Source organism: Lissotriton vulgaris, chromosome 10 (genome assembly GCF_964263255.1).
Source record: "Lissotriton vulgaris chromosome 10, aLisVul1.2, whole genome shotgun sequence".
NCBI classification, from domain to species: domain Eukaryota; kingdom Metazoa; phylum Chordata; class Amphibia; order Caudata; family Salamandridae; genus Lissotriton; species Lissotriton vulgaris.
This window is the reverse complement of record NC_141698.1, coordinates 314,652,457-314,796,635: the sequence shown is the minus strand read 5'-3', so window position 1 is coordinate 314,796,635 and position 144,179 is coordinate 314,652,457.

Below are 144,179 nucleotides of genomic sequence, written 5' to 3'. Positions count from 1 at the left end.
GTCCGCGGCACGCCTCACGTATGAGTGGCCCACGACCCACACCTCCTCTTTCACAGCCGGTGATGTCTGACCGCTGGCCCGGTGTTGGGTCGACTGCATAGTCCGCAACGCCTCGTAGGCTTGCGCAACTGAAACCAAACAAAAACAAGAAGCGTGAGTACATCATTACAGCTTCACAACATGTGCAACCGCACATACCTTTTATAACAGTTGGAGGACCAACGCCCCACACGTTTAACTTGTTCGACATTCAGACCCCTGGCTGTAGCCTCTGTAGCAGCCCCTATCCGAAAGGAATGGGTCCCAAACTCGCCCGGGTTCAAGCCCGCAGCGACAATCGACATCGCAAGCACCCGCTGAAACTGAAACCTCGTCAGTGGGGTGGCGTCAGCGTGTCTCAACAAAGTCCCCCCCCATGATGCCACCCTTTGTGCTAAATACTCCTCTACACAACTCACCGGGCACATGGAGGACCCGGGAATCCCTTGTATAATTATGCAGTCACCCATCGCACCCTGATCGGTCTTGGACCTGACGAACGAGACAGTCATTGTCCCCCCTCTGACCTGAACGTGCTCTCGGCACAGTCCCCCCATCACATCCTGCTTGTTCCTTGCCACTAGTTCGCTTACCCGCATAGCCCCATGGAATGCCAGCGTAAAAGCGGCTCGGAATAACACTGTCTCATACCGGGATGAACACGTTGTAGGGAGTATGGATAATAACAGGGCCAACCTATCCAGACCTATCGGGCGCCTTTCATCTACTCTGCGACCCTCAAGGCGTTGCCACCCACGTAGCGCTTTTTGCACAACAAAAGACGCTGTCGGGTCCTGGATCCCATGAGCCCTTGCCATGAAGGAAATGGCGGCCCGATGCCTCTGTGCCGTAGCCACTGATTTGCCTGCCTGATGTAAAGACAGCAGAAATTTTACTACTAGCTCTTCCTGTCCCCAAAGCTCTCCCCTAGCAGTCCCCAAAAAGGCCCAATAGGCTCGGAACGCCCCTTCATATGCCTTCCTTGTCCGGGGTGCTAAACTCTCTCCCACGAGGTTCTGTAGTTCGGGGCACCGAGAGACCAGAGAGCTTCGGGAAAGGGTGCCGCCACCGGGTCCGCTGTGGGCAGAAAACCCCAGAAGGCCTGCATACGAAAACGAGAAAGCGCATCAGCCGCTTGATTCATTACCCCCGGCACATGTCTTGCCCTAAATAACACGTTTAATTGTAAACACAATAACACAATTTCTTTAAGCAATCTCAGCATCCATTTGCATCGTGCTGCCTGGCTATTGATACACTCAACCACGGTCATGTTATCGGACCAAAACACCACAGAGTGATCTCTGAATCCCTCAGGCCAAGTTTTCAGGGCCACCAGAATGGGAAAAAGTTCAAGAAAGGCAATGTTACTGGTCAGCCCACACTCATGCCACCATAACGGCCATTTTTGAGCCGACCATTGTGTGCCGAATATGGCACCAAAACCAATGCTCCCAGCCGAATCTGTCCACAGCCCCAGCTCTTCGGAGGACACCGCCGGTTTATTCCAGACAATTCGACCATTGAACTCCGCCAGAAATGCCAACCAAATGCGCATGTCCTGGCGAACCTCAGCCGAGAGCCTCGTGCGATGATGACCCTCCTTCAGGCCGACCATGGCTTGAGCGATCGAGCGGGAGAAGGGGCGGGCCATCGGTATTACTCTTAGGGCAAAATTCAACTGTCCCACCAATTGTTGTAATTGATGTAGCTTAACCTTAGACTCACTTATACACGTTTGCAGGCATGCCCTGAATTTTAACACTTTGTCTTCTGGTAAACGAAAACAACCTTCTTCCGAGTCGAGCTCGATCCCCAGAAACTCGAGGCAAGTCGAGGGACCCACCGTCTTACCTGGTGCCAATGGCACGCCAAACTATTTCATCAAGACACAAAATTCAGTCAAAGCCTGTCCACATGCCGGCTCCCCGGCTGTCCCCAGAAACAAAAAGTCATCGAGATAATGCATAACATGTTGAAACCCCGTCTTCTTTGTGAAGACCCATTGCAGGAAACAACTGAACTTTTCAAAATAGGCACAAGATATAGAGCACCCCATCGGCATACACCGATCCATGTAATAGTGACCCTGAAACATGAAACCAAGGAGACGCTGATCGTCTGGATGTACCGGGAGCAACCGGAACGCTGACTCGATATCAGATTTTGCCATCAGCGCACCGGGCCCCAGGCGATTCAATATGGCTACGGCCTCATCGAAGGATGCGTACCGCACCGAACATACTTCCGGGTCTATCGCATCATTTACGGAACAACCACGTGGGGCTGATAGATTATGTATCAGCCGAAACTCACCCGGGTCCTTCTTGGGGACCACCCCTAAAGGGGAACAAACAAAGTTAGCAACTGGTGGCACATTAAATGGACCGGCGACTCGACCTCGAGTAACCTCTTTCCCGATCTTTTCCTGTACCACGGACGTATGTTGCAATACCGATATTTGGTTTTTACATTTCGCTATACCCTGAAACTCCCCCACTGGAATGCGGAAACCATATGAAAACCCGTTCCGCAACACCCCAGCGGAAGCGTGATCCGGGTATTCGCTGAGCCAGGGAATCATTGCCATGGTATCAATCGGAGTAGGTAAAGGCGCCCCTCGGACTATATCAGACCTGTTTGGCGCCTCCTCTACCCCCGTTATCACCCGTTTTGGCTCTGCACATGGACTCAGGATGGGATGCCTGCCCACACCCACCACATTCGTGCCTAAATTTACAAGACCCCTGGGGCCTCGTACATTTACCCCTGTTAAAGTTCCAACAAATCCCCCTTTTACCTGCGTTGCCGATCGGCCTCGAGTGGTTGTCGTAACTCGTACCTGATCGAAAGGGCGTCCCAGCATATTGGCGGGAGGATTCACCCACGCTACTCCCTACCAACGGCAACTTCAACATACCAGTATCTTCCATTTTGGACCAAGACACAGAATCATAACAATCCCAAGTTAAGTTTTTATCAAGTTCTTTCGCTTTTCTGAAAATATTATCGTAACAAAACCATTGATTGCCCTCGTGTGATACAGAATACCCCATGATCCGTGTCTGATAAATCGGCAATTCGGACAGCAATTCGGGCCTACGTTCACCCATGATGGATGTAAAAATCCCCCATGCTCTGCCCCAAGTGCCAATGTTTTCATTTACCTTAAAGGCGGCCATCTTTGCGCGCCAAACACTCGGATGCATGAGCTCCTTCTGGCTCTTAACATGCTCCATCTCATAATGATCGGTAAGCAACGAGAAGATGTTTATATACTCATCTGCCCATATCTTCTCTTTAATAGCCAGGGGGACATGCTGACCCAACTTTTCCCTTCGTGAGGGTGCAGACTCATCCCTTGCAATCGGCAATGGCCGCTTACCTGAACCGGAAGCTGTATCTGCGACTGGACCTGTTCCAGGTGGCTTCTCTACCGCCGCAGCCGCTTCCCTTGTTTCACGCAGTTGCTTCATCAATACCTGCGCGTCGTCAGCCGTGGCGCCCTTGCTACCTTTACCCAACCACGCTGCTACTTGTGCTGCCAGCTCGGGCGGCATATCCTCCCCGGACACGGGGGTGACCACCACGGGAATCGGATTCCCCTCTTCCGGCGACGGAGTTGGTTTCTCGAGTGGGGTACAGGGAACCGGGATGTCTCCCCCAGCTGCTCCCCTTCTGGGCCTCTTGCCTTTTCCTCCCGGAGCTGCTCCTGCCAAAGGACGTTTCGGTCCCCCTTCCTCATCTTTATCCGCCATTCGCCTCTTTAGGTCGGTCACCTCTTTCATAAGAACACGCAGCATCTGTTCGGTAGTCATTCGCTTACCCGCTTTCTTGGGCATTCTCCAAACCGAGTATCTGTAAAACAAACAAGAAAGATTACAACGCTCAAAATTGGCTCTTCGTTCCGTCTCGAGCTCACGTGCAGCGAGGAGGTGCAGCTTCAGAGCACAGGAACAAGAGGATGCTTTCTTGGCTTGTTGCTCCTTTTATCCGTCTTCAGGGCGGGCGTAAACCCGCCCCGGCCTGCCTCCAGGGCGTGGCCGGCCGCGTCAGTGTCTAGGCCAGCCCACTCCAGGGCGGGAAAAAGGCGCGCCCCGGCTACGCCGCTTCGGGCATACCAGCCGAGGCTCGCCTCCCGCCCAAGATGGCTTCCCGGGGGGATCGTGGTACTCCACCATACGTTCGGGGGGACTGAATGGTCGCCCCTTTCCAATTGGTAATGTTTGCTGAAAGACTAGCCTTTCTTTTATTTCAAATAAGCTGTGTAATAGCCTGATGTTGTCAAAGGACCATCTTAAAATATAATAGCTGCAGTTGCAAATGTTCTTCCTGAAATCGATGACTGTGTAGCCAAAACATTTTTAATTAGACTTAACAACTTTTTTTCATCCAGTTTATGTAGTTGAAATTGTAAATGGACAGCATTGCAGACTTACATTTCCTCTACTCCTTATTTTGATCTGCTGCTTGAATTAGCTTATAAAGACAAACAGTTTTCGCTCTGTACTACACTTATCCACAAGGCCATATAGAGTAGGAGCCATTAGAACCTCTTCAAATTCCTCAGAACAAATCCCAAGATTCCTTTCCTAAAATTTTGATTGTAAGAACACCAGGTAAGAATTTTGAAGGTGGAAAGGCAATCTTTTTTTGAAAGTTAAAACAGAATCATTGCAGAATGACCAGCCGTTTCCAGATTTTACATAAGCTGTGTAATGTCCTGAAGTAGTTGAAGGACAGTCATGATATATAATTGCTTTAGTTACAAAAGTCCTTCCTGATATTGACAACTGCGAAGCCACAAAATTATTAATTAAAGTTGTCAATTTAGTTCCATCAGGCCTACATCGTTGGAACATTAAAATGACATACTGGCCATAACTTCGTATAATTAACGTGGACAGCATTGCAGACTTACATTGGCTACACTCCATGTTTTGATCAGCTGCCTTTACTAGCTTATTGAAGGATACTGATTTGCTGTCAGGCAAAGTTAAATATATAAATCTTTCTCAGTCTACACTAGTAGTACTTGATAGCCTACAGTTCTCGCAGTCATGCTGCCATTGATAAGAAAGGCCAAACAGATAATCTACATCTACACCTTAATCTTGCAATACATCAAGCATATACATTAAAAACTCCTGACAATCCTGCTGAATATTTTCAGAGAATTGTGTTTGACCTGAACATTCGTCTAACAGATAACGAATTTCAGACACACTTTCTACTCTTGTTGTATCAGCGCTACATTTCTCTAACCCAGAATTCAACAAACAGCATAAACTTTGTTCCAAATTGATCACAATCTGTTCTTTTAAAGTTTCTAGTGAAAAGAAAACATTAACAACTACATTAGCATAGCAGTTGACACCAGAACTATTTTCAAATTGAAAACCAACAACATTTTCAACAGAATTCATTTTATTCCTGCTTACAATTTTTGGTTCATCGACTTTTGGTCTTTTTGCTTCAACCTCCCTACTATTACTGATATTTCTTCGTTTCCGGCCTACCACACGTTTCTCAAACAAAGGATATTGAGGCAAATGTGGCGCATACTCTCTTCTTAACCTATTGTATTCCTTAACACAATCTAGATCCGCACAAATGTTTGTGACATCACAGTCAATCAAGTACAATCCCGATAAAGTTCTGACTTGTGACAATGCTACATAAGCCATACCCTCTTTGAACACAGAACTGCCAATATTCACTAAAGCAGTGTCTACACTTAAACCTTGCGATTTATGAATTGTCACCGCATATGCCAAGCAAACAGGAAACTGCTTACGGCGAACATATAAGTCTTTTACAAGCAAAAACCTAGCTGTGCAACGACCAATTAGCTGTACTTTCTCAATGCCATCAAATTTAATTTTTAAAAATTCAATTCCATCTCTACTTCTGTATTTCTCAAAATCAACAACATTACCCATTGATCCATTTACCAGACCTCTTTCAACATGTAAATTCCTTCTCAAAATGATACGGCAATTTAAGCACACATTCAGAGTCTTTTCAAAACCCGCAGTTTTAGATATAGTCTTCTCTAATGAATCCAATTTAGATTTCAAATTCTCAGACAAAACAATTGTTGCTCCCATATGCTCTATTCTGTCAATAGCTTCCAGTTTCACAATCTCTTGGTTTTCTAAATTAAACATTTTGTTGTTGAAGATGGAACATTCTGCAGGAGTTGGCATTAAACATATACCAGGTTTTTTCTCAGTAATTTTCTGAAAAATATCCTCTGGCAGAACGTCTTCTTCTGGATACAAATTTGACAGAAATCGTGCATGTAAAGCTTCTTTCCCACGCTCAGTCACTTTCCCGATTCTAACATCTTGTAGAATATTCTTGTAATCTTTGTCCTTCGCCTGACGCATATTTTCACGCAGCTCAGCATAATTGAAGTTTAACCATATGTTAACGTTGCCAATGCTCCCTAGGAACTTCCTGGTATCTTCATGCGTAAGCAGTTTAAACACTGGCTGTCCTTTCACTGGTGTCAGCTGCAGAAGATCACCGAAAACAATGATGTGTTTGCCACCGAATAACACATCATACTCTGTTTTTAGAACTTCCTGCATTCTCAAATGCACAAAGGCAAGCATGAGATTGGAAACCATGCTTACTTCGTCAATGATAAGAAGTTTCATCTTCTTCAAGACTCTAGATACTTCACAACAAGCATCCCCAGATAACTTGTGGTATTGTAATTTGTTATCATGCTCCACTGGCAGCATCAGTAGCCAATGCAAAGTAATCCCTTTAATGTTATGTGCTGCCAGTCCAGTTGGAGCAGTGACAACACAAGACAGCGATGACTCAGTCCTTTTCTGCAGATAACATGAAATTGCTTTAATGAGGAAACTTTTTCCAGTTCCTGCTTCTCCACTCACGTACAGTCGGACAGGCTTCAACGACGTACATGAGCACTCTTTCTTCTCATGACTTAATCCATGCTCAATTTGGTTGGTAACTTCGTCATATATTTTCCTCTGCTCAACGTTGAGTTGTCTTTCCAAATCTTCTAAGTTAACCGCATCCTTCTGAGCATGTGCCATGGCTCTTTCCACTTCAATCATAGCAGTGGCAGCTTCATTTTCGATAACTGGTTCTCCTAGTGGATCCTGACTCAATGAAACAGAACTCTGACTGTCCTTAGAACTGTCTCTAGCAATCTCAGCTGCAATTGTTGCTTCCTGCTCGATTTCTGCATTCAACATTTCTAGATATTTTGGAAAAACAGGACATTCTATGGACTCCTTGGCTGCATTAAAAGAGTCTTCGTAACAGAGGAAATCTCCAAGCAGTTCCTCTTCTGCACGCCAAGGCTTGAAAAGTTGCAAAAGAGCTAAATAGAAAAAGTCTTTTCTTTCTGGAGATTCGCAATTCAATTTTCGATGATTTACCAAATTACATTTTCTTTGCTTGACCAGACATCCCTCACTTCCAATTACAGCATACACTCCTTTATCAATATCTTCTTTGATGTTCCTCTTGAAAATGTAAGTTTGTAGAACATCATACAGACAAACATTCTCCAGGTGACTGCTTCTATTTGGATAATATGTATCCAACATGTTGGTCTTCAAAATATCTGTACTGCTTGGCTCCTTCTCCGCCAAATACTCAATTTCCCGTACAGGTTTCAGAACTCGATTACGCGTTGCAGCAAGACCAAGACTCGCCCAAATGATACTCCTAGATTTGGCATAGAGACTTGCTGAAGATAACCAGTCAGAACATTCGTAAGCTCCGATTTCTCGATGCGACAACATCTTCAGACTGAAACTGTACAACTTCTTACTGAGGCTCTTTTCATGGGAAATATCCTCCCACATATCCTTCAGTTCTGTCTTTTCTTTTTTGGTGATGTAAGACGTCACATACCGAGCCACAGCCATACAGTTGTCAGCCACAAACTGTATATCCATGTTAGCATTCCACATGGACAAAATCACTGGGTTGTAGTCATTAATGTACTTGGACTCTTCGTTTCTTTTCAAATTGTATGTGTTTTTGGGTGATTTCCTCGTCACATTATGTCGCAGTGAAGACATCAAATTGTTAACTCTTCCTTTTGATATCACCGACCGTGGAAATGCAAAACGACATTTGGTGTAGTACTTGTCCTTGTTTCTGAATTTACGACGACAGTACTTTCCACAACGATGGCTTTGAAACCGTAAAACGTGTTCTCTTAGACTTTTATCTTTGTTTGTCTTTGGAACAGCACATGTAGCATACTGTTCTATGAAACTCATCACTAAGTCATCCGGATCTGTTCCAAATTTGGGTGCATCTTTGATCCATAGTAGCATATGTATATGAGGAGCACCTCTTGCTTGATACTCCTTTCTCCAGAAGAAATCCAACACCTCTCCAAGAGGTGGATTTTTCTTGTTCATGATGAAAGACATCATAGCTTCAAATCTATGATTGAAGTATCTGCATACATTCACTGGATCCAAAGAGCACAGTTCTCCGGGTGTCTTGAATTCGATATTTTCAATGTTTCCATTTGCCTCTCGTAGAAATTCAAGTAAGTCTTCCAAGCCATACTCAGCACAGCTGAGAGTGAGGAACCATGTGGGAGTTCCTAAGTTCCTCAGCATACATTTTAAGTCACCATGACGGCGGTACCAATACTCATTAGTACCACGCTGACAAGCCATGAGATTAATCAGGTGAGAATCCAAAATACCGTCTTGCACATTGACTTTATCCATAAAGTCCCTTGCCGAGATATTTCGCAGTTGTACACCACTTTTCAAGATGTGGTTCACGGCATAAGACAATCCAGAGAGATCACTTTCAAATAGTAGATGAAATAAATAGGGAATACATTGTCGAAACCTAGGATCTTCTGCATACAATCGTAAAGTCCGGTATTCTGAAGCAGGAATTTGAACAGGTCGCTCATCATATCGTCCTCCTCGACCTGTGGGAAATAACTGTGGGAAACATCGAGCTTCCAAACTTTCCTCCCAAACACTAATGGGACTTCCTTTGGCTTGTTTCATTTGAAACAACTCAATAGCATTCCCCATGACTTCCTTGGAATGCAAAGGATGAACACTATAATGTTCATATATTTCTTCATTTTTAGAGGCTTCTACTTTCTCAATTTGTCCAGCACACAAATCGCTGTCCTCTTCTTCACTTACTTCCTCTTCTGCAACACATACATTTTTGTAGTACTCATTATTTTTTATCAAATACAATGTTGCCTTTTTGACTTTCCTAACATCCACTAAATCTTGCCAGATTTTCTTACTCTTTGTCGGAACACCATTAACTATGATAACCAGAGGTTCCTCTTCCACTTTCTCTACTCCAATTGTATTAATGTTTTTCTTCAAATCTAAAGGCAAATAAACAACTCTTCCCTTTAATCCTCTCTGTAAATCTGATGGAGGCAATTTCCCTGTCTTTGGCTCCATTCGTACAATAGCCTGGAAGGGATGAACACTTTGAATCAAAATAGATTCATAAGTATTTAAATCCTTCAATTCAGAAGGAATGTCAACCAATTCCAGATTATTATAAACCGCTCTAGCAGGCATCTGGTTTTGGTTTAATTTGTTATAACAATAAGTACACATACGTTGGTCCGCTCCCAAATCAAAACAATTTTCTATCATCAAGTATGTGGCAAAATCCTTCCATTCACTATTGTTTTCCATATCACTTTTTGCATATAAATCCACTAACTTAGTCTGATTCTTATAATAAGTCCGGCGACAACACACACAAGTGAAATTAGGCCTCTCACTTGATTTCACCATAAACATGGAAATTTCCTTGTGAAACTTATCTGTACTGAAAATCTGTACACTCTCTTCCACATTACCTTCTTCTAGTGGGTCAATTTCAACATTGTTCTCTTTACCAGCAAAGTAACAGAACTCAATTTTTTTGACAAATATTCTTCACATCTACTTCAGATCCATGCAAAAGAGCACTGCTTAATTGTTTAAGCATAATTGCTGGACTCTTAGCATAATACAACATTCTAACTAATTTCCTCACTTTATTATGATGCACTGCTAGCATCCTGAAATGATGAAAAACACTCTGGCATACTCTCCTGGAAAGACAAGCCAGTGAATTACCATGCAAACCTGTCATTTGTCTCACTCTGCAAGGATCTAATTCTTGCAACAACTTTATTTTTTGTTTTAAACTTTTCTTATTAAATGTCCGTATAAAATCACAACGCAAATTGATGGAATCCTGTCGCACACTGCAAATAGAACTACACTTCCAGGTGTACACTGGTCCCTTAGGACGTCTCCCTAAAACCTCATCACTTAACACCTCTTCTGCATCTGCAGACACAAGTTTTTCTTTTTCAACCGGACGACCATCTTTTACCTCATATGCTCGACCACTGCTGTCAACTGCATGCACCAAATCATTGTCCTGAAAATAACTCTCCTCATTAAAAAATGCCTCACTATTTGAACTATGCATCCATTCTCCTGAGAAAACTTCACAAAAATTACTTCGATTAACTACTCTCTTCCATCTACTATTTGATTTGAAAACATAAATTACCTTGTTTAGTTTCCTAATTCTATTATTTACCAAAATAAATAACTTTCGCTTAATTTCGAAAGCCTGATCAATAATTTTCTCTACATTTTTCTTTTTCTTATAAAATGCCACTTTCTGTTGGCCTTTCTTAAATTGTTTTAGCAAATTGACAATTACCCTGTTGCGGAACATTCGCCTACGAATGTCCCTGAATGTATTTTCCCTTCTACTGCCATGCACAGAGTTATCTCCTGCTCTAGCAGAAACTTTTTTGACGGGCCTTTCCTTTCCATTTAAATTGGCTCTCTTTTTCTGGACTAAAACTTGTTCTGTAGTTATACTTTTGTTTCTACAAATGTTTCTAAGGAATGATTTCGTTCTCTTACCCGGAGCTTTCTTCGTGCGTTGACGTGATTCTAATGTAGAGGACTGCTGCAAGCATTTAGTAATCTGCTGTCTTTGACGTTTCGTAGCCTTTCGGATTCTATCCTTAGACGGCATTGTCTAATTTCTAAATAATCTGCAGTTGAATCTGTGGTAAAATATAATAAAACATGTTATTAACCACTATTACCAAACAGTAAATCAATAACAGTAAGGATTTGATTCAGCAATGCCATAAAGATGATTCAGTGAAATCTTCTTAATTTTACTGTGATAGTTTTACAGGGCTTTCATGCAAATAACTGCCCACCCTGCAACAAAAAGCCCACATGAAACTTGACGCACATTAAATTGTGTACTTACCTGCAATAATCCATATGCCAGTGTTTAGGTCCCTCCACCCTGCCCCTCCCCCTCCCCCTCCCCGCCTCCCTGCCCCACCGTAACTCCCTCCACGACCCACGGCTGCTATCTTGCAACATGATGCATCTTGAAAATCTCTCCTGCATTATAAAAGTGACGCAACAACAGCACAAAATAGGCGCACAGCCATCATAAATCTGCCCCTAACACTTTAAATGATTGATTCAGGATGACGATAAGGTGTGGACTATCTAAAAGTTTGTTTGAGGTGAGGCCTACTCAGGGTTGTAGATGAAATTTAGGCTTGTTGAAGAGTACAGAGGTGATAATCCATGTACAGGCCTACCAATGAAGTGAATCATGTCCACTGCACTCTTGAACAAAGGCCAGACCTCCTCTATCTCCCTCAACACGCCTAAATCTCATCTGCACAATGTGATTCGTAATGTTAGGAAACACAAGTGATATACTTGAAAAACGTGCAAATATTTTTGCACATTTAACAATCACATCACCTGTATTTCTTCAGCTTACTTATCTCATTGTGCAGATGTACTCTACGTCCTATGTAGAAGCACACCCTATCAATACTTAAATTACCCAAGCACACATGGGAGCGTATTTACAAGGACCTTGCTCCAGGGGAAATGTCTTAAATTAAAATTGGAAAAATTACATCAAAGGGACTCAAAGGCCTTGTAAATATGCCCCAAACAACCTATGAAACACTAGCAGTACATATCAAGAAACCTAATTGATTTCAAAAAACGTTTTTAAACCTTTTATGTAAAACAATTATATACCTACATTCATGGGGAACTGACTTAAAATGCCCTAATACACATGAAAACGTTTTTTTAAGGTCCTTGCACCTTTTTTTCAATCACTTTTAACATGGCTATGTAACTCAAACAATCAAAATCAAAATTTACCAAGCACACATGGGGGCGTATTTACAAGGACCTTGCACCACGGGGAAAGTGACTACAAATGACCAAACACACATGGGGACGTATTTACAAGGCCCTTGAACAAGGGGGAAGTGACTTGAAATGGCTAAGCACACATAGGGGTGTATTTACAAGGCCCTTGCACCACTTATGCATCACTTTTAACATGTACACTGTAGAGCAGCATGGGGCAATAACAACACAGATGCATCATGCATCTGTTCCGCAAAAGCGACGCATTGCAGGAGTCACATCGCAAGTAAATAAATTCTCTTAATTTTTAAAAGCATTCCTTTTCCTTAAAAACGATTTTCTGATCATAATTTGAAAACACAGCACAGCTCCTGTGTACAACCACACCTTGTCAGTACTAATACTTTACATTATCTGCAATTACAATTGGTAAAAGAATGCAAAATCTTCTTTGAAAACATAATGCAAACACTTGACTCAAAACATCATTTTAAATGCACAGCTGGCTTTCTTATTTTCGATATCTCACCTTAGCAAATGCTTTTTGAATTTCAAAACAGTCTCAGAAACACACCAATTTTTCTTTAGCAGAACAAAAGGTATGCACTCCAGAGGCTGGAACCAACAAAGGCACTGAAATGCTGATATTCATCACACATATCTCTCATGTCAGCCAATCAAAACTCTTCCCTCACTTTTTTCAAATCAACACCCTTCCCCCCTCTGCCCTTTCTGCCCTTTTTCCATAGCAACTACCTCCTGCCAGACCTCTCATGTTTACAAGTTCACACAGCAATGTTTCAAATGAACTCTGAACTCTCAGTACACCTGCTAATCTACTGCAATCTTTCATAACATCATTTTTTATTAACCATTCAAATTACATCTTTCAAAGAACACATCCATGCAGCCTAACTTTCTGTTTTCAGCAATGGAAATCCACCAATCTCTTCTAATGAATCATTAGCACTCAAACTCCACAGTTTTTTTTCTTTACAAACTCCAGTGTTTCAACTGCCATTTCATTCCCACACTTCATCTGACTGCAACAGAACCTCCTCTCGCCATGTTTTCTGTCTGGATTCTAGGACATAGCTACATCCACTGGGCTCACAGGTATGCTGATAACAGAAATTTACACAACCTCAATTTACAAAATGTGCAAATCAAATGGATTGGGCAAAGAGGATTGAGATGTCACCAATTGATACCATTGGTGAAAACCTTTTTGCATTTGCCAAAACCTGACCTCATAATAGTGCACTGTGGAGGAAATGATTTGGGCACTTTGACTGGGGTAGGTCTGGAAATGCTCTTAAAGGAGACACCTTTGAGCAATTGATGGCACTTTTTCCTCAAACTGCCTTGGTATATTCCAATATATGCCAAAGACAAAAATGGAGGTGGTCCAATCATTTTTGTCCACAAATTGAGAAATCGAGGAAGCATGTAAATAAGTCTGTTTCTGCTTACATGAGAGACCATGGAATGGGCTCCATCTACAACAATAACTTGCGTTACTACATGCAAGATATCTACAGAGGAGATGGCGTGCACTTCTCAGATGAGGGGAACAGTTTTCATACAAAATTTAAGACTGTGCATTGATACCTACTTATAAGTACCTAGAACGTACACAGAACCCAAAAGCTCTTTTCAGAGCTACCTTAACTTTAATTACTCTTTTAAAATTTGAAATGTACCTTTTTTCTCTAATTTTCACTTATGTTCGCTTCCCGGTTCGCTACCCGGTTCGCGTACCGGCAGCTAACCGCGCGAAAAATGCAATTTTTTTTTCCGACATATATGAGCCTCCTCAACCACCCTCAGAAAACCTAGGGGGTCAGGATACGTCTACCGTGCCCCCTTCTACCCATTCTGAACATTATTTACCCTCCATCTTGTATCTCAATTCTACCGAAACACAAAATGGAGGACTCCTGTAACGCTGCAGGTTCGCGTATCGGGACACGCACTGACAAGCACTCGCTCAAAAAAGGTGGGAAAGTAATTTACAGAAAAACCATTGGAGACACTTTCACCAATTATACATTAGCTCATACTACATACCAATCCCTACCATTTTCACAGATTTGGTTGGAATTCCATTTAGCATGTAGACCTCTCTAAATTCCCTGAGGTAAATTACTTCACAAAGCACATATAAAGTGTTGGAATTGACAACCAATTAAAATGTTACTTTCAATTTCTACTATTATATCATGACATTTGATTGGTTATATACCTGAATATATATAAAGAAAGAGAGAGAAACACAGCCATTTTGACTACTACTTCCTGAAGTGCATTTCAACTGAGAACTTAAACTTGTTTTTGAAAGGTAAAATGTTATTTTATAAACTGAAGTATGTTGTGCACTTTAAGTTAATTAGGAAAACATTTTCTGATAGTTATATACTATCCCTCTGTAATAGTTATAGAATAAGATAGACTTCTCTGTTATAGTTATGGATGGAGTTAGGCTTCTCTTGTATAATTATGAATTTACTTAGGCTTTATCACATACACTTTTTTATATTTCTACTTCCAGTCTGATACCATACACTGCCCAAAGATAACATCACTGTTTAAAAAACAAAACTACCTGTCTGTACTTAAACACAACAGTGCCCTATCTGTACTGATATATTTTTTAAAAATTCATTTTACAGCACAAAAATGGAAGGAGAGAACAAAACTAACTTGGAAATTGTTGCAGGAAGCAACACAGATACAGAAATTGACTATGAATTCTATGATGAATCACGGGACTTTGAACTTCTGCAATGTGTAGAATCAGTAGATTTCCTAATTGAAAATGAAAAAAATTCTGACAATGAATTATTAGAAGTTCTTTTTAATTTTGAAAACGAATCAGAAAAATAAATTTATATTTAATAATTCAAAAATAGTTTGAGACATTATTCATTTTTATATGTATTTTGTAAACTACTAGCAAATTGATTATAATGTAAAGTCAGACTTTAAATATACTGTGCAACTTTTTTGTGTTACATAGTAAGTTTGCTCATAGTTACTTCCTTTCTTCCACTATATTATCTCCAATGTGTATTTAACATCTCTTTATCATCTCCTGCCTCCATATTGTTTCGGCTTTCCAGACTATGGTATGAATTCCATATACCACAATAACTTCTGAAACAACTTGCAAGATATCTACAAAGGAGACGGCGTTTATTTATTTGTAGACTCTGCATTGGTACCTACATGTTGCTACGTAAATAAAAATAAACAAAAAAAAACAACAAAACGAACAATCAATAAACATACAATATTTAAAAAGTCTATCATTCTTGTTTCCTTATAGTACTCTCCCCGGACCGCTTTCCGGTGCGCGTACCGGGCGCACCCCACGCAAAAAAAACAATTTTCTTTTTTTTTTTTGCCCCGCGGGGCCCTTTTAAAGCCTCCACATCAAACCTAGGGGGTCAGGGAGGATCTACTATGCCCCCTTATGGCCATTTGCCCCTTCGTTTTGGCCTCCTCTTGTCTCTCGATCCTACCGAGAGACAAGATGGCAGCCGCTCCGGACTGTTTAGAATGTTGACAGACACCGGAGAGCCAATCAGCTTCGCTTCGCAAAGTTCCGTTACGCGAAAAGTACGCGAACCGGAGCGCTACCCGGGACGCTGTCACAGATATATCTGTTTTTTAAAACGTTAATTTCTCAAAATCCACTGGAGCACATATATTGAGACCCAGCAAAGGCACATCGGGCTAACAGTCCCTACAATTTTGCCAAGTTTCGTGCAAATCCATTCAGCCGTTCGAGCTAAAAGTGAGGCCAAACGCCCTATGGAAAAATGAATGGGAAAAACGTGTTTTGGGACCCCCATTTTTTCTCAGCCCCCCCTTGACAAAACCCCCCCAAATTTTCAGGGGCTGCTCAGAAACAAAATGTGCCATTTTCCTGAAAATTTCAGCCGATTCCGTCCACAAACGCCAAAGTTATTAGACATAGAATTTTCAAAAGTCCTATAGAGAAAAAATCCTAACTATATATACCTGCTGGCGACCGCCAGTAGGTAATATATATATATATATTCACTGAAAAAACCATAGGTTATAGACCATATATAGTTAGGAATTAGCATTTACAAAACCTTGAAAATTCACTGAAAAACCATAGGTTATAGACCAGGGGTACTCATAGTACGGCCCGCGGGCCGTCAGCGGCCCGGCAAGCCTTCCCTGGCGGCCCGCGGACCTTGCAGACAATTTACCCATGGTTAAAATAAAAAAAAATAAGTGTGTCTGCAAACAGTGCGTGCCGAGACTTTGCTGCTCTGTGGCTCTGTGGGGGCCCGGCATTCCAGTCTTAGTCCGATCGGAGCTGCAGGGGCGCCAAGAGGTGGAATAAGAAAAAAGCCTCATTAACATAGGAATGGTCTTTTAACGACCTGTGAAGTGCTCGGGTGCGGCTCTGATGAAACCTGATTGACAGTTACAGCTGGGCACTGCAGGGCTTAAACCTAAAGCCCTTGGGCTGCCTAAGGCTGATGCCGGAGTGCGTTCAAATGGGGTGGGGGTCTAGGTGTGTGAGACCCCCGAGGCCAGGGCTGGGACTTTGTAATTCTGCCGATCTCTGAAGTGCTCCGTCGAAATACTTTCAGCTTTATAAGTGAAATCGAGTTAAAAGTGAAATCGAAAATCATACTGCCATTGTGCGGCGTTGTGACAAGAGTCTTTTGAGTTAATCATATACCCTTAAGGGAGCATCCCTAATGCACTCTATCATCAGTGCGCGCGCTCTGCATTCAATGCCTTGTTGTAAAATTGCATAAACAAGGCCTCCGTTTAATCCTGACTGTGGGTGTCCCTGCTGATCCAGATCTCGTGTGACATTCCCGGGGAACAGGGGGTTAAAACAGAGGCCGTTTGTAGCAGAGAGCCTCTCCAGCTCTTGCCTGAGCGCTGCGCTACTCCGAGGCCCGGCTGACGACATCGAGTGATGTGCACTTTTCACAAGTGCATCTGTACGGTGACCCCGTTCCTCAGCAACAGCACCCCACATGGCCTGCCAGGTAATCTTGTACATGGCATCCGCGTGCAGCCAGGGAGGGAGGGAGTTAAAGGGAGGCAGACAGAGGGAGAGGGAGGGAGGAAAAGGGAGACAGAAAGAGGAAGGCAGAGCAAGGGAAACAGAGAAAGGGAGAGGGAGACGTACAGAGGGAGGGAGAAAGACGGAGACAGACAGAGGGAGGGAGACAGACAGATGGAGGGAGGAGGGAGTGGGAGGGCGACAGAGGGAGGAGGGTGACAGTGAGGAGGGAGACACGAGTGAGGAGGGAGACAGAGTGAGGAGGGAGACAGAGAGGGAAAGAGAGAGAGGGAGACAGAGAGGGAGAGGTAAGGAGAGAGAGACAGACTGAGTGAGAGAGGGAGACAGAGAGAGAGGGAAACAAAGAGAGAGAGAGGGGGACAGAGAGATAGAGGGACTGAGGCAGTCAGAGTGAGTGAGACAGGCAATCAGGGAGACAAAGAGAGAGGGAGTTAGAGGGAGTGAGACAGTCTGAGGGAGAGTGAGACAGGTAGGGAGACAGTGGGAGGGAGACCGACAGAGGGAGACAAACAGAGGGTGGGAGACAGATAGATGGAAATAGACAGAGGTCGACTGACAGATAGACAGAATGAGGAGGGAAGCAGAGGGAGGAGAGGGACAGAGGAAGGGAGACAAAGAGAGGGAGACAGACAGAGGGAGACAAAGAGAACGAGAGGGAAGGAGACAGAGAAAGGGAGAGGGAGGGAGACAAAGAGGGGAGAGGGTTGCAGGGAGGGAGACAAAGAAAGGGAGAGGGAGGGTGACAGAGAAAGGGAGAGGACGACAGAGAAAGGGAGACGGAGGGTGACAGAGAAAGGGAGAGAAAGACAGAAAGGGAGACGGAGGGAGACAGAGAAAGGGAGACAAAGAGAGGGAGAGGTTTGGAGAGACAGACAGAGAGAGAGAGAGAGAGAGGGAGACCGAGAGAGAGAGAGAGAGGGAGTGAGACAGTCAGAGTGAGTGAGACAGAGGGAATCAGGAAGAGAGAGACAGATTGAGACAGTCTGAGGGAGAGGGAGAGAGAAAGGGAGAGGGAGAGAGAGGGAGAGAGAGGGGGAGAGAGGGGGAGGGAGTGTGAGAGAGGGAGAGAGAGGGAGAGAGAGAGGGAGGGGAGAGAGGGAGAGAGGGAGAGCGAGAGAGAGGGAGAGATAGGGAGAGAGGGAGAGAGGGAGGGGGAGGGAGAGGGAGAGGGAGAAAGAGAGAGGTATGTGTGTATGCGGGGTCTGGTGGCTCAGTGGATGAAGCCGTCCGCTGCAGGGACCTGTGTTCAACCTCATGGTCACAGTTTTTTTTGTTGCTCTAGCCCCGCCCCCTCCCCCAATGATCCCGCCCCCACTGGTGCGGCCCTCGGACACAACCCATACTGTAAATTTGGCCCCCGAGAGAAAGTTTGTGAGTACCCATGTTATAGACCATATATAGTTAGGAATTAGCATTTACAAAACCTTATTTTACACACACAAAACCATTGAAATTCGCATATATAGTTAGTTGCACTAACTATATATCGCGCACCCGCAATCCACTGCTGATCATGTCACATATTACATCATTCATGACATGGTCAGTGACATCACTGATGACATCACTGATGACATCTCAAATGACAGGCAAACAGTCTCTACAATTTTGCCAAGTTTCATAGAAATCCATTCAGCCGTTTCTAGCTAAAAGTGAGTCCAACTGCCCTATGGAAAACTCAATGTTAAAAACATGTTTTGGGACCCCCCTTTTTTCTCGGCCCCCGCTTGACGAAACCCCCCCAAACTTTTAGGGGACGCTCAGAAACAAAATGTGCCATTTTCCTGAAAATTTCAGCCAATTCCGTCCATCAACGCCAAAGTTATTCAACATAGAATTTTCAGAAATCCCTATTCAAAAAAATCCTAACTATATATACCTACTGGCGACCGCCAGTAGGTAATATTACCTACTGGCAGTCGCCAGTAGGTATATATAGTTAGGATTTTTTTGAATAGGGATTTCTGAAAATTCTATGTTGAATAACTTTGGCATTGATGGATGGAATTGGCTGAAATTTTCAGGAAAATGGCACATTTTGTTTCTGGGCAGCCCCTGAAAATTTGCAGGGGTTTCGTCAAGGGGGGGCCGAGAAAAAAGGGGGGTCCCAAAACACATTTTTCCCATTCATTTTTCCATAGGGCGTTTGGCCTCACTTTTAGCTCGAACGGCTGAATGGATTTGCACGAAACTTGGCAAAATTGTAGGGACTGTTAGCCCGATGTGCCTTTGCTGGGTCTCAATATATGTGCTCCAGTGGATTTTGAGAAATTAACGTTTTAAAAAACAGATATATCTGTGACAGCGTCCCAGGTAGCGCTCCGGTTCGCGAACTTTTCGCGTAACGGAGGTTTGCGAAGCGAAGCTGATTGGCTCTCCGGCGTCTGTCAACATTCTAAACAGTCCGGTGCAGCCGCCATCTTGTCTCTTGGTAGGATCGAGAGACAAGAAGAGGAGAAAAACGAAGGGCGAATTTAATGAAAGGGGGCAAGGTAGACCCTTCTTGACCCCCTAGGAATGATTTCCCTGAGGGTCCCGTGGGGCAAATAAAAAAAATTTGATTTTTTGCGGAAGAAGCGCTTCCCGGTTCGCGAACCGGGTCGCAAAACGGGAATTAGCCATTTTGTGTTTCGTTAAGGGGGTACGGGAGACGTATTCTGACCCCCTATGTTTTCTGAGGGTGGCTGAGGATGCTCATAGATGTTGATACTTGTCTTCCAGCGGCTGCGCGTGAGCGTTTTTTTTTTTTTGCTGCGTGACGTCTGTTAACGTTCGATTCGAAGCAAACCAAGAAGTGTTGACCGCCATTTTGACACTGCGAGTAAATATATTGTTAAAAATAATTGTTATAAATTAATCCGTATTGATAAACATTGTCTGCGCTATCTTGCTTTTTTCCAATGCCACACTTTTGTCGTGCACGGTAGCCATTTTAGATGCCTTGACCAGACCCACTCTCTGCACGACGCAGATTGTGACGTCTGTTAACGTTCGATTCGAAGGAAATCAGGAAGTGTTGACCGCCATTTTGACACTGCGAGTAAATATATTGTTAAAAATAATTGTTATAAATTAATTCGTATTGATAAACATTGTCTGCGCCATCTTGTTTTTTTTCCAATGCCACACTTTTGTCGTGCACGGCAGCCATTTTAGATGCCTTGACCAGACCCACTCTCTGAACGCCGCGATCCTCAGCATGGCTCCCCACCCTCTCAAGCATCTCCCCCACGCACTGGTCACCCCCGCTCTCTGTCTTATGCATGGGCCATAAACCTCCCCCCATCTGCGCTGCTCTCCCCTGAGAATCACACCCTGTGCCCGCCCGACACCACCCTTTCACCCTATTCACTACCGCACCCTCTGACACTCCTCTTCCTCTGTGTCCGATTGTCCAGGCCGGTCCCAGGCTATCACCTAGCCCTGCGGATGTAGTTTATGGCCCCAACTGTAAAGAATCACCCCTCTTCAAAGGAGTTACAGTAGATCAAGGCCCCGACCCCATGAGATCCGTCACACCACACGCGTTCCTACTATCTGATAACGATCATGTATTGTGATTGGGGAGGGGATTCTCACTGTAAGGGTGTGTGGGACCGAGCCTGAAGCGGAAGATTCCAGGGATGCCATTTTGTACATCAAAGTCTTCACAATTATGTGTCACATAAAAAATATATAGCACTCCAACAAAGTAGTAGGATTATAACACTTTAATAACTTATAAATATATACATTGCAACAAAAACAGTAAACACCTTAAATTTTTTTTATTAAAACAGAAGCAACAATGGTCAGTAGCGGTCTGTTGTGCGAATAGTTCCAAGGCAGAACAACGTGCTGAGTTCTGGACGGCACCCACGTGAAGAACCATCCCTTCTTTAAACCCCATGGTGACCAACTATAGTTTATAGATTTCCTTGTGTTTCTTAATTGCATTGGTGTCTGCACACTTCTTTGTCAATTCTGTGAACATGACAGCTGCTTCATAGATAGACGATATCTTTGTTAAGTCATTATTGTTAAGTGTGTCTGAAACTACAGTGCCCTTCTGTTTTACTTTCCTCAGACACTACAGAGTTTTGTGTGTTGTTCTTCTGAGCGACAATTATTCCAGAGGTTTCAGGTTCACTTGTTTTGCCCTGCAGTGAGTTAACAGCTTCAGAGACTTCATGTTTATTTGCTATGTCCTGCTATGCGTCAACTGCTTCAGAGACGTCAGCCTCATTTGTTATGTTTGACTATATCCTGGACCTGCCCGGCCGCGCCCAAAATGGCGCCGGTATAAATGGGACTCGTAACTCCTTGTTGTGTACTGGTTGCCCAACCTTGATATCACGAGATACGTATGCACCGTATGCGCCCCTGGGTGCCGCACTGGTTTTGGTATCCTACAATGCTGCTCCGAAAAACGGCGCAGGGCGCCCGGGGGGGGGGGGTGGGTGGGGAGGCGGCGTGAACGGGCCTCCCCAGGTGGAGGCTCGTCTGCTGTAGTGGGGTGCCCCTTTACCGGTTCAGTTGCCATTCCGCCCGCTTTTGCTACACAGTGCCTCTTCCGCCATTCAGCTGTTTACCGCCCGCTCTTGCGGCTACAGCGTCTCACTCACCATGTAGTTGAGTTTCTCCCACTCTTGCGGTGCAGCGATAGGCGGCTGCCACAGGACTCTTAAAATGGCGGCCGGCTCTTCGGATTTGGGCCTGGTCCACTAAAATGGCCCTGGGACACCTTGGAACTCGGACGCTTGTCTGCTAGGGCTTGGGCTCCATTCTCGAAAGCGTCCCCTCAGCCTTGAAGATTCTACAAAAGTCTTGGGGGCCCCCAACTCCCGCAGGCTTCCGGTGGGGAGCGGCTGCCATGATTGCTTGCGGAATGGCCACAACGGAGCTACGAGATGGTGGTGCTCTCATGCTGACGCCAGCTTTAGTCTGAAACATCCAGAAACACTGTAGACTATCAATTCGATGATTTCCGGTGGAGCCCCAACGTGACCCGGTAGGGAAGAACTTGCCCTCCCCTTTTTTGAGTGATGGTTCTTGTTGCCTGTCCCCTCTGTTGTCATCTAACGGAACCTTTTTTGATTGCCGAGTGAGAAAAAAAAAGGTGGGTCTTTCATCGTTTGGGAAAAAAAAATGTTTTAATCCAATGAAAAGTGTTATTTTTAGGTCATATGATCAAGCCTTCCATCATTAGGAAACCAAAAGTAAAATGAACCAATGAAAAGTTTTATAAACAAGTCACATGACCTGTAATGCGGCTTTGGGTTATAAAAAGCATACAAAACACGTTGGCCCATGAGGCGGCGTCAGTAGCGGACCGATGTGCGAATAGGCCGAAGGCAGCACAACGCGCCGAGATCCGGATGGCACCGAGGTGGTGTCCAGCAACTTGTCGCACTGGTGTTGCCATCCTGCAATGCTGCGCCGAAAGACGGCGTGTCCAGCTGAGTTGCGGTCACTCTTGCTGCTACAGTACTTCGAAGGCAGCACAACGCGACGAGATCCGGATGGCACCGAGGTGGTGTCCAGCAAGTTGCCGCACTGGTGTGGCCATCCTACAATGCTGCGCCGAAAGACGGCGTGTCCAGCTGAGTTTCTCCCACTCTTGCGGTACAGTGACTCGAACGCGCTGAGATCCGGATGGCACCATACACAGCACCTGGGGTGTCAAGAGTGAACAGGTCCTAGCTGCTTAACCAATGACTGACAAATGCTATATTAAACACTTACTGTGTATAATACTTGCGTTCACAATAGTTTTACTTTACAAAACAGAACAAAAGATGCCCCTGTAAGTAAACCCATATTAGATGTTTCAGTTATTGAACATCCTAAGGTTTTATGACATGGGGAACAGTAGTGATATCCTGGGCGGGTGATGGAACTGGGATTGTTAATGGAAAAACATTTACAGAGAAAACTATTGGTGAATTATACTTCTCCGGAAATTTAAAACTCACAAATGTTTCAACTTCCTCATTCTTAATTTGTCTTTCTTTGTTCCTTAAGATGTCATCTGTGTCAACCTCTTCCAAGAATGCTGATGCGTTAGGGATTTCCTTGTGTTTCTTAATAGCATTGGTGTCTGCACACTTCTTTGTTAATTCTGTGAACATGACAGCTGCTTCATAGATAGATGATATCTTTGTTAAGTCATTAGTGTTAAGTGTGTCTGAAACTACAGTGCCCTTCTCTGTTTTATTTTCCTCAGACACTACAGAATTTTGTGTGTTGTTCTTCTGAGCGACAATTATTCCAGAGGTTTCAGGTTCACTTGTTTTGTCCTGCAGTGAGTTAACAGCTTCAGAGACTTCATGTTTATTTGCTATGTCCTGCTGTGCGTCAACTGCTGCAGAGACGTCAGCCTCATTTGTTATGTTTGACTATATCCTGGACCTGCCCGGCCGCGCCCAAAATGGCGCCGGTATAAATGGGACTCGTAACTCCTTGTTGTGTACTGGCTGCCCAACCTTGATATCACAAGATACGTATGCAGTTTTGAAGCACATGGCGGGCGGGGACGAGTACTGATTGAACATTTGGACATCCCTATTGATATTAAGTTCTGATGTGTTGTTGATTACTGTACTATTGAAAGTTCGAATTAACGTCACCCATGGTACTTGCCCGCAAATGTATATCTAGATAATTTTATTGTAACTGGCCCGGTCGTACTTTAATTATAAAATGTACGTCCACCGATTCCGCAAATGGTAGACACCTTAGTTCTTGCAATCTAATGGGTCGCCCATTACGTTCTTCTACAGTGTAAATGTGCCCTCATCATATACGATTCCAGTTTGCTCCGTGGCCGGCTCACGTGGTTATAGGCCCGTATTTGTATACTGACATTTTCACAATAAAGGTTTTATAAAAAAAACATGGTAGTAGTACCTACATTGGTAAAGTTTTGAATAATAGCCACTGTTTTCGAATCAGTAAAAGGCAAGTGAAATAAAGCAGTCCAATTACATGACTGGTAAAAGGTATAATACGCAGGAACGCAGTAAAGAAAAATGGTCAAGGGCTGTTGTGTTTTCTACTCCTGCAACATAAAGTGATCGATAAGAATCTGATATTCATGCCTATCAGCGACTAAGACAGCAGGCCGAGCCTCTTTTGCTCAACGGCTCCCTCATGGGACGAAGAAAAGCCCTTTTTCTCGAAAAAGGAATATTTTACTTGCAGGACAGTTGTAAATTTCCCGGGAAAATACATTAACCTGGAACATTGTAAGTGATAAACTGTAAATGCATCTGGGTCCTTTGCTTTACAAGTCAGAGTGAGAAAAAAAAGGTGGGGCTTTCATCATTTGGGAAAGAAAAAATGTTCGAAAGCAATGAAAAGCGTTATTTTTAGGTCATATAACCAAGCCTTTCATCATTAGAAAAACAAAAGTAAAATGAACCAATGAAAAGTTTTATTAACAAGTCACATGACCTGTTATGCTTACGTTACGTGTTACGCGCCGCGCTCTGGATCGTTTCCGGGAAGCTGCGCCTTGCGCATCGGAGCACTTCCGGGTGCGCTAACGCGGCGCGTCATATGACGCATTACGAGACAACGCAGGTCCAGAATATAGTCAAAATGTCTCCACCAACCAGCGGTCGGAATGCAACCCCTTTCAGCAGTCCAAAAAGTTCTGTTAAATGACAAGAGAAGGGACAGGCAACAAGAACAATCAGTCAAAGAGGGGGGGGCAAGTTCTTCTCTACCGGGTCACGTTGGGGCTCCACCGGAACTGATTGAATTGGTAGTCTACAGTGTTTCTGAATGTTTCAGATTGAAGCTGGCGTCAGCATGAGAGCACCCAATTCTAAAACAGTAAATGCTTGGATAACAATCAATCAAATGTAGAGGGAAGCAGGCATGACGGGTTACAATGGGGGCAAAGGCTTACGTTACCTACCCTTCACTATCTGCAAAGAGAGAATACTCCTAAAAGAAAAGAGGAGGGGGGGGGCAGCGTTCAAAGCACATCAGCGTGCATAAATACGAAAATGTTTTTACCTACCACGTACTTGACATTTTACAGCTTTTGATATTTGCTATTAAAAAACCATTGAAATTCACTGAAAAAACCATAGGTTATAGACCATATATAGTTAGGAATTAGCATTTACAAAACCTTAATTTACTCGCACAAAACCATAGAAATTCGCATATATAGTTAGTTGCAATAACTATATATCGGGCACCCGCAATCCACTGCTGAAGATGTCACATATTACATCATTCATGACATGGTCAGTGACATCACTGATGACATCACTGATGACATCATCCAGTGTTTGTATGTTTCTGTAAAGTCAAAATATGTCTTACATATTGAAGAATGAGTGGATGTATAAGTGTCTGGATGAAGGATTTAGTAGGTGCATGACTGACTGTATGAGAGAGTGATTAAATGTGTCTCACTGAGTGCATGGGTTAGTGACTAAACTGTCTTAATTTGTGCATCATTATGTCTGTTGTTCTGTAAACTGCTGCATGTGTTAATCAGTAGCTATATGAGTAACTATATGGGTTATTGATTGGTTGCCCAAGTATTTGTATGGGAGACTGAGTATGTGTGTGGGTGGCTGGGAGGTGTATGACTCTGTGCATAGATGTGTGAGCAGTTGATTCACTAGATGTATGGGTTCAAACGTGCATGTGGAAACAGCTGTATGGGCAGTTGACTGTGTGCATGAGTGTATTGGTGAGTGAATGGATATCTCAGTGCTACATGTCAAAGTAAGTACATATGTAAAACACAGTACATGTGAGAGTTGACATACATAAATAACTGAGCATAAGAGTCAGTGAATGTGAGAGTGGCTTTATGAATCATTTTGAACTTGTATCAGAGATTGTACAAGAGAGTAAATATGTGTTAGAATATGTTTGAATTAGTAAGGTGTGTATAACTGTATAGTTGAGGAAATGGAGGAGTGATTGATTTTTTACATGAATGATAGATGTGTGAGTAACTCCATGGATGAGTTACAATCTGTGAGTGTCTGTTTACACTGATTGTATCTAAGGTTATATTAGAGTCTGAAGAGGTTCATCGTATTATCACATGAATGATATTATCAGTGATGTGATCAGTAATGACAAATGAGATGTCATCAGTGATGTCATCAGTGATGTCATCAGTGATGTCACTGACCATGTCATGAATGATGTAATATGTGACATCATCAGCAGTGGATTGCGGGTGCGCGATATATAATTATTGCAACTAACTATATATGCGAATTTCTATGGTTTTGTGCGAGTAAATTAAGGTTTTGTAAATGCTAATTCCTAACTATATATGGTCTATAACCTATGGTTTTTTCAGTGAATATATATATATATATATTCACTGAAAAAACCATAGGTTATAGACCATATATAGTTAGGAATTTGCATTTACAAAACCTTATTTTACTCGCATAAAACCATTGAAATTCCATATATAGTTAGATGCGCTAACTATATATCGCGCACCCGCAATCCACTGCTGATGATGTCACATATTACATCATTCATGACATGGTTAGTGACATCACTGATGACATCACTGATGACATCTCAAATGACATCACTGATGACAACATCCAGTGACTGTATGTTTCTGTAAAGTTAAAATGTGACTTACATATTGAAGAATGAGTGGATGTATAACTGTCTGGAAAAAGGATTTAGTAGGTGCATAACTGACTGTATGAGAGAATGATTAAATGTGTCTTAATGAGTGCATGGGTTAGTGACTAAACTATCTTAATTTGTGCATCATTATATCTGTTGTTCTACAAACTGCTGCATGTGTTGATCAGTAGCTATATGAATAACTGTATGGGTTATTGATTGGTTGTCCAAGTATTTGTATGGGACACTGAGTGAGTGTGTATGGGTAGCTGGGAGGTGTGTGACTCTGTACATAGATGTGTGAGTAGTTGATTCACTATATGTATGGGTTCAAAACTGCATGTGGAAACAGCTGTATGGGCGGATGACTGTGTGCATTAGTGTATTAGTGAGTGAATGAATATCTCAGTGCTACATGTCAAAGTAAGTACATATGTAAAACACAGTACATGTGAGAGTTGACATATATAAATAAGTGTGCATAAGAGCCAGTGAATGTGTGAGTGTCTGTATGGATCATTGTGAACTTGTATCAGGGATTGTATAACAGAGTAAATATGTGTTAGTATATGTTTGAATAAGTAAAGTTTGTATAACTGTATAATTGAGGAAATGGAGGTGTGATTGATTGTTTGCATGACTGACTAGGTGTGTGAGTAACTCCATGGATGAGTGACAGTCTGTGACTGTCTGTTTACACTGATTGTATCTAAGGTTATATTAGAGTCTGAAGAGGTTCATGATATTATCACATGAATGATATCATCAGTGATGTGATCAGTAATGTCAAATGAGATGTTATCAGTGATTTTATCAGTGATGTCATTTGAGATGTCATCAGTGATGTCATCAGTGATGTCACTAACCATGTCATGAATGATGTAATATGTGACATCATCAGCAGTGGATTGCGGGTGCGCGATATATAGTTAGCGCATCTAACTATATATGGAATTTCAATGGTTTTATGCGAGTAAAATAAGGTTTTGTAAATGCAAATTCCTAACTATATATGGTCTATAACCTATGGTTTTTTCAGTGAATTTTCAAGGTTTTGTAAATGCAAATTCCTAACTATATATGGACTATAACCTATGGTTTTTTCTGTGAATTTCAATGGTTTTTTAATAGCAAATATCAAAAGCTGTCAAATGTCAAGTACGTGATAGGTAAAAACGTTTTCGTGTTTATGCACGCTGATGTGCTTTGAACGCTGCCCCCCCCTCCCCTCTTTTCTCTTAGTAGTACTCTCTCTTTGCAGATAGTGAAGGGTAGTTAACGCAGACCTTTACCCCCGTTGTAATCCGTCGTACCTGCTTGTCTCTCCATTTCATTGATTGTTATCCAAGCATTTACTGTTTTAGAATTGGTTCTCTTTGGATCATTCTCTATTTACAAACAAGCACAAAGTCGCAATACTCTGTTTAGTCTTTGCAGATAGTGAAAAATCGTGTAAAAAAATAAAAGTAATCGAGCAAAATCAGTAGACCACTAATTGGATCTCTTTTTGACCTCGCTAAAATACAAACATTATGAACAACCCTTCATGAGAAATACGAAAATAGTGAGATGAACTAAGCTCCACACCATGATGGCTGCAAGACAGATCGACTCCGCCACCCACCCCGCCCAAAATAACAACAAACCCTATGCAAATATTATAAATAGATACAACACACCAGCAAAGTAAAAGGGTAAAACATTTTATTAAATAACTATTTACATAACTATTTTATACTTTTTGTTGCCCGATCCGGCTAGCTCAATCGATCGAGCATGAAACTCATGCACTGATAGCAAGCGTTGCTGCTGATGCTATGCAGACAAAAACTGGTTTTCAGTTTGTACATTCTTTAAGATTTTTCCATCCAAGGCTGGTTGAGAGTTTGTAGAACGATGGCTTCAGATTTTCTACATACGGTGTGGTGGCGCGGACTGGGAGGGGGCGCTTCGCTCCTGCCCCCTCCCCAAGTAAGATTTTCATACGTGAGTGTTCGTTCATGCTTTTGGTCCCTGAGTTGCTTCGATGTCACTGCCTTATATAAATGGCATAAGTCCTGGATGTTGAGTGCCATACTTCAGAGTTCTAAGCAGCGCTTGTAACACTGTCTAAACCTTATTTGCACCTGCTGCAGCTTCACTATTCAAAGTAAGTGGGGTCCGTTTGTGGACCTGACTGCATTAGAAAACAATGTGATACGGTGCCTCCCTAAACCGCTTCACGGAGGCCCCCGAGGGGCGGTGAAATGGCGCGGACTGGGAGGGGGCGCTTGGCTCCTGCCCCCTCCCCAAGTCGTGTTGCCCTAGTGTGGCCTGAGATCGCCCCCGACATAGGCGGCCGGCTCCCGGGGTCCGGCGGATTTTTTTGCCTTTTGATGACTCTTCCATTCTGGACCTTGTCCCACAATCCGTTTAACCTGAAGACACGCTGTAGTGGGGCGCCCCTTTACCGTTTTAGTTGCCATTTCTCCCACTTTTGCTACTCTGTGCCTCTTCCGCCATTCAGCTGTTTACCGCCCGCTCTTGCGACTACAGCGTCTCGCTCACCATGTAGTTGAGTTGCTCCCGCTCTTGCGATTTAACAGAACTTTTTGGACTGCTGAAAACGGTTGTACTCCGACCGCTGGTTGGTGGAGATATTTTGACTATATTCTGGACCTGCGTTGTCGCGTAATGCATCATATGACGCGCCGCGTTAGTGCACCCGGAAGTGCTCCGGTGCGCAAGGCGCAGCTTCCCGGAAACGATCCAGAGCGCGCCGCGCAGCGCGTAACGTAAGCATAACAGGTCATGTGACTTGTTAATAAAACTTTTCATTGGTTCATTTTACTTTTGTTTTCTTAATGATGTAAGACTAGGTCATGTGACCTAAAAATAACACTTTTCATTGGATTAAAACATTTTTTTTTCCCAAACGATGAAAGCCCCACCTTGTTTCTGGATGTTTCATGCTGAAGCTGGCGTCACCATGAGAGCACCACCATCTCGTAGTTCCCTCGTGGCCATTCCGCAAGCAATCATGGCAGCCGCTCCCCACCGGAAGCCTGCGGGAGTCGAGATCCCCAAGACTTTTGTAGAATCTTCAAGGCTGAGGGGACGCTTTCGAGAATAGGACCCAAGCCCTGGCAGACAAGCGTCCGAGTTCCAAGGTGTCCCTGGGCCATTTTACTGGACCAGGCCCAAATCCGAAGAGCCGGCCGCCATTTTAAAAGTCCTGTGGCAGCCGCCTATCGCTGCACCGCAAGAGTGGGAGCAACTCAACTACATGGTGAGCGAGACGCAGTAGCCGTAAGAGCGGGCGGTAAACAGCTGAATGGCGGAAAAGGCACAGTGTAGCAAAAGCGGGCGGAATGGCAACTGAAACGATAAAGGGGTGCCCCACTACAGCAGACGAGCCTCCGCCATGTGCTTCAAAACTGCATACGTATCTCGTGATATCAAGGTTGGGCAACCAGTACACAACAAGGAGTTACGAGTCCCATTTATACCGGCGCCATTTAGGGCAAGGCCGGGCAGGTCCAAGATCTACTGAAACATAACAAATGAGGCTGACGTCTCTGAAGCAGTTGACGCACAGCAAGACATAGCAAATAAACATGAAATCTCTAAAGCTGTTAACTCACTGCAGGACAAAACAAGTGAACCTGAAACCTCTGGAATAATTGTCGCTCTAAAGAACAACACACAAAACTCTGTAGAGCCTGAAGAAAGAAAAACAGAAGAGCACTGTAGTTTCAGACACACTTAACACTAATGACTAAACAAAGATATTGTCTGTTTATGAAGCAGTTTTCATGTTCACAGAATTGACAAAGAAGTGTGCAGACACCAATGCTATTAAGAAACACAAGGAAATCCCTAACGCATCAGCATTCTCGGAAAAGGTTGACACAGATAACATCTTAAGGAACGAAGAAAGACAAAATAAGGATGAGGAAGTTATCACTTTAGTTTTTTCATCAGCTAGCGACAGCAAAAAACACATTGTAATAGAGATTAGAGAGGCTACGGATGGATAACTAAATTATCAAAAGAAATAGCGACTCCCCCTTTAGCAGATTAGCTAAATCTTTGCGTAATTTGGACATTAAAGTTATATTATTGTTGTTGTTGTTGTTATGGTTATAGTTCTGGTTAATTTCAGCAAGAAACACATTGTAATGGAGAATAGAGAGGCTACGGATGGGTGAATAAATTATCAAAAGAAATGGCGACTCCCCCCTTTAGCAGATTAGCTAAATGTTTGCGTAATTTGGGCATAAAAGTTATATTATTGTTGTTGTTGTTGTTATCGGTATAGTTCTGGTTAATTTCCATTCAGACTGTCCTACACAGCACCACTCTAGGTAAACACTACTTTATGTAAAACCTGCACTTAGTTGGTCACCATGGGGTTTAAAAAAGGGATGGTTCTTCACCTGGGTGCCGTCCACAACTCAGCACGTTGTGCTGCCTTGGGACTATTCGCACAAAAGACAGCTTCGGACCATTGTTGTTTTTTTTTGTCAAAAAATGTTTAAATATATTTACAGTTTTTGTTGCGTTCGTTATATTTAAAAGTTAATAAAGTTTTATAATCCTACTTTTTTGGAGTACTATATATTATTAAAAAATCGGGTGAATGGGGCCTTGAATCGGGTTATTGTCATGTGTGTGCTTTGCAAGTGTACTGCTACAGGATCGGACATTTCAAACTCAAATGCACGTTCTTTTTCTTACCTTTCCGAAGCATGGAGCGCAATAGCAGGCAGAGAAAGGGTGATGCAAGTGTTGAACACTGCCTGGCCTGGCAAGTTGCTGGCAGTGCCCCCCCCCCCGCCCGCTCCTGAAAGAGGGCACACACACACCGCCGCCCCGAGTACTTCACAGATCTTTAAAAGACCATGCGCTTGTTCATGAGGCTTAAATGGTTTATCACCCCTTCTAGAACCCCTGCATCGACCCTCTGACGTTTCCAGGAAGAATTAGCACGTAACACAATACCAAGCCCTGTCAGCTGAAACCCCCGAGGAATCGTGGAGCATATTATCAAGGGGGTTTATTTCCGCTTTTTTGGCTTTAAAAGCCAAGAAAGCGGAGATAAAATTACCTCCCTATTACCAAGCTGTCGCTAACTCCAGTTAGTGACAGCTAAAAGGAGATAGCGACCATCTTGGGCCCCGCTTTGCATGTCAGTGATATCTATCACTAATGACATGCAAAGTGGGCGTGTCAAGATGTTAGCGACTGGAAACAGTCCATAACATCGCTATCTCCTATTACCAAATTTTGGAGATATTCGCGCTAAGCGCGAATATCTCCAACAGCTAACACCTGCCCTGAGCAGTTTTTAGCCATGTTATCCAATGGGTGGTGGATAACAAGGCTAAGAGCATTTGCTGGATAATTCAATGAATTTCGCTGACATTTCAGCGATATTCATGCATTGCGGCCGTTTTTTATCGCATTTGCGATAAACCTTGCTAATAGCAAGGTTTATCTGCGATAAAAATCGCCGATGTGCGGCGATAATTTTTGTCTCTAAACAAGTTAGAGACAAAAATTATCGCTAGTTGTTGGTAATATGCCCCCGGGTTTTTGCTTGCAGGAATCGGGAGGCGGGAGACTAGCACTGAAATCAGTAGTCTCACGCCTGAATCGGGAGGGTTGGCATGTCTGGATTCTCTACAGCTGGGGCCATAAACTACATCCGCAGGGCTAGGTGATAGCCTGGGACCTGCCTGGCATCTAAAATGGCTGCCGTGCACGACAAAATTGTGGCATTGGAAAAAAGGCAAGATGGCGCAGACAATGTTTAACAATAAGGATTCATTTATAACAAAATATTTTATCGCACTGATAAATTGGTGGTCAACACTTCCTGATTTCCATCGAATCGAACGTTAACAGACGTCACGCAGCAAAAAAAAAAAAGCTCACGCACAGCCGCTGGAAGACATGTATCAACATATATGAGCCTCCTCAGCCACCCTCAGAAAACATAAGGGATTAGGATACGTCTCCCGCAGCCCCTTATACCTAGTAATTTAATTGAAACGAAGCACAAAATGGTCTCCCGCACCCCCTTATACCTAGTAATTTAATAAAAACGATGCACAAAATGGCGACTTCCCGTTTCGCTACCAGTTTGCGGCCCGGGAAGCTCTTCTACCGTGAAAAATAATTATTTTTTTATTTTCCCCACGGGACCCTTTAATAACCCCAACAAGATTCCTAGGGGGTCAAGAGGGGTATACCTTGCCCCCTTTCATTAAATTCCCCCTTCGTTTTCCACCTCTTCTTCTCTCTCGATCCTACTGAGAGATAAGATGGCGGCCGCTCCGGACTGTTTAGAATGTTGACAGACACCGGGGAGCCAATCAGCTTCGCATCGCAAAGTTCCGTTTCGCGAAAAGTAAGCGGACCGGAGCGCAGCCCGGAGCGCTGTTACAGATATATATCTTGTTTTCAACGTTAATTTCTCAAAATCCACTGGAGCACATATATTGAGACCTAGCAAAGGCACATCGGGCTACCAGTCCCTACAATTTTGCCAAGTTTCGTGCAAATCCATTCAGCCGTTCGAGCTAAAAGTGAGGCCAAAGGCCCTATGGAAATTAACATGGGAAAAACGCGTTTTGGGACCCCCCTTTTTTCTCGGCCCCCCCTTGACGAAACCCCCCCAAATTTTCGGGGGCTGCTCAGAAACAAAATGTGCCGATTCCGTCCACAAACGCCAAAGTTATTAGACATAGAATTTTCAAAAGTTCCATAGACAAATAATCCTAACTATATATACCTACTGGCGACACGCCAGTAGGTAATATATATATTACCTACTGGCGTCTCGCCAGTAGGTATATATAGTTAGGATTAATTCCCTATGGGATTTTTGAAAATTCTATGTCTAATAACTTTGGCGTTTGAGGACGGAATCGGCTGAAATTTTCAGGAAAATGGCACATTTTGTTTCTGAGCAGCCCCTGAAAATTTGGGGGGGTTTCGTCAAGGGGGGGGCTGAGAAAAAAGGGGGGTCCCAAAACGCGTTTTTCCCATTCATTTTTCCATAGGGCGGTTGGACTCACTTTTAGCTCGAACGGCTGAATGGATTTGCACGAAACTTGGCAAAATTGTAGGGACTGTTAGCCCGATGTGCCTTTGCTAGGTCTTAATATATGTGCTCCAGTAGTTTTTGAGAAATTAACGTTCAAAACAAGATATATATCTGTAACAGCGCTCTGGGCAGCGATCCGGTCCGCTTACTTTTCGCGAAACTGAACTTTGCGCGCAGAAAGCTGATTGGCTCTCCGGTGTCTGTCAACATTCTAAACAGTCCGGAGCGGCCGCCATCTTATCTCTCGGTAGGATCGAGAGAGAAGAAGAGGTGAAAAACGAAGGGGGAATTTATTGAAAGGGGGCAAGGCATACCCCTCTTGACCCCCGAGGAATGTTGTTGGGGTTATTAAAGGGTCGCGTGGGGAAAATAAAAAAAAAATGATTTTTCACGGTAGAAGCGCTTCACGGGCCGCGAACTGGGCCGCAAACTGGTAGCCAAACGGGAATTCGCCATTTTGTGCTTCGTTTTAATTGTTTAGAGACAAAAATTATCGCCGCACATCGGCCACAATGCATGAATATCGCTGAAAAGTCAGCGATATTCATGCATTATCCAGCAAATGCTCTTAGCCATGTTATCCACCTTCCATTGGATAACATGGCTAAAAACTGCTGTGCGTGAGCTTTTTTTTTTTTTTTTTGCTGCGTGACGTTTGTTAACGTTCGATTCGATGGAAATCAGGAAGTGTTGACCACCATTTTGTCACTGCGAGTAAATATTGTGTTATAAATGAATCCTTATTGATAAACATTGTCTGCGCCATCTTGCGTTTTTGTCCAATGCCACAATTTTGTCGTGCACGGCAGCCATTTTAGATGCCTTGACCAGGGCCACTCTCTGCACGCCGCCGATCCTCAGCATGGCTCCCCACCCTCGCAAGCATCTTCCCCACGCACTGGTCACCCCCGCTCTCTCTCTCATGCATGGGACATATACTTCCCCCCATCTGCGCTGCTCTTCTCTGAGAATCCACCCTGTGCCCGCCCGACACCTCCCTTTCACCCTATTTACTACCGCACCCTCTGACACTCCTCTTCCTCTGTGTCCGATTGTCCAGGCCGGACCTAGGCTATCACCTAGCCCTGCGGATGTAGTTTATGGCCCCAGCTGTAGAGTATCCAGACATGCCAACCCTCCCGATTCAGGCGTGAGACTACTGATTTCAGTGCTAGTCTTTCGCTTCCCGATTCCTGCAAGGAAAAACCCGGGGGCATATTACCAACAACTAGCGGTAATTTTTGTCTCTAACTTGTTTAGAGACAAAAATTATCGCCGCACTTCGGCGAATTTTATCGCACATAAACCTTGCTATTAGCAAGGTTTATCGCAAATGCGTTAAAAAACGGCCGCAATGCATGAATATCGTTGAAAAGTCAGCGATATTCATGCATTATCCAGCAAATGCTTTTAGCCATGTTATCCACTTCCCATTGGATAACATGGCTAAAACTGCTCAGGGCAGGTGTTAGGTTTTGGAGATATTCGCGCTTAGCGTGAATATCTCCAAAAGTTGGTAATAGGAGATAGCGATGGTTAGGGACTGTTTCCAGTCGCTAAAATCTTGTCACGCCCACTTTGCATGTCATTAGTGATAAATATCAGTGATATGCAAAGCGGGGCCCAAGATGGTTGCTATCTCCTTTTAGCTGTCACTAACTGGTGTTAGCGACAGCTTGGTAATAGGGAGATAATTTTATCTCTTTTTTTTTGGCTTTTAAAGCCAAAAAAGCGGAAATAAACCCCCTTGATAATATGCCCCATGATTTCTCGGGGGTTTCAGCTGACAGGGCTTGGTATTGTGTTACGTGCTAATTCTTCCAGGAAACGTCAGAGGGTCGATGCAGGGGTTCTAGAAGGGGTGATAAACCATTTAAGCCTCATGAACAAGCGCATGGTCTTTTAAAGATTTGTGAAGTACTCGGGGCGGCGGTGTGTGTGTGCCCTCTTTCAGGAGCGGGCGGGGGGGCACTGCCAGCAACTTGCCAGGCCAGGCAGTGTTCAACACGTGCATCACCCTTTCTCTGCCTGCTATTGCGCTCCATGCTTCGGAAAGGTAAGAAAAAGAACGTGCATTTGAGTTTGAAATGTCCGATCTTGTAGCAGTACACTTTCAAAGCCCACACATGACAATAACCCGATTCAAGGCCCCATTCACCCGATTTTTTAAACATATATAGCACTCCAACAAAGTTAGATTTTAAAACATTATTAACATTTAAATATAACGAACGCAACAAAAACTGTAAATATATTTAACCATTTTTTGAAATTAACCAGAACTATAACGATAACAACAACAACAACAATAATATAACTTTTATGCCTAAATTACGCAAACATTTAGCTAATCTGCTAAAGGGGGGAGTCGCCATTTCTTTACAATAATCAATAATGAAAAATCCACATCAATAGGGTTGTCCGTTTTCTCGATGCAGCACTATAGTGCAATATACACAGCACCTGGGGTGTCAAGAGTGAACAGGTCTTTCTTTGTTTCTTAAGATGTTATCTGTGTCAACCTCTTCCGAGAATGCTGATGCGTTAGGATTTCCTTGTGTTTCTTAATAGCATTGGTGTCTGTACACTTCTTTGTCAATTCTGTCAAGATGATAACTGCTTCATAAACAGACGATATCTTTGTTTAGTCATTAGTGTTAAGTGTGTCTGAAACTACAGTGCCCTTCTGTTTTTTTTTCTTCAGGCTCCACAGAGTTTTGTGTGTTGTTCTTTTGAGCGACAATTATTCCAGAGGTTTCAGGTTCACTTGTTTTGTCCTGCAGTGAGTTAACAGCTTTAGAGAGTTCATGTTTATTTGCTATGTCCTGCTGTTCGTCAACTGCTTCAGAGACGTCAGCCTCATTTGTTATGTTTCAGTAGATCCTGGACCTGCCCGGCCGCGCCCAAAATGGCGCCGGTGTAAATGGGACTCGTAACTGCTTGTTGTGTACTGGTTGCCCAACCTTGATATCACGAGATACATATGCAGTTTTGAAGCACATGGCGGAGGCTTGTCTGCTGTAGTGGGGCGCCCCTTTATCGTTTCAGTCGCCATTCCGCCCGCTTTTGCTACACTGTGCCTTTTCCGCCATTCAGCTGTTTAGCGCCCGCTCTTACGGCTACAGCGTCTCGCTCACCATGTAGTTGAGTTGCTCCCACTCTTGCGGTGCAGCGATAGGCGGCTTCCACAGGACTCCTAAAATGGCGGTCGGCTCTTCGGATTTGGGCCTGGTCCAGTAAAATGGCCCTGGGACACCTTGGAACTCGGACGCTTGTCTGCCAGGGCTTGGGTTCCATTCTCGAAAGCGTCCCCTCAGCCTTGAAGATTGTACAAAAGTCTTGGGGGCCGTCGACTCCCGCAGGCTTCCGGTGGGGAGCGGCTGCCATGATTGCTTGCGGAATGGCCACGACGGAGCTACGAGTTGGTGGTGCTCTCATGGTGACGCCAGCTTCAGTCTGAAACATCCAGAAACAAGGTGGGGCTTTCATCGTTTGGGAAAAAAAATGTTTTAATCCAATGAAAAGTGTTATTTTTAGGTCACATGACCTAGTCTTACATAATTAGGAAAAGAAAAGTAAAATGAACCAATGAAAAGTTTTATTAACAAGTCACATGACCTGTTATGCTTACGTTACGCGCTGCGCGGCGCGCTCTGGATCGTTTCTGGGAAGCTGCGCCTTGCGCACCGGAGCACTTCCGGGTGCGCTAACGCGTCGCGTCATATGACGCATTACGCGACAATGCAGGTCCAGAATATAGTCAAAATGTCTCCACCAACCAGCGGTCGGAAATCAACCGCTTTCAGCAGTCCAAAAAGTTCGGTTAAATCTTAAGAGCGGGAGCAACTCAACTACATGGTGAGCGAGACGTTGTAGTCGCAAGAGCGGGCGGTAAACAGCTGAATGGCGGAAGAGGCACAGAGTACCAAAAGCGGGCGGAATGGCAACTAAAACGGTAAAGGGGCGCCCCACGACAGCGTGTCTTCAGGTCAAATGGATTGTGGGACAAGGTCCAGAATGGAAGATTCTTCAAAAGGGAAAAAATTCCGCCGGACCCCGGGAGCCGGCCGCCAATGCCGGGGGCGATCTCAGACCTCACCAGGGCAACACGACTTGGGGAGGGGGCAGGAGCCAAGCGCCCCCTCTCAGTCCGCGCCATCTCACCGCCCCTCGGGGGCCTCCGTCAAGCGGTTTAGGGAGGCACCGTATCACATTGTTTTCCAATGCAGTCAGGTCCACAAATGGACCCCACTTACTTTGAATAGTGAAGCTGCAGCAGGTGCAAATAAGGTTTAAACAGTGTTACAAGTGCTGCTTAAAACTCTGAAGTATGGCACTCAACAAACAGGACTTATGCCATTTGTGTAAGGCAGTGACATGGAAGCAACTCAGGGACAAAAAGCATGAACGAACATTCACGTATGAAAATCTTATTTGGGGAAGGGGTAGAATCCAAACGCCCCCTGCCAGTTCGCGCCACTACACCGTATGTGGAAAATCTGAAGCCATCGTTCTACAAACTCTCAACGCTTGTTATCAGTGCATGAGTTTCATGCTCGATCGATTGAGCTAGCCGGATCGGGCAATAAAAAGTATAAAATAGTTATGTAAATAGTTATTTAATAAAATGTTTTACTCTGTTTCTTTGCTGGTGTGTTGTGTATATTTATAATATTTGCATAGGGTTTGTCGTTATTTTGGGCGGTGTGGGTGGCGGAGTCGAGCTGTTTTGCAGCCCTCATGGTGTGGAGCTTAGTTCATTTCATTATTTTCGTATTTCTCATGAACGGTTGTTCCTAATGTTTGTATTTTACCGAGGTCAAAAAGAGATCGAATTAGTGGTCTACTGATTTTGCTCGATTACTTTTATTTTTTTACACGATTTTTCACTATCTGCAAAGACTAAACAGAGTATTGCGACTTTGTGCTTGTTTGTAAATAGAGAATGATCCAAAGAGAACCAATTCTAAAACAGTAAATGCTTGGATAACAATCAATCAAATGGAGAGACAAGCAGGCACGACGGATTACAACGGGGGCAAAGGCCTGCGTTAACTACCGTTCACTATCTGCAAAGAGAGAGTACTACTAAGAGAAAAGAGGGGAGGGGGGGGGGCAGCGTTCAAAGCACATCAGCGTGAATAAATACGAAAATGTTTTTATCTATCACGTACTTGACATTTTAAAGCTTTTCATATTTGCTATTAAAAAACCAATGAAATTCACAGAAAAAACCATAGGTTATAGTGGATATATAGTTAGGAATTTGCATTTACAAAACCTTGAAAATTCAATGAAAAAACCATTGGTTTTAGGCCATATATAGTTAGGGATTTGCATTTACAAAACCTTATTTTACTCGCATAAAACCATTGAAATTCCATATATAGTTATAAGTGCCTTCTATATATCGCGCACCCGCAATCCACTGCTGATGATGTCACATATTACATCATTCATGACATGGTTAGTGACATCACTGATGACATCACTGATGACATCTCAAATGACATCACTGAAAACATCTCATTTGACATGACTGATAACATCACTGATGATATCATTCATGTGATAATACCATGAACCTCTTTAGACTCTAATATAACCTTAGATACAATCAGTGTAAACAGACAGTCACAGACTGTCACTCATCCATGGAGTTACTCACACACCTAGTCAGTTATGCCAAAAATCAATCACACCTCCATTTTCTCAACTATACAGTTATACACACCTTACTTATTCAAACATATACTAACACATATTTACTTTACTCTCTTATACAATCTCTGATACATGTTCACAATGATCCATACAACCACTCACACATTCATTGGCTCTTATGCACAGTTATTTATAGATGTCAACTCTCACATGTACTGTGTTTTACATATGTACTTAATTTGACATGTAGCACTGAGATATCCATTCACTCACTAATACACTCATGCACAGTCAAGCGCCCATAGAGCTGTTTCCACATACACTTTTGAATCCATACATATAGTGAATCAACTACTCACACATCTATGTACAGAGTCACACACCTCCCAGCCACCCATACACACACACTCAGTTTCCCATACAAATACTTGGACAACCAATGAATAACCCATACAGTTACTCATATAGCTACTGATCAACATATGCAGCAGTTTGTAGAACAACAGATATAATGATGCACAAATTAAAACAGTTTAGTCACTAACCCATGCACTCAGTGAGACACATTTAATCACTCACTCATACAGTCAGTCTTGCACCTACTAAATCCTTCATCCAGACACTTATACATCCACTCATTCTTCAATATATAAAACATATTTTAACTTTACAGAAACATACAGTCACTGGATGTTGTAATCAGTGATGTCATCAGTGATGTCATTTGAGATGTCATCAGTGATGTCATCAGTGATGTCACTAACCATGTCATGAATGATGTAATATGTGACATCATCAGCAGTGGATTGCGGGTGCGCGATATATAGTTAGCGCTTATAACTATATATGGAATTTCAATGGTTTTATGCGAGTAAAATAAGGTTTTGTAAATGCAAATCCCTAACTATATATGGCCTAAAACCGATGGTTTTTTCATTGAATTTTCAAGGTTTTGTAAATGCAAATTCCTAACTATATATCCACTATAACCTATGGTTTTTTCTGTGAATATATATATATATTAATAAATACATTTGTATGTTTTTTTTTACTTACATTAATTATTTATTATTTTTAAGGTTATTTAAGTATTTTAAGTATGTTTAAGTTAATTATATTTATTATTTCATTAATGTTTAATTAATTTAAAGCATTAAAAAAAATCTATATTTTAACTAACTATATTTTTTACATCGATACTTTTTATCCGATATTTTTGTACTTACCTGTTTGGAGATATGAGGTCAATATTTTGGTATTCTATATTTTTCCTCAATATTTTTGTAATTCGATATTGTTGACATCGATATTGTTTCAAGGATCCATGCTGAATGTGTCTTATGTGGAGCCTTATAGCAACCAGTAGGAAAGTTTCAATTGTGCTACTGTGAAAGCCCAGTATAAGGTCCCACTGGCTAGCCACCCTCCTTCCGCACTGATACATTTGGATTTAAAAAAGCACAAGTTCATTTTGAGGCAGTCCTTGGCTCTGGGTACCAATTACTCATTACACAAGCAATGCTGATAGAGTTCTACATACTCAACAGGTCATTAATGTGATTTCTTTCGAAGATTGTTAACACAAACACCTTTTAAATGCAATAACAAGGTCAAACTCACAATTGTGGCTACATGTGGAACTTTGATTACTGGGTTATGTCATTGAAAATGTCCTCAGCAGTTGCTGTGTGGGCATTGTCTGTTCAAGCTACAAATGTTACCCTACATCCTTTGTGCTCACCATTGATACTGTTCACTACCTGATGAGTGCCTGGACTTTAGATTTGACTAGCAACCCACTGTGACTAATGAATCTGAATTGAGATTTTCTCTCAGTTGAGTTAGGTAAGTACCTAGAAAGAAATGGGGGCATTGATAAGTGAGGTAGCCGCTTGTCCTCAGTGGTCTAGAAGATTTTAAGAGCCATGGTCTGGATATTTCAAAATGAGAAATTTAGAGAACTTTCAGGCATCTGCTGTTCAGGCGATGCTTTGCACTGATAAATCTTAGGACAAGAGAAACCTCTGTGCTATGCCACCAGATCTCTTGGCTCATGGCTCCCTCTGGGCACTGAATGCTCTCCCAGCACCCTTGGATTGCAGGAAGAATGAGAACCCTCTTGCTCTCCTCGAAGCTATCCTGGATGGTGGGATGAACTGTTGGTGTGTGGCAGTGAAACACAGCCTCTCCTTACAACGCTCCTAAACTGTTATGAAAGACCCACATGTACATCAACCGTGAACCCGGCAGCGTCAGTGAACTATTACACATGTGCAGAAATTATGTGCACAAAATCTATCATTCTTGCAAGACCATTTGTTATATATTTTATATAGTACTGTCACCTGCTTACAAATATTTTCCCCTCACATTTCTTATTTATAACATATAGATGCTTATTTTATCGCAGTGCTCTACAGCTCTATCTACTCTAGGGCAAGGCGTGCAATAAACTGAAATGTTAGATTTGCCCAAGATGGAGCTAAAAAAAACGGAATATCTGTCTTCCTCTCCTTTTATGGTTTCCTTTGCTACTGTCTTTCAGGGGGAGACCTTCAGCCTCGGATTGCCTTCAGTCACCTTGGCTACAGGAAGCAGGCATGGCTACAACGCAGCAAGTTGCACATGTGTTCCTGACCACGAAACTAAGGGGCTTTCTTAAGGACCGCAGCAGGAAAACTCCCATCAGCTGAAAGGAGCATTATCAAAACACTCCAGATCCTACAAAGACAAATTTCTTGGGGACAGACCCTGCCAACTGTTTTTAACAAAGTACTATAAACGTTTAGAATACAGGTGACTTCTTTGGTTACTTACTTTCTGTTTTGTTCAGAGGATAATTTAGTTTTCAAATAACACTAATGTTATGCTATTTCATTGCTTTCAACACTGTATTTTTCAATGTTTGTAAACTGTCATCCCTCACCTGTTCTAAATCATGGCACTTTGCGATATTTAGCTGGTAGGCAGTCGGTACATGAACTAAAAATGAGATGTATGTCCTATTAAATAGTCATTGTATTTTGTGTTCACATATCGGCCATGTACAACCTTCCTGAAATCATACGCTTGTGGTTCTTGGTATGAACAAATACCATTGCACCTGACGTAGGCATTATGAATGAGCAATTTTAGTGAATATCTTAAGGGATTATTTGCAGCAGAGGTTCACCCTTGGTCATCTAGGACCCATGGGGCAAAAAGTAGATTAAGGTTTTGAGTACCCCATTAAAATGCAAAATATTTAAGTCCTGTAGCACTGGTCAGGCCCATGTCTTCTGCACCAGGGTGACCTCCAGTGCCACAGTCTACTTTAAACACTTTGGAAGGCTGTGTCTAACACAGGGCAGGCTTTATATCCTGTAGCCCTTGTAATAAGGCAGATGGGATATCCGTCACAGGCACAATAGAGTACGCTCTCTTTCACTTTATACTAGGCCCTTAGAATCAAGAAGGACCCCTGGCTCAGCTCTTCCCTTGAATTCACTGGTTTGGCAACATGTAGTCCTCAGGACATGTCACATACACCTTGTTCCACTACCCATATCGAGTAGTGCTTCTTAGTTAAATAAATTATAGCACCAAATTTACAGAAAGAAGTTGCAACTGTTAATAAATAGCTGTAATTCTGTCCTCACTGAAAATGAGAAACTGCTGTACAACAATATAAGCATAAAGAAAGGCATGCAGTGTTTGGAGCCTCACTGGTGAGTCTCAGCACAAGTTGGCATCCCTAGAATCTCATAAACCTATAAAATGTTGTGTAAAAGTGCTTCACAGCCTACGTCTTTTGATTTTGCACATGTAATTTGAACTGTTCTGCAACCTTGCGTGTGTAAGTTTTCTTATATATATTTTTGTGTATGTAGCCATATATTTAAAAAATGTAAATAAATGGGAGATCTGAAGAAATGGTAGCCTGGTCAGTGGTACATTTATAGAACAATTGAAAGGGTGAAAGCATCCGAAATTTGCTGTAAAATAAAAGCAGAGTGTTCTTTGGGACTTTTTGATTGTACTTCATAATCTTTGTAATCAATACTGCTTTAATGTAGTTTTTGTTTTGTTGTCATTATGTGGCTGGAACAACAGCAATTTCAATGTATTGTAATATTCTGTCATTGCAACATTTAATTAAACTAATCAAAAACAGTTGAAGAAAGAAAACTGCTACATTGATGATTGCTAGGCCTTCATAATTTTGGTTACCTTATTTTGGTGTACATCGAAATCTCCATGAGCCCACCACTTGTTAATTCAGTACTGCCTTGATATTTCTTATTTCATTTTTTCGAGGTCGGTAACAGGCGTTACAAATGAGATTGAAGAGGCTCCTACGAAAAAGCCCTTTTGATAAAAAAAAAACACTTTTTGTAAAAATATACCCTTACATAGTGCACTTTAACATCTTTTCTCAGGGTCTAGAGAAAAATCATAATTCTTGTCCAGCTACTCTTGGTTAATGACCTCTGAAAGGATTAAAGGAGCAAGCCAATGAATGATGTCACAAAAGATCGCAAAATCGGTATTCGCAAAAAATATCAAATACCAAGATGCAGAAATGTCAAGCTGTAAATAATGTGATTACAAAAACATTGTATGCAAAAATACCGTTTACCTTAAAATCAACATTCTTGTCATTATTATTGATGTCTAAAATATCTATATTGTTTACATTGTTTACAAAAAAATGTAAGTTGTTAATATCAATGTTAAAAATATCTATGTTTTTTATTTTTGAGTTTTATATAGCGCAAATTTGACCCGAACATATCAGGTATCTGAGCGCTTCACATGAGCACCAGTTTCATGACAGATGGATACATTCATTTTTGTTAGCATCATGTGATTCTGGGAAATTTACATAATCTCCCCGTGCCTGAGTGTTTTTGCCTTAGACTCGAACCTGGTTCCCCAGCTTCGAGGTCGACGGCTCTAGCCGTAAGGCCACATTCTCTCATGTTGTTTTTATCATTTAAAAAATTATATTGACAACAATATTTTTGTAATTAGTTTTATGTATTCTAGTGTATATTTTAATTATATGTACAATTTATAACATATACAATTATTATAAATGTCTTTTAATATAGTTTATTACATTTCATTTAAAAACAACTACAAATTTACAGTTTGTAATTTTTAGTACCATAGCGGGTTGTGGGCTATATAGGGGTACAGGATGGGAAGTAAATTAATGATAATTGAAAATAAATATTAATTATTATTATTTAATTGATGATTATGTTATTTGGGTAATTATTTTTTTAGGTTAAGTTGTAGGTATAGATTATGGGGTTTGTCAGGGTTTAGAGTGGGAAGTAATTTAATTACAATTATTCACTAAATAAATTATATTTATTTAATTGATAATTAACTGTACATTGTGTAATTAATTAAATTTTTTCTTTGTATTTTTGGTGTGGATTGTGATTTTATAGGGGTACAGGGTGTGAAGGAAATTAATTGTAAAGATTAATAATTTATGTTACTTAATAATCAATTAAATAAGTATACATAATTATGTAAATATGTAATTAAGCTGCTTTTTGATTTATCTATTAGGTGCGGGTTGTTCGGCTAAAGGGTGGTAAGTTTATTAAATATAACTATTTTACTATCAGTTAATTACTTTTAATCGCTTAATTGATAAGTATATTAAATGTGTTTTTAATATAATTTTCAAGACATATTTATTTTTGATGCATGTTTGTAGTGGTATAGAGTAGGAAGTTATTTAAGTAATAATAAATAACACGTTTTTTAATGGATGAATAGCTTTTTTTGTATTTATTAAGTTATGAGTTAATTGTGTTATAGTGTTCTGTACAATTATAAAGCATATTTGTTATAATTACAATACAACACTATATTCTCACAATCATATTAATAGTTTTTGTTTTAATATAAAATATATATAAATTGTTTACAATGTTTAATAAATATTATATTTAAATATTTATACTTCTTGTTATTTGAATGTAGTTAAAATATGTTATTTGTTTGTGCAATAGTAGAGAGAGAGTAGTTTCCTTCAGACAGGCAGGGTAATACTTACTTTGCTCATTCCAGAGTCTAAACCTTTCCCTACTGTTGCATCAACTGTAGTGGCAGTAGTAATTTGTACCCTTCCTGAGACCAACGCTTTTCCTACTGTTTCACAGCCTGGACTGGAAATAGTAAATTATAACTATTGTACCGTATGGAGTGTGAATAGTAATATCTACCTCTCGAGAGTCAAACCTTTCCCCTACTGTTGCACAATCTGGAATGGGAATAGTACATTTTACCCTTCTGCAATTTCCCCGACTGGAGTGGGAATTGTAACTTGTACTTCTGCTGAGTACAACACTTTTCCCACTATAGTCATTGCAACAGTAGGGATAGTAAATGTTACCTTCCTGAGTCCAGTGCTTTCACTACTATTGCACAGATTGTAGGAATAATACTATTCCCACTCCAATCTTATAGTTTTATGTATGTTTATCTTGTTTAAAGCAATACTATTATGATTTTACTGTATATTTAACATTACTAAATAGAAATATGTTTGTAATATGTAATATATTTAGAGATAACACCCCCCATTGCGTCATGCTTCAGAAATGTGGAAAATGGTCAGTTTTTCAAATGTTTTATTTTTGAACGTCAGTTCACATTTGTAGGTGGAGCATCAATTTTAGAGCTAAAATTAGCATGTTTAAAGTGATTTTCATGCTTCCAGAGGCTCTGGAAGTGATTTAAATACTATTTGGAGGCATTTAATGTTCAAGCAAAAACAGCTGAATTTTGACAAAAGAGTTAACACCCCCCCATTACGTCATGCTTCAGAAATGTGGAAAATGGCCCGTTTTCAAATGTTTTATTTTTGAACGTCAGTTCACATTTATAGGTGGATCATCAGTGTTAGAGCTAACATTAGCATGTTTAAAGTGATTTTCATGCTTCCAGGGGCCCTAAACACAAGATTTATGGAATGGTTAAAAGTGCATGAAAATGGCCAATTTACTCACTCTGAGTTCTCAAAAAGGGTTTCTTCACCCCGGGAAGTTAATTAAATACCATTTGGAGGCATTTAATGTTCAAGCAAAAACGGCAGATTTTCAACAAAAGAGATAACACCCCCCCATTACGCCATGCTTCAGCAATGTGGAAAATGGTCCGTTTTCAAATGTTTTATTTTTGAACGTCAGTTCACATTTGTAGGTGGATCATCAGTGTTAGAGCTAAAATTAGCATGTTTAAAGTGATTTTCATGCTTCCCGGGGCTCGGGAAGTGAATTAAATACTATTTGGAGGCATTTAATGTTCAAGCAAAAACAGCTGATTTTTGACAAAAGAGATAACACTCCCCATTACGTCATGCTTCAGAAATGTGGAAAATGGTCCGTTTTCAAATGTTTTATTTTTGAACGTCAGTTCACATTTGTAGGTGGATCATCAGTTTTAGAGCTGAAATTAGCATGTTTAAAGTGATTTTCATGCTTCCAAGGGCTCTGGAAGTGATTTAAATACTATTTGGAGGCATTTAATGTTCAAGCAAAAAGAGCTGATTTTTGACAAAAGAGATAACACCCCCCCATTACGGCATGCTTCAGAAATGTGGAAAATGGTCTGTTTTCAAATGTTTTATTTTTGAACGTCAGTTCACATTTGTAGGTGGATCATCAGTTTTAGAGCTGAAATTAGTATGTTTAAAGTGATTTTCATGCTTCCAAGGGCAATCAAATGGAGAGACAAGCAGGCACGACGGATTACAACGGGGGCAAAGGCCTGCGTTAACTACCGTTCACTATCTGCAAAGAGAGAGTACTACTAAGAGAAAAGAGGGGAGGGGGGGGCAGCGTTCAAAGCACATCAGCGTGCATAAATACGAAAATGTTTTTATCTATCACGTACTTGACATTTTAAAGCTTTTCATATTTGCTATTAAAAAACCAATGAAATTCACAGAAAAAACCATAGGTTATAGTGGATATATAGTTAGGAATTTGCATTTACAAAACCTTGAAAATTCAATGAAAAAACCATTGGTTTTAGGCCATATATAGTTAGGGATTTGCATTTACAAAACCTTATTTTACTCGCATAAAACCATTGAAATTCCATATATAGTTATAAGTGCTAACTATATATCGCGCACCCGCAATCCACTGCTGATGATGTCAGATATTACATCATTCATGACATGGTTAGTGACATCACTGATGACATCACTGATGACATCTCAAATGACATCACTGATGACATCACTGAAAACATCTCATTTGACATGACTGATAACATCACTGATGATATCATTCATGTGATAATACCATGAACCTCTTCAGACTCTAATATAACCTTAGATACAATCAGTGTAAACAGACAGTCACAGACTGTCACTCATCCATGGAGTTACTCACACACCTAGTCAGTTATGCCAAAAATCAATCACACCTCCATTTTCTCAACTATACAGTTATACACACCTTACTTATTCAAACATATACTAACACATATTTACTTTACTCTCTTATACAATCTCTGATACATGTTCACAATGATCCATACAACCACTCACACATTCATTGGCTCTTATGCACAGTTATTTATAGATGTCAACTCTCACATGTACTGTGTTTTACATATGTACTTAATTTGACATGTAGCACTGAGATATCCATTCACTCACTAATACACTCATGCACAGTCAAGCGCCCATACAGCTGTTTCCACATACACTTTTGAATCCATACATATAGTGAATCAACTACTCACACATCTATGTACAGAGTCACACACCTCCCAGCCACCCATACACACACACTCAGTTTCCCATACAAATACTTGGACAACCAATGAATAACCCATACAGTTACTCATATAGCTACTGATCAACATATGCAGCAGTTTGTAGAACAACAGATATAATGATGCACAAATTAAAACAGTTTAGTCACTAACCCATGCACTCAGTGAGACACATTTAATCACTCACTCATACAGTCAGTCTTGCACCTACTAAATCCTTCATCCAGACACTTATACATCCACTCATTCTTCAATATATAAAACATATTTTAACTTTACAGAAACATACAGTCACTGGATGTTGTAATCAGTGATGTCATCAGTGATGTCATCAGTGATGTCATCAGTGATGTCATCAGAGATGTCACTAACCATGTCATGAATGATGTAATATGTGACATCATCAGCAGTGGATTGCGGGTGCGCGATATATAGTTAGCGCTTATAACTATATATGGAATTTCAATGGTTTTATGCGAGTAAAATAAGGTTTTGTAAATGCAAATCCCTAACTATATATGGCCTAAAACCAATGGTTTTTTCATTGAATTTTCAAGGTTTTGTAAATGCAAATTCCTAACTATATATCCACTATAACCTATGGTTTTTTCTGTGAATATATATATATATTAATAAATACATTTGTATGTTTTTTTTACTTACATTAATTATTTATTATTTTTAAGGTTATTTAAGTATTTTAAGTATGTTTAAGTTAATTATATTTATTATTTCATTAATGTTTAATTAATTTAAAGCATTAAAAAAAATCTATATTTTAACTAACTATATTTTTTACATCGATACTTTTTATCCGATATTTTTGTACTTACCTGTTTGGAGATATGAGGTCAATATTTTGGTATTCTATATTTTTCCTCAATATTTTTGTAATTCGATATTGTTGACATCGATATTGTTTCAAGGATCCATGCTGAATGTGTCTTATGTGGAGCCTTATAGCAACCAGTAGGAAAGTTTCAATTGTGCTACTGTGAAAGCCCAGTATAAGGTCCCACTGGCTAGCCACCCTCCTTCTGCACTGATACATTTGGATTTAAAAAAGCACAAGTTCATTTTGAGGCAGTCCTTGGCTCTGGGTACCAATTACTCATTACACAAGCAATGCTGATAGAGTTCTACATACTCAACAGGTCATTAATGTGATTTCTTTCGAAGATTGTTAACACAAACACCTTTTAAATGCAATAACAAGGTCAAACTCACAATTGTGGCTACATGTGGAACTTTGATTACTGGGTTATGTCATTGAAAATGTCCTCAGCAGTTGCTGTGTGGGCATTGTCTGTTCAAGCTACAAATGTTACCCTACATCCTTTGTGCTCACCATTGATACTGTTCACTACCTGATGAGTGCCTGGACTTTAGATTTGACTAGCAACCCACTGTGACTAATGAATCTGAATTGAGATTTTCTCTCAGTTGAGTTAGGTAAGTACCTAGAAAGAAATGGGGGCATTGATAAGTGAGGTAGCCGCTTGTCCTCAGTGGTCTAGAAGATTTTAAGAGCCATGGTCTGGATATTTCAAAATGAGAAATTTAGAGAACTTTCAGGCATCTGCTGTTCAGGCGATGCTTTGCACTGATAAATCTTAGGACAAGAGAAACCTCTGTGCTATGCCACCAGATCTCTTGGCTCATGGCTCCCTCTGGGCACTGAATGCTCTCCCAGCACCCTTGGATTGCAGGAAGAATGAGAACCCTCTTGCTCTCCTCGAAGCTATCCTGGATGGTGGGATGAACTGTTGGTGTGTGGCAGTGAAACACAGCCTCTCCTTACAACGCTCCTAAACTGTTATGAAAGACCCACATGTACATCAACCGTGAACCCGGCAGCGTCAGTGAACTATTACACATGTGCAGAAATTATGTGCACAAAATCTATCATTCTTGCAAGACCATTTGTTATATATTTTATATAGTACTGTCACCTGCTTACAAATATTTTCCCCTCACATTTCTTATTTATAACATATAGATGCTTATTTTATCGCAGTGCTCTACAGCTCTATCTACTCTAGGGCAAGGCGTGCAATAAACTGAAATGTTAGATTTGCCCAAGATGGAGCTAAAAAAAACGGAATATCTGTCTTCCTCTCCTTTTATGGTTTCCTTTGCTACTGTCTTTCAGGGGGAGACCTTCAGCCTCGGATTGCCTTCAGTCACCTTGGCTACAGGAAGCAGGCATGGCTACAACGCAGCAAGTTGCACATGTGTTCCTGACCACGAAACTAAGGGGCTTTCTTAAGGACCGCAGCAGGAAAACTCCCATCAGCTGAAAGGAGCATTATCAAAACACTCCAGATCCTACAAAGACAAATTTCTTGGGGACAGACCCTGCCAACTGTTTTTAACAAAGTACTATAAACGTTTAGAATACAGGTGACTTCTTTGGTTACTTACTTTCTGTTTTGTTCAGAGGATAATTTAGTTTTCAAATAACACTAATGTTATGCTATTTCATTGCTTTCAACACTGTATTTTTCAATGTTTGTAAACTGTCATCCCTCACCTGTTCTAAATCATGGCACTTTGCGATATTTAGCTGGTAGGCAGTCGGTACATGAACTAAAAATGAGATGTATGTCCTATTAAATAGTCATTGTATTTTGTGTTCACATATCGGCCATGTACAACCTTCCTGAAATCATACGCTTGTGGTTCTTGGTATGAAAAAATACCATTGCACCTGACGTAGGCATTATGAATGAGCAATTTTAGTGAATATCTTAAGGGATTATTTGCAGCAGAGGTTCACCCTTGGTCATCTAGGACCCATGGGGCAAAAAGTAGATTAAGGTTTTGAGTACCCCATTAAAATGCAAAATATTTAAGTCCTGTAGCACTGGTCAGGCCCATGTCTTCTGCACCAGGGTGACCTCCAGTGCCACAGTCTACTTTAAACACTTTGGAAGGCTGTGTCTAACACAGGGCAGGCTTTATATCCTGTAGCCCTTGTAATAAGGCAGATGGGATATCCGTCACAGGCACAATAGAGTACGCTCTCTTTCACTTTATACTAGGCCCTTAGAATCAAGAAGGACCCCTGGCTCAGCTCTTCCCTTGAATTCACTGGTTTGGCAACATGTAGTCCTCAGGACATGTCACATACACCTTGTTCCACTACCCATATCGAGTAGTGCTTCTTAGTTAAATAAATTATAGCACCAAATTTACAGAAAGAAGTTGCAACTGTTAATAAATAGCTGTAATTCTGTCCTCACTGAAAATGAGAAACTGCTGTACAACAATATAAGCATAAAGAAAGGCATGCAGTGTTTGGAGCCTCACTGGTGAGTCTCAGCACAAGTTGGCATCCCTAGAATCTCATAAACCTATAAAATGTTGTGTAAAAGTGCTTCACAGCCTACGTCTTTTGATTTTGCACATGTAATTTGAACTGTTCGGCAACCTTGCGTGTGTAAGTTTTCTTATATATATTTTTGTGTATGTAGCCATATATTTAAAAAATGTAAATAAATGGGAGATCTGAAGAAATGGTAGCCTGGTCAGTGGTACATTTATAGAACAATTGAAAGGGTGAAAGCATCCGAAATTTGCTGTAAAATAAAAGCAGAGTGTTCTTTGGGACTTTTTGATTGTACTTCATAATCTTTGTAATCAATACTGCTTTAATGTAGTTTTTGTTTTGTTGTCATTATGTGGCTGGAACAACAGCAATTTCAATGTATTGTAATATTCTGTCATTGCAACATTTAATTAAACTAATCAAAAACAGTTGAAGAAAGAAAACTGCTACATTGATGATTGCTAGGCCTTCATAATTTTGGTTACCTTATTTTGGTGTACATCGAAATCTCCATGAGCCCACCACTTGTTAATTCAGTACTGCCTTGATATTTCTTATTTCATTTTTTCGAGGTCGGTAACAGGCGTTACAAATGAGATTGAAGAGGCTCCTACGAAAAAGCCCTTTTGATAAAAAAAACACTTTTTGTAAAAATATACCCTTACATAGTGCACTTTAACATCTTTTCTCAGGGTCTAGAGAAAAATCATAATTCTTGTCCAGCTACTCTTGGTTAATGACCTCTGAAAGGATTAAAGGAGCAAGCCAATGAATGATGTCACAAAAGATCGCAAAATCGGTATTCGCAAAAAATATCAAATACCAAGATGCAGAAATGTCAAGCTGTAAATAATGTGATTACAAAAACATTGTATGCAAAAATACCGTTTACCTTAAAATCAACATTCTTGTCATTAATATTGATGTCTAAAATATCTATATTGTTTACATTGTTTACAAAAAAATGTAAGTTGTTAATATCAATGTTAAAAATATCTATGTTTTTTATTTTTGAGTTTTATATAGCGCAAATTTGACCCGAACATATCAGGTATCTGAGCGCTTCACATGAGCACCAGTTTCATGACAGATGGATACATTCATTTTTGTTAGCATCATGTGATTCTGGGAAATTTACATAATCTCCCCGTGCCTGAGTGTTTTTGCCTTAGACTCGAACCTGGTTCCCCAGCTTCGAGGTTGACGGCTCTAGCCGTAAGGCCACATTCTCTCATGTTGTTTTTATCATTTAAAAAATTATATTGACAACAATATTTTTGTAATTAGTTTTATGTATTCTAGTGTATATTTTAATTATATGTACAATTTATAACATATACAATTATTATAAATGTCTTTTAATATAGTTTATTACATTTCATTTAAAAACAACTACAAATTTACAGTTTGTAATTTTTAGTACCATAGCGGGTTGTGGGCTATATAGGGGTACAGGATGGGAAGTAAATTAATGATAATTGAAAATAAATAATAATTATTATTATTTAATTGATGATTATGTTATTTGGGTAATTATTTTTTTAGGTTAAGTTGTAGGTATAGATTATGGGGTTTGTCAGGGTTTAGAGTGGGAAGTAATTTAATTACAATTATTCACTAAATAAATTATATTTATTTAATTGATAATCAACTGTACATCGTGTAATTAATTAAATTTTTTCTTTGTATTTTTGGTGTGGATTGTGATTTTATAGGGGTACAGGGTGTGAAGGAAATTAATTGTAAAGATTAATAATTTATGTTACTTAATAATCAATTAAATAAGTATACATAATTATGTAAATATGTAATTAAGCTGCTTTTTGATTTATCTATTAGGTGCGGGTTGTTCGGCTAAAGGGTGGTAAGTTTATTAAATATAACTATTTTACTATCAGTTAATTACTTTTAATCGCTTAATTGATAAGTATATTAAATGTGTTTTTAATATAATTTTCAAGACATATTTATTTTTGATGCATGTTTGTAGTGGTATAGAGTAGGAAGTTATTTAAGTAATAATAAATAACACGTTTTTTAATGGATGAATAGCTTTTTTTGTATTTATTAAGTTATGAGTTAATTGTGTTATAGTGTCCTGTACAATTATAAAGCATATTTGTTATAATTACAATACAACACTATATTCTCACAATCATATTAATAGTTTTTGTTTTAATATAAAATATATATAAATTGTTTACAATGTTTAATAAATATTATATTTAAATATTTATACTTCTTGTTATTTGAATGTAGTTAAAATATGTTATTTGTTTGTGCAATAGTAGAGAGAGAGTAGTTTCCTTCAGACAGGCAGGGTAATACTTACTTTGCTCATTCCAGAGTCTAAACCTTTCCCTACTGTTGCATCAACTGTAGTGGCAGTAGTAATTTGTACCCTTCCTGAGACCAACGCTTTTCCTACTGTTTCACAGCCTGGACTGGAAATAGTAAATTATAACTATTGTACCGTATGGAGTGTGAATAGTAATATCTACCTCTCGAGAGTCAAACCTTTCCCCTACTGTTGCACAATCTGGAATGGGAATAGTACATTTTACCCCTCTGCAATTTCCCCGACTGGAGTGGGAATTGTAACTTGTACTTCTGCTGAGTACAACACTTTTCCCACTATAGTCATTGCAACAGTAGGGATAGTAAATGTTACCTTCCTGAGTCCAGTGCTTTCACTACTATTGCACAGATTGTAGGAATAATACTATTCCCACTCCAATCTTATAGTTTTATGTATGTTTATCTTGTTTAAAGCAATACTATTATGATTTTACTGTATATTTAACATTACTAAATAGAAATATGTTTGTAATATGTAATATATTTAGAGATAACACCCCCCATTGCGTCATGCTTCAGAAATGTGGAAAATGGTCCGTTTTCAAATGTTTTATTTTTGAACGTCAGTTCACATTTGTAGGTGGATCATCAGTTTTAGAGCTGAAATTAGCATGTTTAAAGTGATTTTCATGCTTCCAAGGGCTCGGGAAGTGATTTAAATACTATTTGGAGGCATTTAAAGTGATTTTCATGCTTCCAGGGGCCCTAAACACAAGATTTATGGAATAGTTAAAAGTGCATGAAAATGGCCAATTTACTCACTCTGAGTTCTCAAAAAGGGTTTCTTCACCCCGGGAAGTTAATTAAATACCATTTGGAGGCATTTAATGTTCAAGCAAAAACGGCTGATTTTCGACAAAAGAGATAACACCCCCCCATTACGTCATTCTTCAGAAATGTGGAAAATGGTCCGTTTTCAAATGTTTTATTTTTGAATGTCAGTTCACATTTGTAGGTGGATCATCAGTGTTAGAGCTAAAATTAGCATGTTTAAAGTGATTTTCATGCTTCCAGGGCTCGGGAAGTGAATTAAATACTATTTGGAGGCATTTAATGTTCAAGCAAAAATAGCTGATTTTTGACAAAAGAGATAACACCCCCCATTACGTCCTGCTTCAGAAATGTGGAAAATGGTCTGTTTTCAAATGTTTTATTTTTGAACGTCAGTTCACATTTGTAGGTGGATCATCAGTTTTCGAGCTAAAATTATCATGTTTAAAATGATTTTCATGCTTCCAGGGGCTCGGGAAGTGAATTAAATACTATTTGGGGGCATTTAATGTTCAAGCAAAAACGACTGATTTCCGACAAAAGAGATAACACCTCCCCATTACGTCATGCTTCAGAAATGTGGAAAATGGTACGTTTTCAAATGTTTTATTTTTGAACGTCAGTTCACATTTGTAGGTGGATCATCAGTGTTAGAGCTAAAATTAGCATGTTTAAAGTGATTTTCATGCTTCCCCGGGCTCGGGAAGTGAATTAAATACTATTTGGAGGCATTTATTGTTCAAGCAAAAACAGCTGATTTTTGACAAAAGAGATAACACCCCCCCCCCATTACGTCATGCTTCAGAAATGTGGAAAATGGTCTGTTTTCAAATGTTTTATTTTTGAACGTCAGTTCACATTTGTAGGTGGATCATCAGTGTTAGAGCTAAAATTAGCATGTTTAAAGTGATTTTCATGCTTCCAGGGGCTCGGGAAGTGAATTAAATACTATTTGGAGGCATTTAATGTTCAAGCAAAAATGGCTGATTTTCGACAAAAGAGATAACACCCCCCCATTACGTCATGCTTCAGAAATGTGGAAAATGGTCTGTTTTCAAATGTTTTATTTTTGAACGTCAGTTCACATTTGTAGGTGGATCATCAGTGTTAGAGCTAAAATTAGCATGTTTAAAGTGATTTTCATGCTTCCCGGGGCTCGGGAAGTGAATTAAATACTATTTGGAGGCATTTAATGTTCAAGCAAAAACAGCTGATTTTTGACAAAAGAGATAACACCCCCCCATTACGTCATTCTTCAGAAATGTGGAAAATGGTCTGTTTTCAAATGTTTTATTTTTGAACGTCAGTTCACATTTGTAGGTGGATCATCAGTTTCAGAGCTAAAATTAGCATGTTTAAAGTGATTTTCATGTTTCCAGGGGCTCGGGAAGTGATTTAAATACTATTTGGAGGCATTTAATGATCAAGCAAAAACAGCAGATTTATGACAAAAGAGATAACACCCCCCCATTACGTCATGCTTCAGAAATGTGGAAAATGGTCCGTTTTCAAATGTTTTATTTATGAACGTCAGTTCACATTTGTAGGTGGATCATCAGTGTTAGAGCTAAAATTAGCATGTTTAAAGTGATTTTCATGCTTCCATGGGCCCTAAACACAATATTTATGGAATGGTTAAAAGTGCATGAAAATGGCCAATTTACTCACTCTGAGTTCTCAAAAAGGGTTTCTTCACCCCGGTAATTAATTAAATATCATTTGGAGGCATTTAATGTTCATGCAAAAACGGCTGATTTTCGACAAAAGAGATAACACCCCCCCATTCCGTCATGCTTCAGAAATGTGGAAAATGGTCGGTTTTCAAATGTTTTATTTTTGAACGTCAGTTCACATTTGTAGGTGGATCATCAGTGTTAGAGCTAAAATTAGCATGTTTAAAGTGATTTTCATGCTTCCAGGGGCCCTAAACACAAGATTTATGGAATGGTTAAAAATGCATGAAAATGGCCAATTTACTTACTCTGAGTTCTCAAAAAGGGTTTCTTCACCCCGGGAAGTTAATTAAATACCATTGGAGGCATTTAATGTTCAAGCAAAAACGGCTGGTTTTCGACAAAAGAGATAACACCCCCCATTACGTCATGCTTCAGAAATTTGGAAAATGGTCCGTTTTCAAATGTTTTATTTTTGAACGTCAGTTCACATTTGTAGGTGGATCATCAGTGTTAGAGCTAAAATTAGCATGTTTAAAGTGATTTTCATGCTTCCAGGGGCCCTAAACACAACATTTATGGAATGGTTAAAAATGCATGAAAATGGCCAATTTACTTACTCTGAGTTCTCAAAAAGGGTTTCTTCACCCCGGGAAGTTAATTAAATACCATTGGAGGCATTTAATGTTCAAGCAAAAACGGCTGGTTTTCGACAAAAGAGATAACACCCCCCATTACGTCATGCTTCAGAAATGTGGAAAATGGTCCGTTTTCAAATGTTTTATTTTTGAACGTCAGTTCACATTTGTAGGTGGATCATCAGTGTTAGAGCTAAAATTAGCATGTTTAAAGTGATTTTCATGCTTCCAGGGGCTCGGGAAGTGATTTAAATACTATTTGGAGGCATTTAATGTTCAAGCAAAAACAGCTGAATTTTGACAAAAGAGTTAACACCCCCCCATTACGTCATGCTTCAGAAATGTGGAAAATGGTCCGTTTTCAAATGTTTTATTTTTGAACGTCAGTTCACATTTGTAGGTGGATCATCAGTGTTAGAGCTAAAATTAGCATGTTTAAAGTGATTTTCATGCTTCCAGGGGCTCGGGAAGTGAATTAAATACTATTTGGGGGCATTTAATGTTCAAGCAAAAACGACTGATTTTCGACAAAAGAGATAACACCCCCCCATTACGTCATGCTTCAGAAATGTGGAAAATGGTCTGTTTTCAAATGTTTTATTTTTGAACGTCAGTTCACATTTGTAGGTGGATCATCAGTTTTACAGCTAAAATTAGCATGTTTAAAGTGATTTTCATGTTTCCAGGGGCTCTGGAAGTGATTTAAATACTATTTGGAGGCATTTAATGATCAAGCAAAAACAGCAGATTTTTGACAAAAGAGATAACACCCCCCCATTACGTCATGCTTCAGAAATGTGAAAAAGTGGTCAGTTTTCAAATGTTTTATTTTTGAATGTCAGTTCACATTTGAAGGTGGATCATCAGTGTTAGAGCTAAAATTAGCATGTTAAAATTGATTTTCATGCTTCCAGGGGCCCTAAACACAAGATTTATGGAATGGTTAAAAGTGCATGAAAATGGCCAATTTACTCACTCTGAGTTCTCAAAAAGGGTTTCTTCACCCTGGGAAGTTAATTAAATACCATTTGGAGGCATTTAATGTTCAAGCAAAAACGGCTGATTTTCAACAAAAGAGATAACACCCCCCCATTACGTCATGCTTCAGAAATGTGGAAAATGGTCCGTTTTCAAATGTTTTATTTTTGAACGTCAGTTCACATTTGTAGGTGGATCATCAGTGTTAGAGCTAAAATTAGCATGTTTAAAGTGATTTTCATGCTTCCAGGGGCCCTAAACACAAGATTTATGGAATGGTTAAAAATGCATGAAAATGGCCAATTTACTTACTCTGAGTTCTCAAAAAGGGTTTCTTCACCCCGGGAAGTTAATTAAATACCATTGGAGGCATTTAATGTTCAAGCAAAAACGGCTGGTTTTCGACAAACGAGATAACACCCCCCATTACGTCATGCTTCAGAAATGTGGAAAATGGTCCGTTTTCAAATGTTTTATTTTTGAACGTCAGTTCACATTTGTATTGGATCATCAGTGTTAGAGCTAAAATTAGCATGTTTAAAGTGATTTTCATGCTTCCAGGGGCTCGGGAAGTGATTTAAATACTATTTGGAGGCATTTAATGTTCAAGCAAAAACAGCTGAATTTTGACAAAAGAGTTAACACCCCCCCATTACGTCATGCTTCAGAAATGTGGAAAATGGTCCGTTTTCAAATGTTTTATTTTTGAACGTCAGTTCACATTTGTAGGTGGATCATTAGTGTTAGAGCTAAAATTAGCATGTTTGAAGTGATTTTCATGCTTCCAGGGGCTCGGGAAGTGAATTAAATACTATTTGGGGGCATTTAATGTTCAAGCAAAAACGACTGATTTTCGACAAAAGAGATAACACCCCCCCATTACGTCATGCTTCAGAAATGTGGAAAATGGTCTGTTTTCAAATGTTTTATTTTTGAACGTCAGTTCACATTTGTAGGTGGATCATCAGTTTTACAGCTAAAATTAGCATGTTTAAAGTGATTTTCATGTTTCCAGGGGCTCTGGAAGTGATTTAAATACTATTTGGAGGCATTTAATGATCAAGCAAAAACAGCAGATTTTTGACAAAAGAGATAACACCCCCCCATTACGTCATGCTTCAGAAATGTGAAAAAGTGGTCAGTTTTCAAATGTTTTATTTTTGAATGTCAGTTCACATTTGAAGGTGGATCATCAGTGTTAGAGCTAAAATTAGCATGTTAAAATTGATTTTCATGCTTCCAGGGGCCCTAAACACAAGATTTATGGAATGGTTAAAAGTGCATGAAAATGGCCAATTTACTCACTCTGAGTTCTCAAAAAGGGTTTCTTCACCCTGGGAAGTTAATTAAATACCATTTGGAGGCATTTAATGTTCAAGCAAAAACGGCTGATTTTCAACAAAAGAGATAACACCCCCCCATTACGTCATGCTTCAGAAATGTGGAAAATGGTCCGTTTTCAAATGTTTTATTTTTGAACGTCAGTTCACATTTGTAGGTGGATAATCAGTGTTAGAGCTAAAATTAGCATGTTTATAGTGATTTTCATGCTTCCAAGGGCTCGGGAAGTGATTCAAATACTATTTGGAGGCATTTAATGTTCAAGCAAAAAGAGCTGATTTTTGACAAAAGAGATAACACCCCCCCCCCATTACGTCATGCTTCAGAAATGTGGAAAATGGTCTATTTTCAAATGTTTTATTTTTGAACGTCAGTTCACATTTGTAGGTGGATCATCAGTGTTAGAGCTAAAATTAGCATGTTTAAAGTGATTTTCATGCTTCCAGGGGCCCTAAACACAAGATTGATGGAATGGTTCAAAGTGCATGAAAATGGCCAATTTACTAACTCTGAGTTCTCACAAAGGGTTTCTTCACCCCGGGAAGTTAATTAAATACCATTTGGAGGCATTTAATGTTCAAGCAAAAACGGCTGATTTTCGACAAAAGAGATAACACCCCCCCATTACGTCATGCTTCAGAAATGTCGAAAATGGTCTGTTTTCAAATGTTTTATTTTTAAACGTCAGTTCACATTTGTAGGTGGATCATCAGTGTTAGAGCTAAAATTAGCATGTTTAAAGTGATTTTCATTCTTCCCGGGGCTCGGGAAGTGAATTAAATACTATTTGGAGGCATTTAATGTTCAAGCAAAAACAGCTGATTTTTGACAAAAGAGATAACACCCCCCCATTACGTCATGCTTCAGAAATGTGGAAAATGGTCTGTTTTCAAATTATTTTTTTTTGAACGTCAGTTCACATTTGTAGGTGGATCATCAGTTTTAGAGCTAAAATTAGCATGTTTAAAGTGATTTTCATGTTTCCAGGGGCTCGGGAAGTGATATAAATACTATTTGGAGGCATTTAATGATCAAGCAAAAACAGCAGATTTTTGACAAAAGAGATAACACCCCCCATTACGTCATGCTTCAGAAATGTGGAAAATGGTCCGTTTTCAAATGTTTTATTTATGAACGTCAGTTCACATTTGTAGGTGGATCATCAGTGTTAGAGCTAAAATTAGCATGTTTAAAGTGATTTTCATGCTTCCCGGGGCTCGGGAAGTGAATTAAATACTATTTGGAGGCATTTAATCTTCAAGCAAAAACAGCTGATTTTTGACTAAAAAGATAACACCCCCCCATTACGTCATGCTTCAGAAATGTGGAAAATGGTCCATTTTTAAATGTTTTTATTTTTGAACGTCAGTTCACATTTGTAGGTGGATCATCAGTGTTAGAGGTCAAATTAGCATGTTTAAAGTGATTTTCATGCTTCCAGGGGCTCGGGAAGTGAATTAAATACTATTTGGAGGCATTTAATGTTCAAGCAAAAACGGCTGAATTTCGACAAAAGAGATAACACCCCCCCATTACGTCATGCTTCAGAAATGTGAAAAAGTGGTCCGTTTTCAAATGTTTTATTTTTGAACGTCAGTTCACATTTGTAGGTGGATCATCAGTGTTAGAGCTAAAATTAGCATGTTTAAAGTGATTTTCATGCTCCCAGGGGCCCTAAACACAAGATTTATGGAATGGTTAAAAGTGCATGAAAATGGCCAATTTACTCACTCTGAGTTCTCAAAAAGGGTTTCTTCACCCCGGTAATTATTAAATATCATTTGGAGGCATTTAATGTTCAAGCAAAAACGGCTGATTTTCGACAAAAGAGATAACACCCCCCCATTCCGTCATGCTTCAGAAATGTGGAAAATGGTCCGTTTTCAAGTGTTTTATTTTTGAACGTCAGTTCACATTTGTAGGTGGATCATCAGTGTTAGAGCTAAAATTAGCATGTTTAAAGTGATTTTCATGCTTCCAGGGGCCCTAAACACAAGATTTATGGAATGGTTAAAAATGCATGAAAATGGCCAATTTACTCACTCTGATTTCTCAAAAAGGGTTTCTTCACCCCGGGAAGTTAATTAAATACCATTTGGAGGCATTTAATGTTCAAGCAAAAACGGCTGATTTTCGACAAAAGAGATAACACCCCCCATTACGTCATGCTTCAGAAATGTGGAAAATGGTCCGTTTTCAAATGTTTTATTTTTGAACGTCAGTTCACATTTGTAGGTGGATCATCAGTGTTAGAGCTAAAATTAGCATGTTTAAAGTGATTTTCATGCTTCCAGGGGCTCGGGAAGTGATTTAAATACTATTTGGAGGCATTTAATGTTTAAGCAAAAACAGCTGAATTTTGACAAAAGAGTTAACACCCCCCCATTACGTCATGCTTCAGAAATGTGGAAAATGGTCCGTTTTCAAATGTTTTATTTTTGAACGTCAGTTCACATTTGTAGGTGGATCATCAGTGTTAGAGCTAAAATTAGCATGTTTAAAGTGATTTTCATGCTTCCAGGGGCTCGGGAAGTGAATTAAATACTATTTGGGGGCATTTAATGTTCAAGCAAAAACGACTGATTTTCGACAAAAGAGATAACACCCCCCCATTACGTCATGCTTCAGAAATGTGGAAAATGGTCTGTTTTCAAATGTTTTATTTTTGAACGTCAGTTCACATTTGTAGGTGGATCATCAGTTTTACAGCTAAAATTAGCATGTTTAAAGTGATTTTCATGTTTCCAGGGGCTCTGGAAGTGATTTAAATACTATTTGGAGGCATTTAATGATCAAGCAAAAACAGCAGATTTTTGACAAAAGAGATAAAACCCCCCCATTACGTCATGCTTCAGAAATGTGAAAAAGTGGTCAGTTTTCAAATGTTTTATTTTTGAATGTCAGTTCACATTTGAAGGTGGATCATCAGTGTTAGAGCTAAAATTAGCATGTTAAAATTGATTTTCATGCTTCCAGGGGCCCTAAACAAAAGATTTATGGAATGGTTAAAAGTGCATGAAAATGGCCAATTTACTCACTCTGAGTTCTCAAAAAGGGTTTCTTCACCCTGGGAAGTTAATTAAATACCATTTGGAGGCATTTAATGTTCAAGCAAAAACGGCTGATTTTCAACAAAAGAGATAACACCCCCCCATTACGTCATGCTTCAGAAATGTGGAAAATGGTCCGTTTTCAAATGTTTTATTTTTGAACGTCAGTTCACATTTGTAGGTGGATCATCAGTGTTAGAGCTAAAATTAGCATGTTTAAAGTGATTTTCATGCTTCCAGGGGCCCTAAACACAAGATTTATGGAATGGTTAAAAATGCATGAAAATGGCCAATTTACTTACTCTGAGTTCTCAAAAAGGGTTTCTTCACCCCGGGAAGTTAATTAAATACCATTGGAGGCATTTAATGTTCAAGCAAAAACGGCTGGTTTTCGACAAACGAGATAACACCCCCCATTACGTCATGCTTCAGAAATGTGGAAAATGGTCCGTTTTCAAATGTTTTATTTTTGAACGTCAGTTCACATTTGTATTGGATCATCAGTGTTAGAGCTAAAATTAGCATGTTTAAAGTGATTTTCATGCTTCCAGGGGCTCGGGAAGTGATTTAAATACTATTTGGAGGCATTTAATGTTCAAGCAAAAACAGCTGAATTTTGACAAAAGAGTTAACACCCCCCCATTACGTCATGCTTCAGAAATGTGGAAAATGGTCTGTTTTCAAATGTTTTATTTTTGAACGTCAGTTCACATTTGTAGGTGGATCATCAGTGTTAGAGCTAAAATTAGCATGTTTAAAGTGATTTTCATTCTTCCCGGGGCTCGGGAAGTGAATTAAATACTATTTGGAGGCATTTAATGTTCAAGCAAAAACAGCTGATTTTTGACAAAAGAGATAACACCCCCCCATTACGTCATGCTTCAGAAATGTGGAAAATGGTCTGTTTTCAAATTTTTTTTTTTTGAACGTCAGTTCACATTTGTAGGTGGATCATCAGTTTTAGAGCTAAAATTAGCATGTTTAAAGTGATTTTCATGTTTCCAGGGGCTCGGGAAGTGATATAAATACTATTTGGAGGCATTTAATGATCAAGCAAAAACAGCAGATTTTTGACAAAAGAGATAACACCCCCCATTACGTCATGCTTCAGAAATGTGGAAAATGGTCCGTTTTCAAATGTTTTATTTATGAACGTCAGTTCACATTTGTAGGTGGATCATCAGTGTTAGAGCTAAAATTAGCATGTTTAAAGTGATTTTCATGCTTCCCGGGGCTCGGGAAGTGAATTAAATACTATTTGGAGGCATTTAATCTTCAAGCAAAAACAGCTGATTTTTGACAAAAAAGATAACACCCCCCCATTACGTCATGCTTCAGAAATGTGGAAAATGGTCCATTTTTAAATGTTTTTATTTTTGAACGTCAGTTCACATTTGTAGGTGGATCATCAGTGTTAGAGGTCAAATTAGCATGTTTAAAGTGATTTTCATGCTTCCAGGGGCTCGGGAAGTGAATTAAATACTATTTGGAGGCATTTAATGTTCAAGCAAAAACGGCTGAATTTCGACAAAAGAGATAACACCCCCCCATTACGTCATGCTTCAGAAATGTTTAAAAGTGGTCCGTTTTCAAATGTTTTATTTTTGAACGTCAGTTCACATTTGTAGGTGGATCATCAGTGTTAGAGCTAAAATTAGCATGTTTAAAGTGATTTTCATGCTCCCAGGGGCCCTAAACACAAGATTTATGGAATGGTTAAAAGTGCATGAAAATGGCCAATTTACTCACTCTGAGTTCTCAAAAAGGGTTTCTTCACCCCGGTAATTATTAAATATCATTTGGAGGCATTTAATGTTCAAGCAAAAACGGCTGATTTTCGACAAAAGAGATAACACCCCCCCATTCCGTCATGCTTCAGAAATGTGGAAAATGGTCCGTTTTCAAGTGTTTTATTTTTGAACGTCAGTTCACATTTGTAGGTGGATCATCAGTGTTAGAGCTAAAATTAGCATGTTTAAAGTGATTTTCATGCTTCCAGGGGCCCTAAACACAAGATTTATGGAATGGTTAAAAATGCATGAAAATGGCCAATTTACTCACTCTGATTTCTCAAAAAGGGTTTCTTCACCCCGGGAAGTTAATTAAATACCATTTGGAGGCATTTAATGTTCAAGCAAAAACGGCTGATTTTCGACAAAAGAGATAACACCCCCCATTACGTCATGCTTCAGAAATGTGGAAAATGGTCCGTTTTCAAATGTTTTATTTTTGAACGTCAGTTCACATTTGTAGGTGGATCATCAGTGTTAGAGCTAAAATTAGCATGTTTAAAGTGATTTTCATGCTTCCAGGGGCCCTAAACACAAGATTTATGGAATGGTTAAAAATGCATGAAAATGGCCAATTTACTTACTCTGAGTTCTCAAAAAGGGTTTCTTCACCCCGGGAAGTTAATTAAATACCATTGGAGGCATTTAATGTTCAAGCAAAAACGGCTGGTTTTCGACAAACGAGATAACACCCCCCATTACGTCATGCTTCAGAAATGTGGAAAATGGTCCGTTTTCAAATGTTTTATTTTTGAACGTCAGTTCACATTTGTATTGGATCATCAGTGTTAGAGCTAAAATTAGCATGTTTAAAGTGATTTTCATGTTTCCAGGGGCTCTGGAAGTGATTTAAATACTATTTGGAGGCATTTAATGATCAAGCAAAAACAGCAGATTTTTGACAAAAGAGATAACACCCCCCCATTACGTCATGCTTCAGAAATGTGAAAAAGTGGTCAGTTTTCAAATGTTTTATTTTTGAATGTCAGTTCACATTTGAAGGTGGATCATCAGTGTTAGAGCTAAAATTAGCATGTTTATAGTGATTTTCATGCTTCCAAGGGCTCGGGAAGTGATTCAAATACTATTTGGAGGCATTTAATGTTCAAGCAAAAAGAGCTGATTTTTGACAAAAGAGATAACACCCCCCCCCCCCATTACGTCATGCTTCAGAAATGTGGAAAATGGTCTATTTTCAAATGTTTTATTTTTGAACGTCAGTTCACATTTGTAGGTGGATCATCAGTGTTAGAGCTAAAATTAGCATGTTTAAAGTGATTTTCATGCTTCCAGGGGCCCTAAACACAAGATTGATGGAATGGTTCAAAGTGCATGAAAATGGCCAATTTACTAACTCTGAGTTCTCACAAAGGGTTTCTTCACCCCGGGAAGTTAATTAAATACCATTTGGAGGCATTTAATGTTCAAGCAAAAACGGCTGATTTTCGACAAAAGAGATAACACCCCCCCATTACGTCATGCTTCAGAAATGTCGAAAATGGTCTGTTTTCAAATGTTTTATTTTTAAACGTCAGTTCACATTTGTAGGTGGATCATCAGTGTTAGAGCTAAAATTAGCATGTTTAAAGTGATTTTCATTCTTCCCGGGGCTCGGGAAGTGAATTAAATACTATTTGGAGGCATTTAATGTTCAAGCAAAAACAGCTGATTTTTGACAAAAGAGATAACACCCCCCCATTACGTCATGCTTCAGAAATGTGGAAAATGGTCTGTTTTCAAATTATTTTTTTTTGAACGTCAGTTCACATTTGTAGGTGGATCATCAGTTTTAGAGCTAAAATTAGCATGTTTAAAGTGATTTTCATGTTTCCAGGGGCTCGGGAAGTGATATAAATACTATTTGGAGGCATTTAATGATCAAGCAAAAACAGCAGATTTTTGACAAAAGAGATAACACCCCCCATTACGTCATGCTTCAGAAATGTGGAAAATGGTCCGTTTTCAAATGTTTTATTTATGAACGTCAGTTCACATTTGTAGGTGGATCATCAGTGTTAGAGCTAAAATTAGCATGTTTAAAGTGATTTTCATGCTTCCCGGGGCTCGGGAAGTGAATTAAATACTATTTGGAGGCATTTAATCTTCAAGCAAAAACAGCTGATTTTTGACAAAAAAGATAACACCCCCCCATTACGTCATGCTTCAGAAATGTGGAAAATGGTCCATTTTTAAATGTTTTTATTTTTGAACGTCAGTTCACATTTGTAGGTGGATCATCAGTGTTAGAGGTCAAATTAGCATGTTTAAAGTGATTTTCATGCTTCCAGGGGCTCGGGAAGTGAATTAAATACTATTTGGAGGCATTTAATGTTCAAGCAAAAACGGCTGAATTTCGACAAAAGAGATAACACCCCCCCATTACGTCATGCTTCAGAAATGTGAAAAAGTGGTCCGTTTTCAAATGTTTTATTTTTGAACGTCAGTTCACATTTGTAGGTGGATCATCAGTGTTAGAGCTAAAATTAGCATGTTTAAAGTGATTTTCATGCTCCCAGGGGCCCTAAACACAAGATTTATGGAATGGTTAAAAGTGCATGAAAATGGCCAATTTACTCACTCTGAGTTCTCAAAAAGGGTTTCTTCACCCCGGTAATTATTAAATATCATTTGGAGGCATTTAATGTTCAAGCAAAAACGGCTGATTTTCGACAAAAGAGATAACACCCCCCCATTCCGTCATGCTTCAGAAATGTGGAAAATGGTCCGTTTTCAAGTGTTTTATTTTTGAACGTCAGTTCACATTTGTAGGTGGATCATCAGTGTTAGAGCTAAAATTAGCATGTTTAAAGTGATTTTCATGCTTCCAGGGGCCCTAAACACAAGATTTATGGAATGGTTAAAAATGCATGAAAATGGCCAATTTACTCACTCTGATTTCTCAAAAAGGGTTTCTTCACCCCGGGAAGTTAATTAAATACCATTTGGAGGCATTTAATGTTCAAGCAAAAACGGCTGATTTTCGACAAAAGAGATAACACCCCCCATTACGTCATGCTTCAGAAATGTGGAAAATGGTCCGTTTTCAAATGTTTTATTTTTGAACGTCAGTTCACATTTGTAGGTGGATCATCAGTGTTAGAGCTAAAATTAGCATGTTTAAAGTGATTTTCATGCTTCCAGGGGCTCGGGAAGTGATTTAAATACTATTTGGAGGCATTTAATGTTCAAGCAAAAACAGCTGAATTTTGACAAAAGAGTTAACACCCCCCCATTACGTCATGCTTCAGAAATGTGGAAAATGGTCCGTTTTCAAATGTTTTATTTTTGAACGTCAGTTCACATTTGTAGGTGGATCATCAGTGTTAGAGCTAAAATTAGCATGTTTAAAGTGATTTTCATGCTTCCAGGGGCTCGGGAAGGGAATTAAATACTATTTGGGGGCATTTAATGTTCAAGCAAAAACGACTGATTTTCGACAAAAGAGATAACACCCCCCCATTACGTCATGCTTCAGAAATGTGGAAAATGGTCTGTTTTCAAATGTTTTATTTTTGAACGTCAGTTCACATTTGTAGGTGGATCATCAGTTTTACAGCTAAAATTAGCATGTTTAAAGTGATTTTCATGTTTCCAGGGGCTCTGGAAGTGATTTAAATACTATTTGGAGGCATTTAATGATCAAGCAAAAACAGCAGATTTTTGACAAAAGAGATAACACCCCCCCATTACGTCATGCTTCAGAAATGTGAAAAAGTGGTCAGTTTTCAAATGTTTTATTTTTGAATGTCAGTTCACATTTGAAGGTGGATCATCAGTGTTAGAGCTAAAATTAGCATGTTAAAATTGATTTTCATGCTTCCAGGGGCCCTAAACACAAGATTTATGGAATGGTTAAAAGTGCATGAAAATGGCCAATTTACTCACTCTGAGTTCTCAAAAAGGGTTTCTTCACCCTGGGAAGTTAATTAAATACCATTTGGAGGCATTTAATGTTCAAGCAAAAACGGCTGATTTTCAACAAAAGAGATAACACCCCCCCATTACGTCATGCTTCAGAAATGTGGAAAATGGTCCGTTTTCAAATGTTTTATTTTTGAACGTCAGTTCACATTTGTAGGTGGATCATCAGTGTTAGAGCTAAAATTAGCATGTTTAAAGTGATTTTCATGCTTCCAGGGGCCCTAAACACAAGATTTATGGAATGGTTAAAAATGCATGAAAATGGCCAATTTACTTACTCTGAGTTCTCAAAAAGGGTTTCTTCACCCCGGGAAGTTAATTAAATACCATTGGAGGCATTTAATGTTCAAGCAAAAACGGCTGGTTTTCGACAAACGAGATAACACCCCCCATTACGTCATGCTTCAGAAATGTGGAAAATGGTCCGTTTTCAAATGTTTTATTTTTGAACGTCAGTTCACATTTGTATTGGATCATCAGTGTTAGAGCTAAAATTAGCATGTTTAAAGTGATTTTCATGCTTCCAGGGGCTCGGGAAGTGATTTAAATACTATTTGGAGGCATTTAATGTTCAAGCAAAAACAGCTGAATTTTGACAAAAGAGTTAACACCCCCCCATTACGTCATGCTTCAGAAATGTGGAAAATGGTCTGTTTTCAAATGTTTTATTTTTGAACGTCAGTTCACATTTGTAGGTGGATCATCAGTGTTAGAGCTAAAATTAGCATGTTTAAAGTGATTTTCATTATTCCCGGGGCTCGGGAAGTGAATTAAATACTATTTGGAGGCATTTAATGTTCAAGCAAAAACAGCTGATTTTTGACAAAAGAGATAACACCCCCCCCATTACGTCATGCTTCAGAAATGTGGAAAATGGTCTGTTTTCAAATTTTTTTTTTTTGAACGTCAGTTCACATTTGTAGGTGGATCATCAGTTTTAGAGCTAAAATTAGCATGTTTAAAGTGATTTTCATGTTTCCAGGGGCTCGGGAAGTGATATAAATACTATTTGGAGGCATTTAATGATCAAGCAAAAACAGCAGATTTTTGACAAAAGAGATAACACCCCCCATTACGTCATGCTTCAGAAATGTGGAAAATGGTCCGTTTTCAAATGTTTTATTTATGAACGTCAGTTCACATTTGTAGGTGGATCATCAGTGTTAGAGCTAAAATTAGCATGTTTAAAGTGATTTTCATGCTTCCCGGGGCTCGGGAAGTGAATTAAATACTATTTGGAGGCATTTAATCTTCAAGCAAAAACAGCTGATTTTTGACAAAAAAGATAACACCCCCCCATTACGTCATGCTTCAGAAATGTGGAAAATGGTCCATTTTTAAATGTTTTTATTTTTGAACGTCAGTTCACATTTGTAGGTTGATCATCAGTGTTAGAGGTCAAATTAGCATGTTTAAAGTGATTTTCATGCTTCCAGGGGCTCGGGAAGTGAATTAAATACTATTTGGAGGCATTTAATGTTCAAGCAAAAACGGCTGAATTTCGACAAAAGAGATAACACCCCCCCATTACGTCATGCTTCAGAAATGTGAAAAAGTGGTCCGTTTTCAAATGTTTTATTTTTGAACGTCAGTTCACATTTGTAGGTGGATCATCAGTGTTAGAGCTAAAATTAGCATGTTTAAAGTGATTTTCATGCTCCCAGGGGCCCTAAACACAAGATTTATGGAATGGTTAAAAGTGCATGAAAATGGCCAATTTACTCACTCTGAGTTCTCAAAAAGGGTTTCTTCACCCCGGTAATTATTAAATATCATTTGGAGGCATTTAATGTTCAAGCAAAAACGGCTGATTTTCGACAAAAGAGATAACACCCCCCCATTCCGTCATGCTTCAGAAATGTGGAAAATGGTCCGTTTTCAAGTGTTTTATTTTTGAACGTCAGTTCACATTTGTAGGTGGATCATCAGTGTTAGAGCTAAAATTAGCATGTTTAAAGTGATTTTCATGCTTCCAGGGACCCTAAACACAAGATTTATGGAATGGTTAAAAATGCATGAAAATGGCCAATTTACTCACTCTGATTTCTCAAAAAGGGTTTCTTCACCCCGGGAAGTTAATTAAATACCATTTGGAGGCATTTAATGTTCAAGCAAAAACGGCTGATTTTCGACAAAAGAGATAACACCCCCCATTACGTCATGCTTCAGAAATGTGGAAAATGGTCCGTTTTCAAATGTTTTATTTTTGAACGTCAGTTCACATTTGTAGGTGGATCACCAGTGTTAGAGCTAAAATTAGCATGTTTAAAGTGATTTTCATGCTTCCAGGGGCTCGGGAAGTGATTTAAATACTATTTGGAGGCATTTAATGTTCAAGCAAAAACAGCTGAATTTTGACAAAAGAGTTAACACCCCCCCATTACGTCATGCTTCAGAAATGTGGAAAATGGTCCGTTTTCAAATGTTTTATTTTTGAACGTCAGTTCACATTTGTAGGTGGATCATCAGTGTTAGAGCTAAAATTAGCATGTTTAAAGTGATTTTCATGCTTCCAGGGGCTCGGGAAGTGAATTAAATACTATTTGGGGGCATTTAATGTTCAAGCAAAAACGACTGATTTTCGACAAAAGAGATAACACCCCCCCATTACGTCATGCTTCAGAAATGTGGAAAATGGTCTGTTTTCAAATGTTTTATTTTTGAACGTCAGTTCACATTTGTAGGTGGATCATCAGTTTTACAGCTAAAATTAGCATGTTTAAAGTGATTTTCATGTTTCCAGGGGCTCTGGAAGTGATTTAAATACTATTTGGAGGCATTTAATGATCAAGCAAAAACAGCAGATTTTTGACAAAAGAGATAACACCCCCCCATTACGTCATGCTTCAGAAATGTGAAAAAGTGGTCAGTTTTCAAATGTTTTATTTTTGAATGTCAGTTCACATTTGAAGGTGGATCATCAGTGTTAGAGCTAAAATTAGCATGTTAAAATTGATTTTCATGCTTCCAGGGGCCCTAAACACAAGATTTATGGAATGGTTAAAAGTGCATGAAAATGGCCAATTTACTCACTCTGAGTTCTCAAAAAGGGTTTCTTCACCCTGGGAAGTTAATTAAATACCATTTGGAGGCATTTAATGTTCAAGCAAAAACGGCTGATTTTCAACAAAAGAGATAACACCCCCCCATTACGTCATGCTTCAGAAATGTGGAAAATGGTCCGTTTTCAAATGTTTTATTTTTGAACGTCAGTTCACATTTGTAGGTGGATAATCAGTGTTAGAGCTAAAATTAGCATGTTTAAAGTGATTTTCATGCTTCCAAGGGCTCGGGAAGTGATTCAAATACTATTTGGAGGCATTTAATGTTCAAGCAAAAAGAGCTGATTTTTGACAAAAGAGATAACACCCCCCCCCCCCATTACGTCATGCTTCAGAAATGTGGAAAATGGTCTATTTTCAAATGTTTTATTTTTGAACGTCAGTTCACATTTGTAGGTGGATCATCAGTGTTAGAGCTAAAATTAGCATGTTTAAAGTGATTTTCATGCTTCCAGGGGCCCTAAACACAAGATTGATGGAATGGTTAAAAGTGCATGAAAATGGCCAATTTACTAACTCTGAGTTCTCACAAAGGGTTTCTTCACCCCGGGAAGTTAATTAAATACCATTTGGAGGCATTTAATGTTCAAGCAAAAACGGCTGATTTTCGACAAAAGAGATAACACCCCCCCATTACGTCATGCTTCAGAAATGTCGAAAATGGTCTGTTTTCAAATGTTTTATTTTTAAACGTCAGTTCACATTTGTAGGTGGATCATCAGTGTTAGAGCTAAAATTAGCATGTTTAAAGTGATTTTCATGCTTCCAGGGGCTCGGGAAGTGAATTAAATACTATTTGGAGGCATTTAATGTTCAAGCAAAAACAGCTGATTTTTGACAAAAGAGATAACACCCCCCCATTACGTCATGCTTCAGAAATGTGGAAAATGGTCTGTTTTCAAATGTTTTATTTTTGAACGTCAGTTCACATTTGTAGGTGGATCATCAGTTTTAGAGCTAAAATTAGCATGTTTAAAGTGATTTTTATGTTTCCAGGGGCTCGGGAAGTGATATAAATACTATTTGGAGGCATTTAATGATCAAGCAAAAACAGCAGATTTTTGACAAAAGAGATAACACCCCCCATTACGTCATGCTTCAGAAATGTGGAAAATGGTCCGTTTTCAAATGTTTTATTTATGAACGTCAGTTCACATTTGTAGGTGGATCATCAGTGTTAGAGCTAAAATTAGCATGTTTAAAGTGATTTTCATGCTTCCATGGGCCCTAAACACAAGATTTATGGAATGGTTAAAAGTGCATGAAAATGGCCAATTTACTCACTCTGAGTTCTCAAAAAGGGTTTCTTCACCCCGGTAATTATTAAATCTCATTTGAAGGCATTTAATGTTCAAGCAAAAACGGCTGATTTTCGACAAAAGAGATAACACCCCCCCATTCCGTCATGCTTCAGAAATGTGGAAAATGGTCCGTTTTCAAGTGTTTTATTTTTAAACGTCAGTTCACATTTGTAGGTGGATCATCAGTGTTAGAGCTAAAATTAGCATCTTTAAAGTGATTTTCATGCTTCCAGGGGCCCTAAACACAAGATTTATGGAATGGTTAAAAATGCATGAAAATGGCCAATTTACTTACTCTGAGTTCTCAAAAAGGGTTTCTTCACCCCGGGAAGTTAATTAAATACCATTTGGAGGCATTTATTGTTCAAGCAAAAACGGCTGATTTTCAACAAAAGAGATAACACCCCCCCATTACGTCATGCTTCAGAAATGTGGAAAATGGTCCGTTTTCAAATGTTTTATTTTTGAACGTCAGTTCACATTTGTAGGTGGATCATCAGTGTTAGAGCTAAAATTAGCATGTTTAAAGTGATTTTCATGCTTCCCGGGGCTCGGGAAGTGAATTAAATACTATTTGGAGGCATTTAATCTTCAAGCAAAAACAGCTGATTTTTGACAAAAAAGATAACACCCCCCCATTACGTCATGCTTCAGAAATGTGGAAAATGGTCCATTTTTAAATGTTTTTATTTTTGAACGTCAGTTCACATTTGTAGGTGGATCATCAGTGTTAGAGGTCAAATTAGCATGTTTAAAGTGATTTTCATGCTTCCAGGGGCTCGGGAAGTGAATTAAATACTATTTGGAGGCATTTAATGTTCAAGCAAAAACGGCTGAATTTCGACAAAAGAGATAACACCCCCCCATTACGTCATGCTTCAGAAATGTGAAAAAGTGGTCCGTTTTCAAATGTTTTATTTTTGAACGTCAGTTCACATTTGTAGGTGGATCATCAGTGTTAGAGCTAAAATTAGCATGTTTAAAGTGATTTTCATGCTCCCAGGGGCCCTAAACACAAGATTTATGGAATGGTTAAAAGTGCATGAAAATGGCCAATTTACTCACTCTTAGTTCTCAAAAAGGGTTTCTTCACCCCGGTAATTATTAAATATCATTTGGAGGCATTTGATGTTCAAGCAAAAACGGCTGATTTTCGACAAAAGAGATAACACCCCCCCATTCCGTCATGCTTCAGAAATGTGGAAAATGGTCCGTTTTCAAGTGTTTTATTTTTGAACGTCAGTTCACATTTGTAGGTGGATCATCAGTGTTAGAGCTAAAATTAGCATGTTTAAAGTGATTTTCATGCTTCCAGGGGCCCTAAACACAAGATTTATGGAATGGTTAAAAATGCATGAAAATGGCCAATTTACTTACTCTGAGTTCTCAAAAAGGGTTTCTTCACCCCGGGAAGTTAATTAAATACCATTTGGAGGCATTTATTGTTCAAGCAAAAACGGCTGATTTTCAACAAAAGAGATAACACCCCCCCATTACGTCATGCTTCAGAAATGTGGAAAATGGTCCGTTTTCAAATGTTTTATTTTTGAACGTCAGTTCACATTTGTAGGTGGATCATCAGTGTTAGAGCTAAAATTAGCATGTTTAAAGTGATTTTCATGCTTCCCGGGGCTCGGGAAGTGATTTAAATACTATTTGGAGGCATTTAATGTTCAAGCAAAAAGAGCTGATTTTTGACAAAAGAGATAACACCCCCCCATTACGGCATGCTTCAGAAATGTGGAAAATGATCTGTTTTCAACTGTTTTATTTTCGAACGTCAGTTCACATTTGTAGGTGGATCATCAGTGTTAGAGCTAAAATTAGCATGTTTAAAGTGATTTTCATGCTTCCAGGGGCCCTAAACACAAGATTTATGGAATGGTTAAAAGTGCATGAAAATGGCCAATTTACTCACTCTGAGTTCTCAATAAGGGTTTCTTCACCCCGGGAAGTTAATTAAATACCATTTGGAGGCATTTAATGTTCAAGCAAAAACGGCTGATTTTCGACAAAAGAGATAACACCCCCCCATTACGTCATTCTTCAGAAATGTGGAAAATGGTCCGTTTTCAAATGTTTTATTTTTGAATGTCAGTTCACATTTGTAAGTAGATCATCAGTGTTAGAGCTAAAATTAGCATGTTTAAAGTGATTTTCATGCTTCCAGGGGCCCCAAACACAAGATTTATGGAATTGTTAAAAGTGCATGAAAATGGCCAATTTACTTACTCTGAGTTCTCAAAAAGGGTTTCTTCACCCCGGGAAGTTAATTAAATACCATTGGAGGCATTTAATGTTCAAGCAAAAACGGCTGGTTTTCGACAAAAGAGATAACACCCCCCATTACGTCATGCTTCAGAAATGTGGAAAATGGTCCGTTTTCAAATGTTTTATTTTTGAACGTCAGTTCACATTTGTAGGTGGATCATCAGTGTTAGAGCTAAAATTAGCATGTTTAAAGTGATTTTCATGCTTCCAGGGGCTCGGGAAGTGATTTAAATACTATTTGGAGGCATTTAATGTTCAAGCAAAAAACAGCTGAATTTTGACAAAAGAGTTAACACCCCCTCCCATTACGTCATGCTTCAGAAATGTGGAAAATGGTCCGTTTTCAAATGTTTTATTTTTGAACGTCAGTTCACATTTGTAGGTGGATAATCAGTGTTAGAGCTAAAATTAGCATGTTTAAAGTGATTTTCATGCTTCCAAGGGCTCGGGAAGTGATTCAAATACTATTTGGAGGCATTTAATGTTCAAGCAAAAAGAGCTGATTTTTGACAAAAGAGATAACACCCCCCCCCATTACGGCATGCTTCAGAAATGTGGAAAATGGTCCGTTTTCAAATGTTTTATTTTTGAATGTCAGTTCACATTTGTAAGTAGATCATCAGTGTTAGAGCTAAAATTAGCATGTTTAAAGTGATTTTCATGCTTCCAGGGGCCCCAAACACAAGATTTATGGAATTGTTAAAAGTGCATGAAAATGGCCAATTTACTTACTCTGAGTTCTCAAAAAGGGTTTCTTCACCCCGGGAAGTTAATTAAATACCATTGGAGGCATTTAATGTTCAAGCAAAAACGGCTGGTTTTCGACAAAAGAGATAACACCCCCCATTACGTCATGCTTCAGAAATGTGGAAAATGGTCCGTTTTCAAATGTTTTATTTTTGAACGTCAGTTCACATTTGTAGGTGGATCATCAGTGTTAGAGCTAAAATTAGCATGTTTAAAGTGATTTTCATGCTTCCAGGGGCTCGGGAAGTGATTTAAATACTATTTGGAGGCATTTAATGTTCAAGCAAAAAACAGCTGAATTTTGACAAAAGAGTTAACACCCCCTCCCATTACGTCATGCTTCAGAAATGTGGAAAATGGTCCGTTTTCAAATGTTTTATTTTTGAACGTCAGTTCACATTTGTAGGTGGATAATCAGTGTTAGAGCTAAAATTAGCATGTTTAAAGTGATTTTCATGCTTCCAAGGGCTCGGGAAGTGATTCAAATACTATTTGGAGGCATTTAATGTTCAAGCAAAAAGAGCTGATTTTTGACAAAAGAGATAACACCCCCCCCCATTACGGCATGCTTCAGAAATGTGGAAAATGGTCTGTTTTCAAATGTTTTATTTTTGAACGTCAGTTCACATTTGTAGGTGGATCATCAGTGTTAGAGCTAAAATTATCATGTTTAAAGTGATTTTCATGCTTCCAGGGGCTCGGGAAGTGAATTAAATACTATTTGGAGGCATTTAATGTTCAAGCAAAAACGACTGATTTTCGACAAAAGAGATAACACCTCCCCATTACATCATGCTTCAGAAATGTGGAAAATGGTTCGTTTTCAAATGTTTTATTTTTGAACGTCAGTTCACATTTGTAGGTGGATCATCAGTGTTAGAGCTAAAATTAGCATGTTTAAAGTGATTTTCATGCTTCCATGGGCCCTAAACACAAGATTTATGGAATGGTTAAAAGTGCATGAAAATGGCCAATTTACTCACTCTGAGTTCTCAAAAAGGGTTTCTTCACCCCGGTAATTAATTAAATATCATTTGGAGGCATTTAATGTTCAAGCAAAAATGGCTGATTTTCGACAAAAGAGATAACACCCCCCCATTCCGTCATGCTTCAGAAATGTGGAAAATGGTCCGTTTTCAAGTGTTTTATTTTTGAACGTCAGTTCACATTTGTAGGTGGATCATCAGTGTTAGAGCTAAAATTAGCATGTTTAAAGTGATTTTCATGCTTCCCGGGGCTCGGGAAGTGAATTAAATACTATTTGGAGGCATTTAATCTTCAAGCAAAAACAGCTGATTTTTTACAAAAAAGATAACACCCCCCCATTACGTCATGCTTCAGAAATGTGGAAAATGGTCAGTTTTTAAATGTTTTTATTTTTGAACGTCAGTTCACATTTGTAGGTGGATCATCAGTGTTAGAGGTCAAATTAGCATGTTTAAAGTGATTTTCATGCTTCCAGGGGCTCGGGAAGTGAATTAAATACTATTTGGAGGCATTTAATGTTCAAGCAAAAACGGCTGAATTTCGACAAAAGAGATAACACCCCCCCCATTACGTCATGCTTCAGAAATGTGAAAAAGTGGTCCGTTTTCAAATGTTTTATTTTTGAACGTCAGTTCACATTTGTAGGTGGATCATCAGTGTTAGAGCTAAAATTAGCATGTTAAAATTGATTTTCATGCTTCCAGGGGCCCTAAACACAAGATTTATGGAATGGTTAAAAGTGCATGAAAATGGCCAATTTACTCACTCTGAGTTCTCAAAAAGGGTTTCTTCACCCCGGGAAGTTAATTAAATACCATTTGGAGGCATTTAATGTTCAAGCAAAAACGGCAGATTTTCAACAAAAGAGATAACACCCCCCCATTACGTCATGCTTCAGAAATGTGGAAAATGGTCCGTTTTCAAATGTTTTATTTTTGAACGTCAGTTCACATTTGTAGGTGGATCATCAGTGTTAGAGCTAAAATTAGCATGTTTAAAGTGATTTTCATGCTTCCCGGGGCTCGGGAAGTGAATTAAATACTATTTGGAGGCATTTAATCTTCAAGCAAAAACAGCTGATTTTTGACAAAAAAGATAACACCCCCCATTACGTCATGCTTCAGAAATGTGGAAAATGGTCCGTTTTTAAATGTTTTTATTTTTGAACGTCAGTTCACATTTGTAGGTGGATCATCAGTGTTAGAGGTCAAATTAGCATGTTTAAAGTGATTTTCATGCTTCCAGGGGCTCGGGAAGTGAATTAAATACTATTTGGAGGCATTTAATGTTCAAGCAAAAACGGCTGAATTTCGACAAAAGAGATAACACCCCCCCATTATGTCATGCTTCAGAAATGTGAAAAAGTGGTCCGTTTTCAAATGTTTTATTTTTGAACGTCAGTTCACATTTGTAGGTGGATCATCAGTGTTAGAGCTAAAATGAGCATGTTAAAATTGATTTTCATGCTTCCAGGGGCCCTAAACACAAGATTTATGGAATGGTTAAAAGTGCATGAAAATGGCCAATTTACTCACTCTGAGTTCTCAAAAAGGGTTTCTTCACCCCGGGAAGTTAATTAAATACCATTTGGAGGCATTTAATGTTCAAGCAAAAACGGCAGATTTTCAACAAAAGAGATAACACCTCCCCATTACGTCATACTTCAGAAATGTGGAAAATGGTCCGTTTTCAAATGTTTTATTTTTGAACGTCAGTTCACATTTGTAGGTGGATCATCAGTTTTAGAGCTGAAATTAGCATGTTTAAAGTGATTTTCATGCTTCCAGGGGCTCGGGAAGTGATTTAAATACTATTTGGAGGCATTTAATGTTCAAGCAAAAATAGCTGATTTTTGACAAAAGAGATAACACCCCCCCATTACTGCATGCTTCAGAAATGTGGAAAATGGTCTGTTTTCAAATGTTTTATTTTTGAACGTCAGTTCACATTTGTAGGTGGATCATCAGTGTTAGAGCTAAAATTAGCATGTTTAAAGTGATTTTCATGCTTCCAGGGGCCCTAAACACAAGATTTATGGAATGGTTAAAAGTGCATGAAAATGGCCAATTTACTCACTCTGAGTTCTCAAAAAGGGTTTCTTCACCCCGGGAAGTTAATTGAATACCATTTGGAGGCATTTAATGTTCAAGCAAAAACGGCTGATTTTTGACAAAAGAGATAACACCCCCCCATTACGTCATGCTTCAGAAATGTGGAAAATGGTCCGTTTTCAAATGTTTTATTTTTGAACGTCAGTTCACATTTGTAGGTGGATCATCAGTGTTAGAGCTAAAATTAGCATGTTTAAAGTGATTTTCATGCTTCCAGGGGCTCGGGAAGTGATTTAAATACTATTTGGAGGCATTTAATGTTCAAGCAAAAACAGCTGAATTTTGACAAAAGAGTTAACACCCCCCCATTACGTCATGCTTCAGAAATGTGGAAAATGGTCCGTTTTCAAATGTTTTATTTTTGATCGTCAGTTCACATTTGTAGGTGGATCATCAGTGTTAGAGCTAAAATTAGCATGTTTAAAGTGATTTTCATGCTTCCAGGGGCTCGGGAAGTCAATTAAATACTATTTGGGGGCATTTAATGTTCAAGCAAAAACGACTGATTTTCGACAAAAGAGATAACACCCACCCATTACGTCATGCTTCAGAAATGTGGAAAATGGTCTGTTTTCAAATGTTTTATTTTTGAACGTCAGTTCACATTTGTAGGTAGATCATCAGTGTTAGAGCTAAAATTAGCATGTTTAAAGTGATTTTCATGTTTCCAGGGGCTCTGGAAGTGATTTAAATACTATTTGGAGGCATTTAATGATCAAGCAAAAACAGCAGATTTTTGACAAAAGAGATAACACCCCCCCATTACGTCATGCTTCAGAAATGTGAAAAAGTGGTCAGTTTTCAAATGTTTTATTTTTGAACGTCAGTTCACATTTGTAGGTGGATCATCAGTGTTAGAGCTAAAATTAGCATGTTAAAATTGATTTTCATGCTTCCAGGGGCCCTAAACACAAAATTTATGGAATGGTTAAAAGTGCATGAAAATGGCCAATTTACTCACTCTGAGTTCTCAAAAAGGGTTTCTTCACCCTGGGAAGTTAATTAAATACCATTTGGAGGCATTTAATGTTCAAGCAAAAACGGCTGATTTTCAACAAAAGAGATAACACCCCCCCATTACGTCATGCTTCAGAAATGTGGAAAATGGTTCGTTTTCAAATGTTTTATTTTTGAACGTCAGTTCACATTTGTAGGTGGATCATCAGTGTTAGAGCTAAAATTAGCATGTTTAAAGTGATTTTCATGCTTCCCCGGGCTCGGGAAGTGAATTAAATACTATTTGGAGGCATTTAATGTTCAAGCAAAAACAGCTGATTTTTGACAAAAGAGATAACACCCCCCCCATTACGTCATGCTTCAGAAATGTGGAAAATGGTCTGTTTTCAAATGTTTTATTTTTGAACGTCAGTTCACATTTGTAGGTGGATCATCAGTGTTAGAGCTAAAATTAGCATGTTTGAAGTGATTTTCATGCTTCCAGGGGCCCTAAACACAAGATTGATGGAATGGTTAAAAGTGCATGAAAATGGCCAATTTACTAACTCTGAGTTCTCACAAAGGGTTTCTTCACCCCGGGAAGTTAATTAAATACCATTTGGAGGCATTTAATGTTCAAGCAAAAACGGCTGATTTTCGACAAAAGAGATAACACCCCCCCATTACGTCATGCTTCAGAAATGTCGAAAATGGTCTGTTTTCAAATGTTTTATTTTTAAACGTCAGTTCACATTTGTAGGTGGATCATCAGTGTTAGAGCTAAAATTAGCATGTTTAAAGTGATTTTCATGCTTCCAGGGGCTCGGGAAGTGAATTAAATACTATTTGGAGGCATTTAATGTTCAAGCAAAAACGGCTGATTTTCGACAAAAGAGATAACACCCCCCCATTCCGTCATGCTTCAGAAATGTGGAAAATGGTCTGTTTTCAAATGTTTTATTTTTGAACGTCAGTTCACATTTGTAGGTGGATCATCAGTGTTAGAGCTAAAATTAGCATGTTTAAAGTGATTTTCATTCTTCCCGGGGCTCGGGAAGTGAATTAAATACTATTTGGAGGCATTTAATGTTCAAGCAAAAACAGCTGATTTTTGACAAAAGAGATAACACCCCCCCATTACGTCATGCTTCAGAAATGTGGAAAATGGTCTGTTTTCAAATGTTTTATTTTTGAACGTCAGTTCACATTTGTAGGTGGATCATCAGTTTTAGAGCTAAAATTAGCATGTTTAAAGTGATTTTCATGTTTCCAGGGGCTCGGGAAGTGATATAAATACTATTTGGAGGCATTTAATGATCAAGCAAAAACAGCAGATTTTTGACAAAAGAGATAACACCCCCCCATTACGTCATGCTTCAGAAATGTGGAAAATGGTCCGTTTTCAAATGTTTTATTTATGAACGTCAGTTCACATTTGTAGGTGGATCATCAGTGTTAGAGCTAAAATTAGCATGTTTAAAGTGATATTCATGCTTCCATGGGCCCTAAACACAAGATTTATGGAATGGTTAAAAGTGCATGAAAATGGCCAATTTACTCACTCTGAGTTCTCAAAAAGGGTTTCTTCACCCCGGTAATTAATTAAATATCATTTGGAGGCATTTAATGTTCAAGCAAAAACGGCTGATTTTCGACAAAAGAGATAACACCCCCCCATTCCGTCATGCTTCAGAAATGTGGAAAATGGTCCGTTTTCAAGTGTTTTATTTTTGAACGTCAGTTCACATTTGTAGGTGGATCATCAGTGTTGGAGCTAAAATTAGCATGTTTAAAGTGATTTTCATGCTTCCAGGGGCCCTAAACACAAGATTTATGGAATGGTTAAAAATGCATGAAAATGGCCAATTTACTTACTCTGAGTTCTCAAAAAGGGTTTCTTCACACCGGGAAGTTAATTAAATACCATTTGGAGGCATTTATTGTTCAAGCAAAAACGGCTGATTTTCGACAAAAGAGATAACACCCCCCATTACGTCATGCTTCAGAAATGTGGAAAATGGTCCGTTTTCAAATGTTTTATTTTTGAACGTCAGTTCACATTTGTAGGTGGATCATCAGTGTTAGAGCTAAAATTAGCATGTTTAAAGTGATTTTCATGCTTCCAGGGGCTCGGGAAGTGAATTAAATACTATTTGGAGGCATTTAATGTTCAAGCAAAAACGGCAGATTTTTGACAAAAGAGATAACACCCCCCTATTACGTCATGCTTCAGAATTGTGAAAAAGTGGTCAGTTTTCAAATGTTTTATTTTTGAACGTCAGTTCACATTTGTAGGTGGATCATCAGTGTTAGAGCTAAAATTAGCATGTTAAAATTGATTTTCATGCTTCCAGGGGCCCTAAACACAAGATTTATGGAATGGTTAAAAGTGCATGAAAATGGCCAATTTACTCACCTTCACCCCGGGAAGTTAATTAAATACCATTTGGAGGCATTTAATGTTCAAGCAAAAACGGCTGATTTTCGACAAAAGAGATAACACCCCCCCATTACGTCATGCTTCAGAAATGTGGAAAATGGTCCATTTTCAAATGTTTTATTTTTGAACGTCAGTTCACATTTGTAGGTGGATCATCAGTGTTAGAGCTAAAATTAGCATGTTTAAAGTGATTTTCATGCTTCCAGGGGCTCTGGAAGTGAATTAAATACTATTTGGAGGCATTTAATGTTCAAGCAAAAACGGCTGATTTTCGACAAAAGAGATAACACCCCCCCCCCATTACGTCATGCTTCAGAAATGTGGAAAATGGTCCATTTTCAAATGTTTTATTTTTGAACGTCAGTTCACATTTGTAGGTGGATCATCAGTGTTAGAGCTAAAATTAGCATGTTTAAAGTGATTGTCATGCTTCCAGGGGCCCTAAACACAAGATTTATGGAATGGTTAAAAGTGCATGAAAATGGCCAATTTACTCACTCTGAGTTCTCAAAAAGGGTTTCTTCACCCCGGGAAGTTAAATAAATACCATTTGGAGGCATTTAATGTTCAAGCAAAAACGGCTGATTTTCGACAAAAGAGATAACACCCCCCATTACGTCATGCTTCAGAAATGTGGAAAATGGTCTGTTTTCAAATGTTTTATTTTTGAACGTCAGTTCACATTTGTAGGTGGATCATCAGTGTTAGAGCTAAAATTAGCATGTTTAAAGTTTTTTTCAAGCCTCCAGGGGCCCTAAACACAAGATTTATGGAATGGATAAAAGTGCATGAAAATGGCCAATTTACTAACTCTGAGTTCTCACAAAGGGTTTCTTCACCCCGGGAAGTTAATTAAATACCATTTGGAGGCATTAAATGTTCAAGCAAAAACGGCTGATTTTCGACAAAAGAGATAACACCCCCCCATTACGTCATGCTTCAGAAATGTGGAAAATGGTCCATTTTCAAATGTTTTATTTTTGAACGTCAGTTCACATTTGTAGGTGGATCATCAGTGTTAGAGCTAAAATTAGCATGTTTAAAGTGATTTTCATGCTTCCAGGGGCTCTGGAAGTGAATTAAATACTATTTGGAGGCATTTAATGTTCAAGCAAAAATGGCTGCTTTTCGACAAAAGAGATAACACCCCCCATTACGTCATGCTTCAGAAATGTGGAAAATGGTTCGTTTTCAAATGTTTTATTTTTGAACGTCAGTTCACATTTGTAGGTGGATCATCAGTTTTAGAGCTAAAATTAGCATGTTTAAAGTGATTTTCATGCTTCCCGGGGCTCGGGAAGTGAATTAAATACTATTTGGAGGCATTTAATGTTCAAGCAAAAACTGCTGATTTTTGACAAAAGAGATAACACCCCCCCATTACGTCATGCTTCAGAAATGTGGAAAATGGTCTGTTTTCAAATGTTTTATTTTTGAACGTCAGTTCACATTTGTAGGTGGATCATCAGTGTTAGAGCTAAAATTAGCATGTTTAAAGTGATTTTCAAGCTTCCAGGGGCCCTAAACACAAGATTTATGGAATGGATAACAGTGCATGAAAATGGCCAATTTACTAACTCTGAGTTCTCACAAAGGGTTTCTTCACCCCTGGAAGTGATTTAAATACTATTTGGAGGCATTTAATGATCAAGCAAAAACAGCAGATTTTTGACAAAAGAGATAACACCCCCCCATTACGTCATGCTTCAGAAATGTGAAAAAGTGGTCAGTTTTCAAATGTTTTATTTTTGAACGTCAGTTCACATTTGTAGGTGGATCATCAGTGTTAGAGCTAAAATTAGCATGTTAAAATTGATTTTCATGCTTCCAGGGGCCCTAAACACAAGATTTATGGAATGGTTAAAAGTGCATGAAAATGGCCAATTTACTCACTCTGAGTTCTCAAAAAGGGTTTCTTCACCCTGGGAAGTTAATTAAATACCATTTGGAGGCATTTAATGTTCAAGCAAAAACGGCTGATTTTCAACAAAAGAGATAACACCCCCCCATTACGTCATGCTTCAGAAATGTGGAAAATGGTTCGTTTTCAAATGTTTTATTTTTGAACGTCAGTTCACATTTGTAGGTGGATCATCAGTGTTAGAGCTAAAATTAGCATGTTTAAAGTGATTTTCATGCTTCCCCGGGCTCGGGAAGTGAATTAAATACTATTTGGAGGCATTTAATGTTCAAGCAAAAACAGCTGATTTTTGACAAAAAAGATAACACCCCCCCCATTACGTCATGCTTCAGAAATGTGGAAAATGGTTCGTTTTCAAATGTTTTATTTTTGAACGTCAGTTCACATTTGTAGGTGGATCATCAGTGTTAGAGCTAAAATTAGCATGTTTAAAGTGATTTTCATGCTTCCCCGGGCTCGGGAAGTGAATTAAATACTATTTGGAGGCATTTAATGTTCAAGCAAAAACAGCTGATTTTTGACAAAAAAGATAACACCCCCCCCCATTACGTCATGCTTCAGAAATGTGGAAAATGGTCTGTTTTCAAATGTTTTATTTTTGAACGTCAGTTCACATTTGTAGGTGGATCATCAGTGTTAGAGCTAAAATTAGCATGTTTAAAGTGATTTTCATGCTTCCAGGGGCCCTAAACACAAGATTGATGGAATGGTTAAAAGTGCATGAAAATGGCCAATTTACTAACTCTGAGTTCTCACAAAGGGTTTCTTCACCCCGGGAAGTTAATTAAATACCATTTGGAGGCATTTAATGTTCAAGCAAAAACGGCTGATTTTCGACAAAAGAGATAACACCCCCCCATTACGTCATGCTTCAGAAATGTCGAAAATGGTCTGTTTTCAAATGTTTTATTTTTAAACGTCAGTTCACATTTGTAGGTGGATCATCAGTGTTAGAGCTAAAATTAGCATGTTTAAAGTGATTTTCATGCTTCCAGGGGCTCGGGAAGTGAATTAAATACTATTTGGAGGCATTTAATGTTCAAGCAAAAACGGCTGATTTTCGACAAAAGAGATAACACCCCCCCATTACGTCATGCTTCAGAAATGTGGAAAATGGTCTGTTTTCAAATGTTTTATTTTTGAACGTCAGTTCACATTTGTAGGTGGATCATCAGTGTTAGAGCTAAAATTAGCATGTTTAAAGTGATTTTCATGCTTCCCGGGGCTCGGGAAGTGAATTAAATACTATTTGGAGGCATTTAATCTTCAAGCAAAAACAGCTGATTTTTGACAAAAAAGATAACACCCCCCCATTACGTCATGCTTCAGAAATGTGGAAAATGGTCCATTTTTAAATGTTTTTATTTTTGAACGTCAGTTCACATTTGTAGGTGGATCATCAGTGTTAGAGGTCAAATTAGCATGTTTAAAGTGATTTTCATGCTTCCAGGGGCTCGGGAAGTGAATTAAATACTATTTGGAGGCATTTAATGTTCAAGCAAAAACGGCTGAATTTCGACAAAAGAGATAACACCCCCCCATTACGTCATGCTTCAGAAATGTTTAAAAGTGGTCCGTTTTCAAATGTTTTATTTTTGAACGTCAGTTCACATTTGTAGGTGGATCATCAGTGTTAGAGCTAAAATTAGCATGTTTAAAGTGATTTTCATGCTCCCAGGGGCCCTAAACACAAGATTTATGGAATGGTTAAAAGTGCATGAAAATGGCCAATTTACTCACTCTGAGTTCTCAAAAAGGGTTTCTTCACCCCGGTAATTATTAAATATCATTTGGAGGCATTTAATGTTCAAGCAAAAACGGCTGATTTTCGACAAAAGAGATAACACCCCCCCATTCCGTCATGCTTCAGAAATGTGGAAAATGGTCCGTTTTCAAGTGTTTTATTTTTGAACGTCAGTTCACATTTGTAGGTGGATCATCAGTGTTAGAGCTAAAATTAGCATGTTTAAAGTGATTTTCATGCTTCCAGGGGCCCTAAACACAAGATTTATGGAATGGTTAAAAATGCATGAAAATGGCCAATTTACTCACTCTGATTTCTCAAAAAGGGTTTCTTCACCCCGGGAAGTTAATTAAATACCATTTGGAGGCATTTAATGTTCAAGCAAAAACGGCTGATTTTCGACAAAAGAGATAACACCCCCCATTACGTCATGCTTCAGAAATGTGGAAAATGGTCCGTTTTCAAATGTTTTATTTTTGAACGTCAGTTCACATTTGTAGGTGGATCATCAGTGTTAGAGCTAAAATTAGCATGTTTAAAGTGATTTTCATGCTTCCAGGGGCCCTAAACACAAGATTTATGGAATGGTTAAAAATGCATGAAAATGGCCAATTTACTTACTCTGAGTTCTCAAAAAGGGTTTCTTCACCCCGGGAAGTTAATTAAATACCATTGGAGGCATTTAATGTTCAAGCAAAAACGGCTGGTTTTCGACAAACGAGATAACACCCCCCATTACGTCATGCTTCAGAAATGTGGAAAATGGTCCGTTTTCAAATGTTTTATTTTTGAACGTCAGTTCACATTTGTATTGGATCATCAGTGTTAGAGCTAAAATTAGCATGTTTAAAGTGATTTTCATGTTTCCAGGGGCTCTGGAAGTGATTTAAATACTATTTGGAGGCATTTAATGATCAAGCAAAAACAGCAGATTTTTGACAAAAGAGATAACACCCCCCCATTACGTCATGCTTCAGAAATGTGAAAAAGTGGTCAGTTTTCAAATGTTTTATTTTTGAATGTCAGTTCACATTTGAAGGTGGATCATCAGTGTTAGAGCTAAAATTAGCATGTTTATAGTGATTTTCATGCTTCCAAGGGCTCGGGAAGTGATTCAAATACTATTTGGAGGCATTTAATGTTCAAGCAAAAAGAGCTGATTTTTGACAAAAGAGATAACACCCCCCCCCCCCCATTACGTCATGCTTCAGAAATGTGGAAAATGGTCTATTTTCAAATGTTTTATTTTTGAACGTCAGTTCACATTTGTAGGTGGATCATCAGTGTTAGAGCTAAAATTAGCATGTTTAAAGTGATTTTCATGCTTCCAGGGGCCCTAAACACAAGATTGATGGAATGGTTCAAAGTGCATGAAAATGGCCAATTTACTAACTCTGAGTTCTCACAAAGGGTTTCTTCACCCCGGGAAGTTAATTAAATACCATTTGGAGGCATTTAATGTTCAAGCAAAAACGGCTGATTTTCGACAAAAGAGATAACACCCCCCCATTACGTCATGCTTCAGAAATGTCGAAAATGGTCTGTTTTCAAATGTTTTATTTTTAAACGTCAGTTCACATTTGTAGGTGGATCATCAGTGTTAGAGCTAAAATTAGCATGTTTAAAGTGATTTTCATTCTTCCCGGGGCTCGGGAAGTGAATTAAATACTATTTGGAGGCATTTAATGTTCAAGCAAAAACAGCTGATTTTTGACAAAAGAGATAACACCCCCCCATTACGTCATGCTTCAGAAATGTGGAAAATGGTCTGTTTTCAAATTATTTTTTTTTGAACGTCAGTTCACATTTGTAGGTGGATCATCAGTTTTAGAGCTAAAATTAGCATGTTTAAAGTGATTTTCATGTTTCCAGGGGCTCGGGAAGTGATATAAATACTATTTGGAGGCATTTAATGATCAAGCAAAAACAGCAGATTTTTGACAAAAGAGATAACACCCCCCATTACGTCATGCTTCAGAAATGTGGAAAATGGTCCGTTTTCAAATGTTTTATTTATGAACGTCAGTTCACATTTGTAGGTGGATCATCAGTGTTAGAGCTAAAATTAGCATGTTTAAAGTGATTTTCATGCTTCCCGGGGCTCGGGAAGTGAATTAAATACTATTTGGAGGCATTTAATCTTCAAGCAAAAACAGCTGATTTTTGACAAAAAAGATAACACCCCCCCATTACGTCATGCTTCAGAAATGTGGAAAATGGTCCATTTTTAAATGTTTTTATTTTTGAACGTCAGTTCACATTTGTAGGTGGATCATCAGTGTTAGAGGTCAAATTAGCATGTTTAAAGTGATTTTCATGCTTCCAGGGGCTCGGGAAGTGAATTAAATACTATTTGGAGGCATTTAATGTTCAAGCAAAAACGGCTGAATTTCGACAAAAGAGATAACACCCCCCCATTACGTCATGCTTCAGAAATGTGAAAAAGTGGTCCGTTTTCAAATGTTTTATTTTTGAACGTCAGTTCACATTTGTAGGTGGATCATCAGTGTTAGAGCTAAAATTAGCATGTTTAAAGTGATTTTCATGCTCCCAGGGGCCCTAAACACAAGATTTATGGAATGGTTAAAAGTGCATGAAAATGGCCAATTTACTCACTCTGAGTTCTCAAAAAGGGTTTCTTCACCCCGGTAATTATTAAATATCATTTGGAGGCATTTAATGTTCAAGCAAAAACGGCTGATTTTCGACAAAAGAGATAACACCCCCCCATTCCGTCATGCTTCAGAAATGTGGAAAATGGTCCGTTTTCAAGTGTTTTATTTTTGAACGTCAGTTCACATTTGTAGGTGGATCATCAGTGTTAGAGCTAAAATTAGCATGTTTAAAGTGATTTTCATGCTTCCAGGGGCCCTAAACACAAGATTTATGGAATGGTTAAAAATGCATGAAAATGGCCAATTTACTCACTCTGATTTCTCAAAAAGGGTTTCTTCACCCCGGGAAGTTAATTAAATACCATTTGGAGGCATTTAATGTTCAAGCAAAAACGGCTGATTTTCGACAAAAGAGATAACACCCCCCATTACGTCATGCTTCAGAAATGTGGAAAATGGTCCGTTTTCAAATGTTTTATTTTTGAACGTCAGTTCACATTTGTAGGTGGATCATCAGTGTTAGAGCTAAAATTAGCATGTTTAAAGTGATTTTCATGCTTCCAGGGGCTCGGGAAGTGATTTAAATACTATTTGGAGGCATTTAATGTTCAAGCAAAAACAGCTGAATTTTGACAAAAGAGTTAACACCCCCCCATTACGTCATGCTTCAGAAATGTGGAAAATGGTCCGTTTTCAAATGTTTTATTTTTGAACGTCAGTTCACATTTGTAGGTGGATCATCAGTGTTAGAGCTAAAATTAGCATGTTTAAAGTGATTTTCATGCTTCCAGGGGCTCGGGAAGTGAATTAAATACTATTTGGGGGCATTTAATGTTCAAGCAAAAACGACTGATTTTCGACAAAAGAGATAACACCCCCCCATTACGTCATGCTTCAGAAATGTGGAAAATGGTCTGTTTTCAAATGTTTTATTTTTGAACGTCAGTTCACATTTGTAGGTGGATCATCAGTTTTACAGCTAAAATTAGCATGTTTAAAGTGATTTTCATGTTTCCAGGGGCTCTGGAAGTGATTTAAATACTATTTGGAGGCATTTAATGATCAAGCAAAAACAGCAGATTTTTGACAAAAGAGATAACACCCCCCCATTACGTCATGCTTCAGAAATGTGAAAAAGTGGTCAGTTTTCAAATGTTTTATTTTTGAATGTCAGTTCACATTTGAAGGTGGATCATCAGTGTTAGAGCTAAAATTAGCATGTTAAAATTGATTTTCATGCTTCCAGGGGCCCTAAACACAAGATTTATGGAATGGTTAAAAGTGCATGAAAATGGCCAATTTACTCACTCTGAGTTCTCAAAAAGGGTTTCTTCACCCTGGGAAGTTAATTAAATACCATTTGGAGGCATTTAATGTTCAAGCAAAAACGGCTGATTTTCAACAAAAGAGATAACACCCCCCCATTACGTCATGCTTCAGAAATGTGGAAAATGGTCCGTTTTCAAATGTTTTATTTTTGAACGTCAGTTCACATTTGTAGGTGGATCATCAGTGTTAGAGCTAAAATTAGCATGTTTAAAGTGATTTTCATGCTTCCAGGGGCCCTAAACACAAGATTTATGGAATGGTTAAAAATGCATGAAAATGGCCAATTTACTTACTCTGAGTTCTCAAAAAGGGTTTCTTCACCCCGGGAAGTTAATTAAATACCATTGGAGGCATTTAATGTTCAAGCAAAAACGGCTGGTTTTCGACAAACGAGATAACACCCCCCATTACGTCATGCTTCAGAAATGTGGAAAATGGTCCGTTTTCAAATGTTTTATTTTTGAACGTCAGTTCACATTTGTATTGGATCATCAGTGTTAGAGCTAAAATTAGCATGTTTAAAGTGATTTTCATGCTTCCAGGGGCTCGGGAAGTGATTTAAATACTATTTGGAGGCATTTAATGTTCAAGCAAAAACAGCTGAATTTTGACAAAAGAGTTAACACCCCCCCATTACGTCATGCTTCAGAAATGTGGAAAATGGTCTGTTTTCAAATGTTTTATTTTTGAACGTCAGTTCACATTTGTAGGTGGATCATCAGTGTTAGAGCTAAAATTAGCATGTTTAAAGTGATTTTCATTATTCCCGGGGCTCGGGAAGTGAATTAAATACTATTTGGAGGCATTTAATGTTCAAGCAAAAACAGCTGATTTTTGACAAAAGAGATAACACCCCCCCCATTACGTCATGCTTCAGAAATGTGGAAAATGGTCTGTTTTCAAATTTTTTTTTTTTGAACGTCAGTTCACATTTGTAGGTGGATCATCAGTTTTAGAGCTAAAATTAGCATGTTTAAAGTGATTTTCATGTTTCCAGGGGCTCGGGAAGTGATATAAATACTATTTGGAGGCATTTAATGATCAAGCAAAAACAGCAGATTTTTGACAAAAGAGATAACACCCCCCATTACGTCATGCTTCAGAAATGTGGAAAATGGTCCGTTTTCAAATGTTTTATTTATGAACGTCAGTTCACATTTGTAGGTGGATCATCAGTGTTAGAGCTAAAATTAGCATGTTTAAAGTGATTTTCATGCTTCCCGGGGCTCGGGAAGTGAATTAAATACTATTTGGAGGCATTTAATCTTCAAGCAAAAACAGCTGATTTTTGACAAAAAAGATAACACCCCCCCATTACGTCATGCTTCAGAAATGTGGAAAATGGTCCATTTTTAAATGTTTTTATTTTTGAACGTCAGTTCACATTTGTAGGTTGATCATCAGTGTTAGAGGTCAAATTAGCATGTTTAAAGTGATTTTCATGCTTCCAGGGGCTCGGGAAGTGAATTAAATACTATTTGGAGGCATTTAATGTTCAAGCAAAAACGGCTGAATTTCGACAAAAGAGATAACACCCCCCCATTACGTCATGCTTCAGAAATGTGAAAAAGTGGTCCGTTTTCAAATGTTTTATTTTTGAACGTCAGTTCACATTTGTAGGTGGATCATCAGTGTTAGAGCTAAAATTAGCATGTTTAAAGTGATTTTCATGCTCCCAGGGGCCCTAAACACAAGATTTATGGAATGGTTAAAAGTGCATGAAAATGGCCAATTTACTCACTCTGAGTTCTCAAAAAGGGTTTCTTCACCCCGGTAATTATTAAATATCATTTGGAGGCATTTAATGTTCAAGCAAAAACGGCTGATTTTCGACAAAAGAGATAACACCCCCCCATTCCGTCATGCTTCAGAAATGTGGAAAATGGTCCGTTTTCAAGTGTTTTATTTTTGAACGTCAGTTCACATTTGTAGGTGGATCATCAGTGTTAGAGCTAAAATTAGCATGTTTAAAGTGATTTTCATGCTTCCAGGGACCCTAAACACAAGATTTATGGAATGGTTAAAAATGCATGAAAATGGCCAATTTACTCACTCTGATTTCTCAAAAAGGGTTTCTTCACCCCGGGAAGTTAATTAAATACCATTTGGAGGCATTTAATGTTCAAGCAAAAACGGCTGATTTTCGACAAAAGAGATAACACCCCCCATTACGTCATGCTTCAGAAATGTGGAAAATGGTCCGTTTTCAAATGTTTTATTTTTGAACGTCAGTTCACATTTGTAGGTGGATCATCAGTGTTAGAGCTAAAATTAGCATGTTTAAAGTGATTTTCATGCTTCCAGGGGCTCGGGAAGTGATTTAAATACTATTTGGAGGCATTTAATGTTCAAGCAAAAACAGCTGAATTTTGACAAAAGAGTTAACACCCCCCCATTACGTCATGCTTCAGAAATGTGGAAAATGGTCCGTTTTCAAATGTTTTATTTTTGAACGTCAGTTCACATTTGTAGGTGGATCATCAGTGTTAGAGCTAAAATTAGCATGTTTAAAGTGATTTTCATGCTTCCAGGGGCTCGGGAAGTGAATTAAATACTATTTGGGGGCATTTAATGTTCAAGCAAAAACGACTGATTTTCGACAAAAGAGATAACACCCCCCCATTACGTCATGCTTCAGAAATGTGGAAAATGGTCTGTTTTCAAATGTTTTATTTTTGAACGTCAGTTCACATTTGTAGGTGGATCATCAGTTTTACAGCTAAAATTAGCATGTTTAAAGTGATTTTCATGTTTCCAGGGGCTCTGGAAGTGATTTAAATACTATTTGGAGGCATTTAATGATCAAGCAAAAACAGCAGATTTTTGACAAAAGAGATAACACCCCCCCATTACGTCATGCTTCAGAAATGTGAAAAAGTGGTCAGTTTTCAAATGTTTTATTTTTGAATGTCAGTTCACATTTGAAGGTGGATCATCAGTGTTAGAGCTAAAATTAGCATGTTAAAATTGATTTTCATGCTTCCAGGGGCCCTAAACACAAGATTTATGGAATGGTTAAAAGTGCATGAAAATGGCCAATTTACTCACTCTGAGTTCTCAAAAAGGGTTTCTTCACCCTGGGAAGTTAATTAAATACCATTTGGAGGCATTTAATGTTCAAGCAAAAACGGCTGATTTTCAACAAAAGAGATAACACCCCCCCATTACGTCATGCTTCAGAAATGTGGAAAATGGTCCGTTTTCAAATGTTTTATTTTTGAACGTCAGTTCACATTTGTAGGTGGATAATCAGTGTTAGAGCTAAAATTAGCATGTTTAAAGTGATTTTCATGCTTCCAAGGGCTCGGGAAGTGATTCAAATACTATTTGGAGGCATTTAATGTTCAAGCAAAAAGAGCTGATTTTTGACAAAAGAGATAACACCCCCCCCCCCCCATTACGTCATGCTTCAGAAATGTGGAAAATGGTCTATTTTCAAATGTTTTATTTTTGAACGTCAGTTCACATTTGTAGGTGGATCATCAGTGTTAGAGCTAAAATTAGCATGTTTAAAGTGATTTTCATGCTTCCAGGGGCCCTAAACACAAGATTGATGGAATGGTTAAAAGTGCATGAAAATGGCCAATTTACTAACTCTGAGTTCTCACAAAGGGTTTCTTCACCCCGGGAAGTTAATTAAATACCATTTGGAGGCATTTAATGTTCAAGCAAAAACGGCTGATTTTCGACAAAAGAGATAACACCCCCCCATTACGTCATGCTTCAGAAATGTCGAAAATGGTCTGTTTTCAAATGTTTTATTTTTAAACGTCAGTTCACATTTGTAGGTGGATCATCAGTGTTAGAGCTAAAATTAGCATGTTTAAAGTGATTTTCATGCTTCCAGGGGCTCGGGAAGTGAATTAAATACTATTTGGAGGCATTTAATGTTCAAGCAAAAACAGCTGATTTTTGACAAAAGAGATAACACCCCCCCATTACGTCATGCTTCAGAAATGTGGAAAATGGTCTGTTTTCAAATGTTTTATTTTTGAACGTCAGTTCACATTTGTAGGTGGATCATCAGTTTTAGAGCTAAAATTAGCATGTTTAAAGTGATTTTCATGTTTCCAGGGGCTCGGGAAGTGATATAAATACTATTTGGAGGCATTTAATGATCAAGCAAAAACAGCAGATTTTTGACAAAAGAGATAACACCCCCCATTACGTCATGCTTCAGAAATGTGGAAAATGGTCCGTTTTCAAATGTTTTATTTATGAACGTCAGTTCACATTTGTAGGTGGATCATCAGTGTTAGAGCTAAAATTAGCATGTTTAAAGTGATTTTCATGCTTCCATGGGCCCTAAACACAAGATTTATGGAATGGTTAAAAGTGCATGAAAATGGCCAATTTACTCACTCTGAGTTCTCAAAAAGGGTTTCTTCACCCCGGTAATTATTAAATCTCATTTGAAGGCATTTAATGTTCAAGCAAAAACGGCTGATTTTCGACAAAAGAGATAACACCCCCCCATTCCGTCATGCTTCAGAAATGTGGAAAATGGTCCGTTTTCAAGTGTTTTATTTTTAAACGTCAGTTCACATTTGTAGGTGGATCATCAGTGTTAGAGCTAAAATTAGCATCTTTAAAGTGATTTTCATGCTTCCAGGGGCCCTAAACACAAGATTTATGGAATGGTTAAAAATGCATGAAAATGGCCAATTTACTTACTCTGAGTTCTCAAAAAGGGTTTCTTCACCCCGGGAAGTTAATTAAATACCATTTGGAGGCATTTATTGTTCAAGCAAAAACGGCTGATTTTCAACAAAAGAGATAACACCCCCCCATTACGTCATGCTTCAGAAATGTGGAAAATGGTCCGTTTTCAAATGTTTTATTTTTGAACGTCAGTTCACATTTGTAGGTGGATCATCAGTGTTAGAGCTAAAATTAGCATGTTTAAAGTGATTTTCATGCTTCCCGGGGCTCGGGAAGTGAATTAAATACTATTTGGAGGCATTTAATCTTCAAGCAAAAACAGCTGATTTTTGACAAAAAAGATAACACCCCCCCATTACGTCATGCTTCAGAAATGTGGAAAATGGTCCATTTTTAAATGTTTTTATTTTTGAACGTCAGTTCACATTTGTAGGTGGATCATCAGTGTTAGAGGTCAAATTAGCATGTTTAAAGTGATTTTCATGCTTCCAGGGGCTCGGGAAGTGAATTAAATACTATTTGGAGGCATTTAATGTTCAAGCAAAAACGGCTGAATTTCGACAAAAGAGATAACACCCCCCCATTACGTCATGCTTCAGAAATGTGAAAAAGTGGTCCGTTTTCAAATGTTTTATTTTTGAACGTCAGTTCACATTTGTAGGTGGATCATCAGTGTTAGAGCTAAAATTAGCATGTTTAAAGTGATTTTCATGCTCCCAGGGGCCCTAAACACAAGATTTATGGAATGGTTAAAAGTGCATGAAAATGGCCAATTTACTCACTCTTAGTTCTCAAAAAGGGTTTCTTCACCCCGGTAATTATTAAATATCATTTGGAGGCATTTGATGTTCAAGCAAAAACGGCTGATTTTCGACAAAAGAGATAACACCCCCCCATTCCGTCATGCTTCAGAAATGTGGAAAATGGTCCGTTTTCAAGTGTTTTATTTTTGAACGTCAGTTCACATTTGTAGGTGGATCATCAGTGTTAGAGCTAAAATTAGCATGTTTAAAGTGATTTTCATGCTTCCAGGGGCCCTAAACACAAGATTTATGGAATGGTTAAAAATGCATGAAAATGGCCAATTTACTTACTCTGAGTTCTCAAAAAGGGTTTCTTCACCCCGGGAAGTTAATTAAATACCATTTGGAGGCATTTATTGTTCAAGCAAAAACGGCTGATTTTCAACAAAAGAGATAACACCCCCCCATTACGTCATGCTTCAGAAATGTGGAAAATGGTCCGTTTTCAAATGTTTTATTTTTGAACGTCAGTTCACATTTGTAGGTGGATCATCAGTGTTAGAGCTAAAATTAGCATGTTTAAAGTGATTTTCATGCTTCCCGGGGCTCGGGAAGTGAATTAAATACTATTTGGAGGCATTTAATCTTCAAGCAAAAACAGCTGATTTTTGACAAAAAAGATAACACCCCCCCATTACGTCATGCTTCAGAAATGTGGAAAATGGTCCGTTTTCAAATGTTTTATTTTTGAACGTCAGTTCACATTTGTAGGTGGATCATCAGTGTTAGAGCTAAAATTAGCATGTTTAAAGTGATTTTCATGCTTCCCGGGGCTCGGGAAGTGATTTAAATACTATTTGGAGGCATTTAATGTTCAAGCAAAAAGAGCTGATTTTTGACAAAAGAGATAACACCCCCCCATTACGGCATGCTTCAGAAATGTGGAAAATGATCTGTTTTCAACTGTTTTATTTTCGAACGTCAGTTCACATTTGTAGGTGGATCATCAGTGTTAGAGCTAAAATTAGCATGTTTAAAGTGATTTTCATGCTTCCAGGGGCCCTAAACACAAGATTTATGGAATGGTTAAAAGTGCATGAAAATGGCCAATTTACTCACTCTGAGTTCTCAATAAGGGTTTCTTCACCCCGGGAAGTTAATTAAATACCATTTGGAGGCATTTAATGTTCAAGCAAAAACGGCTGATTTTCGACAAAAGAGATAACACCCCCCCATTACGTCATTCTTCAGAAATGTGGAAAATGGTCCGTTTTCAAATGTTTTATTTTTGAATGTCAGTTCACATTTGTAAGTAGATCATCAGTGTTAGAGCTAAAATTAGCATGTTTAAAGTGATTTTCATGCTTCCAGGGGCCCCAAACACAAGATTTATGGAATTGTTAAAAGTGCATGAAAATGGCCAATTTACTTACTCTGAGTTCTCAAAAAGGGTTTCTTCACCCCGGGAAGTTAATTAAATACCATTGGAGGCATTTAATGTTCAAGCAAAAACGGCTGGTTTTCGACAAAAGAGATAACACCCCCCATTACGTCATGCTTCAGAAATGTGGAAAATGGTCCGTTTTCAAATGTTTTATTTTTGAACGTCAGTTCACATTTGTAGGTGGATCATCAGTGTTAGAGCTAAAATTAGCATGTTTAAAGTGATTTTCATGCTTCCAGGGGCTCGGGAAGTGATTTAAATACTATTTGGAGGCATTTAATGTTCAAGCAAAAAACAGCTGAATTTTGACAAAAGAGTTAACACCCCCTCCCATTACGTCATGCTTCAGAAATGTGGAAAATGGTCCGTTTTCAAATGTTTTATTTTTGAACGTCAGTTCACATTTGTAGGTGGATAATCAGTGTTAGAGCTAAAATTAGCATGTTTAAAGTGATTTTCATGCTTCCAAGGGCTCGGGAAGTGATTCAAATACTATTTGGAGGCATTTAATGTTCAAGCAAAAAGAGCTGATTTTTGACAAAAGAGATAACACCCCCCCCCATTACGGCATGCTTCAGAAATGTGGAAAATGGTCCGTTTTCAAATGTTTTATTTTTGAATGTCAGTTCACATTTGTAAGTAGATCATCAGTGTTAGAGCTAAAATTAGCATGTTTAAAGTGATTTTCATGCTTCCAGGGGCCCCAAACACAAGATTTATGGAATTGTTAAAAGTGCATGAAAATGGCCAATTTACTTACTCTGAGTTCTCAAAAAGGGTTTCTTCACCCCGGGAAGTTAATTAAATACCATTGGAGGCATTTAATGTTCAAGCAAAAACGGCTGGTTTTCGACAAAAGAGATAACACCCCCCATTACGTCATGCTTCAGAAATGTGGAAAATGGTCCGTTTTCAAATGTTTTATTTTTGAACGTCAGTTCACATTTGTAGGTGGATCATCAGTGTTAGAGCTAAAATTAGCATGTTTAAAGTGATTTTCATGCTTCCAGGGGCTCGGGAAGTGATTTAAATACTATTTGGAGGCATTTAATGTTCAAGCAAAAAACAGCTGAATTTTGACAAAAGAGTTAACACCCCCTCCCATTACGTCATGCTTCAGAAATGTGGAAAATGGTCCGTTTTCAAATGTTTTATTTTTGAACGTCAGTTCACATTTGTAGGTGGATAATCAGTGTTAGAGCTAAAATTAGCATGTTTAAAGTGATTTTCATGCTTCCAAGGGCTCGGGAAGTGATTCAAATACTATTTGGAGGCATTTAATGTTCAAGCAAAAAGAGCTGATTTTTGACAAAAGAGATAACACCCCCCCCCATTACGGCATGCTTCAGAAATGTGGAAAATGGTCTGTTTTCAAATGTTTTATTTTTGAACGTCAGTTCACATTTGTAGGTGGATCATCAGTGTTAGAGCTAAAATTATCATGTTTAAAGTGATTTTCATGCTTCCAGGGGCTCGGGAAGTGAATTAAATACTATTTGGAGGCATTTAATGTTCAAGCAAAAACGACTGATTTTCGACAAAAGAGATAACACCTCCCCATTACATCATGCTTCAGAAATGTGGAAAATGGTTCGTTTTCAAATGTTTTATTTTTGAACGTCAGTTCACATTTGTAGGTGGATCATCAGTGTTAGAGCTAAAATTAGCATGTTTAAAGTGATTTTCATGCTTCCATGGGCCCTAAACACAAGATTTATGGAATGGTTAAAAGTGCATGAAAATGGCCAATTTACTCACTCTGAGTTCTCAAAAAGGGTTTCTTCACCCCGGTAATTAATTAAATATCATTTGGAGGCATTTAATGTTCAAGCAAAAATGGCTGATTTTCGACAAAAGAGATAACACCCCCCCCATTCCGTCATGCTTCAGAAATGTGGAAAATGGTCCGTTTTCAAGTGTTTTATTTTTGAACGTCAGTTCACATTTGTAGGTGGATCATCAGTGTTAGAGCTAAAATTAGCATGTTTAAAGTGATTTTCATGCTTCCCGGGGCTCGGGAAGTGAATTAAATACTATTTGGAGGCATTTAATCTTCAAGCAAAAACAGCTGATTTTTTACAAAAAAGATAACACCCCCCCATTACGTCATGCTTCAGAAATGTGGAAAATGGTCCGTTTTTAAATGTTTTTATTTTTGAACGTCAGTTCACATTTGTAGGTGGATCATCAGTGTTAGAGGTCAAATTAGCATGTTTAAAGTGATTTTCATGCTTCCAGGGGCTCGGGAAGTGAATTAAATACTATTTGGAGGCATTTAATGTTCAAGCAAAAACGGCTGAATTTCGACAAAAGAGATAACACCCCCCCCATTACGTCATGCTTCAGAAATGTGAAAAAGTGGTCCGTTTTCAAATGTTTTATTTTTGAACGTCAGTTCACATTTGTAGGTGGATCATCAGTGTTAGAGCTAAAATTAGCATGTTAAAATTGATTTTCATGCTTCCAGGGGCCCTAAACACAAGATTTATGGAATGGTTAAAAGTGCATGAAAATGGCCAATTTACTCACTCTGAGTTCTCAAAAAGGGTTTCTTCACCCCGGGAAGTTAATTAAATACCATTTGGAGGCATTTAATGTTCAAGCAAAAACGGCAGATTTTCAACAAAAGAGATAACACCCCCCCATTACGTCATGCTTCAGAAATGTGGAAAATGGTCCGTTTTCAAATGTTTTATTTTTGAACGTCAGTTCACATTTGTAGGTGGATCATCAGTGTTAGAGCTAAAATTAGCATGTTTAAAGTGATTTTCATGCTTCCCGGGGCTCGGGAAGTGAATTAAATACTATTTGGAGGCATTTAATCTTCAAGCAAAAACAGCTGATTTTTGACAAAAAAGATAACACCCCCCATTACGTCATGCTTCAGAAATGTGGAAAATGGTCCGTTTTTAAATGTTTTTATTTTTGAACGTCAGTTCACATTTGTAGGTGGATCATCAGTGTTAGAGGTCAAATTAGCATGTTTAAAGTGATTTTCATGCTTCCAGGGGCTCGGGAAGTGAATTAAATACTATTTGGAGGCATTTAATGTTCAAGCAAAAACGGCTGAATTTCGACAAAAGAGATAACACCCCCCCATTATGTCATGCTTCAGAAATGTGAAAAAGTGGTCCGTTTTCAAATGTTTTATTTTTGAACGTCAGTTCACATTTGTAGGTGGATCATCAGTGTTAGAGCTAAAATGAGCATGTTAAAATTGATTTTCATGCTTCCAGGGGCCCTAAACACAAGATTTATGGAATGGTTAAAAGTGCATGAAAATGGCCAATTTACTCACTCTGAGTTCTCAAAAAGGGTTTCTTCACCCCGGGAAGTTAATTAAATACCATTTGGAGGCATTTAATGTTCAAGCAAAAACGGCAGATTTTCAACAAAAGAGATAACACCTCCCCATTACGTCATACTTCAGAAATGTGGAAAATGGTCCGTTTTCAAATGTTTTATTTTTGAACGTCAGTTCACATTTGTAGGTGGATCATCAGTTTTAGAGCTGAAATTAGCATGTTTAAAGTGATTTTCATGCTTCCAGGGGCTCGGGAAGTGATTTAAATACTATTTGGAGGCATTTAATGTTCAAGCAAAAATAGCTGATTTTTGACAAAAGAGATAACACCCCCCCATTACTGCATGCTTCAGAAATGTGGAAAATGGTCTGTTTTCAAATGTTTTATTTTTGAACGTCAGTTCACATTTGTAGGTGGATCATCAGTGTTAGAGCTAAAATTAGCATGTTTAAAGTGATTTTCATGCTTCCAGGGGCCCTAAACACAAGATTTATGGAATGGTTAAAAGTGCATGAAAATGGCCAATTTACTCACTCTGAGTTCTCAAAAAGGGTTTCTTCACCCCGGGAAGTTAATTGAATACCATTTGGAGGCATTTAATGTTCAAGCAAAAACGGCTGATTTTTGACAAAAGAGATAACACCCCCCCATTACGTCATGCTTCAGAAATGTGGAAAATGGTCCGTTTTCAAATGTTTTATTTTTGAACGTCAGTTCACATTTGTAGGTGGATCATCAGTGTTAGAGCTAAAATTAGCATGTTTAAAGTGATTTTCATGCTTCCAGGGGCTCGGGAAGTGATTTAAATACTATTTGGAGGCATTTAATGTTCAAGCAAAAACAGCTGAATTTTGACAAAAGAGTTAACACCCCCCCATTACGTCATGCTTCAGAAATGTGGAAAATGGTCCGTTTTCAAATGTTTTATTTTTGATCGTCAGTTCACATTTGTAGGTGGATCATCAGTGTTAGAGCTAAAATTAGCATGTTTAAAGTGATTTTCATGCTTCCAGGGGCTCGGGAAGTCAATTAAATACTATTTGGGGGCATTTAATGTTCAAGCAAAAACGACTGATTTTCGACAAAAGAGATAACACCCCCCCATTACGTCATGCTTCAGAAATGTGGAAAATGGTCTGTTTTCAAATGTTTTATTTTTGAACGTCAGTTCACATTTGTAGGTAGATCATCAGTGTTAGAGCTAAAATTAGCATGTTTAAAGTGATTTTCATGTTTCCAGGGGCTCTGGAAGTGATTTAAATACTATTTGGAGGCATTTAATGATCAAGCAAAAACAGCAGATTTTTGACAAAAGAGATAACACCCCCCCATTACGTCATGCTTCAGAAATGTGAAAAAGTGGTCAGTTTTCAAATGTTTTATTTTTGAACGTCAGTTCACATTTGTAGGTGGATCATCAGTGTTAGAGCTAAAATTAGCATGTTAAAATTGATTTTCATGCTTCCAGGGGCCCTAAACACAAAATTTATGGAATGGTTAAAAGTGCATGAAAATGGCCAATTTACTCACTCTGAGTTCTCAAAAAGGGTTTCTTCACCCTGGGAAGTTAATTAAATACCATTTGGAGGCATTTAATGTTCAAGCAAAAACGGCTGATTTTCAACAAAAGAGATAACACCCCCCCATTACGTCATGCTTCAGAAATGTGGAAAATGGTTCGTTTTCAAATGTTTTATTTTTGAACGTCAGTTCACATTTGTAGGTGGATCATCAGTGTTAGAGCTAAAATTAGCATGTTTAAAGTGATTTTCATGCTTCCCCGGGCTCGGGAAGTGAATTAAATACTATTTGGAGGCATTTAATGTTCAAGCAAAAACAGCTGATTTTTGACAAAAGAGATAACACCCCCCCCATTACGTCATGCTTCAGAAATGTGGAAAATGGTCTGTTTTCAAATGTTTTATTTTTGAACGTCAGTTCACATTTGTAGGTGGATCATCAGTGTTAGAGCTAAAATTAGCATGTTTGAAGTGATTTTCATGCTTCCAGGGGCCCTAAACACAAGATTGATGGAATGGTTAAAAGTGCATGAAAATGGCCAATTTACTAACTCTGAGTTCTCACAAAGGGTTTCTTCACCCCGGGAAGTTAATTAAATACCATTTGGAGGCATTTAATGTTCAAGCAAAAACGGCTGATTTTCGACAAAAGAGATAACACCCCCCCATTACGTCATGCTTCAGAAATGTCGAAAATGGTCTGTTTTCAAATGTTTTATTTTTAAACGTCAGTTCACATTTGTAGGTGGATCATCAGTGTTAGAGCTAAAATTAGCATGTTTAAAGTGATTTTCATGCTTCCAGGGGCTCGGGAAGTGAATTAAATACTATTTGGAGGCATTTAATGTTCAAGCAAAAACGGCTGATTTTCGACAAAAGAGATAACACCCCCCCATTCCGTCATGCTTCAGAAATGTGGAAAATGGTCTGTTTTCAAATGTTTTATTTTTGAACGTCAGTTCACATTTGTAGGTGGATCATCAGTGTTAGAGCTAAAATTAGCATGTTTAAAGTGATTTTCATTCTTCCCGGGGCTCGGGAAGTGAATTAAATACTATTTGGAGGCATTTAATGTTCAAGCAAAAACAGCTGATTTTTGACAAAAGAGATAACACCCCCCCATTACGTCATGCTTCAGAAATGTGGAAAATGGTCTGTTTTCAAATGTTTTATTTTTGAACGTCAGTTCACATTTGTAGGTGGATCATCAGTTTTAGAGCTAAAATTAGCATGTTTAAAGTGATTTTCATGTTTCCAGGGGCTCGGGAAGTGATATAAATACTATTTGGAGGCATTTAATGATCAAGCAAAAACAGCAGATTTTTGACAAAAGAGATAACACCCCCCCATTACGTCATGCTTCAGAAATGTGGAAAATGGTCCGTTTTCAAATGTTTTATTTATGAACGTCAGTTCACATTTGTAGGTGGATCATCAGTGTTAGAGCTAAAATTAGCATGTTTAAAGTGATTTTCATGCTTCCATGGGCCCTAAACACAAGATTTATGGAATGGTTAAAAGTGCATGAAAATGGCCAATTTACTCACTCTGAGTTCTCAAAAAGGGTTTCTTCACCCCGGTAATTAATTAAATATCATTTGGAGGCATTTAATGTTCAAGCAAAAACGGCTGATTTTCGACAAAAGAGATAACACCCCCCCATTCCGTCATGCTTCAGAAATGTGGAAAATGGTCCGTTTTCAAGTGTTTTATTTTTGAACGTCAGTTCACATTTGTAGGTGGATCATCAGTGTTGGAGCTAAAATTAGCATGTTTAAAGTGATTTTCATGCTTCCAGGGGCCCTAAACACAAGATTTATGGAATGGTTAAAAATGCATGAAAATGGCCAATTTACTTACTCTGAGTTCTCAAAAAGGGTTTCTTCACACCGGGAAGTTAATTAAATACCATTTGGAGGCATTTATTGTTCAAGCAAAAACGGCTGATTTTCGACAAAAGAGATAACACCCCCCATTACGTCATGCTTCAGAAATGTGGAAAATGGTCCGTTTTCAAATGTTTTATTTTTGAACGTCAGTTCACATTTGTAGGTGGATCATCAGTGTTAGAGCTAAAATTAGCATGTTTAAAGTGATTTTCATGCTTCCAGGGGCTCGGGAAGTGAATTAAATACTATTTGGAGGCATTTAATGTTCAAGCAAAAACGGCAGATTTTTGACAAAAGAGATAACACCCCCCTATTACGTCATGCTTCAGAATTGTGAAAAAGTGGTCAGTTTTCAAATGTTTTATTTTTGAACGTCAGTTCACATTTGTAGGTGGATCATCAGTGTTAGAGCTAAAATTAGCATGTTAAAATTGATTTTCATGCTTCCAGGGGCCCTAAACACAAGATTTATGGAATGGTTAAAAGTGCATGAAAATGGCCAATTTACTCACCTTCACCCCGGGAAGTTAATTAAATACCATTTGGAGGCATTTAATGTTCAAGCAAAAACGGCTGATTTTCGACAAAAGAGATAACACCCCCCCATTACGTCATGCTTCAGAAATGTGGAAAATGGTCCATTTTCAAATGTTTTATTTTTGAACGTCAGTTCACATTTGTAGGTGGATCATCAGTGTTAGAGCTAAAATTAGCATGTTTAAAGTGATTTTCATGCTTCCAGGGGCTCTGGAAGTGAATTAAATACTATTTGGAGGCATTTAATGTTCAAGCAAAAACGGCTGATTTTCGACAAAAGAGATAACACCCCCCCCCCATTACGTCATGCTTCAGAAATGTGGAAAATGGTCCATTTTCAAATGTTTTATTTTTGAACGTCAGTTCACATTTGTAGGTGGATCATCAGTGTTAGAGCTAAAATTAGCATGTTTAAAGTGATTGTCATGCTTCCAGGGGCCCTAAACACAAGATTTATGGAATGGTTAAAAGTGCATGAAAATGGCCAATTTACTCACTCTGAGTTCTCAAAAAGGGTTTCTTCACCCCGGGAAGTTAAATAAATACCATTTGGAGGCATTTAATGTTCAAGCAAAAACGGCTGATTTTCGACAAAAGAGATAACACCCCCCCATTACGTCATGCTTCAGAAATGTGGAAAATGGTCTGTTTTCAAATGTTTTATTTTTAAACGTCAGTTCACATTTGTAGGTGGATCATCAGTGTTAGAGGTAAAATTAGCATGTTTAAAGTGATTGTCATGCTTCCAGGGGCCCTAAACACAAGATTTTTGGAATGGTTAAAAGTGCATGCAAATGGCCAATTTACTCACTCTGAGTTCTCAAAAAGGGTTTCTTCACCCCGGGAAGTTAATTAAATACCATTTGGAGGCATTTAATGTTTAAGCAAAACTGGCTGATTTTCGACAAAAGAGATAACACCCCCATTACGTCATGCTTCAGAAATGTGGAAAATGGTCCGTTTTCAAATGTTTTATTTTTGAACGTCAGTTCACATTTGTAGGTGGATCATCAGTTTTAGAGCTAAAATTAGCATGTTTAAAGTGATTTTCATGCTTCCCGGGGCTCGGGAAGTGAATTAAATACTATTTGGAGGCATTTCATGTTCAAGCAAAAACTGCTGATTTTTGACAAAAGAGATAACACCCCCCATTACGTCATGCTTCAGAAATGTGGAAAATGGTCTGTTTTCAAATGTTTTATTTTTGAACGTCAGTTCACATTTGTAGGTGGATCATCAGTGTTAGAGCTAAAATTAGCATGTTTAAAGTTTTTTTCAAGCCTCCAGGGGCCCTAAACACAAGATTTATGGAATGGATAAAAGTGCATGAAAATGGCCAATTTACTAACTCTGAGTTCTCACAAAGGGTTTCTTCACCCCGGGAAGTTAATTAAATACCATTTGGAGGCATTTAATGTTCAAGCAAAAACGGCTGATTTTCGACAAAAGAGATAACACCCCCCCATTACGTCATGCTTCAGAAATGTGGAAAATGGTCCATTTTCAAATGTTTTATTTTTGAACGTCAGTTCACATTTGTAGGTGGATCATCAGTGTTAGAGCTAAAATTAGCATGTTTAAAGTGATTTTCATGCTTCCAGGGGCTCTGGAAGTGAATTAAATACTATTTGGAGGCATTTAATGTTCAAGCAAAAATGGCTGCTTTTCGACAAAAGAGATAACACCCCCCATTACGTCATGCTTCAGAAATGTGGAAAATGGTTCGTTTTCAAATGTTTTATTTTTGAACGTCAGTTCACATTTGTAGGTGGATCATCAGTTTTAGAGCTAAAATTAGCATGTTTAAAGTGATTTTCATGCTTCCCGGGGCTCGGGAAGTGAATTAAATACTATTTGGAGGCATTTAATGTTCAAGCAAAAACTGCTGATTTTTGACAAAAGAGATAACACCCCCCCATTACGTCATGCTTCAGAAATGTGGAAAATGGTCTGTTTTCAAATGTTTTATTTTTGAACGTCAGTTCACATTTGTAGGTGGATCATCAGTGTTAGAGCTAAAATTAGCATGTTTAAAGTGATTTTCAAGCTTCCAGGGGCCCTAAACACAAGATTTATGGAATGGATAACAGTGCATGAAAATGGCCAATTTACTAACTCTGAGTTCTCACAAAGGGTTTCTTCACCCCTGGAAGTGATTTAAATACTATTTGGAGGCATTTAATGATCAAGCAAAAACAGCAGATTTTTGACAAAAGAGATAACACCCCCCCATTACGTCATGCTTCAGAAATGTGAAAAAGTGGTCAGTTTTCAAATGTTTTATTTTTGAACGTCAGTTCACATTTGTAGGTGGATCATCAGTGTTAGAGCTAAAATTAGCATGTTAAAATTGATTTTCATGCTTCCAGGGGCCCTAAACACAAGATTTATGGAATGGTTAAAAGTGCATGAAAATGGCCAATTTACTCACTCTGAGTTCTCAAAAAGGGTTTCTTCACCCTGGGAAGTTAATTAAATACCATTTGGAGGCATTTAATGTTCAAGCAAAAACGGCTGATTTTCAACAAAAGAGATAACACCCCCCCATTACGTCATGCTTCAGAAATGTGGAAAATGGTTCGTTTTCAAATGTTTTATTTTTGAACGTCAGTTCACATTTGTAGGTGGATCATCAGTGTTAGAGCTAAAATTAGCATGTTTAAAGTGATTTTCATGCTTCCCCGGGCTCGGGAAGTGAATTAAATACTATTTGGAGGCATTTAATGTTCAAGCAAAAACAGCTGATTTTTGACAAAAAAGATAACACCCCCCCCATTACGTCATGCTTCAGAAATGTGGAAAATGGTTCGTTTTCAAATGTTTTATTTTTGAACGTCAGTTCACATTTGTAGGTGGATCATCAGTGTTAGAGCTAAAATTAGCATGTTTAAAGTGATTTTCATGCTTCCCCGGGCTCGGGAAGTGAATTAAATACTATTTGGAGGCATTTAATGTTCAAGCAAAAACAGCTGATTTTTGACAAAAAAGATAACACCCCCCCCCATTACGTCATGCTTCAGAAATGTGGAAAATGGTCTGTTTTCAAATGTTTTATTTTTGAACGTCAGTTCACATTTGTAGGTGGATCATCAGTGTTAGAGCTAAAATTAGCATGTTTAAAGTGATTTTCATGCTTCCAGGGGCCCTAAACACAAGATTGATGGAATGGTTAAAAGTGCATGAAAATGGCCAATTTACTAACTCTGAGTTCTCACAAAGGGTTTCTTCACCCCGGGAAGTTAATTAAATACCATTTGGAGGCATTTAATGTTCAAGCAAAAACGGCTGATTTTCGACAAAAGAGATAACACCCCCCCATTACGTCATGCTTCAGAAATGTCGAAAATGGTCTGTTTTCAAATGTTTTATTTTTAAAAGTCAGTTCACATTTGTAGGTGGATCATCAGTGTTAGAGCTAAAATTAGCATGTTTAAAGTGATTTTCATGCTTCCAGGGGCTCGGGAAGTGAATTAAATACTATTTGGAGGCATTTAATGTTCAAGCAAAAACGGCTGATTTTCGACAAAAGAGATAACACCCCCCCATTACGTCATGCTTCAGAAATGTGGAAAATGGTCTGTTTTCAAATGTTTTATTTTTGAACGTCAGTTCACATTTGTAGGTGGATCATCAGTGTTAGAGCTAAAATTAGCATGTTTAAAGTGATTTTCATTCTTCCCGGGGCTCGGGAAGTGAATTAAATACTATTTGGAGGCATTTAATGTTCAAGCAAAAACAGCTGATTTTTGACAAAAGAGATAACACCCCCCCATTACGTCATGCTTCAGAAATGTGGAAAATGGTCTGTTTTCAAATGTTTTATTTTTGAACGTCAGTTCACATTTGTAGGTGGATCATCAGTTTTAGAGCTAAAATTAGCATGTTTAAAGTGATTTTCATGCTTCCAGGGGCTCGGGAAGTGAATTAAATACTATTTGGAGGCATTTAATGTTCAAGCAAAAACTGCAGATTTTTGACAAAAGAGATAACACCCCCCTATTACGTCATGCTTCAGAAATGTGAAAAAGTGGTCAGTTTTCAAATGTTTTATTTTTGAACGTCAGTTCACATTTGTAGGTGGATCATCAGTGTTAGAGCTAAAATTAGCATGTTAAAATTGATTTTCATGCTTCCAGGGGCCCTAAACACAAGATTTATGGAATGGTTAAAAGTGCATGAAAATGGCCAATTTACTCACCTTCACCCCGGGAAGTTAATTAAATACCATTTGGAGGCATTTAATGTTCAAGCAAAAACGGCTGATTTTCGACAAAAGAGATAACACCCCCCCATTACGTCATGCTTCAGAAATGTGGAAAATGGTCCATTTTCAAATGTTTTATTTTTGAACGTCAGTTCACATTTGTAGGTGGATCATCAGTGTTAGAGCTAAAATTAGCATGTTTAAAGTGATTTTCATGCTTCCAGGGGCTCTGGGAGTGAATTAAATACTATTTGGAGGCATTTAATGTTCAAGCAAAAATGGCTGCTTTTCGACAAAAGAGATAACACCCCCCATTACGTCATGCTTCAGAAATGTGGAAAATGGTTCGTTTTCAAATGTTTTATTTTTGAACGTCAGTTCACATTTGTAGGTGGATCATCAGTTTTAGAGCTAAAATTAGCATGTTTAAAGTGATTTTCATGCTTCCCGGGGCTCGGGAAGTGAATTAAATACTATTTGGAGGCATTTCATGTTCAAGCAAAAACTGCTGATTTTTGACAAAAGAGATAACACCCCCCCATTACGTCATGCTTCAGAAATGTGGAAAATGGTCTGTTTTCAAATGTTTTATTTTTGAACGTCAGTTCACATTTGTAGGTGGATCATCAGTGTTAGAGCTAAAATTAGCATGTTTAAAGTGATTTTCAAGCTTCCAGGGGCCCTAAACACAAGATTTATGGAATGGATAAAAGTGCATGAAAATGGCCAATTTACTAACTCTGAGTTCTCACAAAGGGTTTCTTCACCCCGGGAAGTTAATTAAATACCATTTGGAGGCATTTAATGTTCAAGCAAAAACGGCTGATTTTCGACAAAAGAGATAACACCCCCCATTACGTCATGCTTCAGAAATGTGGAAAATGGTCCATTTTCAAATGTTTTATTTTTGAACGTCAGTTCACATTTGTAGGTGGATCATCAGTGTTAGAGCTAAAATTAGCATGTTTAAAGTGATTTTCATGCTTCCAGGGGCTCTGGAAGTGAATTAAATACTATTTGGAGGCATTTAATGTTCAAGCAAAAATGGCTGCTTTTCGACAAAAGAGATAACACCCCCCATTACGTCATGCTTCAGAAATGTGGAAAATGGTTCGTTTTCAAATGTTTTATTTTTGAACGTCAGTTCACATTTGTAGGTGGATCATCAGTTTTAGAGCTAAAATTAGCATGTTTAAAGTGATTTTCATGCTTCCCGGGGCTCGGGAAGTGAATTAAATACTATTTGGAGGCATTTAATGTTCAAGCAAAAACTGCTGATTTTTGACAAAAGAGATAACACCCCCCCATTACGTCATGCTTCAGAAATGTGGAAAATGGTCTGTTTTCAAATGTTTTATTTTTGAACGTCAGTTCACATTTGTAGGTGGATCATCAGTGTTAGAGCTAAAATTAGCATGTTTAAAGTGATTTTCAAGCTTCCAGGGGCCCTAAACACAAGATTTATGGAATGGATAAAAGTGCATGAAAATGGCCAATTTACTAACTCTGAGTTCTCACAAAGGGTTTCTTCACCCCGGGAAGTTAATTAAATACCATTTGGAGGCATTTAATGTTCAAGCAAAAACGGCTGATTTTCGACAAAAGAGATAACATCCCCCCATTACGTCATGCTTCAGAAATGTGGAAAATGGTCTGTTTTCAAATGTTTTATTTTTGAACGTCAGTTCACATTTGTAGGTGGATCATCAGTGTTAGAGCTAAAATTAGCATGTTTAAAGTGATTTTCATGCTTCCAGGGGCTCGGGAAGTGAATTAAATACTATTTGGAGGCATTTAATGTTCAAGCAAAAACGGCTGATTTTCGACAAAAGAGATAACACCCCCCCATTACGTCATGCTTCAGAAATGTGGAAAATGGTCTGTTTTCAAATGTTTTATTTTTGAACGTCAGTTCACATTTGTAGGTGGATCATCAGTGTTAGAGCTAAAATTAGCATGTTTAAAGTGATTTTCATTCTTCCCGGGGCTCGGGAAGTGAATTAAATACTATTTGGAGGCATTTAATGTTCAAGCAAAAACAGCTGATTTTTGACAAAAGAGATAACACCCCCCCATTACGTCATGCTTCAGAAATGTGGAAAATGGTCTGTTTTCAAATGTTTTATTTTTGAACGTCAGTTCACATTTGTAGGTGGATCATCAGTTTTAGAGCTAAAATTAGCATGTTTAAAGTGATTTTCATGTTTCCAGGGGCTCGGGAAGTGATATAAATACTATTTGGAGGCATTTAATGATCAAGCAAAAACAGCAGATTTTTGACAAAAGAGATAACACCCCCCCATTACGTCATGCTTCAGAAATGTGGAAAATGGTCCGTTTTCAAATGTTTTATTTATGAACGTCAGTTCACATTTGTAGGTGGATCATCAGTGTTAGAGCTAAAATTAGCATGTTTAAAGTGATTTTCATGCTTCCATGGGCCCTAAACACAAGATTTATGGAATGGTTAAAAGTGCATGAAAATGGCCAATTTACTCACTCTGAGTTCTCAAAAAGGGTTTCTTCACCCCGGTAATTAATTAAATATCATTTGGAGGCATTTAATGTTCAAGCAAAAACGGCTGATTTTCGACAAAAGAGATAACACCCCCCCATTCCGTCATGCTTCAGAAATGTGGAAAATGGTCCGTTTTCAAGTGTTTTATTTTTGAACGTCAGTTCACATTTGTAGGTGGATCATCAGTGTTAGAGCTAAAATTAGCATGTTTAAAGTGATTTTCATGCTTCCAGGGGCCCTAAACACAAGATTTATGGAATGGTTAAAAATGCATGAAAATGGCCAATTTACTTACTCTGAGTTCTCAAAAAGGGTTTCTTCACACCGGGAAGTTAATTAAATACCATTTGGAGGCATTTATTGTTCAAGCAAAAACGGCTGATTTTCGACAAAAGAGATAACACCCCCCATTACGTCATGCTTCAGAAATGTGGAAAATGGTCCGTTTTCAAATGTTTTATTTTTGAACGTCAGTTCACATTTGTAGGTGGATCATCAGTGTTAGAGCTAAAATTAGCATGTTTAAAGTGATTTTCATGCTTCCAGGGGCTCGGGAAGTGAATTAAATACTATTTGGAGGCATTTAATGTTCAAGCAAAAACGGCAGATTTTTGACAAAAGAGATAACACCCCCCTATTACGTCATGCTTCAGAAATGTGAAAAAGTGGTCAGTTTTCAAATGTTTTATTTTTGAACGTCAGTTCACATTTGTAGGTGGATCATCAGTGTTAGAGCTAAAATTAGCATGTTAAAATTGATTTTCATGCTTCCAGGGGCCCTAAACACAAGATTTATGGAATGGTTAAAAGTGCATGAAAATGGCCAATTTACTCACCTTCACCCCGGGAAGTTAATTAAATACCATTTGGAGGCATTTAATGTTCAAGCAAAAACGGCTGATTTTCGACAAAAGAGATAACACCCCCCCATTACGTCATGCTTCAGAAATGTGGAAAATGGTCCATTTTCAAATGTTTTATTTTTGAACGTCAGTTCACATTTGTAGGTGGATCATCAGTGTTAGAGCTAAAATTAGCATGTTTAAAGTGATTTTCATGCTTCCAGGGGCTCTGGAAGTGAATTAAATACTATTTGGAGGCATTTAATGTTCAAGCAAAAATGGCTGCTTTTCGACAAAAGAGATAACACCCCCCATTACGTCATGCTTCAGAAATGTGGAAAATGGTTCGTTTTCAAATGTTTTATTTTTGAACGTCAGTTCACATTTGTAGGTGGATCATCAGTTTTAGAGCTAAAATTAGCATGTTTAAAGTGATTTTCATGCTTCCCGGGGCTCGGGAAGTGAATTAAATACTATTTGGAGGCATTTCATGTTCAAGCAAAAACTGCTGATTTTTGACAAAAGAGATAACACCCCCCCATTACGTCATGCTTCAGAAATGTGGAAAATGGTCTGTTTTCAAATGTTTTATTTTTGAACGTCAGTTCACATTTGTAGGTGGATCATCAGTGTTAGAGCTAAAATTAGCATGTTTAAAGTGATTTTCAAGCTTCCAGGGGCCCTAAACACAAGATTTATGGAATGGATAAAAGTGCATGAAAATGGCCAATTTACTAACTCTGAGTTCTCACAAAGGGTTTCTTCACCCCGGGAAGTTAATTAAATACCATTTGGAGGCATTTAATGTTCAAGCAAAAACGGCTGATTTTCGACAAAAGAGATAACACCCCCCCATTACGTCATGCTTCAGAAATGTGGAAAATGGTCCATTTTCAAATGTTTTATTTTTGAACGTCAGTTCACATTTGTAGGTGGATCATCAGTGTTAGAGCTAAAATTAGCATGTTTAAAGTGATTTTCATGCTTCCAGGGGCTCTGGAAGTGAATTAAATACTATTTGGAGGCATTTAATGTTCAAGCAAAAATGGCTGCTTTTCGACAAAAGAGATAACACCCCCCATTACGTCATGCTTCAGAAATGTGGAAAATGGTTCGTTTTCAAATGTTTTATTTTTGAACGTCAGTTCACATTTGTAGGTGGATCATCAGTTTTAGAGCTAAAATTAGCATGTTTAAAGTGATTTTCATGCTTCCCGGGGCTCGGGAAGTGAATTAAATACTATTTGGAGGCATTTAATGTTCAAGCAAAAAGTGCTGATTTTTGACAAAAGAGATAACACCCCCCCATTACGTCATGCTTCAGAAATGTGGAAAATGGTCTGTTTTCAAATGTTTTATTTTTGAACGTCAGTTCACATTTGTAGGTGGATCATCAGTGTTAGAGCTAAAATTAGCATGTTTAAAGTGATTTTCAAGCTTCCAGGGGCCCTAAACACAAGATTTATGGAATGGATAAAAGTGCATGAAAATGGCCAATTTACTAACTCTGAGTTCTCACAAAGGGTTTCTTCACCCCGGGAAGTTAATTAAATACCATTTGGAGGCATTTAATGTTCAAGCAAAAACGGCTGATTTTCGACAAAAGAGATAACATCCCCCCATTACGTCATGCTTCAGAAATGTGGAAAATGGTCTGTTTTCAAATGTTTTATTTTTGAACGTCAGTTCACATTTGTAGGTGGATCATCAGTGTTAGAGCTAAAATTAGCATGTTTAAAGTGATTTTCATGCTTCCAGGGGCTCGGGAAGTGAATTAAATACTATTTGGAGACATTTAATGTTCAAGCAAAAACAGCTGATTTTTGACAAAAGAGATAACACCCCCCATTACGTCATGCTTCAGAAATGTGGAAAATGGTCGTCTGTTTTCAAATGTTTTATTTTTGAACGTCAGTTCACATTTGTAGGTGGATCATCGGTTTTAGAGCTAAAATTAGCATGTTTAAAGTGATTTTCATGCTTCCAGGGGCTCGGGAAGTGAATTAAATACTATTTGGAGGCATTTAATGTTCAAGCAAAAACTGCAGATTTTCGACAAAAGAGATAACACCCCCCCATTAGGTCATGCTTCAGAAATGTGGAAAATGGTCTGTTTTCAAATGTTTTATTTTTGAACGTCAGTTCACATTTGTAGGTGGATCATCAGTGTTAGAGCTAAAATTAGCATGTTTAAAGTGATTTTCATGCTTCCATGGGCCCTAAACACAAGATTTATGGAATGGTTAAAAGTGCATGAAAATGGCCAATTTACTCACTCTGAGTTCTCAAAAAGGGTTTCTTCACCCCGGTAATTAATTAAATACCATTTGGAGGCATTTAATGTTCAAGCAAAAACGGCAGATTTTCGACAAAAGAGATAACACCCCCCCATTCCGTCATGCTTCAGAAATGTGGAAAATGGTCCGTTTTCAAATGTTTTATTTTTGAACGTCAGTTCACATTTGTAGGTGGATCATCAGTGTTAGAGCTAAAATTAGCATGTTTAAAGTGATTTTCATGCTTCCAGGGGCTCAGGAAGTGAATTAAATACTATTTGGAGGCATTTAATGTTCAAGCAAAAACAGCTGATTTTTGACAAAAGAGATAACACCCCCCCATTACGTCATGCTTCAGAAATGTGGAAAATGGTCTGTTTTCAAATGTTTTATTTTTAAACGTCAGTTCACATTTGTAGGTGGATCATCAGTGTTAGAGCTAAAATTAGCATGTTTAAAGTGATTTTCATGCTTCCAGGGGCTCGGGAAGTGAATTAAATAATATTTGGAGGCATTTAATGTTCAAGCAAAAACGGCTGATTTTCGACAAAAGAGATAACACCCCCCCATTACGTCATGCTTCAGAAATGTGGAAAATGGTCTGTTTTCAAATGTTTTATTTTTGAACGTCAGTTCACATTTGTAGGTGGATCATCAGTGTTAGAGCTAAAATTAGCATGTTTAAAGTGATTTTCATTCTTCCCGGGGCTCGGGAAGTGAATTAAATACTATTTGGAGGCATTTAATGTTCAAGCAAAAACAGCTGATTTTTGACAAAAGAGATAACACCCCCCCCCATTACGTCATGCTTCAGAAATGTGGAAAATGGTCTGTTTTCAAATGTTTTATTTTTGAACGTCAGTTCACATTTGTAGGTGGATCATCAGTTTTAGAGCTAAAATTAGCATGTTTAAAGTGATTTTCATGTTTCCAGGGGCTCGGGAAGTGATATAAATACTATTTGGAGGCATTTAATGATCAAGCAAAAACAGCAGATTTTTGACAAAAGAGATAACACCCCCCATTACGTCATGCTTCAGAAATGTGGAAAATGGTCCGTTTTCAAATGTTTTATTTATGAACGTCAGTTCACATTTGTAGGTGGATCATCAGTGTTAGAGCTAAAATTAGCATGTTTAAAGTGATTTTCATGCTTCCATGGGCCCTAAACACAAGATTTATGGAATGGTTAAAAGTGCATGAAAATGGCCAATTTACTCACTCTGAGTTCTCAAAAAGGGTTTCTTCACCCCGGTAATTAATTAAATATCATTTGGAGGCATTTAATGTTCAAGCAAAAACGGCTGATTTTTGACAAAAGAGATAACACCCCCCATTACGTCATGCTTCAGAAATGTGGAAAATGGTCCGTTTTCAAATGTTTTATTTTTGAACGTCAGTTCACATTTGTAGGTGGATCATCAGTGTTAGAGCTAAAATTAGCATGTTTAAAGTGATTTTCATGCTTCCAGGGGCTCGGGAAGTGAATTAAATACTATTTGGAGGCATTTAATGTTCAAGCAAAAACGGCAGATTTTTGACAAAAGAGATAACACCCCCCTATTACGTCATGCTTCAGAAATGTGAAAAAGTGGTCAGTTTTCAAATGTTTTATTTTTGAACGTCAGTTCACATTTGTAGGTGGATCATCAGTGTTAGAGCTAAAATTAGCATGTTAAAATTGATTTTCATGCTTCCAGGGGCCCTAAACACAAGATTTATGGAATGGTTAAAAGTGCATGAAAATGGCAAATTTACTCACCTTCACCCCGGGAAGTTAATTAAATACCATTTGGAGGCATTTAATGTTCAAGCAAAAACGGCTGATTTTCGACAAAAGAGATAACACCCCCCCATTACGTCATGCTTCAGAAATGTGGAAAATGGTCCATTTTCAAATGTTTTATTTTTGAACGTCAGTTCACATTTGTAGGTGGATCATCAGTGTTAGAGCTAAAATTAGCATGTTTAAAGTGATTTTCATGCTTCCAGGGGCTCTGGAAGTGAATTAAATACTATTTGGAGGCATTTAATGTTCAAGCAAAAATGGCTGCTTTTCGACAAAAGAGATAACACCCCCCATTACGTCATGCTTCAGAAATGTGGAAAATGGTTCGTTTTCAAATGTTTTATTTTTGAACGTCAGTTCACATTTGTAGGTGGATCATCAGTTTTAGAGCTAAAATTAGCATGTTTAAAGTGATTTTCATGCTTCCCGGGGCTCGGGAAGTGAATTAAATACTATTTGGAGGCATTTCATGTTCAAGCAAAAACTGCTGATTTTTGACAAAAGAGATAACACCCCCCCATTACGTCATGCTTCAGAAATGTGGAAAATGGTCTGTTTTCAAATGTTTTATTTTTGAACGTCAGTTCACATTTGTAGGTGGATCATCAGTGTTAGAGCTAAAATTAGCATGTTTAAAGTGATTTTCAAGCTTCCAGGGGCCCTAAACACAAGATTTATAGAATGGATAAAAGTGCATGAAAATGGCCAATTTACTAACTCTGAGTTCTCACAAAGGGTTTCTTCACCCCGGGAAGTTAATTAAATACCATTTGGAGGCATTTAATGTTCAAGCAAAAACGGCTGATTTTCGACAAAAGAGATAACACCCCCCCATTACGTCATGCTTCAGAAATGTGGAAAATGGTCCATTTTCAAATGTTTTATTTTTGAACGTCAGTTCACATTTGTAGGTGGATCATCAGTGTTAGAGCTAAAATTAGCATGTTTAAAGTGATTTTCATGCTTCCAGGGGCTCTGGAAGTGAATTAAATACTATTTGGAGGCATTTAATGTTCAAGCAAAAATGGCTGCTTTTCGACAAAAGAGATAACACCCCCCATTACGTCATGCTTCAGAAATGTGGAAAATGGTTCATTTTCAAATGTTTTATTTTTGAACGTCAGTTCACATTTGTAGGTGGATCATCAGTTTTAGAGCTAAAATTAGCATGTTTAAAGTGATTTTCATGCTTCCCGGGGCTCGGGAAGTGAATTAAATACTATTTGGAGGCATTTAATGTTCAAGCAAAAACTGCTGATTTTTGACAAAAGAGATAACACCCCCCCATTACGTCATGCTTCAGAAATGTGGAAAATGGTCTGTTTTCAAATGTTTTATTTTTGAACGTCAGTTCACATTTGTAGGTGGATCATCAGTGTTAGAGCTAAAATTAGCATGTTTAAAGTGATTTTCATGCTTCCAGGGGCTCAGGAAGTGAATTAAATACTATTTGGAGGCATTTAATGTTCAAGCAAAAACAGCTGATTTTTGACAAAAGAGATAACACCCCCCATTACGTCATGCTTCAGAAATGTGGAAAATGGTCCGATTTCAATTGTTTTATTTTTGAATGGCAGTTCACATTTGTAGGTGGATCATCAGTGTTAGAGCTAAAATTAGCATGTTTAAAGTGATTTTCATGCTTCCAGGGGCTCGGGAAGTGAATTAAATACTATTTGGAGGCATTTAATGTTCAAGCAAAAACGGCAGATTTTTGACAAAAGAGATAACACCCCCCCCATTACGTCATGCTTCAGAAATGTGAAAAAGTGGTCAGTTTTCAAATGTTTTATTTTTGAACGTCAGTTCACATTTGTAGGTGGATCATCAGTGTTAGAGCTAAAATTAGCATGTTTAAAGTGATTTTCATGCTTCCCCGGGCTCGGGAAGTGAATTAAATACTATTTGGAGGCATTTAATGTTCAAGCAAAAACAGCTGATTTTTGACAAAAGAGATAACACCCCCCCCCCATTAAGTCCTGCTTCAGAAATGTGGAAAATGGTCTGTTTTCAAATGTTTTATTTTTGAACGTCAGTTCACATTTGTAGGTGGATCATCAGTGTTAGAGCTAAAATTAGCATGTTTAAAGTGATATTCATGCTTCCCCGGGCTCGGGAAGTGAATTAAATACTATTTGGAGGCATTTAATGTTCAAGCAAAAACAGCTGATTTTTGACAAAAGAGATAACACCCCCCCCATTACGTCCTGCTTCAGAAATGTGGAAAATGGTCTGTTTTCAAATGTTTTATTTTTGAACGTCAGTTCACATTTGTAGGTGGATCATCAGTTTTCGAGCTAAAATTAGCATGTTTAAAGTGATTTTCATGTTTCCAGGGGGTCGGGAAGTGATTTAAATACTATTTGGAGGCATTTAATGTTCAAGCAAAAACAGCTGAATTTTGACAAAAGAGTTAACACCCCCGCATTACGTCATGCTTCAGAAATGTGGAAAATGGTCCGTTTTCAAATGTTTTACTTTTGAACGTCAGTTCACATTTGTAGGTGGATCATCAGTGTTAGAGCTAAAATTAGCATGTTTAAAGTGATTTTCATGCTTCCAGGGGCTCGGGAAGTGAATTAAATACTATTTGGGGGCATTTAATGTTCAAGCAAAAACGGCTGATTTTCGACAAAAGAGATAACACCCCCCATTACGTCATGCTTCAGAAATGTGGAAAATGGTCCGTTTTCAAATGTTTTACTTTTGAACGTCAGTTCACATTTGTAGGTGGATCATCAGTGTTAGAAATAAAATTAGCATGTTTAAAGTGATTTTCATGCTTCCAGGGGCTCGGGAAGTGAATTAAATACTATTTGGGGGCATTTAATGTTCAAGCAAAAACTGCTGATTTTCGACAAAAGAGATAACACCCCCCCCCCATTACGTCATGCTTCAGAAATGTGGAAAATGGTCCGTTTTCAAATGTTTTATTTTTGAACGTCAGTTCACATTTGTAGGTGGATCATCAGTGTTAGAGCTAAAATTAGCATGTTTAAAATGATTTTCATGCTTCCAGGGGCCCTAAACACAAGATTTATGGAATGGTTAAAGTGCATGAAAATGGCCAATTTACTCACTCTGAGTTCTCAAAAAGGGTTTCTTCACCCCGGGAAGTTAATTAAAAACCATTTGGAGGCATTTAATGTTCAAGCAAAAACGGCTGATTTTCGACAAAAGAGATAACACCCCCCCATTACGTCATGCTTCAGAAATGTGGAAAATGGTCCATTTTCAAATGTTTTATTTTTGAACGTCAGTTCACATTTGTAGGTGGATCATCAGTGTTAGAGCTAAAATTATCATGTTTAAAGTGATTTTCATGCTTCCAGGGGCTCGGGAAGTGAATTAAATACTATTTGGAGGCATTTAATGTTCAAGCAAAAACGACTGATTTTCGACAAAAGAGATAACACCTCCCCATTCTGTCATGCTTCAGAAATGTGGAAAATGGTTCGTTTTCAAATGTTTTATTTTTGAACGTCAGTTCACATTTGTAGGTGGATCATCAATGTTAGAGCTAAAATTAGCATGTTTAAAGTGATTTTCATGCTTCCCAGGGCTCGGGAAGTGAATTAAATACTATTTGGAGGCATTTAATGTTCAAGCAAAAACAGCTGATTTTTGACAAAAGAGATAACACCTCCCCATTACGTCATGCTTCAGAAATGTGGAAAATGGTCTGTTTTCAAATGTTTTATTTTTGAACATCAGTTCACATTTGTAGGTGGATCATCAGTGTTAGAGCTAAAATTAGCATGTTTAAAGTGATTTTCATGCTTCCAGGGGCCCTAAACACAAGATTAATGGAATGGTTAAAAGTGCATGAAAATGGCCAATTTACTAACTCTGAGTTCTCACAAAGGGTTTCTTCACCCCGGGAAGTTAATTAAATACCATTTGGAGGCATTTAATGTTCAAGCAAAAACGGCTGATTTTCGACAAAAGAGATAACACCCCCCCATTACGTCATGCTTCAGAAATGTGGAAAATGGTCTGTTTTCAAATGTTTTATTTTTAAACGTCAGTTCACATTTGTAGGTGGATCATCAGTGTTAGAGCTAAAATTAGCATGTTTAAAGTGATTTTCATGCTTCCAGGGGCTCGGGAAGTGAATTAAATACTATTTGGAGGCATTTAATGTTCAAGCAAAAACGGCAGATTTTCGACAAAAGAGATAACACCCCCCCATAGGTCATGCTTCAGAAATGTGGAAAATGGTCTGTTTTCAAATGTTTTATTTTTGAACGTCAGTTCACATTTGTAGGTGGATCATCAGTGTTAGAGCTAAAATTAGCATGTTTAAAGTGATTTTCATGCTTCCATGGGCCCTAAACACAAGATTTATGGAATGGTTAAAAGTGCATGAAAATGGCCAATTTACTCACTCTGAGTTCTCAAAAAGGGTTTCTTCACCCCGGTAATTAATTAAATACCATTTGGAGGCATTTAATGTTCAAGAAAAACAGCTGAATTTTGACAAAAGAGTTAACACCCCCGCATTACGTCATGCTTCAGAAATGTGGAAAATGGTCCGTTTTCAAATGTTTTACTTTTGAACGTCAGTTCACATTTGTAGGTGGATCATCAGTGTTAGAGCTAAAATTAGCATGTTTAAAGTGATTTTCATGCTTCCAGGGGCTCGGGAAGTGAATTAAATACTATTTGGGGGCATTTAATGTTCAAGCAAAAACGACTGATTTTCGACAAAAGAGATAACACCTCCCCATTACGTCATGCTTCAGAAATGTGGAAAATGGTTCGTTTTCAAATGTTTTATTTTTGAACGTCAGTTCACATTTGTAGGTGGATCATCAGTGTTAGAGCTAAAATTAGCATGTTTAAAGTGATTTTCATGCTTCCCCGGGCTCGGGAAGTGAATTAAATACTATTTGGAGGCATTTAATGTTCAAGCAAAAACAGCTGATTTTCGACAAAAGAGATAACACCCCCCCCATTACGTCATGCTTCAGAAATGTGGAAAATGGTCCGTTTTCAAATGTTTTATTTTTGAACGTCAGTTCACATTTGTAGGTGGATCATCAGTGTTAGAGCTAAAATTAGCATGTTTAAAGTGATTTTCATGCTTCCATGGGCCCTAAACACAAGATTTATGGAATGGTTAAAAGTGCATGAAAATGGCCAATTTACTCACTCTGAGTTCTCAAAAAGGGTTTCTTCACCCCGGTAATTAATTAAATACCATTTGGAGGCATTTAATGTTCAAGCAAAAACGGCAGATTTTCGACAAAAGAGATAACACCCCCCCATTCCGTCATGCTTCAGAAATGTGGAAAATGGTCCGTTTTCAAATGTTTTATTTTTGAACGTCAGTTCACATTTGTAGGTGGATCATCAGTGTTAGAGCTAAAATTAGCATGTTTAAAGTGATTTTCATGCTTCCAGGGGCTCAGGAAGTGAATTAAATACTATTTGGAGGCATTTAATGTTCAATCAAAAACAGCTGATTTTTGACAAAAGAGATAACACCCCCCCCCCCATTACGTCATGCTTCAGAAATGTGGAAAATGGTCCGATTTCAATTGTTTTATTTTTGAATGGCAGTTCACATTTGTAGGTGGATCATCAGTGTTAGAGCTAAAATTAGCATGTTTAAAGTGATTTTCATGCTTCCAGGGGCTCGGGAAGTGAATTAAATACTATTTGGAGGCATTTAATGTTCAAGCAAAAACGGCAGATTTTTGACAAAAGAGATAACACCCCCCCATTACGTCATGCTTCAGAAATGTGAAAAAGTGGTCAGTTTTCAAATGTTTTATTTTTGAACGTCAGTTCACATTTGTAGGTGGATCATCAGTGTTAGAGCTAAAATTAGCATGTTTAAAGTGATTTTCATGCTTCCCTGGGCTCGGGAAGTGAATTAAATACTATTTGGAGGCATTTAATGTTCAAGCAAAAACAGCTGATTTTTGACAAAAGAGATAACACCCCCCCCCATTACGTCCTGCTTCAGAAATGTGGAAAATGGTCTGTTTTCAAATGTTTTATTTTTGAACGTCAGTTCACATTTGTAGGTGGATCATCAGTGTTAGAGCTAAAATTAGCATGTTTAAAGTGATTTTCATGCTTCCAGGGGCTCGGGAAGTGAATTAAATACTATTTGGGGGCATTTAATGTTCAAGCAAAAACAGTTGATTTTCGACAAAAGAGATAACACCCCCCCCCATTACGTCATGCTTCAGAAATGTGGAAAATGGTCCGTTTTCAAATGTTTTATTTTTGAACGTCAGTTCACATTTGTAGGTGGATCATCAGTGTTAGAGCTAAAATTAGCATGTTTAAAGTGATTTTCATGCTTCCAGGGGCCCTAAACACAAGATTGATGGAATGGTTAAAAGTGCATGAAAATGGCCAATTTACTAACTCTGAGTTCTCACAAAGGGTTTCTTCACCCCGGGAAGTTAATTAAATACCATTTGGAGGCATTTAATGTTCAAGCAAAAACGGCTGATTTTCGACAAGAGATAACACCCCCCCATTACGTCATGCTTCAGAAATGTGGAAAATGGTCTGTTTTCAAATGTTTTATTTTTAAACGTCAGTTCACATTTGTAGGTGGATCATCAGTGTTAGAGCTAAAATTAGCATGTTTAAAGTGATTTTCATGCTTCCAGGGGCTCGGGAAGTGAATTAAATACTATTTGGAGGCCTTTAATGTTCAAGCAAAAACGGCTGATTTTCGACAAAAGAGATAACACCCCCCCATTACGTCATGCTTCAGAAATGTGGAAAATGGTCTGTTTTCAAATGTTTTATTTTTGAACGTCAGTTCACATTTGTAGGTGGATCATCAGTGTTAGAGCTAAAATTAAAATGTTTAAAGTGATTTTCATGCTTCCAGGGGCCCTAAACACAAGATTGATGGAATGGTTAAAAGTGCATGAAAATGGCCAATTTACTAACTCTGAGTTCTCAAAAAGGGTTTCTTCACCCCGGGAAGTTAAATAAATACCATTTGGAGGCATTTAATGTTCAAGCAAAAACGGCTGATTTTCGACAAAAGAGATAACACCCCCCATTACGTCATGCTTCAGAAATGTGGAAAATGGTCCGTTTTCAAATGTTTTACTTTTGAACGTCAGTTCACATTTGTAGGTGGATCATCAGTGTTAGAAATAAAATTAGCATGTTTAAAGTGATTTTCATGCTTCCAGGGGCTCGGGAAGTGAATTAAATACTATTTGGGGGCATTTAATGTTCAAGCAAAAACGGCTGATTTTCGACAAAAGAGATAACACCCCCCCCCATTACGTCATGCTTCAGAAATGTGGAAAATGGTCCGTTTTCAAATGTTTTATTTTTGAACGTCAGTTCACATTTGTAGGTGGATCATCAGTGTTAGAGCTAAAATTAGCATGTTTAAAATGATTTTCATGCTTCCAGGGGCCCTAAACACAAGATTTATGGAACGGTTAAAAGTGCATGAAAATGGCCAATTTACTCACTCTGAGTTCTCAAAAAGGGTTTCTTCACCCCGGGAAGTTAATTAAAAACCATTTGGAGGCATTTAATGTTCAAGCAAAAACGGCTGATTTTCGACAAAAGAGATAACACCCCCCCATTACGTCATGCTTCAGAAATGTGGAAAATGGTCCATTTTCAAATGTTTTATTTTTGAACGTCAGTTCACATTTGTAGGTGGATCATCAGTGTTAGAGCTAAAATTATCATGTTTAAAGTGATTTTCATGCTTCCAGGGGCTCGGGAAGTGAATTAAATACTATTTGGAGGCATTTAATGTTCAAGCAAAAACGACTGATTTTCGACAAAAGAGATAACACCTCCCCATTACGTCATGCTTCAGAAATGTGGAAAATGGTTCGTTTTCAAATGTTTTATTTTTGAACGTCAGTTCACATTTGTAGGTGGATCATCAGTGTTAGAGCTAAAATTAGCATGTTTAAAGTGATTTTCATGCTTCCCCGGGCTCGGGAAGTGAATTAAATACTATTTGGAGGCATTTAATGTTCAAGCAAAAACAGCTGATTTTTGACAAAAGAGATAACACCTCCCCATTACGTCATGCTTCAGAAATGTGGAAAATGGTCTGTTTTCAAATGCTTTATTTTTTCACATCAGTTCACATTTGTAGGTGGATCATCAGTGTTAGAGCTAAAATTTGCATGTTTAAAGTGATTTTCATGCTTCCAGGGGCCCTAAACACAAGATTAATGGAATGGTTAAAAGTGCATGAAAATGGCCAATTTACTAACTCTGAGTTCTCACAAAGGGTTTCTTCACCCCGGGAAGTTAATTAAATACCATTTGGAAGCATTTAATGTTCAAGCAAAAACGGCTGATTTTCGACAAAAGAGATAACACCCCCCCATTACGTCATGCTTCAGAAATGTGGAAAATGGTCTGTTTTCAAATGTTTTATTTTTAAACGTCAGTTCACATTTGTAGGTGGATCATCAGTGTTAGAGCTAAAATTAGCATGTTTAAAGTGATTTTCATGCTTCCAGGGGCTCGGGAAGTGAATTAAATACTATTTGGAGGCATTTAATGTTCAAGCAAAAACGGCAGATTTTCGACAAAAGAGATAACATCCCCCCATTAGGTCATGCTTCAGAAATGTGGAAAATGGTCTGTTTTCAATTGTTTTATTTTTGAACGTCAGTTCACATTTGTAGGTGGATCATCAGTGTTAGAGCTAAAATTAGCATGTTTAAAGTGATTTTCATGCTTCCATGGGCCCTAAACACAAGATTTATGGAATGGTTAAAAGTGCATGAAAATGGCCAATTTACTCACTCTGAGTTCTCAAAAAGGGTTTCTTCACCCCGGTAATTAATTAAATACCATTTGGAGGCATTTAATGTTCAAGCAAAAACGGCAGATTTTCGACAAAAGAGATAACACCCCCCCATTCCGTCATGCTTCAGAAATGTGGAAAATGGTCCGTTTTCAAATGTTTTATTTTTGAACATCAGTTCACATTTGTAGGTGGATCATCAGTGTTAGAGCTAAAATTAGCATGTTTAAAGTGATTTTCATGCTTCCAGGGGCTCAGGAAGTGAATTAAATACTATTTGGAGGCATTTAATGTTCAATCAAAAACAGCTGATTTTTGACAAAAGAGATAACACCCCCCCCCCCATTACGTCATGCTTCAGAAATGTGGAAAATGGTCCGATTTCAATTGTTTTATTTTTGAATGGCAGTTCACATTTGTAGGTGTATCATCAGTGTTAGAGCTAAAATTAGCATGTTTAAAGTGATTTTCATGCTTCCAGGGGCTCGGGAAGTGAATTAAATACTATTTGGAGGCATTTAATGTTCAAGCAAAAACGGCAGATTTTTGACAAAAGAGATAACACCCCCCCATTACGTCATGCTTCAGAAATGTGAAAAAGTGGTCAGTTTTCAAATGTTTTATTTTTGAACGTCAGTTCACATTTGTAGGTGGATCATCAGTGTTAGAGCTAAAATTAGCATGTTTAAAGTGATTTTCATGCTTCCCTGGGCTCGGGAAGTGAATTAAATACTATTTGGAGGCATTTAATGTTCAAGCAAAAACAGCTGATTTTTGACAAAAGAGATAACACCCCCCCCCATTACGTCCTGCTTCAGAAATGTGGAAAATGGTCTGTTTTCAAATGTTTTATTTTTGAACGTCAGTTCACATTTGTAGGTGGATCATCAGTGTTAGAGCTAAAATTAGCATGTTTAAAGTGATTTTCATGCTTCCCCGGGCTCGGGAAGTGAATTAAATACTATTTGGAGGCATTTAATGTTCAAGCAAAAACAGCTGATTTTTGACAAAAGAGATAACACCCCCCCCCATTACGTCCTGCTTCAGAAATGTGGAAAATGGTCTGTTTTCAAATGTTTTATTTTTGAACGTCAGTTCACCTTTGTAGGTGGATCATCAGTGTTAGAGCTAAAATTAGCATGCTTAAAGTGATTTTCATGCTTCCAGGGGCTCGGGAAGTGAATTAAATACTATTTGGGGGCATTTAATGTTCAAGCAAAAACAGCTGATTTTCGACAAAAGAGATAACACCCCCCCCCCCATTACGTCATGCTTCAGAAATGTGGAAAATGGTCCGTTTTCAAATGTTTTATTTTTGAACGTCAGTTCACATTTCTAGGTGGATCATCAGTGTTAGAGCTAAAATTAGCATGTTTAAAGTGATTTTCATGCTTCCAGGGGCTCGGGAAGTGAATTAAATACTATTTGGGGGCATTTAATGCTCAAGCAAAAACAGCTGATTTTCGACAAAAGAGATAACACCCCCCCCCATTACGTCATGCTTCAGAAATGTGGAAAATGGTCCGTTTTCAAATGTTTTATTTTTGAACGTCAGTTCACATTTGTAGGTGGATCATCAGTGTTAGAGCTAAAATTAGCATGTTTAAAGTGATTTTCATGCTTCCAGTGGCCCTAAACACAAGATTGATGGAATGGTTAAAAGTGCATGAAAATGGCCAATTTACTAACTCTGAGTTCTCACAAAGGGTTTCTTCACCCCGGGAAGTTAATTAAATACCATTTGGAGGCATTTAATGTTCAAGCAAAAACGGCTGATTTTCGACAAAAGAGATAACACACCCCCATTACGTCATGCTTCAGAAATGTGGAAAATGGTCTGTTTTCAAATGTTTTATTTTTAAACGTCAGTTCACATTTGTAGGTGGATCATCAGTGTTAGAGCTAAAATTAGCATGTTTAAAGTGATTTTCATGCTTCCAGGGGCTCGGGAAGTGAATTAAATACTATTTGGAGGCATTTCATGTTCAAGCAAAAACGGCTGATTTTCGACAAAAGAGATAACACCCCCCATTACGTCATGCTTCAGAAATGTGGAAAATGGTCTGTTTTCAAATGTTTTATTTTTGAACGTCAGTTCACATTTGTAGGTGGATCATCAGTGTTAGAGCTAAAATTAACATGTTTAAAGTGATTTTCATGCTTCCAGGGGCCCTAAACACAAGATTTATGGAATGGTTAAAAATGCATGAAAATGGCCAATTTACTAACTCTGAGTTCTCAAAAAGGGTTTCTTCACCCCGGGAAGTTAAATAAATACCATTTGGAGGCATTTAATGTTCAAGCAAAAACGGCTGATTTTCGACAAAAGAGATAACACCCCCCATTACGTCATGCTTCAGAAATGTGGAAAATGGTCCGTTTTCAAATGTTTTACTTTTGAACGTCAGTTCACATTTGTAGGTGGATCATCAGTGTTAGAAATAAAATTAGCATGTTTAAAGTGATTTTCATGCTTCCAGGGGCTCGGGAAGTGAATTAAATACTATTTGGGGGCATTTAATGTTCAAGCAAAAACGGCTAATTTTCGACAAAAGAGATAACACCCCCCCATTACGTCATGCTTCAGAAATGTGGAAAATGGTCCGTTTTCAAATGTTTTATTTTTGAACGTCAGTTCACATTTGTAGGTGGATCATAAGTGTTAGAGCTAAAATTAGCATGTTTAAAATGATTTTCATGCTTCCAGGGGCCCTAAACACAAGATTTATGGAATGGTTAAAAGTGCATGAAAATGGCCAATTTACTCACTCTGAGTTCTCAAAAAGGGTTTCTTCACCCCGGGAAGTTTATTAAAACCATTTGGAGGCATTTAATGTTCAAGCAAAAACGGCTGATTTTCGACAAAAGAGATAACACCCCCCCATTACGTCATGCTTCAGAAATGTGGAAAATGGTCCATTTTCAAATGTTTTATTTTTGAACGTCAGTTCACATTTGTAGGTGGATCATCAGTGTTAGAGCTAAAATTATCATGTTTAAAGTGATTTTCATGCTTCCAGGGGCTCGGGAAGTGAATTAAATACTATTTGGAGGCATTTAATGTTCAAGCAAAAACGACTGATTTTCGACAACAGAGATAACACCTCCCCATTACGTCATGCTTCAGAAATGTGGAAAATGGTTCGTTTTCAAATGTTTTATTTTTGAACGTCAGTTCACATTTGTAGGTGGATCATCAGTGTTAGAGCTAAAATTAGCATGTTTAAAGTGATTTTCATGCTTCCCCGGGCTCGGGAAGTGAATTAAATACTATTTGGAGGCATTTAATGTTCAAGCAAAAACAGCTGATTTTTGACAAAAGAGATAACACCTCCCCATTACGTCATGCTTCAGAAATGTGGAAAATGGTCTGTTTTCAAATGTTTTATTTTTGAACATCAGTTCACATTTGTAGGTGGATCATCAGTGTTAGAGCTAAAATTAGCATGTTTAAAGTGATTTTCATGCTTCCAGGGGCCCTAAACACAAGATTAATGGAATGGTTAAAAGTGCATGAAAATGGCCAATTTACTAACTCTGAGTTCTCACAAAGGGTTTCTTCACCCCGGGAAGTTAATTAAATACCATTTGGAAGCATTTAATGTTCAAGCAAAAACGGCTGATTTTCGACAAAAGAGATAACACCCCCCCATTACGTCATGCTTCAGAAATGTGGAAAATGGTCCATTTTCAAATGTTTTATTTTTGAACGTCAGTTCACATTTGTAGGTGGATCATCAGTGTTAGAGCTAAAATTAGCATGTTTAAAGTGATTTTCATGCTTCCCCGGGCTCGGGAAGTGAATTAAATACTATTTGGAGGCATTTAATGTTCAAGCAAAAACAGCTGATTTTTGACAAAAGAGATAACACCTCCCCATTACGTCATGCTTCAGAAATGTGGAAAATGGTCTGTTTTCAAATGTTTTATTTTTGAACATCAGTTCACATTTGTAGGTGGATCATCAGTGTTAGAGCTAAAATTAGCATGTTTAAAGTGATTTTCATGCTTCCAGGGGCCCTAAACACAAGATTAATGGAATTTTTAAAAGTGCATGCAAATGGCCAATTTACTAACTCTGAGTTCTCACAAAGGGTTTCTTCACCCCGGGAAGTTAATTAAATACCATTTGGAGGCATTTAATGTTCAAGCAAAAACGGCTGATTTTCGACAAAAGAGATAACACCCCCCCATTACGTCATGCTTCAGAAATGTGGAAAATGGTCTGTTTTCAAATGTTTTATTTTTAAACGTCAGTTCACATTTGTAGGTGGATCATCAGTGTTAGAGCTAAAATTAGCATGTTTAAAGTGATTTTCATGCTTCCAGGGGCTCGGGAAGTGAATTAAATACTATTTGGGGGCATTTAATGTTCAAGCAAAAACGGCTGATTTTCGACAAAAGAGATAACACCCCCCCCCATTACGTCATGCTTCAGAAATGTGGAAAATGGTCCGTTTTCAAATGTTTTATTTTTGAACGTCAGTTCACATTTGTAGGTGGATCATCAGTGTTAGAGCTAAAATTAGCATGTTTAAAGTGATTTTCATGCTTCCCCGGGCTCGGGAAGTGAATTAAATACTATTTAGAGGCATTTAATGTTCAAGCAAAAACAGCTGATTTTTGACAAAAGAGATAACACCTCCCCATTACGTCATGCTTCAGAAATGTGGAAAATGGTCTGTTTTCAAATGTTTTATTTTTTCACATCAGTTCACATTTGTAGGTGGATCATCAGTGTTAGAGCTAAAATTTGCATGTTTAAAGTGATTTTCATGCTTCCAGGGGCCCTAAACACAAGATTAATGGAATGGTTAAAAGTGCATGAAAATGGCCAATTTACTAACTCTGAGTTCTCACAAAGGGTTTCTTCACCCCGGGAAGTTAATTAAATACCATTTGGAAGCATTTAATGTTCAAGCAAAAACGGCTGATTTTCGACAAAAGAGATAACACCCCCCCATTACGTCATGCTTCAGAAATGTGGAAAATGGTCTGTTTTCAAATGTTTTATTTTTAAACGTCAGTTCACATTTGTAGGTGGATCATCAGTGTTAGAGCTAAAATTAGCATGTTTAAAGTGATTTTCATGCTTCCAGGGGCTCGGGAAGTGAATTAAATACTATTTGGAGGCATTTAATGTTCAAGCAAAAACTGCAGATTTTCGACAAAAGAGATAACATCCCCCCATTAGGTCATGCTTCAGAAATGTGGAAAATGGTCTGTTTTCAATTGTTTTATTTTTGAACGTCAGTTCACATTTGTAGGTGGATCATCAGTGTTAGAGCTAAAATTAGCATGTTTAAAGTGATTTTCATGCTTCCATGGGCCCTAAACACAAGATTTATGGAATGGTTAAAAGTGCATGAAAATGGCCAATTTACTCACTCTGAGTTCTCAAAAAGAGTTTCTTCACCCCGGTAATTAATTAAATACCATTTGGAGGCATTTAATGTTCAAGCAAAAACGGCAGATTTTCGACAAAAGAGATAACACCCCCCCATTCCGTCATGCTTCAGAAATGTGGAAAATGGTCCGTTTTCAAATGTTTTATTTTTGAACATCAGTTCACATTTGTAGGTGGATCATCAGTGTTAGAGCTAAAATTAGCATGTTTAAAGTGATTTTCATGCTTCCAGGGGCTCAGGAAGTGAATTAAATACTATTTGGAGGCATTTAATGTTCAATCAAAAACAGCTGATTTTTGACAAAAGAGATAACACCCCCCCCCCATTACGTCATGCTTCAGAAATGTGGAAAATGGTCCGATTTCAATTGTTTTATTTTTGAATGGCAGTTCACATTTGTAGGTGTATCATCAGTGTTAGAGCTAAAATTAGCATGTTTAAAGTGATTTTCATGCTTCCAGGGGCTCGGGAAGTGAATTAAATACTATTTGGAGGCATTTAATGTTCAAGCAAAAACGGCAGATTTTTGACAAAAGAGATAACACCCCCCCATTACGTCATGCTTCAGAAATGTGAAAAAGTGGTCAGTTTTCAAATGTTTTATTTTTGAACGTCAGTTCACATTTGTAGGTGGATCATCAGTGTTAGAGCTAAAATTAGCATGTTTAAAGTGATTTTCATGCTTCCCTGGGCTCGGGAAGTGAATTAAATACTATTTGGAGGCATTTAATGTTCAAGCAAAAACAGCTGATTTTTGACAAAAGAGATAACACCCCCCCCCATTACGTCCTGCTTCAGAAATGTGGAAAATGGTCTGTTTTCAAATGTTTTATTTTTGAACGTCAGTTCACATTTGTAGGTGGATCATCAGTGTTAGAGCTAAAATTAGCATGTTTAAAGTGATTTTCATGCTTCCCCGGGCTCGGGAAGTGAATTAAATACTATTTGGAGGCATTTAATGTTCAAGCAAAAACAGCTGATTTTTGACAAAAGAGATAACACCCCCCCCATTACGTCCTGCTTCAGAAATGTGGAAAATGGTCTGTTTTCAAATGTTTTATTTTTGAACGTCAGTTCACCTTTGTAGGTGGATCATCAGTGTTAGAGCTAAAATTAGCATGCTTAAAGTGATTTTCATGCTTCCAGGGGCTCGGGAAGTGAATTAAATACTATTTGGGGGCATTTAATGTTCAAGCAAAAACAGCTGATTTTCGACAAAAGAGATAACACCCCCCCCCCATTACGTCATGCTTCAGAAATGTGGAAAATGGTCCGTTTTCAAATGTTTTATTTTTGAACGTCAGTTCACATTTGTAGGTGGATCATCAGTGTTAGAGCTAAAATTAGCATGTTTAAAGTGATTTTCATGCTTCCAGGGGCTCGGGAAGTGAATTAAATACTATTTGGGGGCATTTAATGCTCAAGCAAAAACAGCTGATTTTCGACAAAAGAGATAACACCCCCCCCCATTACGTCATGCTTCAGAAATGTGGAAAATGGTCCGTTTTCAAATGTTTTATTTTTGAACGTCAGTTCACATTTGTAGGTGGATCATCAGTGTTAGAGCTAAAATTAGCATGTTTAAAGTGATTTTCATGCTTCCAGTGGCCCTAAACACAAGATTGATGGAATGGTTAAAAGTGCATGAAAATGGCCAATTTACTAACTCTGAGTTCTCACAAAGGGTTTCTTCACCCCGGGAAGTTAATTAAATACCATTTGGAGGCATTTAATGTTCAAGCAAAAACGGCTGATTTTCGACAAAAGAGATAACACACCCCCATTACGTCATGCTTCAGAAATGTGGAAAATGGTCTGTTTTCAAATGTTTTATTTTTAAACGTCAGTTCACATTTGTAGGTGGATCATCAGTGTTAGAGCTAAAATTAGCATGTTTAAAGTGATTTTCATGCTTCCAGGGGCTCGGGAAGTGAATTAAATACTATTTGGAGGCATTTCATGTTCAAGCAAAAACGGCTGATTTTCGACAAAAGAGATAACACCCCCCATTACGTCATGCTTCAGAAATGTGGAAAATGGTCTGTTTTCAAATGTTTTATTTTTGAACGTCAGTTCACATTTGTAGGTGGATCATCAGTGTTAGAGCTAAAATTAACATGTTTAAAGTGATTTTCATGCTTCCAGGGGCCCTAAACACAAGATTTATGGAATGGTTAAAAATGCATGAAAATGGCCAATTTACTAACTCTGAGTTCTCAAAAAGGGTTTCTTCACCCCGGGAAGTTAAATAAATACCATTTGGAGGCATTTAATGTTCAAGCAAAAACGGCTGATTTTCGACAAAAGAGATAACACCCCCCATTACGTCATGCTTCAGAAATGTGGAAAATGGTCCGTTTTCAAATGTTTTACTTTTGAACGTCAGTTCACATTTGTAGGTGGATCATCAGTGTTAGAAATAAAATTAGCATGTTTAAAGTGATTTTCATGCTTCCAGGGGCTCGGGAAGTGAATTAAATACTATTTGGGGGCATTTAATGTTCAAGCAAAAACGGCTAATTTTCGACAAAAGAGATAACACCCCCCCATTACGTCATGCTTCAGAAATGTGGAAAATGGTCCGTTTTCAAATGTTTTATTTTTGAACGTCAGTTCACATTTGTAGGTGGATCATAAGTGTTAGAGCTAAAATTAGCATGTTTAAAATGATTTTCATGCTTCCAGGGGCCCTAAACACAAGATTTATGGAATGGTTAAAAGTGCATGAAAATGGCCAATTTACTCACTCTGAGTTCTCAAAAAGGGTTTCTTCACCCCGGGAAGTTAATTAAAACCATTTGGAGGCATTTAATGTTCAAGCAAAAACGGCTGATTTTCGACAAAAGAGATAACACCCCCCCATTACGTCATGCTTCAGAAATGTGGAAAATGGTCCATTTTCAAATGTTTTATTTTTGAACGTCAGTTCACATTTGTAGGTGGATCATCAGTGTTAGAGCTAAAATTATCATGTTTAAAGTGATTTTCATGCTTCCAGGGGCTCGGGAAGTGAATTAAATACTATTTGGAGGCATTTAATGTTCAAGCAAAAACGACTGATTTTCGACAACAGAGATAACACCTCCCCATTACGTCATGCTTCAGAAATGTGGAAAATGGTTCGTTTTCAAATGTTTTATTTTTGAACGTCAGTTCACATTTGTAGGTGGATCATCAGTGTTAGAGCTAAAATTAGCATGTTTAAAGTGATTTTCATGCTTCCCCGGGCTCGGGAAGTGAATTAAATACTATTTGGAGGCATTTAATGTTCAAGCAAAAACAGCTGATTTTTGACAAAAGAGATAACACCTCCCCATTACGTCATGCTTCAGAAATGTGGAAAATGGTCTGTTTTCAAATGTTTTATTTTTGAACATCAGTTCACATTTGTAGGTGGATCATCAGTGTTAGAGCTAAAATTAGCATGTTTAAAGTGATTTTCATGCTTCCAGGGGCCCTAAACACAAGATTAATGGAATGGTTAAAAGTGCATGAAAATGGCCAATTTACTAACTCTGAGTTCTCACAAAGGGTTTCTTCACCCCGGGAAGTTAATTAAATACCATTTGGAAGCATTTAATGTTCAAGCAAAAACGGCTGATTTTCGACAAAAGAGATAACACCCCCCCATTACGTCATGCTTCAGAAATGTGGAAAATGGTCCATTTTCAAATGTTTTATTTTTGAACGTCAGTTCACATTTGTAGGTGGATCATCAGTGTTAGAGCTAAAATTAGCATGTTTAAAGTGATTTTCATGCTTCCCCGGGCTCGGGAAGTGAATTAAATACTATTTGGAGGCATTTAATGTTCAAGCAAAAACAGCTGATTTTTGACAAAAGAGATAACACCTCCCCATTACGTCATGCTTCAGAAATGTGGAAAATGGTCTGTTTTCAAATGTTTTATTTTTGAACATCAGTTCACATTTGTAGGTGGATCATCAGTGTTAGAGCTAAAATTAGCATGTTTAAAGTGATTTTCATGCTTCCAGGGGCCCTAAACACAAGATTAATGGAATTTTTAAAAGTGCATGCAAATGGCCAATTTACTAACTCTGAGTTCTCACAAAGGGTTTCTTCACCCCGGGAAGTTAATTAAATACCATTTGGAGGCATTTAATGTTCAAGCAAAAACGGCTGATTTTCGACAAAAGAGATAACACCCCCCCATTACGTCATGCTTCAGAAATGTGGAAAATGGTCTGTTTTCAAATGTTTTATTTTTAAACGTCAGTTCACATTTGTAGGTGGATCATCAGTGTTAGAGCTAAAATTAGCATGTTTAAAGTGATTTTCATGCTTCCAGGGGCTCGGGAAGTGAATTAAATACTATTTGGGGGCATTTAATGTTCAAGCAAAAACGGCTGATTTTCGACAAAAGAGATAACACCCCCCCCCATTACGTCATGCTTCAGAAATGTGGAAAATGGTCCGTTTTCAAATGTTTTATTTTTGAACGTCAGTTCACATTTGTAGGTGGATCATCAGTGTTAGAGCTAAAATTAGCATGTTTAAAATGATTTTCATGCTTCCATGGGCCCTAAACACAAGATTTATGGAATGGTTAAAAGTGCATGAAAATGGCCAATTTACTCACTCTGAGTTCTCAAAAAGGGTTTCTTCACCCCGGTAATTAATTAAATACCATTTGGAGGCATTTAATGTTCAAGCAAAAACGGCTGATTTTCGACAAAAGAGATAACACCCCCCCCATTACGTCATGCTTCAGAAATGTGGAAAATGGTCTGTTTTCAAATGTTTTATTTTTAAACGTCAGTTCACATTTGTAGGTGGATCATCAGTGTTAGAGCTGAAATTAGCATGTTTAAAGTGATTTTCATGCTTCCAGGGGCTCGGGAAGTGAAGTAAATACTATTTGGAGGCATTTAATGTTCAAGCAAAAACGGCAGATTTTCGACAAAAGAGATAACACCCCCCCATTAGGTCATGCTTCAGAAATGTGGAAAATGGTCTGTTTTCAAATGTTTTATTTTTGAACGTCAGTTCACATTTGTAGGTGGATCATCAGTGTTAGAGCTAAAATTAGCATGTTTAAAGTGATTTTCATGCTTCCATGGGCCCTAAACACAAGATTTATGGAATGGTTAAAAGTGCATGAAAATGGCCAATTTACTCACTCTGAGTTCTCAAAAAGGGTTTCTTCACCCCGGTAATTAATTAAATACCATTTGGAGGCATTTAATGTTCAAGCAAAAACGGCAGATTTTCGACAAAAGAGATAACACCCCCCATTCCGTCATGCTTCAGAAATGTGGAAAATGGTCCGTTTTCAAATGTTTTATTTTTGAACGTCAGTTCACATTTGTAGGTGGATCATCAGTGTTAGAGCTAAAATTAGCATGTTTAAAGTGATTTTCATGCTTCCAGGGGCTCAGGAAGTGAATTAAATACTATTTGGAGGCATTTAATGTTCAAGCAAAAACAGCTGATTTTTGACAAAAGAGATAACACCCCCCCCCCATTACGTCATGCTTCAGAAATGTGGAAAATGGTCCGATTTCAATTGTTTTATTTTTGAATGGCAGTTCACATTTGTAGGTGGATCATCAGTGTTAGAGCTAAAATTAGCATGTTTAAAGTGATTTTCATGCTTCCAGGGGCTCGGGAAGTGAATTAAATACTATTTGGAGGCATTTAATGTTCAAGCAAAAACGGCAGATTTTTGACAAAAGAGATAACACCCCCCCATTACGTCATGCTTCAGAAATGTGAAAAAGTGGTCAGTTTTCAAATGTTTTATTTTTGAACGTCAGTTCACATTTGTAGGTGGATCATCAGTGTTAGAGCTAAAATTAGCATGTTTAAAGTGATTTTCATGCTTCCCCGGGCTCGGGAAGTGAATTAAATACTATTTGGAGGCATTTAATGTTCAAGCAAAAACAGCTGATTTTTGACAAAAGAGATAACACCCCCCCCATTACGTCCTGCTTCAGAAATGTGGAAAATGGTCTGTTTTCAAATGTTTTATTTTTGAACGTCAGTTCACATTTGTAGGTGGATCATCAGTGTTAGAGCTAAAATTAGCATGTTTAAAGTGATTTTCATGCTTCCCCGGGCTCGGGAAGTGAATTAAATACTATTTGGAGGCATTTAATGTTCAAGCAAAAACAGCTGATTTTTGACAAAAGAGATAACACCCCCCCATTACGTCCTGCTTCAGAAATGTGGAAAATGGTCTGTTTTCAAATGTTTTATTTTTGAACGTCAGTTCACATTTGTAGGTGGATCATCAGTTTTCGAGCTAAAATTAGCATGTTTAAAGTGATTTTCATGTTTCCAGGGGGTCGGAAGTGATTTAAATACTATTTGGAGGCATTTAATGTTCAAGAAAAACAGCTGAATTTTGACAAAAGAGTTAACACCCCCGCATTACGTCATGCTTCAGAAATGTGGAAAATGGTCCGTTTTCAAATGTTTTACTTTTGAACGTCAGTTCACATTTGTAGGTGGATCATCAGTGTTAGAGCTAATATTAGCATGTTTAAAGTGATTTTCATGCTTCCAGGGGCTCGGGAAGTGAATTAAATACTATTTGGGGGCATTTAATGTTCAAGCAAAAACAGCTGATTTTCGACAAAAGAGATAACACCCCCCCCCATTACGTCATGCTTCAGAAATGTGGAAAATGGTCCGTTTTCAAATGTTTTATTTTTGAACGTCAGTTCACATTTGTAGGTGGATCATCAGTGTTAGAGCTAAAATTAGCATGTTTAAAGTGATTTTCATGCTTCCAGGGGCTCGGGAAGTGAATTAAATACTATTTGGGGGCATTTAATGTTCAAGCAAAAACAGCTGATTTTCGACAAAAGAGATAACGACCCCCCCCATTACGTCATGCTTCAGAAATGTGGAAAATGGTCTGTTTTCAAATGTTTTATTTTTGAACGTCAGTTCACATTTGTAGGTGGATCATAAGTGTTAGAGCTAAAATTAGCATGTTTAAAATGATTTTCATGCTTCCAGGGGCCCTAAACACAAGATTTATGGAATGGTTAAAAGTGCATGAAAATGGCCAATTTACTCACTCTGAGTTCTCAAAAAGGGTTTCTTCACCCCGGGAAGTTAATTAAAACCATTTGGAGGCATTTAATGTTCAAGCAAAAACGGCTGATTTTCGACAAAAGAGATAACACCCCCCCATTACGTCATGCTTCAGAAATGTGGAAAATGGTCCATTTTCAAATGTTTTATTTTTGAACGTCAGTTCACATTTGTAGGTGGATCATCAGTGTTAGAGCTAAAATTATCATGTTTAAAGTGATTTTCATGCTTCCAGGGGCTCGGGAAGTGAATTAAATACTATTTGGAGGCATTTAATGTTCAAGCAAAAACGACTGATTTTCGACAACAGAGATAACACCTCCCCATTACGTCATGCTTCAGAAATGTGGAAAATGGTTCGTTTTCAAATGTTTTATTTTTGAACGTCAGTTCACATTTGTAGGTGGATCATCAGTGTTAGAGCTAAAATTAGCATGTTTAAAGTGATTTTCATGCTTCCCCGGGCTCGGGAAGTGAATTAAATACTATTTGGAGGCATTTAATGTTCAAGCAAAAACAGCTGATTTTTGACAAAAGAGATAACACCTCCCCATTACGTCATGCTTCAGAAATGTGGAAAATGGTCTGTTTTCAAATGTTTTATTTTTGAACATCAGTTCACATTTGTAGGTGGATCATCAGTGTTAGACCTAAAATTAGCATGTTTAAAGTGATTTTCATGCTTCCAGGGGCCCTAAACACAAGATTAATGGAATGGTTAAAAGTGCATGAAAATGGCCAATTTACTAACTCTGAGTTCTCACAAAGGGTTTCTTCACCCCGGGAAGTTAATTAAATACCATTTGGAAGCATTTAATGTTCAAGCAAAAACGGCTGATTTTCGACAAAAGAGATAACACCCCCCCATTACGTCATGCTTCAGAAATGTGGAAAATGGTCCATTTTCAAATGTTTTATTTTTGAACGTCAGTTCACATTTGTAGGTGGATCATCAGTGTTAGAGCTAAAATTAGCATGTTTAAAGTGATTTTCATGCTTCCCCGGGCTCGGGAAGTGAATTAAATACTATTTGGAGGCATTTAATGTTCAAGCAAAAACAGCTGATTTTTGACAAAAGAGATAACACCTCCCCATTACGTCATGCTTCAGAAATGTGGAAAATGGTCTGTTTTCAAATGTTTTATTTTTGAACATCAGTTCACATTTGTAGGTGGATCATCAGTGTTAGAGCTAAAATTAGCATGTTTAAAGTGATTTTCATGCTTCCAGGGGCCCTAAACACAAGATTAATGGAATTTTTAAAAGTGCATGCAAATGGCCAATTTACTAACTCTGAGTTCTCACAAAGGGTTTCTTCACCCCGGGAAGTTAATTAAATACCATTTGGAGGCATTTAATGTTCAAGCAAAAACGGCTGATTTTCGACAAAAGAGATAACACCCCCCCATTACGTCATGCTTCAGAAATGTGGAAAATGGTCTGTTTTCAAATGTTTTATTTTTAAACGTCAGTTCACATTTGTAGGTGGATCATCAGTGTTAGAGCTAAAATTAGCATGTTTAAAGTGATTTTCATGCTTCCAGGGGCTCGGGAAGTGAATTAAATACTATTTGGGGGCATTTAATGTTCAAGCAAAAACGGCTGATTTTCGACAAAAGAGATAACACCCCCCCCCATTACGTCATGCTTCAGAAATGTGGAAAATGGTCCGTTTTCAAATGTTTTATTTTTGAACGTCAGTTCACATTTGTAGGTGGATCATCAGTGTTAGAGCTAAAATTAGCATGTTAAAAATGATTTTCATGCTTCCATGGGCCCTAAACACAAGATTTATGGAATGGTTAAAAGTGCATGAAAATGGCCAATTTACTCACTCTGAGTTCTCAAAAAGGGTTTCTTCACCCCGGTAATTAATTAAATACCATTTGGAGGCATTTAATGTTCAAGCAAAAACGGCTGATTTTCGACAAAAGAGATAACACCCCCCCCATTACGTCATGCTTCAGAAATGTGGAAAATGGTCTGTTTTCAAATGTTTTATTTTTAAACGTCAGTTCACATTTGTAGGTGGATCATCAGTGTTAGAGCTGAAATTAGCATGTTTAAAGTGATTTTCATGCTTCCAGGGGCTCGGGAAGTGAAGTAAATACTATTTGGAGGCATTTAATGTTCAAGCAAAAACGGCAGATTTTCGACAAAAGAGATAACACCCCCCCATTAGGTCATGCTTCAGAAATGTGGAAAATGGTCTGTTTTCAAATGTTTTATTTTTGAACGTCAGTTCACATTTGTAGGTGGATCATCAGTGTTAGAGCTAAAATTAGCATGTTTAAAGTGATTTTCATGCTTCCATGGGCCCTAAACACAAGATTTATGGAATGGTTAAAAGTGCATGAAAATGGCCAATTTACTCACTCTGAGTTCTCAAAAAGGGTTTCTTCACCCCGGTAATTAATTAAATACCATTTGGAGGCATTTAATGTTCAAGCAAAAACGGCAGATTTTCGACAAAAGAGATAACACCCCCCATTCCGTCATGCTTCAGAAATGTGGAAAATGGTCCGTTTTCAAATGTTTTATTTTTGAACGTCAGTTCACATTTGTAGGTGGATCATCAGTGTTAGAGCTAAAATTAGCATGTTTAAAGTGATTTTCATGCTTCCAGGGGCTCAGGAAGTGAATTAAATACTATTTGGAGGCATTTAATGTTCAAGCAAAAACAGCTGATTTTTGACAAAAGAGATAACACCCCCCCCCCATTACGTCATGCTTCAGAAATGTGGAAAATGGTCCGATTTCAATTGTTTTATTTTTGAATGGCAGTTCACATTTGTAGGTGGATCATCAGTGTTAGAGCTAAAATTAGCATGTTTAAAGTGATTTTCATGCTTCCAGGGGCTCGGGAAGTGAATTAAATACTATTTGGAGGCATTTAATGTTCAAGCAAAAACGGCAGATTTTTGACAAAAGAGATAACACCCCCCCATTACGTCATGCTTCAGAAATGTGAAAAAGTGGTCAGTTTTCAAATGTTTTATTTTTGAACGTCAGTTCACATTTGTAGGTGGATCATCAGTGTTAGAGCTAAAATTAGCATGTTTAAAGTGATTTTCATGCTTCCCCGGGCTCGGGAAGTGAATTAAATACTATTTGGAGGCATTTAATGTTCAAGCAAAAACAGCTGATTTTTGACAAAAGAGATAACACCCCCCCCATTACGTCCTGCTTCAGAAATGTGGAAAATGGTCTGTTTTCAAATGTTTTATTTTTGAACGTCAGTTCACATTTGTAGGTGGATCATCAGTGTTAGAGCTAAAATTAGCATGTTTAAAGTGATTTTCATGCTTCCCCGGGCTCGGGAAGTGAATTAAATACTATTTGGAGGCATTTAATGTTCAAGCAAAAACAGCTGATTTTTGACAAAAGAGATAACACCCCCCCATTACGTCCTGCTTCAGAAATGTGGAAAATGGTCTGTTTTCAAATGTTTTATTTTTGAACGTCAGTTCACATTTGTAGGTGGATCATCAGTTTTCGAGCTAAAATTATCATGTTTAAAGTGATTTTCATGCTTCCAGGGGCTCGGGAAGTGAATTAAATACTATTTGGGGGCATTTAATGTTCAAGCAAAAACAGCTGATTTTCGACAAAAGAGATAACACCCCCCCCATTACGTCATGCTTCAGAAATGTGGAAAATGGTCCGTTTTCAAATGTTTTATTTTTGAACGTCAGTTCACATTTGTAGGTGGATCATCAGTGTTAGAGCTAAAATTAGCATGTTTAAAGTGATTTTCATGCTTCCAGGGGCTCGGGAAGTGAATTAAATACTATTTGGGGGCATTTAATGTTCAAGCAAAAACAGCTGATTTTCGACAAAAGAGATAACGACCCCCCCCATTACGTCATGCTTCAGAAATGTGGAAAATGGTCTGTTTTCAAATGTTTTATTTTTGAACGTCAGTTCACATTTGTAGGTGGATCATCAGTGTTAGAGCTAAAATTAACATGTTTAAAGTGATTTTCATGCTTCCAGGGGCCCTAAACACAAGATTTATGGAATGGTTAAAAATGCATGAAAATGGCCAATTTACTCACTCTGAGTTCTCAAAAAGGGTTTCTTCACCCCGGGAAGTTAAATAAATACCATTTGGAGGCATTTAATGTTCAAGCAAAAACGGCTGATTTTCGCCAAAAGAGATAACACCCCCATTTACGTCATGCTTCAGAAATGTGGAAAATGGTCCATTTTCAAATGTTTTATTTTTGAACGTCAGTTCACATTTGTAGGTGGATCATCAGTGTTAGAGCTAAAATTATCATGTTTAAAGTGATTTTCATGCTTCCAGGGGCTCGGGAAGTGAATTAAATACTATTTGGAGGCATTTAATGTTCAAGCAAAAACGGCTGATTTTCGACAAAAGAGATAACCCCCCCCCATTACGTCATGCTTCAGAAATGTGGAAAATGGTCCGTTTTCAAATGTTTTATTTTTGAACGTCAGTTCACATTTGTAGGTGGATCATCAGTGTTAGAGCTAAAATTAGCATGTTTAAAATGATTTTCATGCTTCCAGGGGCCCTAAACACAAGATTTATGGAACGGTTAAAAGTGCATGAAAATGGCCAATTTACTCACTCTGAGTTCTCAAAAAGGGTTTCTTCACCCCGGGAAGTTAATTAAAAACCATTTGGAGGCATTTAATGTTCAAGCAAAAACAGCTGATTTTCGACAAAAGAGATAACACCCCCCCATTACGTCATGCTTCAGAAATGTGGAAAATGGTCCATTTTCAAATGTTTTATTTTTGAACGTCAGTTCACATTTGTAGGTGGATCATCAGTGTTAGAGCTAAAATTATCATGTTTAAAGTGATTTTCATGCTTCCAGGGGCTCGGGAAGTGAATTAAATACTATTTGGAGGCATTTAATGTTCAAGCAAAAACGACTGATTTTCGACAAAAGAGATAACACCTCCCCATTACGTAATGCTTCAGAAATGTGGAAAATGGTTCGTTTTCAAATGTTTTATTTTTGAACGTCAGTTCACATTTGTAGGTGGATCATCAGTGTTAGAGCTAAAATTAGCATGTTTAAAGTGATTTTCATGCTTCCCCGGGCTCGGGAAGTGAATTAAATACTATTTGGAGGCATTTAATGTTCAAGCAAAAACAGCTGATTTTTGACAAAAGAGATAACACCTCCCCATTACGTCATGCTTCAGAAATGTGGAAAATGGTCTGTTTTCAAATGTTTTATTTTTGAACATCAGTTCACATTTGTAGGTGGATCATCAGTGTTAGAGCTAAAATTAGCATGTTTAAAATGATTTTCATGCTTCCATGGGCCCTAAACACAAGATTTATGGAATGGTTAAAAGTGCATGAAAATGGCCAATTTACTCACTCTGAGTTCTCAAAAAGGGGTTCTTCACCCCGGTAATTAATTAAATACCATTTGGAGGCATTTAATGTTCAAGCAAAAACGGCTGATTTTCGACAAAAGAGATAACACCCCCCCATTACGTCATGCTTCAGAAATGTGGAAAATGGTCTGTTTTCAAATGTTTTATTTTTAAACGTCAGTTCACATTTGTAGGTGGATCATCAGTGTTAGAGCTGAAATTAGCATGTTTAAAGTGATTTTCATGCTTCCAGGGGCTCGGGAAGTGAATTAAATACTATTTGGAGGCATTTAATGTTCAAGCAAAAACGGCAGATTTTCGACAAAAGAGATAACACCCCCCCATTAGGTCATGCTTCAGAAATGTGGAAAATGGTCTGTTTTCAAATGTTTTATTTTTGAACGTCAGTTCACATTTGTAGGTGGATCATCAGTGTTAGAGCTAAAATTAGCATGTTTAAAGTGATTTTCATGCTTCCATGGGCCCTAAACACAAGATTTATGGAATGGTTAAAAGTGCATGAAAATGGCCAATTTACTCACTCTGAGTTCTCAAAAAGGGTTTCTTCACCCCGGTAATTAATTAAATACCATTTGGAGGCATTTAATGTTCAAGCAAAAACGGCAGATTTTCGACAAAAGAGATAACACCCCCCATTCCGTCATGCTTCAGAAATGTGGAAAATGGTCCGTTTTCAAATGTTTTATTTTTGAACGTCAGTTCACATTTGTAGGTGGATCATCAGTGTTAGAGCTAAAATTAGCATGTTTAAAGTGATTTTCATGCTTCCAGGGGCTCAGGACGTGAATTAAATACTATTTGGAGGCATTTAATGTTCAAGCAAAAACAGCTGATTTTTGACAAAAGAGATAACACCCCCCCCCCCCCATTACGTCATGCTTCAGAAATGTGGAAAATGGTCCGATTTCAATTGTTTTATTTTTGAATGGCAGTTCACATTTGTAGGTGGATCATCAGTGTTAGAGCTAAAATTAGCATGTTTAAAGTGATTTTCATGCTTCCAGGGGCTCGGGAAGTGAATTAAATACTATTTGGAGGCATTTAATGTTCAAGCAAAAACGGCAGATTTTTGACAAAAGAGATAACACCCCCCCATTACGTCATGCTTCAGAAATGTGAAAAAGTGGTCAGTTTTCAAATGTTTTATTTTTGAACGTCAGTTCACATTTGTAGGTGGATCATCAGTGTTAGAGCTAAAATTAGCATGTTTAAAGTGATTTTCATGCTTCCCCGGGCTCGGGAAGTGAATTAAATACTATTTGGAGGCATTTAATGTTCAAGCAAAAACAGCTGATTTTTGACAAAAGAGATAACACCCCCCCCCATTACGTCCTGCTTCAGAAATGTGGAAAATGGTCTGTTTTCAAATGTTTTATTTTTGAACGTCAGTTCACATTTGTAGGTGGATCATCAGTGTTAGAGCTAAAATTAGCATGTTTAAAGTGATTTTCATGCTTCCCCGGGCTCGGGAAGTGAATTAAATACTATTTGGAGGCATTTAATGTTCAAGCAAAAACAGCTGATTTTTGACAAAAGAGATAACACCCCCCCATTACGTCCTGCTTCAGAAATGTGGAAAATGGTCTGTTTTCAAATGTTTTATTTTTGAACGTCAGTTCACATTTGTAGGTGGATCATCAGTTTTCGAGCTAAAATTAGCATGTTTAAAGTGATTTTCATGTTTCCAGGGGGTCGGAAGTGATTTAAATACTATTTGGAGGCATTTAATGTTCAAGAAAAACAGCTGAATTTTGACAAAAGAGTTAACACCCCCGCATTACGTCATGCTTCAGAAATGTGGAAAATGGTCCGTTTTCAAATGTTTTACTTTTGAACGTCAGTTCACATTTGTAGGTGGATCATCAGTGTTAGAGCTAATATTAGCATGTTTAAAGTGATTTTCATGCTTCCAGGGGCTCGGGAAGTGAATTAAATACTATTTGGGGGCATTTAATGTTCAAGCAAAAACAGCTGATTTTCGACAAAAGAGTAGGCATG